The sequence below is a fragment of the Strigops habroptila genome, chromosome 3, assembly GCF_004027225.2.
Source record: "Strigops habroptila isolate Jane chromosome 3, bStrHab1.2.pri, whole genome shotgun sequence".
Taxonomy (NCBI): Eukaryota; Metazoa; Chordata; class Aves; order Psittaciformes; family Psittacidae; genus Strigops; species Strigops habroptila.
In genome coordinates, this window is record NC_044279.2 from 26668208 (window position 1) to 26812386 (window position 144179).

The window sequence follows — 144179 nt, forward strand, 5'->3', positions numbered from 1 at the left end:
AGTAGTCCTGCCTGTAAGGACCATGGATTGCTCTTGGAATTCTGCCACTGCTGTGTAAAGAAAGAGGAAAGAGAGACAAGGATAAAACGAGGCTATGTCACTGGACATTTTATCAGCTGATAAAGGATGAGCTATCTGACAACTAGTTTATAGACTGCCTAAGCCATCCAAGATTACTCTTCCTTGGTTTCAGAAAAGGGATCAGTTTGAAGTGTTTGTACAGTACAGATCTCCAAAGCAGACCAGATTTGTCCCTTGGGCTTGGATCCCAGGCTGGAACATTTTAAGGAGGGGATACTGGTGGACTTTTAAAATCCTAGCTCTCAGAAAGCCTTCAACAACATGACAAAATTTCTGTTCTACATTTTTCACATTTAGATCATAGTTGGTGTTAGAAAGAGCCGGTTTTAAAGAACCACTTGATTCTCACATGAGACTTCATCAGTCATATCCCTCTCTTTCACAGCCTGCCTTCTAGACATTCTTATTTTGCCTTCCCAAACGTATCTCCCATGAGTCTCTCACCCACATAGGCCACTCACAAAGGGAGGAGGAAAACACATCCAAGAATAAGCAGTGCTAAAGGTTAATGCTTTTCCAGGCCTTGCTTCAGAAATTTCATGTTCAGAGATTTTTCAGATTCTGAAGCCTCCCATTCGAACTCCCTGAAGGAAGCTTCAATGAGATAAGATATGGCAACAATAATAACTGCTGCATTGACTTTCCACCTGCTTGCTCATCAGCCTTCTCAGATGTCATGGGACCTGACAGCAGGGGGCCAGGTAAAACAACTGCTATCAGGGCTGCCAACAACACTCTTTATACTGTCAAATGGAGAGCCCTGCCGGAGTACTTGCTTGTCAAAAAGTCCCTCCTGCTGGGACACCAGGCAGGTCCTGATCATGGGAGTGGGACTGACTGATGTGGGACAGATGTAAACGCTAACATGCTTGACCCAGCCTGCGAGCCAGCTCCAGACCACAACCTTTGCTGTTTCATCTGTATGCAATGCTTCTAGTTGACATAGCTTTTCTTTTGATGGCTTTTTGTAGTGACCTGCAACTAACTAAGCACTGTTTTCAGTTATGTATCTATACCATAAGCTTTAGCTGTAGCAAAGAATGTAGCATTTTTAATTGAGAAGAGTTTCCAAAACAGTTACATTTCAATCACAGAGGCCATGCTCTCTTCTTTAGTTAAACAGCAGCTGGTGTTAATTAAAAAAAAGAACACCCTAATCTCTATGGTCTGAGAGCTGAATGTGGCTCAGAGGCCTCCTTGTCCCTTTGAAGGTCCCTCCTGAGCACAGAGGATGCCAGTTCCTCCAGGGTATGGGATGACACAGGTATGACCGAGTACTCAGCAAAACTGTTTTGTCTTTTCTTTAAAGAAAGTATTTATTGCAGAGTTGCTATGGCTGTAATGTTCCAAGGATAGAAGAAACATTGAAAGAGCTTTTAGTAGAATAAAGCTTAGAATCACAGAATCAAAGAATACCAGGTTGGAAGTGACCTCAAATGTAGCAGCCTTTCAGTACCTGAAGGGGGCCTACAAGAAAGCTGGAGAGGGACTTTTTGCAAGGACATGTAGTGATAGGACAAGGCAGAATGGCTTTAAACTGAAAGAAGACTTCAGTGACATGTAGGAAGAAACTCTTTACCATGAGGATAGTGAAACACTGGCACAGGTTGCCCAGAGAAGCTGTGGTTGCACCATTCCTGGCAGTGTTCAAGGCCAGGCTGGACAGGGCTTTGAGCAACCTGGTCTAGTGAAAGGTGTCCCTTCCCTTGGTGGGGGAAGTGGAACTAGATGAACTTTAAGGTCATTTCCAGCCCAAACCATTCTATGATTCTATGATTCTATGATTATATGGTCCAATCTTTCTTGTCAAAAGCATGATATAAACAAAACGTCCTACCACCCTGTCCAGCTGAATCCTAAAGTGTCCAATGTTGGGGAATCCACCACTTCCCTGGGGAGATTATTCCAATGGCTGATTGTTCTCATTGTGAAAATTTTTCTTCTTGTGTCCAGTCAGAATCTCCCCAGGAGTAACTTCTGCCCATTTCCCTCATCTTTTCCATCTGACTCCTTTTAAAAAGGGAGTCTCCATCTTCTTTGTAACCACCCTTTAAATACTGGAACATGGTGATAAGGTCACCCCTGAGCCTTTTTTTCTCAAGGCTGAGCAAAACCCACTCTCTCAGCCCTTCCTCGTACAGCAGGCTTCCAGTCCTTGGATCATCTTTGTGGCCCTTCTCTGGACACTCTCCAGCCTGTCCACACCTTTTTTTGTATAGCGAGGACCAAACTGAACACAGTATTCTAGGTGTGGCCTGGCAAACGCTGAGTAGAGTGGGATAATGACTTTATCTCTGCTAGTGGTGTCCTTGTTGATATAACCCAGCATCCTGTTGGCTTTCTTTGCTGCAGCAGCAAACTGTTGACTCATACTGAGCTTGTTGTTCACCAGGACCTCCAGGTCCCTTTCCACAGAGCTGCTCCCAAGCCAGGTAAATCCCAGCCTGTGCTGCACTCCTGGATTATGTTTTCCCAGGTGCAAGACCGTACACTTGTCCTTGTTGAACTTCATGAGGTTCTTGTTTGCCACTCTTCCAGCCTATCCAGGTCTTCCTGCAGGGTGGCTCTCCCTTCCAAAGTGTCCCCTTCCCTACTCAGTTTGGAAAACTTTGTCAGGGTACACTTGATCTCATCTCTTATCCAGAGATAAGAAAAAATCCCAGATCACTTATTAAGATATTGAACAGCGTTGGGCCCAGTATTGATCCCTGGATCCCACTTATGATAAGTAACCAGCTGGAAAAGGAGCTGTTTACCACCCCGCTCTGGGCATGGCCTAGCTGCCTTAGGTGTTATATAAAAGCACTTAATCAACAAATTACTTATTAAAGATATTCTCTCTTCCCATAAACTCTTCCCTATTTAGAGCAAAAGTGCTTCAGAAAAAGTTTATCTTAAAACCAGCAGATGGCCTGCATATGTCCTCATCTGCACCTACCTTTCCCGATCCAGAGGACTGAATTCCCCTGCATACAGCTTGTCTGTGTCAGTCTCTGTTTAGGAGGTGGCTCTCAAGTGCATCTTCCATTCCAGAGGCTTTTAAAACTCTTTTAATCTTTGCTTGCTCCAGTTCCCAGGCTGTGTAAACAAAATGATATACTGAAGTTTGGACTTTTAAGGCTAAAAGCTGGCTCCAATTGCCATTGCAGTCTACATCTATGGAGATTTTCAGCTATTTTTTTTCTATAGTTAGTAGTATGTAATCCAGTCTACATGGAAATACAGTAAATATTCCCAAATTCCTGTACTGACTTAGATAACTTCATTCTCCTTAGAAATAAGTGAATATAGATGATGATAAGAGGGCTAGAGAACCTCCCGTGTGAAGACAGGCTGAGAGAGTTGGGGCTGTTCAGCCTGGAGAAGAGAAGGCTGCGTGGAGACCTCATAGCAGCCTTCCAGTATCCGAAGGGGGCCTATAAGTATGCTGGGGAGGGACTCTTCCTTGGGGACTGTAGCGGTAGGACAAGGGGTAATGGCTTCAAACTTAAACAGGGGAAGTTTAGATTCGATATAAGGAGGAAGTTCTTTACAGTGAGGGCGATGAGACACTGGAATGGGTTGCCCAAGGAAGCTGTGAATGCTCCATCCCTGGCGGTGTTCAAGGCCAGGTTGGACAGAGCCTTGGGCCACATGGTTTAGTGCGAGGTGTCCCTGCCCATGGCAGGGGGGTTGGAACTAGATGATCTTAAGGTCCTTTCCAACCCAAACCATTCTATGATTCCATGATTATTATCTATCAATATTCATACAGGTGACTAATACTGAGTGATTCTTTCATTAATTATGATATTATAAGAGTATGGCTTCCACATCTCCTATGAGCAGTAGAAGACTCTGGATTTATAATGCAAGAATTTGAAATGATCTGAAAAGAAAACATTCTTTCAAGGATGTTTTTTAAAGGTTAAAAGAGAAGAAAAAATAATTAACGGCAATTTCGATAGAAGAAAATATTTTTCCTGTTGCTACATCAATAGTGTGTAAGTCTGACACTTGACTACACGGTCAGCACTCTCTGTGTTGGCAGATGCACCAAATGTTTTTGCCAAATAAGCTAAAATGTCACCTGAACATGCTGTATACGTTCTTGTTCACAGAGAGCATAGACAGATAACAGCACAATTCAAGCACTGTGCAGTGGGAGCTGTGTGGCACTGGAGTACTGCTGGCAGGGAAGGAGACATCCCTGGGGAACATGGCAAGGACACAGCACCACACCATAGCCCTGAGCTCCTCCTCTTCCTACTCTGGAGATGAGCACCAGGGCAAGCAGGATAATTGAGGCCAGAAGTCTTCCTTCTAATGGCAGAAGTGGGATGTTGGCATTGACCGATGGCTGCAGCCTGGAGACATTGCAGCCCAGGAGCAGGCATGCACCCAGCCCTCGCACAAGGAGGAAGATTCTCCCTGTGCCACTGCTGCTGTGGATTGATGGCCACCATCCTTCTTCAGCGAGGGACTTCAGGGGAAGAAAATGTGCAGAGTCTTATTATATAAGTTCACTGAAAGGGGTGAAGATTTAACCTAGTGTGAAGCTGAGCAGGTGAATTATTTGCAGCTAAAATGCATCTGATATGCAGCTGCAAGTTTCCCATGCAAAGGCAAATAATGTCCACTTCAGAAATCCTGGAGCTGCGACATGTGGCAGGCTTGATAGTCTGTGAGAGATGGCAATTAATCACAAACAGGATTTGCAATTCCTTTGGGGTGGAGAGAGAATCTCACATCAGCATTTTGACTTGCAAATATTCTAAAATGTCTCCCACCATCAGAGAACTAAATCTTATCTTTCCAGGCATTTATAACAACTTGTACTAATTAAAGGAATACAGGACACTGCTAATATCTGGGTCCAATAAAAATAAGTGAACAAAGCAAATAGACATGCAAATAAAAAAGAGATCTGTTATGCATGGTGTAAAGTTTAATCCAAATAAGGCTACAAGTAGGTCCTTCATGGTGCTTCATCGACAATAAAAAATGTTCTTAGGCTGGTAAATGTACAACAGCTGGCAAATATCATGCGCCAAGTCTTATTTTAGATTAATAAGTGAAAACAGAAGCTTATTAAACTGCTGCAGTGATTCCCAGGACAGCCAATTGGAGATCTTAGAACATCATCTTCTTTCTGATGCTACTAAATCTAAATGTACTAAATTTGTACAATTCATAGGGAACCTGTGGCTTTGAAAATGATGGAATGCACCAAAGTCATTGGATTGGTGTAAACAAAGCAAACAGAAACCTGAGAAAAGCAAATAGCTCATTGCAGCCTCAGTTCACCTAAAACAACTGAGAAGCAGGCATGAAAGCAATTCGCTATATAGCTCTTGTTATCTCTTGCACAGATAGGAGTGTGTGACAGTCAGTTTAACAACCCCTAACGAGTTTTAGTCAAATTAAATACTATTTACCCTTCTGCCTGCAAACGACACCCATTTTAGAAAAGCTAATTATAGATTTTGAAAGTCCTATAAAAGTAATAATGGTTTTATTTATTTATTTTAATTTTTTTTAAACAACCAGCTGAAAATACACGCTGCAGAGAAAATAGCAAAAAATCTTATTTCTGGGGACTTTAGTACTTTTTGTTTGTTTGCTTGCTTTCTCTTATTCACTAATAAAAATATATAAAAAAAAAGTTCAAGTGAGGACAGTACCTCAGTCACTACCAGTAAAATGGTAAGGTTTTTTAAAGCTTAATTTAAATTTCGGCTGAGATGAGCAGTGTAACTCAGACTGCAAGATGACTGAAGGGAAGGAGCACAGGATGATGATAATGCTAAATGTGCCAAGCAGTGAAGAAGTTCCCATAAGGCTTGTTATCAGTTTTGGTTGTGTACAGCCTCACTGAAATCTTAGTAAAGGTGCTGTATGTAGAAGTGAAGAAGTTTCTGGTCTTTCTATGGGATAAATGTCACGTATCTCCCATTTAAGGATAGTTCAGTGAGTGAAAACTGCAGTGCTCTGAACCTGCATTCTTCAGCACAGGTCAATCTCTGTGGTCACTCAGGGGCAGTTTGGCTGATGATGATGTGGAGAGGTGGTGGCCAAGGGGCTCCTTCAGTCCCCTTGCTGGTGCTGCCTGGGATGCTTGCCTGTTCCACACCTGGATGCTGTCTGACCTTCCTCCTGAGGGGTGTCTTACCTTTGCCTGATGAGCTTTGGAAGGGTTTATCTCTCCATAGCTGTATGGTAGTGCTCTGAGATGGCATGATTTCAGTTTCCTGGGAGTAAAGAGCATGCTGGACATTTTTCCTTGGGCATCATTGACCTTGAAATTCTCCATTGCTTAGCCTGGCACAGTTGGATTTTACCCACCTCCTTTTGGCATGAGTGTGCCTTGCAATTCAAAGGGTCACTAGACAGCAATATATGATTACAAAATCTGGGGGCTTTTGGTTGTTTTGTTTTGGTTTTTTTTTGCGGGGTGTTTTTTTTTTTTGTTTGCTTTTTGGTTTTTGGGTTTTTTTTTGTTTTTGTTTTTTTGTTTTGGTTTTTTGGTTTTATAAACTGAGTGGACAGACTATGTGCAAGAGTGAATTTTGGACATCTCCCTAAGATGTTTCAGAAAGTGCTTGTAGAGAGAGCTATTTGTTTTCAGATGTAAATACAAACACATGACAATATGTGATATTTTGTTTTCTTGGTTTTATTTTTTTTTCCCTTTTTTTTCATCTTTACAAAGCAATAAACTCCTAATTGTAGAAATGTGGACAGGAAATAACAAAATAAGATTCAATCTGGAGAACTGTGGGATGATACATCAGATGAAAAAATAATTCAAAACACATATATTCAAGAAGAAAAATAAAAGATAATTGGAAAGTAGTAATACAGAAGAGACCTAAGGGTAGCATTAGACAGGAAATTACAAAGCCATTTCAAATGCAATGTAGTAATAACTTGCATGGAGTAATAATAATATTTTATCCATCTGACTAAAGATCTCAAAACGATTCATGGGCTTCACGCATTGCCATCATTTTGTCCATCACTGGGAAACATTCACCTTCAAGATGCTTTTTCTTATATTTTATACTTTTGCTACCCTTTAAGTACATATGGCTATTTGTTATTATATTTTGCTGTTGCTCAGGTCTCTGCTGCATGATGGTGAGGTGTTGTTAGGACTCCCAGGGCTGTTGGAGGGTTGATGGCAGCAGCCAAGTTTTGTTGAAGCCATGCTGGTGGGTTCAGAGCAGTTGCTGGTGGGAATCACCCTTCGAGAGACCTCTCAGTTTTCTTTTGAAGCTGCCTTAGTTTTGCAGAAAGCATTCAGCTAGAGCTTTCCCTAGAAAGTTGGTGTCCTGGGCAGTCCCCTGCCTGCACACAGCTGTTCAGGGAGCCCTGGGGGGAAGGAGGTTTTCAAGCAAATATTGGGTTGGTTTGGAGAGAAAACAGCTTGTGCCAGAACCTCATGGGTTTACACTTTACAAACAGGGACTAGCTTTGAGCAATTTTATAGCACCTGGGTGATCCATGCATATATCTCATTAATTATAAGCTTAACAGAGTATCCACTATAATGTATTTAAAAAAAATGCAGTCTGTTTGCCAGTTTTGGGGGTGGGAAGCTCTTGCTGGGTGTGCTTATTCTTAATTCAATAATCATACAGCACTTCTTGCCTGTGTGGATATCTAAATCAACCGGAAAACAGCACCAGGGTGAACCTGAGGAGCAGAGTTACCACAGCTATTCTTTGTTACTTCGTGGCATTTCAGTTAAGGTGAGAGACCCCTTTTAAATGCCTCTGTTTCCTGTAGTCATTCATTTTATCCATAATATTCAAATTACAAAAGCCTAGTTTTCTTCTCATAGGCACTCCACGATTTTATTAACTGGCCTGATTTATCTTAAATGCACAACAGTGTGTTGCAGAACACACGCAGAAAAAGTCTACTCACTTTCTACTGTGATTTTTCCAGAATTCTTTGTAAGCAAGATACTTGGTATGAACAAGATAGTAAACAGCATTCTTGAGGAAACTCTCAGGTTTCAATGATAAGGGCTGCACGCACGCCACTGCTAGGTACAGTAGAAGCTGTCAAATGGTTTGTTCTGTGGAAAATGGTTGCTCTGGCTCCCCAAAGCTCTGTGCATCCAGAAAAAAAATGTAAGAAGGAATATTTCCAAATACATCCAAGTGCTTATCGTTCCTCTACTGATATGTACCTCCACATGCATCTATGTACTAGTTTTCATTTAGGTAATCGGGGTTTTCCAGCAGGAGGTATTCATGACTGAAGTATTTAGATCCTGTGGCCGCAGGTACAGCTTTGGGTTTAGAAGCTGGAAAGAGCCCAGATGATTCTAGCTTTTGTCAGTTCCTGCTCTCTGAATTACTTTGGACACCCGTGCCAGCTCCTATAGCCAACACATTGCCCTCTTGCAGGTAGTGAAGTAAAAGGATATCATCTTGACACTTTTCCACTGGGCTTGCTTTGGGACATACAAAGAGCAGAAAAAAAGATTTGTCTTGCATGTTGAAAAAATAGGGCATGTAAGGCTTCTTACGCCCTTATATAGCGAAAAGGTGCTCTGGAGTGCTTGAAATGCGCAGAATAGCCGTGGGGACAGGCTGGACTCTCAAATGCAGATGTCACTGGGGAGGGTCTGCCCTAAGGCTGCTGGCAATGCAAGAGCTCGCCAGAGTCACCCCTGCCTGAAATCTGGAGGTTGTGCTGACAGTAAATGGAGAAATAACTTCAGGGTGGGGTCACTAAAATGACATTGCTTTACTGACACATTGTCCACAATGTATCTTCCAAGCTTGCTGAGGAATTACTATAACAGCATTATGGATACTGCCCCACCTCCATGCCCACCCATCTCAGGAGCCCCGGGCATCCGGTCTTGTCAGTGCCATGCACAACCATAATCTAGTCCTGGGTTAATTATTAATGCACTCTAATGAAAGATAGTGCCACCTCTGAATGAAAGTGAGTGAACACCGTGGAGTTCTTTCTAATTACATTAGTCACTGACTGACAAGCGAAAAAAAAAAGGCTTGAAAATAATTTACTGAAGTATTATGCATGTCTACACCTGATTGCTGATGAGTCAGTCAAAGAGAGAAAGACTTTTTCAGAAATAAGTTCTTCAACACTGGGCTGAAATAGAACCAAAGAAATTGTTCAGGAGAACAATTAAATATCTTCATGGATCTCCATTTTATTAAATGTAGGGAAAACAAACATTTCTTGGGAGGTGGCTGTATAGCATTAACTGGAACTGAGTTTAGGCCTAAAATTAGGATTGTTTTTCATAATGAAGGGTTGTTAAGAAGTAATGGCTTTGTTGATTAGATGTTCCTGTTCAGTAACTATTTCTGCTGGTTTAATGTATCCAGACTGGGTGTCTATGCCTACAGTAACTCATAGATGCCTAACATCTGAATTCTTCTGCCAACTTAGGGGTTTGCTGTCCGTTGAATGTGTTGGTTTGATTTGGTCTATAATCTGTTTTCTGATTGAGAGCTCAGTAAGGAGAATTTCATGTGAACTCAGGGGGTACTGGCTATCCTTTTTGATAGCTCTGGCATTAAAATGCTGTAAGTAATATTTTCCCCAGTTTCTCTCACTGTTTGAAGCACTCAATCACTCAAATATTTGTAAAAGGTTTGTTTCTAAAGATATTAAGTGCCCACACATCTCTTTTCATGTTATTTAAATATTCTATATATGCTGTTGGAAGTCTTTTATCAGAAAGATCTAAAATCCATAGGATTAGTAAGTAAATGTTCTTTCAAAGAGGTGGCTTATTTCTGTATATTCAATTCTTCAGCATACCAAGACATCACTGCAGGCTCTTGCTGAGAATTATTTAAAGTAGTCCAACTTTGCTTACTTCATTTTGACACTAGGGATATTTCTGAAATGATTGTTAAGCTAAATGTAATGCTAACAACATTTTTTGTCCCCTTTCTCTTTTTCAGCTTGGAGTAAGTGGGAATTTAAAAAGTTCCAATAAAATTGAAAATAAAAATAAAAATGAAAATAAAAATAAAATAAAGACAAAGACAAAAACAAAAACAAAAACAAGAATGAAAATAAAAAGAAACTAAAAATAAAAATAAAAACAAAAATAAAAATAAAAATAAAACAAAAATATAAATATAAATAAAAATAAAAATAAAAATAAAAATAAAAATAAAAATAAATGCTTAGCTATGCAATTGCAAGTCAGTCTCTCTGTTGTACTCTACCTTTGGCACTCGATAGCAGAGTTTCCTGATCTTGTGCTCCAGCCACCCATCTGGTCGCATATCAGTGATGTCCAAAGTGTTCAGATGGCAGAACCATCTCTGACATAGGTCTTTCTGCCCTTCAAACTGGCAGCACTCCCAACCTGCAGCAGTGGCCTGGGACCACTATGGATTCTCTGTTCTGAGGAGCTATAGGAGTGGCACAAGGACACAGGAGTGCTACAGAAGATGCCAAGCAGGACTGCTCATCCAATCTGCGGTACAGCTTCCTTCCAAAAAGTGTGGTTTAAAATACAGCTTAGGTCATTTGTTGTCAGATCTTCAGTTGCTATATGGAAGGCACATGCCCTATTCAGTCCATTCCAGGAAGTGGATGTAAGAACGTAAGACATGCTTTGTTGGGCTTGATGAAATATCTGCCTAGCCTAGTATCCTGCCACTGACTCCAAGCGGATGACAAGGGAAGCATGTAGAGGCAAAGCAAATGTAAGACAGTACTTGCCCAGCATGTTTTCCATGTTTCCATGACTGAGTGATTTCCAAAGCTGTAGGCAGCATCTTTGTCTGCCATAACCCTTGGTGGCCTTTTCTTGTGTTGCTCTTTTCTTCCAGTGATCTGTCTAGTTGCTTTCTAAACCTCTGTAAACTTATTGCTGCAGTAGCATTTTCATAGCTCAGGGAGGCATTTCCCCATTCATCCTCTCCATCCCTGGTGACTTTAGGGACTTTTATAAAATCTCCACCAATATTCTCTGTTCTAAAGCTGAATTATGCTTGTCCATTTAACTGTCCTTATTCCTGATACAGAAGCTGTTCCCTACTGCTGGGATCATATAGATAGCATTTCCAGATCTCCCATACCTTCTTAAGATTAAGAAATCAGAACTGTACATACCATTCAAGAAGCAGGCACTCTACGGTTTTATATAGGGGACACATATAGAATTACAATCACCTGAATACACGGACTCTGTGAAGGGGCAACCACTGTGTGCTGCTCACGAAGCAAACTGGCAGGTCCAGCAGGGTATTCAACCCACCTTCCTCTCACAATGCTGTTGTTCTATGGATGAAGAGAAGCCATTATACTGAAGTGCCACCAGAGCAGATCCTGCTGAATGCTAAGCACCACACAACAACCTGAAAAGAAATAGACATCTGATACATAAAGAAGTGTCATGAGTGAAAACACTGTGTGTTTGAGAAAATTCTTTAAAACCTGAGTTTATGTGGTCAGATAATTTCTAAATTTTCTAAATGACCCACCAAATCACTCACTTGTAACTTGTGGGGAATAAGTACTAGAACAAAATGAATTCAGAAAGGGAACTTGACAGTGTCATATTTTATGTCTTTTTCTTTTCATCTGAGCATTTTTCTGTAGGGAACAAAGTATTCAGCAATAAATCATACATTTTGACCTTAGATGTCTTTTCCTGTGAGTTAACCTTTTTGGATAAATACTGCACTTTGTACCTACCTATTAATTTTATCTGTTTTGGGTTTTTTTCAACGTGTAGTACAATTTACAGTGTGGTTGTCCACTTTTAACATCACGTATATTCATTTTAGGAGCTCACCTTTTCCCATGAGGGCAGAAATAGAAGCTTGGTGTAAAAGCTTTTAGCTGTGCTTTACACACAAACCCCAAATGCAATTAATCACAGCAAAGAATACAAGGCCATGTGAATGTTAACATGTTTAAACAACTTTCCAGTGTCCCAGGCTGCTATGTCTTTCCTGCTATGATTGCCCATGAAAACTGGATCAAGCTGGCATGTGTAACCATCATTCCTCCTTCCTGCAATGTAGATATATTTATTATATTTTTATTCTCCTAATCCTTATGGCCAGCAGCAATTCAGACGAAATGATTCATTTGAACATCTCATCCTAAGATAAAATGTTGGATTCTATTGAAGACTGTGTCCCTCAGGGCTATAAGGTTTCTCAAGGTTGCAAAATAGAGGCGCTGCCTCTCTTCTCCAGTTCCCTTGTGGCTTTGGGCGTACTCAGCAAAATTGCTAATCCTTTGTTTTGATAGTCATCCTATAGAGTAAAAACCAATGGCAATATATGTAACAGTGGCTATAGGTAGCATTTTGATGGTAGGAAAGCTTTCACCTTTTTAGCAGTTTAACAGGGCTTGCCTTTTCATTTATCAAAACTTTAAATAGAAGCAAAATAGTGTTAGTAATACATGTCTTTAATCAACTTGGCTTAAAATGACATGGTTTCCTAGAAAGATCATATAAACACCTAAGTTAATGAAATATTAGCTAGCAGTGCAAAGTGAAGTGCTTTGAACTCTAACATGGACTATAGATGTGTAAGTTGGAAACTAGGTTTTAAATTCCACTGCTCAGCTGCCTAAACTCTGGATGCTCAAACATAAATGAGTGCCGAATTTTTTTACTCCAGAATTCCCCAGGGGCTTTCTGTACATATGTAAACCAGCTTGGCATCTGCCTTATGAGTAATTAGTAATTATGTATAGAGAAATACCTAATAGTATATCTGCGCTGAGTACTCCTAAGGGAGCATCCCTACTGCCAATCCATCTGTTATGCGAGATGGGGGCTTGGGGCAGGAGCACATTTGTATCTTTCTTCTTGAGACTGTTGCTGCACAGCGGGAGGATAAAAAGAAGTCTGTGCAACACAGTGTACAACAAACCGTAAGGACCAGAAAACAGGTCTTCCTTATTTCCCCCCAATCCAGATGATTTTCCTGATCATAGGATCACGAGTCATCTTGCTGGCAGCTCATTTCCCTCCTTCTTAATTTCTTTTCCCATGCCTTTCCCTGCTAGTTCCTGCTGCATTACTACTCTCTTCCTCACAAACTTCCTTATTACTGCTCTTTCACTTATCAGCTTTCCATGGTCAGGTCACTGCTTCTAACTCTGCCTTCACATCCCAAGCATTTAAGCAGTGGGATCTCAGAAAGCACATAGCTTTCACATCCAGACCCATGGGAGTGGTTCCTGGAGAGTGGTTCCTGGAGTACAGTTTCATGGAGAACTTTGAGTGGCTGAAGTCAGTAGACAAACTACAGAACAAATTCCAATAAAACTCTATTGTCCATGGGTTTGTCACACAGTGAATTAGTGATTTTCTTAGGGACTTCAAAAAGTACATCCTACGTCTTTTCTACTAAATCCAAGTCCCTCCTTCATACCAAGAAAGCAGAAGAATTTCTCCATACACGTGCCTTGAAAAACTCTTTAACACTGGGAGAACATTTGTTTTCCCTTGACCTTATCTGGGGCAACAGCCACAGCTGGATTTTTGAAAACTTGTATGTGAAAAAATAAAAAGGGATTGAATTCGCTATTGACCTAAAAGTGCACAGAAACGGCATCTGCTTAAGCTATTGACAAAACTGGCCATTCACATCTCCCACAAAAACATTTCAAGAAGATAACACTTTTTAATGTAATTCTCAGGATGGCAAGTGAAAGGGAGTACTTGAATCATGTTGATTTAAGTGATGTTTGTCACATAGTACTGGCCATTATGACTTTTGCCATAATGGTAACAACCTGTCTGAAGTGCTTTACCAGAAAGTGTGTTCCAGACTCTCCCTGTTGCTCACTTCTGCATTTTAATCCATTGAGTCATCCCAAATGGTATCAGGATGCATTTTTCCAATTTCCATAACCTTGCCTGCTGCTTTAACAACATATGTGCCCAGTACAGTTCAGCTGTATGGAATTCAGTGATAGGTGGTAGGACAAGATGACCCATTACAGATTTGTGCTGAGATTAGAAAAACTGGGAATGTGCAATAAATTTCTACACAAGGCTAGAAATATAATATTTTCGCCTAAAATGCTGGAGTTTTAAAAGAACAGTTAAAAGGGCATCTTCAAATCCTATGTTTTTTGTTTTTGTTTTTGTTTTTGTTTTTTTTTTTTTTAATGTACAACACTCTTCAAAAGAATATCAGCAAAGTAAAACTGACTTTGGGGGGGAAAGTAAGCAAGAGGTTTATTGCTGGTCACCTGGGCAGCATGAAGGTCTTTGGTGAACTGGTTTTGTTCTCTATACACCTTGCTCAGCTGTTTCTTTGGCTGGTGTAGCCTAGCAGAAGCGGAGCCATATGCTTTGCTTCCTTTCCAACCATCTGCCCTTGAGGATGTTTTTGTTTGTGCCTGCCCCAGTAATGCAGGAGCGGGGGTCTTCCAGTGCCCTCCTTGCCCGAGTCCAAGCTGCTGGGGAACGGCCAGCTCCTCTTTGCTTCCCCTCCTGCTCACAGTGCCCGTGGACCTGATGGTCTCATTGGTGGCATGGACGAACCGTGGGGTGGCCCTGGCTGGGGGCACCCCAGGGCTGTGCTTTCCTACCCTCTGTGGGCAGCAGTGGTGGGACGGGGCTCAGCCCCTGCCAGGAAGCAGGAGCTTGCTCTGACTCCGAGGCAGGGCGGAGGAGGAGGAGGCTGAACGGCACAGGCTCGTGCTGCAGGGGACAAAGGCACTGGCTCTGGCACATGCCGGCACAGCAGAGGTGTGGCGGGGCTTGTGCAAGCTGCTCCTGGCTCTTAGAGAGGGCTTGCACCAGCGCGGTGTGTGAAGCAGGGTGTCCCAAGCCTGGAGAGGGTCACAGAGCAAATTCTTCCCCCTGGGGCACTGGCATAGCCTGGCCTGGTGTGCCACCCATGTGCTGCTGCCAGGGAGTACACAGGCATTTTGCAATATCTGTTTTCAGCCCCAAACATGGCAACAAATCTTAGATAACAGAGTTCAACAGCACTCAGCTTGCTGTCTCCTTGCTTAGCCAAGCCTTCCCCTAAACAAGCTGCCTTTAGGAAAATATTTGGGGGAACTTCTGCTATTGAGCTGGGTTTCAATGGTGTCAGCTTTGTTTAAATACAAGAATGCTATAAAGAGAGCATTGATGAGCGAAGCAGTGCTGGCCAGAGCTCTGGTGCCCAAGGGGCACAAGGTTTGTACCAGGGACATCAAATGGGGAGAGAAACGCAGCCATGCTGCTGTCTGTTTGTCCCCTCATGACTGCAGGCATGTCACTGTGTTTTCTCTCTGTTTTGCTGCTTCTCCTCTAAACTTTTTGCATCATTCTGGCTGCTTTCCCGAACTGCGGCTCAGTGAGCTGGTTGGCTTGCTAGAGTCCTCCCATTCCCCTTAATGCAAGGGCATTAAATCGTGTTGCCATGGGAAAGGTTGTTTGTTACCTATTGCACCAGGCTCTGCAGCTGGGGAGGATGGAGAAATGGTATGGGTTAAATCAACACGCTGCTTGACAAATGCATGAACTTTTGTGATCTACATGTTGGGGGGGGAGGGGGGCGGGGAAAGAGGGAAACGGAAAACAGATTTTGGCTGCTTTGAATGCACTTGGCCTGGGCAGTGCCCATACCACAGCTCTGACTAAGCTGCTGAGCATGGCCGGGATCCCAGGAACGGCTTCTCCTAGGAGGTAAAGCACCGTACCCTCAAAGCAAAAACACCTTAGAGGTACTGAAGAGGGAGACTCCCCTCTCCAGTATGTCAAAATGTCAAAAGCCAAACACCTGAGCAAAGCCTCCTTTTACCCTGTGACTTTCTGGGCACTGTGGAAAGCCCAGCTGGAACCCAGCAGCAATCCCTGCCTGCAGTTGAGCGGGTATTATGGGAGTGAGATGTTGGGTGCAGCAGCTCTGATCATGCTGAAATTTTACCATGGAAATTGACTTCATGCAATTAATAAGCACAGGAAATACTTCTTGTTTTCTCTCAGGAGGAGAACATTAAGTAATGGCTTTATCTTAACTTGTCAGGCTTTGCCCTAGGGACTAAAATTAAATGGCTGGAAGCCAGTGGAGGACTCAAGAACTAAAGCATTAACACTCCGATAAATAAAAAAGAATTCATTTTAATTAGTTTTCCAGCTGAAAAATAATGAAGTTCTACATGCCAAAAAGCTGTAATGGAGTAATGGAAAGGCCTGTGCTTATACAATAGGGCCTGATTGCAATCTCAGGGCTCCATTTGTATTCGTTTGTAGCGCGAAACAAAGGAAGGTGTTTGGATTCTCTCTCTTTATATAAAGCCTCTGCTCCAGCACCCTGGGCTGGTCTTCAACCAGGCTTCCCACAGTCCTGCTGCCAAATCTACAAAATTTTCCTGGCTGACATTCAGGAAAGTACTGCTTGGGCTCTAGAATGGAAAGTTAAAAGACTTTGCCTGGATACACTGAAACATATACAAATAGTGCTTGACGTATGGGGTTGATTCATCCTGCACAGGCTGTCCCTGTTGTATCCCAGGGGGAGAGTATTGTAAAGTTCCCTAAAATCACCTCAGTCACTGATGTTAGTGAGAGGAATCATCTTAAACACTCGTGGAAATGCTTCCCTGCGGGGGATTAGCAGCGTGTAGCTGGACTGTAGCACTCATTAGATCCAGAGTGGTTTTAGCCTGGGATAAACAGTTTAGATGCCTTAAAAAAAATATAATCCTATGGTCAAAGATACCATTAGTCATTGTGACTAAGAGGACAAAGAGGAGTGACAAACATTTATGTGCCTGGGGCTCCTGTTGCCTACTGAGCAGGGCTAGCACAGCTTGAGTCAGAAGCTCGGATTTATTTACTATATCACTATCCAATTAGTAACAGATTAAAAAAAAGAAAAAATGTCTCTGCTCAGTGAAGGGTGGAATAGGAAATGTCTCACTGCCATGTGCAGCCTAACGGATATGTGCCTTGTTTATGAAATCCCATTGTGTCTGCAAAGGCAATCATCAGCTGGGCAAACATGCCCCTGCCTCTGCCTGGCCGTCACCTCTAGGAAGCAGGATTTAGGAGGCTGCTTCTGTGGCTGCCCTATCCAGCGAGGAGCTGCATAGCAGAAACAAGGGCGGGGTGCCTGTGTGTGCCTGCTCCTGCAGGGATTGTCCTGGGAGGGGTGGCACAGGGCTGTTTCAGCCCTCACAATGCAGCCACCTCTGCAGAGGGCAACACGCTCTTTGCAGAGGAGCCAGCTGCAGGCTCCAGCACGCGCTGCTCCAAGCCAGGATGGGCTTGGTTCCTGCCACATGCCTTAGCTTTTCTATTTGCTTCTCCATAAACGATCTGGACATATAAGGGCAAGAATTTACCCTTTGCTCATCACTGCTTCAATCTACCTTTTGCCTGCAGAGAGCAGAACCATTATATTTTTCTACTCAAAGAGCACTCATACATTCTGCAGTAGAAATGACACTGAGGAGAACAGACCAATGCAAAACCAGCAATTGTCCTAAACCAGGACCCCATGAGAAAGCACAATATGCAGTATTGTCCATGCTTGGGGTTAGAAAAATGTGAGTTATGAGGCAAAAAGCATCACACTGGCTTAAAATCAAAACAATGTTGGAGTTTTTTTCTGGCATTTTCAGGCTTTGGGTTGAGTTGTCAGACCTCTGTGATGGTTGGAAACTCTCTTTAAATTGAATTCAGTGTTTTCTGGACAAACTGAGTAGTTCTGGAAGCTAGGACTCCCCATATATCAACAACAACAAAAAAAAAAACCAACCAAAAAATGCCAGCATTGAAGCACTGATGTCACGAGCATTCATCCATTTCCAGTTTGTTAGGAATCAATTTGGATTGACTTTCCCAGTGGCGAGCTATGATGGAGAACAAAATACTACTTCTGTTCTGCCACTCCTGCAACAAGGGAATACGATCCTTCTATGTGAAGTTGCAACATGCAGAAATCAGGTGGAAAGAGATAATGCCGCTTAGTACAACAAGCAGAAGTCAGTTGATTGGTAAAGGAAAAAGTGTGTGAAAATTAGGGGATAAAACAAATACATTTATATCATATGTATTTGCCCTGTTACCAATCCCAAGAGTCACAAGTATGAAGAAAGAAAACAACTCTATTCATAAAGTCAAAAGAGATGAGACATGAGTTTATAGTTTTAATTGGTTATGTTTAAGTAGGGCGTTTTATTTATTTCTTCTGCAATATTACTTATAAGCAATGGCTGGTACCCAAAGTTTTGGATAAGCACCTTTTTGTTTAAAAAATCAAAGTACAAAAATAGATGAAGTAGATTAAATAAATAAATAAATAAATAAATAAAGTAATGGATTTTAGGGACAGAAGAAAACCTCAGATTACCCTACCTGTCCTCTATAACACAGGCCAAAGTGTTTCATCCCATTATTTTGTAACTAACTGATCCAACAGCTTGCTTTGGTTGAACCATATATTCCCAAAAAGCATCCAATTTTTATTACAGATGTGAACAGACTGATAATTCACCACTTTATGTGATGATTTCTTTAAGTAATTATGTATCCTGATTTTAAAATAATTTTTTTTAAAAGCTACATTTTTCTTCTAACTTGTCTGTCCTTCTTCTGTTGGCTCATTATGTTTGGTCTCTTAATAATTGGGAATGTCTCAGTAAGATGCTTACACACATGTGTGGCGAAAGCACACAGTAATTTTTCAAGGCTAGTGTTTTTCTCAGGGGAAAAAAGTAGAAAATGAGTAACTTTGTGCTGGATTGAACTGATCTGTTATGAGGAGCTTTCTGTGTCACGTGTATGAATTACCCATGGGACCCACATCTTCCTGCCACTTTCAGCTCAAGAAAATCGAAGCCTTAAACCAATACAACACAGATGTGAATGGTTATTATTCAAGTCAGTGGCTATATAATTCAGAACCTGAGTCATCATAAACTGAGAATTTAAGAGGTCAATATCTTGAAGACCAAACTGCCTGACTGTAAGATGTACCAAGAGCTGAAGCATTGCATTGCAGTGGAAGGGGTCTCCAGGGCACCTCCCCGAGGCAGGCTGAGGAGGTCCTGCTCTAGCAACTCCTGCACAGGCTCCCTCCAGTTTCCGCCTTTTCAGGGCAGAGAAGGAGTTTGAGGGATGCCAGTTTGGGTTTGGCTGAGCCTCTCGAAGGTATTCAGCCCTGTTGAAGAAGCATGTAAGGCAGACAGCAAGCTGTCATGTCAGGCTGCTCACCGGTGCTACCAAACCTCAAAGCCCTCACAAATAAATGCTGAAAAAGTGAAAGGGGATATCCAGAGAGGCTTAAGGAGAAGTGTGGCCTTTCTGCTTATGGATGTCTGTTCAATATTTGAAAAAGCTTCAGTCATTATTCTGGTGAATTATAATTTTACAAAATCTGTTGTGTTTAAGTAGACAGGTTTTTCATACTATGTCTGATTCAGCCAAGGTTCCCAGATTGAATGTTACACTGACCCTCACTATTCTGTGTGTAGGTGTTTAACAACCCAGTGTCAAGTAGTTCTGCAGATCTGAAAAGGTGTTAAAAGTCAACTGAGTGAAATAATTTTCAAATAGTATTTCTTTGTATAAACAATTGCAGTGAGGATGTCGTGTAACCTTAAATAGAAACAGTCCGTCACAGCACAAAGAAGCATCAGCGAGTTTGAAGCCAGACCTGCTGATTAGCATGATAAAATGCAGCAGTAGAAGTACAAACCTTATGGATGGATTAAGTTTAATATTGTAGGAGGAAGGCTGAGAAAATGGTGATTTCATTATGGACTGTTGCCATTGCACTTAGAAAAATGGTAACTGACAAAAGACAAGTGTTATACAGATCTGGACGTTGGAAATGCAACAAGGAACATTTATCAGCTGAATAATTGTGGTAATTTGGAACGATGTGTGAGTCAAATGGTTAGTTTTGTTTTGCGAAAATCAATTGTAATTGTAGTGTTACTGATTAGAGCAGTGATTTCCATGGATATGTTTTAATAATACCTTCACCTCCCACCTTCAAGTGCTTGTATTAGGTCAGAAAGTCACGGTGCTAGGTTTGTAGGAAATTATGCGAGAAGTCCCTGGAGTCAAACTGAAAAAATGAAAGGTGGTGGCAGTAGCAGGCTTTGCTGCTATGACCTGTTCTAGCTGTGCCCAGCAGGTCTGTGAGAGGGCTACAGGGTCAGTATTTGCACAAAACACCATGTGTCTGTAAGATGCGATGTCCAGAGAAGGTGCCAGAGTCTTTTAACAACATGAGGCCCATCACTAAACCAGCTCCAGGATCCTATGCTGAGGCGCTCTACTTCAAAATAATGCATCTGGAGTGAAGTAACCTTCCAGCTGATACTCTGAGAATCAGAAATGGTATTTTCTTGGATCAGCGAAACACTGACTTCACAATAAGCACATTTGCAACGTAAGTAGGCTTTTGCTCTGTCAAGAGAATATCACGGATTCAGGATTCCACAGCACATACATGAACTGCAAGTTTTTAGAATGGGGCATGAACTCTAACCATTTACTGTTTTCAAATAGGATGTTAAGAAGTTGAGACAATGAGCACTATAAAAAAAATCACAGAACATATTTTACAAAAGGAAAAGACTTGAACTGCCAGAAAACAGGAAGTTCTTGAATGAAATGCTTGAATTTCTAACTGCTATTCAAATTTAACAATAGGCTGTGAGAATGACGTGCCCGGTTCAATAGCTATTAGGAGTATCAGATGCAGAAAGGAAAATCCGCTGCTGAATGAGAGGTCTATCCTAATAATTTTCAGCATGTCAGAGAAATTATTTCAGTGTCCAGTTTTGATTACTGCTGCTTGACATCTGCAAAAATCACCTCTTATCTTCCAGCCTAAAAACAATTAACATAGTTTTCTTCTTACTCACGCTTATGTTGTACAGGAATATCCCCATTCAAAGTCGTTTGAGATCAAACAATGTAACTGAAAGGTCGAACAAGTCTGGTGTGTTTGTGGCTGTAACCAGAATGTATTTATTTGCTTAATGCTGAACACGTTTATGGTCTCACTGCAATAATTTGTAATCTGCTTGCTCTCTGTGTGTTTAAGCTGTAAATGCTTTTGGCATGATACTTTCACTTACCGTGTTTTCACAGCACTTCACAAAATCTTCAGTTTCTTGATGTTTTACTACCACAGAAAGAAGAAAAATAAATATTGCATAACGTAGCAAAAAAAAAGCATTGCTTAGAATTGTTTAGGCTGGTATTTTTAAACATGAATTTTCTAATATTTGGCCTGTGCTCCTGAACTGACAGGTTTTGTGTCTCATTCAGCTGTTGGATCCTGTGTTATCATGGGCAGTTGGACCTGGACTCATCCTCCCTCTGATAGTCTCTGAGCAGAGATGGGAAGATTAGGAGTACACTTGCCCTGAGATGCTTTTAAAATAGAGAGAGGCAAAGAGTGTGCTAGAGATCCTGTCCAAAAAGTTTCTAAGCAAGAATCTGAAGAAGTGACTTCCATTGTCCTCTACCATAAAATAGATGTGATAGCGTTTGTGAGATTTATGTCATCCAAATTTCTGTTATCAACGTGCAAAAGTAGTCATAATGAGATCAGCAGTTATGATACTCATAGGATTGTAATATTGGGAAATTTGACACTGCTGCATAAGATAAAATTGCTTCAAATTATCAGTAAAAGAATGTTTTGGATCAAAGCTTCTTGGCATAATGTTTTGGGAAAGAATTATTTTTGACTAGGTATAAAAAATTTGTTTACAAAATAAGTCTTCAAAATATGCAAACTAAATATTCTACTTTGAAAGAGGAAATCAGTCTCATCTGAACTTTTTCCTTTTATTTTTTTTTAATTATTTGATGCAAAACCTTTCATTTTTTGAAATGTCAGTTTACAGAAACTAAATTAAATGCTGAGAAAAAGTTCCTTTGAAGCCTTTCAGCCTATTCTGTCTGAAAGATTAAGATTTATACTGTAGACAGGGAAAAATTAGTTATTAGAAAACCATGTCAGAGCTACTATGATGTATTTATGCTACTGTACCTAAATTTCAAACCATAGGAAAGATAATCTGTTGGGAAAGGATGTAAAGGAATCCAAACCCACAATTCTACTGTCATCACTTCAGTGTCTGTACATTACACTGTTCTACTAGGTAAACCTAATCTGTGTAGCTCAGGCAGTACATCACCAGGGCCTCTCTGGCTTGCCATCTATCTGTCCGCAGACTCATATCAAACACTTATCCAGAATGTTAATAGATTGCTCCTACTAGACTATAACCTTCTGCCAGATTAATTTATTTTGGGTGGTTTATTTGAAAGAAATGGATGTGTTTCCTGGGGACAAAGCCATTTTTTTCAAACTCAGAGGCACAAATGGGCTTTACGGCACTTGTAAGTAGGACCACAGGCTTGAGAGGAATCGTAGGGGTTTGCTGGTATTTGGGCTCATGTACCTGATGAGGATGGGGGTTCCCAGCTCAGTGAGACATTGTAAGAGGTGTTGCTACTGCCTTTGCTTTACACGTTTAACATTAGGAGGGTAGTTCCACAGTTGTCCTGATATTCAGGGAAAAAGTAACATCCACAAAGCAAACCAGAATAAACGTTGAGGGATATGCTACTTTCTGCTACTTTTTTTCTTTTCTGGAGGTAAAACAGTGAGATAAAGCTCAAGGACGACCCTTCTTTGACAATACCCACATTTCTTCAGCGCAAAATATTTCATTGAAAAAATCCTAATCAGTCCTGGTGAAAATTCACAGGTCAGGATAAATTAACCATGGAACAAATTTCTGGGGCAGGGTTCTCTTCATTTGTTGCCCTAACAAACATTTCTTGCTAAAAGATATATGGTGTTTCATCTGCAATTAATGGGATTTGGTGCGAGAATTACTGGGTAAAATTTGATGGTCTATGCTATGCAGGTCAGATTAAATGATCACAATGGCCCTTGACCTTTGCAACTATTCATCTTTCATGAGAGCAAAGCCATGAAAGACAGATGAACTCTAATGAAAGGGAAGTGGAGTCTCTGGAGGACTATTTAAAGGATGTCTTGAATTAGCTAATGCAAGAAAAAGATGTTTTCCGATAGCAAGGCCTTAAAACCCCTGAAGTTTCACAGATTATTTTTCATTTTGACATAACAAAAAATTGCATTTTGGTTAAAAAAAATTTGGTTGTTAATATCCTTCTTGTTTCTCTCCATTTGAGGTGTCAGAAAGCGGGGTCATTTAATGAAAAATGGGAACATGAAAATGTTGCAGGGTTTCCCTTTCACAGGTTTAGAAAATAGTTATCACACAAAAAGCCAGTTCTCTTTGGGAGACAAGTAGAAACATAGTGTCTCCCCTGGTATGACAGGCCAGAGGCAGTCCCTTTGGCCTCCCCATCTCCATCCAGCATGCTCATAGTGGGGCTTGTCAGGTGAACCAGCAGCACTATTTGGAAGTAGGAGCCAGGTGCTTTGCTCAGGAGGTAATACTCGTCTGGGAAGGCACCTTGTCCAGGGAAAGCTTGCTGTGGAGGTGTTCAGGTCTTTTGTCCCAATCACGGTGAGCTGGAGGGGCTGATGGAAACCCGAGGTGATGCCCAGAGCCCTGTAAGCCATGCCCTGAGGAAGAAAGAGGCCTGACCTCAGGGACTGGCCCAGGAATTGGAAAGACTTTCCAGAGATGTCTGTGACACTATGGAAGGAATCTGGATGTGGGAGATCTAAGAAGCTGCCTTCTGTTTAAGCCAAGTCTCAGCCAGCAGGACCATGCACCCTTATCCAAAATGGACTGAGGAAGGTGATGATGACACTGAGGCAAATAGGAGATGTGTGAGATGTCTTTCTAACAGGCCAGAGCTTTCTTGCTTAGAAAGTGCTGGGAGTCAAGACTACCAAGGACAGAAGCATCATAAAATGAAAGATGTTCATGGCCCATGGACCTTATGGGGAGGAGCACTGTTTCTAAATACTCTGCTGTGTATGAGCTACAGTGAAACCCACCCAGGAAACTGGTGCAGGTCTTGTAGTGCAACTGCAACATGGTTGGGGTAAGTCAGGAAAGAGAACAAGGATATGCAAAATGCAAAAATGAGACCCTGAAATCATTCACTCTTATGTGATGGGGAGGGTTGGTGGAATGGAAAATGAGGAGAGAGCACAAGGAAACTCAACAGCTTCAATTTAATGCATTTTAACAGTGCAAGGAAATAATACAAAAAAAGTAATTCTGTTTCTTTTCCAAATGAAAGCAACTCAAAAAGATTGAAAAGTAATGTGATAGCCTCTTCTTGTGATTATTTTCACAGAAAAGATATAGCATTATGTGCTTTTAACAGCATTAGTGCTGACAGAATGAATTGCTATGTAGGGCTGAGAAAGGTTGGGAAGATGAAAATGAATTAATCAAGGAAAGTTAGACCAGTGGAGAAAGAAAAAATAGAAATAAATCAAACTGAGTAGTTTCCAAAGTACATGGGATATCTATCACTAACTGCTAGGATGTTTCGGTCCTTAAAAATTTTCCTTATACCTGCAACTGAGGACTTATTAATTCAATTGCTGCAGTTAATATTTGTCCTTTAATCATTCTTTGCCCTGAACTACACTATAATTTGAATTGCAATCTAGTAGAAGGCATAGCATGCTATGGCACTTGGAGAGAAACAATGCATGTCTCTATGTAAAAAACCCTATTAACACCTGGCTCTTGAGATTAATTTCCATCATCTCATGGAATTTATATAACTCTATTGAAACTCCTTCTGGGATGATAATTAAAAGTCCTGGATGTACTGATACCTTGCAAATGAGTGCTACATCCTGAGCTGGTGCAAGTGGCACCAGTGAAGCTGCAACAGTTGGTTCTCACTGAGAATCTGGTCTGACTAATATAAAATTTGCCAGATAACCGTGGTCAGAGATAAGTGCAGGGAAGTGAGCTCTGAGCTCACTTTCTGACAGCTGAGATAGAACTGGGAGGAATTTTCTATATGATTGTTCCACCAATGGCCAGAGAGCAGAATAGGACAGCTCGTGATGCAGTCCCACCACCAGCAGCTCAGGCCCTCGCAAATCCCAAGGCTGACTCTGCCAGCTGCTGGCTTGTAACCCATATGTTGTTTAGAACAGAACCATTCTTCTTTTTCCAGTTCTTCCTGTGGTCCCCAACCATATCATTCCCACCATTATTCTTATTATAAAGGAATTTGGTGGTTTTAATATCTATGGGGTTTTTTTCAGTTATTACATAAACAGGACTTCTCTGGTGATTTACTGGTTAAGGTGTTCTGCTGGCGGTACAGGTTGACCTTTTCCCTCAGAGATGTTTAAATTCATCAGCTGAAATGAGAAGACAATGTTAGGTGAACAGCTTTTTTTTCTGCCTGGTTTCAGTTCAGTCCCACTACAAGTGCACTCCAGTGAGTGCCCAGCTCCGCCCTGTGGCTCGCATTCCTGCTCTTTGGGTCACTGACTCATGCTCACCAGCTGCGTCAAGGTGTAGGAATGGTTAGTGAAGGCTGCCAGCTGGACAAGTAGGAAAAACACTTGGGCTTGAGTTTTACAACAAATGGCAAAACAGTTGAGCTCAGCTGGCCTGTTTTATTTCTTGTCCTTGAATAAAAGTTTTCATTGTAGTCTCAGCTGTTTGGCACTTTCCTTTTGTATGCTTATTTGTCAAGGTTTGAGCCTCTTGTTCTGAAAACTGACTTGGGCAAGCACACAGTGAGATTGTGGAAAAGTCTCCCTCCAGCAAAAATCAAATAATAACTTGAAGGTGAAGGGAAAGAAGAAAAGATATTGCTTCGGTTATCACACCACAGCCTTCTTTTCTGGCAGAATATTTACTTTCACTGCGTGTGTTACCTCCTTCTGATCTGTGCCTCATTCTGCTCTTCCCCACACAATATGCAAAGATGGGGACATGACTGTGTGCCTCAGACTGTCTATCCATGGTTTTATTCCCATTGAAAGGTTATTGAAATAAACCACATAAAGAACAAGGTTCTTCAAAGAGTGGCAGAAGACTATCAGCGTCATTTTTCAGCTGGGCAGGATTTCTGTGAAGTACTTGTGACAAGGCTCATTTCTCAGAAAACTCTTCATAACAGAGTGAAGGCTTTGGCATTTCGTATATAATCCATCTCCAGTGATTTCTCTTTCTCCATTGTAAAGAGAACACTTATTTCAGGCAGGCCTGTATGAATTTTATCTTGGTTAACATCAGTAAACAAACCCACGGCTTTTTCAGCTAAAACACAGAAGTCTTTATCCCTTATGCTGAAGGGCTAGTAAATTCACAATTTTGCCAGGCTCACATTCTTTGTTATTTGGGAGCATTTACACACATACCGGTGGCTTACATATATGAAAAAAAAATTACTGAAACATGATTCCCATTCACCAGGGAATGATTATTTCCCTGATTTTTTTATAGGAGCATGGGTTTTAGTGGGTAGAGGCTGAGTACTCACATTAGAATTTATAAACTGTACATTAGTCTTCAAGACTGGCACAATGCTGTTAAAACTGAACACATTATGCAGCCACATTTTCCTTTACCTTGAAGAGAATAAATTACATGAGATGATCTTCTCATGTGTTTACACAATGTTTTGCACATGCAGCATTTGGGCCGAATAATTATATTCTCCAAAGTTGACCCAAGTATTTAGTGATCTCGCTGCGTTACTGCCTTTGGAAAGTCAGGTACTTCCCAATGGCAATTCAGTTTGGTTGCATGAAAAATCCTGTTATTCTGAAGTCAATAAGGAGTAGAAGGGGCCCCTTTTCTCTCTTTACAGTGAGAAGCTGCTCTAAGAGAAGCTTCTTCTGTCCCTTTCTTCCATGTCACACTCTTGTGGCCTGTCCGCCTCTCTGATCCTGGGCATTTCTGCTGTATAGACATGGTTTTTGAACATACATGGCTCTGGCAGTGGATGCCAATACTTGCACTGTGGAAGCCTATAACCAAATTTCTTCTCTCAGTAGTTGTTTGCACTTGTTGAGAGCTTGTTTTCATTCTGACAGGTGCTTCTCAGAGTGAAAACCAGAAATAAGCTCTTATCTTTGGATAAGTAAAGTAGCTCTTCTTTCCATGTCACTAATAGTAATAATAATGTGTAGATGGACATATATGCTTGAAAATTGTATTAGGGATCAAACCTGCAGAAAAACAATATCAAATAGAAAAATCACTTGGCAGTCATCAGCCCAATAATAAATTGCAATTACAACAGTAATGCATAACATCTTTTTCCATCAGTAATTGACATTGTCATCATATTATTCAAAGTTGGCTCTAATTAGCTGCACTTTTTCTACTCTTGTTTATTACTCACGGTAAATTGGTACTACTTCACATCTGTTGCTGATACTCCTTCTGTTTGCTTTATGATTTCCTTTTTCTCTCTGTGCCACTGCCTTCTCCTTGTGCCAGGCCTTAATGTGAGCCTTATTAATCATTCTTTTCGCTTGTCATAAAATACAGCAGTATTTGACTTGTAAATTTCAACATATAAACCTCTGCTGCTTTTTTTCAAGTGTGGTCAGTTCTCTCCTTTGCTTTTTCATCATTTGGTCTTTGGTAGGGTCTTTTCAAATGAACCCCTGAGGTAGGTTTCCTATTTTCCTGTTTTCCCACATGTAGACTTTTCTTTGAATTCTTCATGTTTTCCGCTGGGTTCACCTACATTTACAGTTCTATTCTTACTCCAAATATACTTCAACTCTCATCCCACTATTGTTAGGGTGCACAAAAATTAATTAGATATGATGGTTGCATAAATTTTTTGATATAATTCGGTGTTATGCTGATCTCTAGGTTCTTCACTACTTTTGCATAAAACTGCTTTTCTGATAAAACATTCTGTGCAGATAATTTTTTTGAAGAACTCCTTACGGACATATGTCTTTTCATTCCTGCTAGATCCTGCAGCTAAGCTGTAACAACTCTATTTTGTCACCTTTCTTTTCAATTCCATTGCAATTTCACAATTTATGTTCTAGAGCATATTCAGAAAGGTAATGTTACTCTGTTTCCATTTCATTTGTTCAAACCAGGAATCTGATATGCCACACTGTATTTTTCCCTTTCTGTCCTATTTTCATTTACCAAGCATCCCAAAATAACTGACCTGTCTGGACACACTGCTCAAAGGCAAGTAAGAAACAAAAGCACCAAGAGTAAAAAACTTCAAGGCTTTATACTAGTTTTATCCTTCTCCTCAGTGAGGCCAGGCTGTAGGGAGAGCTGGTAACTTCGTGGAAGATAATCACTCAGGGCTAAGACAGCACTTTGCTCATTGACTTAGGCTGTTACATCCACAATAGCAGTACTGTTGCTGCCTCCATCCACCTTGCCCTCTTTCAAACAGCACATCTTGAAGATAGTTCTCAAAGTCTCTACACCAGCATTGCATAAATCTTGAAGTACATAAAAGCTTGTCACCTTTACAACCTCTTTTGGCTTGGAGAAAACTATGCACAATCAAGCAATCATTTCACTGCTAGCAATAGATTTTATACTCTTACAACTTCTATTGTGAATGTTATTCCAAAATCTCCTCTCTTATCAATGTCCTTTATTGAAGTTTCTGGGGCCTTGCTATGTCTCATACACAGAGATGCAGTTTACAGTTCTGCAGAAAGAAGACTGTATTTCAGCTAATGTTTTGTTTGACAGAATTACAGCTTTTTTTGTTTGCTTGTTTGCTTGCTTTTACAGCTGTTGCAGTAACCTTCTTAAGCTTGCTGGAAAAAAACCATTAGGCTGCTTGTATTAATTAACCTTTAGGCTGCTTGTCTTTGGGCCTCATACACTGAGCTCACCCTTCAGCTTTCTTGGAGCCACAGTGCTCTCCTGCTCTTTTCATTTAGACCCTAGTTGCATGCATTGCTTTCTGTTTGCTTCGTGTTGGTGGAAGCTGGGGGGCTTTCAACCGCAGAAACCCAGTAGTTATCAGGTGCCAAATTCACGCGTATGGCTTGAAGCCTTCCAGCCTTGTGCATTATCTGGACTTCAGAGTCCTCTTTGGAGGCTTATGGTAGCTGAAACAAATAGTAGCCCAAAAGTTTCTGAACCCTATACTTTATTCCTCACTCTAGGTAACATAAAAGTATGTCACCATTCACACAAAGCTGTAAGACTGGACACAATCTGCTGTTGGCATTTGGGGTTCTGTCTCTTCACACTCCTAGGTTTTCCCTAAGTGCAGCTAGATTCCTCTACATGTCTGTCATCTTTCCTCTGCAAACATATCCTTCTGCCAGGACATGGGTCTCTCTCTCTCCCTAAGATGTTTTTATTAATTGAGTTTGGGGCACAGCCCCGTTCCTTCAAAGGCTCACAGCCTTGTCATGCTCCAGCCTGCTCTTGCCAGCAAGCTCTCCTGCATAGCCTGAGCCCACACTTGTGTCCAGATATTTTGTTTGGAAAGGGGGGGACAGTGTGGAAACAATTTGGAAATACCCAGAGAGTCATGGAAAAATTGAATACAAGAGGTGGAGACCTAGAAAGAAAGAAGAACAAAATGATGGAAACCAGAAGAAGATTTAATTTATTTCTCTTCAGGTCCACTCCTCAGCAATAAACCTATGGTTTATTTCCCATGGCATAGGTTTCTATATACAGCCAAAAAGATGAAATTTGAAATGCATTTAACTAGCATAATTTTATTTCAGCTAGTGAATCACTTTTATCTGCCTACTTCTTTTTATGGCTCCCTTCATCACTGTATATGTAAACCTTTCAAATAATTATGGGTTTGTCATCACAACACTTCTCCAAGGTAAAGAATTACTATCAGCTTATTGTAACAGGAAAGTTGAGGTGCAGAAAAATTAGCTACTTGCTCAAGGTCAGGTAAAGAGATTCAAATGCTCAGTCCCAGTTCACTGACTTCCCTCTCCCATTTGTAAAGGTTATATGTGCTGTTGTGCTTTTGAGAGTTTTATAACTGTTAAAAGACTGATTAATAGCATTTCATTCATTTATTTAAAAAAAATAAAATTAGAACATTTAGTACTACTGACAGACAAACTGAATTGGGATTCTTGGCGTATGAGTCACAAATTACATGTATTATTCAGAGGTTTCATAGACTGCAGTTTATAACCCTGTTCTCCCAAGGGGCATACACTGATTTGTTCTGATAGAATCACCAGGAAAAAAAAAGTGGGTATTTATATCCAAAATAATCCTGGGAAGACAGGTGGGGTTGGTATCTGAACTTCCTCCATCATATTGTGACTGTATAGGCCAAATATTTTACAGTACATGTCTGCATATTTCTTTATATTTCGCTACATACCCAATTGCCATTTTTGCAAAAATAATTGAAAATGAAAGGTTGAAATTCTAATGAAAAAGAGGAATGGCCTGATTTTTAACCCTGTGGTTTCCATTTCACTACAGACCAGAACATAAAAAAAAAAAAAAATAAAAAATATATAAAGTAGTTTTAATATGCAGTTTCTGGAACCTCTAGAAAGGTGACTCAGGCCAAACTTAGCAAATGCGTGGAGCTGTGCAAAGAACTTTTATTTGTTCAAGGGCTGAATTACAAAATCTAATGAACCCCCTCCGCTATGTCTTAATATATTCATTGTTAAAATGGTAATAAAAATAAAATTAATTTAAAATGTTTTAATCAATGTAAACACTTTGCTTGATCAGAAAAATTCATAATTTGTAGCATTTTAAATAAAACAAATAAAATTCAGTAAAAAATAAGATACTATTTTTCAATTCTGCACCGGTAGCTTTACTCTGCAAAGGTTACAGCGTTCAATTACAGTGCAGGAGAGAAATAGAGGCACATTCTCTAACCTGTTTTAAGTAGCAGTTGCAACTGTTTCAGTCTGAAACAGGTCAAAGCAGTTCTGCTTTTTAGATCCATGTAGGGTCTAAAAAGGTCTGCAGGTACTCACATTCTTCCCTGTTCATGACACAGTCTTTGAGTACAGTGCCATTCTCTTTCTTTCTTTTTTCTGACTGGGACATCCTCACCAAAATTATTTCTAATCAGGTGACTGGAGAATTAACCTAATATATGGCGATGCTTTAGTTTTTATTTTTAATAAGTAAACCCCAAATTTAGGGGCTTAGCTCCATGCTAGGTTTTGTCATAGAGGGTGCCAAATGCAGTGAGGTACCTGCCAGGCTGATAGTGCAGATGTTGTCAATCTGTGGATTTACAACTATTTTCATCCCTAGGCAATTGTTATAGTTTCCTCATTTAATTTTAGTTCATTTCAGATGACGCTTCTTCCATGTAATTTCTGAGTATTATCCAGGAACCCTGAGCATGCATGGTTAAGGATGCAGGAGGGTTAATGGTAGGAACTATACCACTGCTGAATGAAGGAATGACAAAGATCTTCCTTATCTCTCTGAAGACAATTTCTGTTGGGTTGTCATGTACCTTGGTGGTAAGAGCTGTACTTAAAACCAGAAGTCTTAGAGCATTAGATAGTTTTTGATGAGTTACTAAAATATGCAGTTAGGGGATGATCACATTTGGTGGAATCCTGGCCCAGTTACCATTACCAGAAATATTTTCAGCGACTGTAATGGACTAGCAAATTCACGCATTTAAATAATGGAAATGAATGAATAAACCATTGGTTTTAGTTTGTTTGGTTTTTTTTTTTCTCCTCTTGTTGCGGTTGTTCTAACACATTTTTCTTACTTAATTTTCAAAATACTAAGCAACCATTTCATTTCATGCAGTTCATTTCATGAGCCTGCTGAAGCGTATGTTTCCAAAGAAGACCCAAATTCAAACCCTAATCTTTATCTGAAAACCCCTGGCTTTCTCTGAACTGGCCTTCTCAGGTTTTCCTGTTGTTAGAAAAACTCCTGCTGTTGTCCAAGTGCACGTCACTGGGGCTCCGGAAGGAATCTCTGGTTACGGCATGTTCTAAAGGCAGCTCAACCAGAGCAGGGGGGAGGGAGAAGACGGGGGAGAAGACTATTTCCATAGTGGCTGATTTCCCAAATGAAGAAACTAATTATTCAACTTCCAGAGTGAGTTTATGCCTGTGAATGCAGTAAATGATTGTCAGTAGCTGCAATAGGGAGAGCCCATGGTCCTGGAAAGCAGAGGCTGGGGTGGTCCCTGCTCCTCAGTAGCACCTATTGGACCAGGGTCTGCTGTTGAATAACCCTTCTGTAGTACAAAGGGAGGTTATATTGTTGGGTATGTTTTAATTCTTGCTGGTATTAGTCATAGATTCAGTGACTCATCAATCTGGCTCACAAAGTAAAAGCAGATTTACCATGTATAGGGTTTGGCAGTTGGCAGATGATTGTTTCCCCTCTGTGAATCAGACTTTTATTTATTTAGTGTAATCAAGAAGGAACTGTCTGTTTTGTGACCTTCTAGGTTAGTGAAAGGGAACAAAGGATTTAACTTTATTATTATTATTTTTTGGCATCGTGCACTTAACAGAACAATGCAAAACTATGATAAAGGATCATACTCCGCTTGGCCGGTTGCTTGGACTGTAGCTGTATGTCACATTATTATTCCAGTTGGTCTGAAGAATTCCTTTACATGAAAAGAAATAACCATTTTATTGCAAATAAAGTAGAATCCATGCTCTTCAGAATCAGTCAGGAAAAATTACTCCTTTCCAATAGATACCTAGATAACCATTTAACATGTGAGGCACAGAAAGTTCTTTGAATAATTTTGCTAAGCTAGACAAAAATAATAAAAGAGTTTTGCAAGATGCCTCGCTACTGGACAGAGTACATCCTGCCAGATTACAGACATATCTCATGCAAATTACAGGAAAAATAAAATCACATAGCTGGCAGGGACTGTGGTAAGCAAGCTCAAGGACAGCAATCTGGGTAACAGACCTGAAATACATATAGAGATCGCTCAATGAAAGTGGAGCTGAAAGAAATCATAAAAAGCTAAGAATAACTAACCAGAAATAATTAATTGGTTACTGCTGCTTATCCAGATAAGGAGAAAATGCCATTTGGAAAGTTCATGCAGTTCTTAAACTTTGTATCATGTTTAAAGAAAATGGCTTTGCCAGCGTGAAGCACACTAATTCACTCCCTGGTCCTGGCACTCTGTAGGCATTTTGCTGAGACCTGTAAATGATCTGCAATATGTTCAGGGCATGCCAACAAGCATTATTCACGGCTACATCTGCATTTGTTACACAGTTTTCAAAGCTGGCTATTTCTAAGTGTTTTTTCCCTCTGCATTTAGCTAGCAAAAGGTTTCAAATGCAGTGAAAACACTTGTTGCTCAGTGAAGCTAAACTGGATTGAACTATGTGTGTAACAGTGAAGTGAAAGAGAGCTTTTTTTCTTCTTTCAACTTTATTTCAATAAACTTCCATTAGCATCCCCTGCGGTAAGCTGCAGTGGGGTTCTGTGTCTTGGCGGGTTGGGCTGGCTGCACACAGGGCCACCGGCCCTCCTAGGCGCGATAGTGGGGCTCTGAAGATCACACCCATGAAAGGGAGGGATTCTTTTCCTACTCACTGCTTTTCTGTGCTGCAACACTGCAAAAGTCATAAATGTGCTTCTTTTACTAAGGGCTTTGGTTGAGGAAGGGTATGTTTGGAAGGAAAAGAAGAAAACCCCTAGTTCATCAAGCTAAATACTTAACAGGTACTCTGCAGAGTAATCCATGCTTCTTTTAAATATCAACACTTTTCAGGATATTAAAAGGCTACAACTTTGAGATGCAGAAAAATCTGTGTTAGATACAAAAAAAGCATGACTGCCTAATCAGTTTAGTGGGGATGGAGGCACTACAATTAAAGCTCCCATGAACAATTTATTTACTAAGCAGATCTTACTAAGATCAAATTACCAAAAGGAGAGTGTTTTCCAGCAAATTGTGTGAATTGCTTAAGAATGGATGGTCAATGAGTTATATCAAATGATCAAGGGATACTGCAGGTTATTCTTCATTGGGATCTATAAGGACAGGATGAACAATCATCTTGGAGAATGGTTTCAGTGGAAGGTGAGTTAGTGATAATCTGAGATCTCTTTTACTCCTCTATTTTTTATCTATTAAGGGAAAGATAAAATGATGGAAATCATGTTTGTTCATCTGAATTCAGAGATACATCATTTGACCTGAAAAAAAGATCAATTTAACTTCTGTTGAAGCCAGGGGGTCTCTGAATAGACCCCAATTCGTAGTCAAAGCTATAGTGGTTTTGACCTAAATGAAGACTTAAAGAAGTGCTTATCTTGAAGATGCAAGAAGTGCTTATCTTGAAGATGCAAGAAGTGCTTATCTTGAAGACATACATAAGGCACATTCCCAAATTCTTTACTCTGACCCTGATAGCACTGTGACACAACACTGTGATTACAATTTTAGTGTAGCCTCACCTGAAGTACTTCCAAAGCAAATGTTCTTGAATTTCATAGTGTGAACTATGAGATAACCTCTTGCAAGTAAAAGGATCATGACTACAACTAGACCAAGGAGAAAATTACTTGCAAGACACACAAGTGTGTTTTGTTCTTCTACTTTCTTTTCCTCAGAAGCATAATACTCCTGAGACCAGCAGCTGTCAACAATATGAGAGTAAAAATAATACATGGTATTAGTTGCCTGTTGTGCTAGTCACTGTGTGAAGATACAGTAACTGAAGTTAGTAATGCTCATTATTTCGTTACGGCTTGCGAGATTTTTAGTGCTGTTCTTCAAGCTTTTTTTCCATTTTTCTGTCCTATGTGCGAGTCTCAACTATTGTTTAATAAAAAAAAATAAATTCTAATTCACATAACTGTGCAGGAAAACCTTAAGAGTTCAAAACCAGACACAGAATAGAAATAAGATAGATTTTTCCCTTTTTCATTCCTTAAGTGGCACAATTTTAGAGTCAGCCTCAAAGTTTGTTTGTGTTTGTTCTGGATTTGGGGGGCTACCAATACTAAGAAAAAAGCAGGCGCTCTGCTAGACAAACCATTCTGTCTACATGTACAAGATAAGCAGAGGATGGTGGAAGTAAACTATTGTTAAGAATGTGGAAATTAAGCATAAGGAGATTAAAGTGCCAGAACTTTCAACACTTGGTTATGTAGATAAGGTCAGTGCCCAAGGGAGTGCAGAGGCAGCCTGCCCAAGAGCTGGGAACTGACCCTGGCTGCTCCTCCGGAAGGGAGAGAAGAAGCATCAGGTGTAAATGAAGCAGCATTCACCAGTGCAAAAGCTAAATCAGCTGCAAAGCAGTACTTTCTTAATGAGAGTCACAGTGGAAAACCTCAGTGAACTGGCACAACTGTCCATATTCTTTTCTCTAGCTTAAGGGAAGTAGGTGTGAAACAAAGAAAAGCACAATTATTGTTCTTCACAAAATCACCAAAATCATTGGGAAGTGCTTGTCACAGGATGCTGTGAATGCTAAAATCTTACACAGCATTACGGGGGAACTGAACAAACCCATTGGTAAAAAACTACTAAATACTACAAATAAAACCAAAACCAAAACCAAACCAAACCGGACAACCCACCTGTATTGATCTCAGGTAAATTAGTTCTACTGGAAAATTAATTTTATCTGAAAATGACTCAAGAATGAGAATGCATCTCAGTGAAATATCTTCTGTTTTCCTTGTTCTCACACTCTTCCTTAGACATCGACTTGTGGTCACTGCTGGAGACAAGATGTTGGTCTGACTGTCCCAACTGTCCCAAGGCCATAAAGTTATGAAGGACACTTATTGACAGCAGCTGAAGATATAACCCATCAGCTGTTGGAAGTTCTCTTAGATGCAATGCAGTTTTTGTTGCTACCAAATCGTTTCCAGAGACGCCTTTTCCCAGAATCTTTTTGTCCTACAAATAAAGCAATTCTGCATGTTTCTAGCCACTTCAGACTGTCTGCGAGTTACTTGTTGGGGTTGCAGATTATGGAAGGGTTCAAATGCTTCGTTAACAAGAGTAAGCTGCACTATGCTGGAAAACCCTTTTTTCCTCAGTATACCCTTGATAGTTCTAAAATCTAAGAAATGGGTTTCTACACATAAACAACATCTGTGTGTTATCAGCATTATCCATCTTAAGTATGGAACACATTCATCTGGGTAAAGCCTGAAAGTCCTCTGAGGAATATTTCAAATCCATTTCCTAGGTAAAGCAAACAGATAATTATGCCCCAGCCCTACATCTGACATGAACTCTTGCATTCACAAGGAATCCCAGTGACCTTTCTGGGTCCACACAGGCTAACCATACTGCAGGACAACATATTACCTTTTATAATTAGTACAATATGGTCTTTTGATGGGTATACTTCAGTTTTATCACTTCTTCCTAAAGAGAAAATTCAATTTAAATTGACATCCAGGAATGAATTAAAACGTACAAAGGGTCTTAAATGAAAAAGCATCGATGTAAGCTCAAATCAGATACCTAAATTATCAAATGAGAAATGCAGCTCTTGAAAACAAAAGTGTGCTAGTAGATTTATTTGAAACAAATAAATTCGTGTGTGATTAAAAGAAAGAATTGAAGCTGATGTAAAAAGTTAGGGAGCAAAATAAACCACACCTTAATCATATATTAAGAAGAAATATGCAATGTTTAGTAGAAATGTAGTCCAAATTTGCAGAAAAAAAAATTCGCAAATTTACTACAAAAGAAAAATTTATTTTAAATATCACTATGTTTAGGGAAAACACAAGAAAAAAAAGTAGGTGACACTTCAATTTTCTGTCTTGATCAAAGCAAATCAATCACTTTCCAGAAGCCTTTTTATTCAGGTAGGACTTACTTACTCTTCTGGTAAGTAACCATATGTGAATTATTTCTTCAGCAAAGTAATTTGTGGATTCACACAATTTAACCAAACTGTGGCTCAAACTTATACTGTAATATAATTATTTGCCAAGTGAAAAAGAGAAATGTAGTAAAAGGGAAAATCTTACCTTTCCTTCCCGCCTCCAAATTCAGTGGTGAAAGAGTCAGTAGTTTTTCAGGTTCCCATTTCTAATTCCCTTTGTCTTGGCTGCAAGATGTTCCTGCCTTACAATTAACTGGTAGTGACTGTTCCAAGCACACTTCTAGCCTGTTGCAAATGCAAAAAAAAAAAAAAAAAGGGTTTATAGAAAGCAGACTGGTTAAGCTGTATGTTTGAACGCCTGTTTGCAGTGGGCCAGGACCATGTGCACAACCAGTCACTGAGATTTGACTGACAGGCAATTACGATGTCCTAACTTGTGCTTGTGGAGACATATCATTAAAGTGCCTCATCCAGTACTTCACCACATTAAAAAAATATATTGTGTCAAGGTTGTGATAAAAGTTTCATTTTATTGATACTACATGTAAATTAAAAATGTAGCTATGCACCCATCTTCTATCCATGTTTTTACTCATCCTAGGTTATTATGATTAAGTTTTCTGTGTCTTCCTTCCAGCACCAAGTGTACTTCCAGATAAAAAGACATTAGATATTATCACTTTTTTTAGGATTTTTATTGGCATTCAGAGGATCCCAGGACCACACAAGGAGGTCTTTGGCAAACATCAAATATGAAGTTCCACAGTGCTGGGTGGGTGCTTTTTTGAGAATCTCTAGCTTCAATTATGATCAAATGGTTGTGAAAACACTTTAATATGTAAAAACTAAAGTGCTGTGCTGTCTCAACAAGTTATTAACTCATTGTTAGATGGGACTCCATGTCTAGATAAGAGCTCCACTCATAACATGCAGCTACCTCTCCCTTCCCGAACTCTTTCCATCAGAGAACTGGGTATAAATTTACCCTCTTTGTTAATACTGTGGGTGTGACAGCAAGCTGCAGATTCAGTAATAGATAGGAAGAAAAGAAATTATTCCTCTCTGTCAGTTTGGTGGCCAAATGTTTTCACCCCTTCTGCAGTATTAAATAAGAGTTTAAGAGGCTGATAGCATTTGTTTTCTCTTTCTGTGTACATATGATACAGAGATTCAGGCCTAACTTTGTATTTAAATAATATCAACATTTTGAGGTGATGAGGTTTAATGATTTAGATGTGATCTGTAAAACGTGTAGATTAAATGTGAAATCAGTACAAATTCTGCAGAAATTAATAGATAATGACTAGATAATTAAACTGAATTTGATTCTCTCAAAGTCAGGTGTCTAGTCTAAGCTAAAGAAAGACTGAGAAGGAGAGGAACTGAGTCCATTCAGAAATAAATGTCTAAAATCGAATCACTCTCTGGAGATGCTTACCTCCCCTCGTTAGTAACAAGCTGAGCTTTGACGATTAGCTTCAGTTTGACAACTTACTTTTAAATGGCTAAAATTAGGTGACATGAGCCTTATCTTGCCATTATCTATTTCCACCCAATACAGCAAAGCATTTAATAGGAAGCTTATACTTGAATGTAAGACAAGTGCCATAAATATTTCTAAGTGTTTTGCTGGAGCAGGTCCAGACTGCTCATCAGTTTGCAGGATCAAACACTGTATCTTTAATGGTGTTTAGCACTTGAAATTCCTATTAATATCATTGCTCTAATATGCAGTTACAGCTTCAAAATGTGAAGGCCAGACTTGAAAGGATTTTTTTATCACTCATCCGTGCTCCTGTCTTTACCAGAAGGAAGTGAAGGTGTAGAAAAAGAGCTTGCACATCTTACATATGGCTGCATACTGAGCATCTGAAAGTATTTTTCGTTGAGGATCTTCTTAAAAAAGCAGGAATGTTTAAAGCATGGACACTGAAGTGGGAATAGATTTCACATACACTTATCAAATTTACTCACTGAGCTACTAAGCTTACTTTAGGCATCTACCACAGGTTCAATTCAGGACATACATGTTTAGGAATCCAGATTTCCTGTACAGCCCATAGGAAGAGACAGTCAGGGGGCCAGTGGGAACATCAGAGTAGGCTGCCCCTAATCTCCAGAGTTATTTGTTTTGCTATTTAATTGCAACATTAACGTCTGGTTGTTTCCTGGCAAGATTTGAAGTACACATGGAAAAATAAGATATGGCAAGAACATAGAGCACCTTATTGAGCCCATTTAACTCCCCTGTAAATTGGCAAGCAAACTCTGCTTTCACTGAAGTTTTGTGTCTAACAGCACACAAGTGTTTTTTTCACACAGTGTTAACCATATTTTACAATACTATTTCACAGCAGTCTAGATAAGTGGCCTACATAAACTGTGCTGCAGTTTTGAGTATGAGAAGCTCAACTCTCTTTGTGTACGTATCACAAAGATAAAATAGATGCAACTTAACAATGCTATGCCTTGGCTTTGAATGTGGTAAGTATAGCACAATATAATCCTGACAAAACAAACATATTGAATTTGTGACAGATTTCCAGAAAAATAGATTTTGACATGCTTAGACACCCAATTTAGTTTCCAGAATGACCAGAAAGAGTAAAAAACTTCTCTCGCCTACATTGCTGTTGTTTTAGGCCAAGGAGAGGATTGACTTAAGCAGCTCTGGTCTGACTTTCATTATACTGTTTGGCTTATTACAAATCTAGTCAAAACAAAGGAAAGAAAACATTTCAGATTTTGAAGACTATTACTGACTTATTTACAGCTTACATAAAACAAGACTTTGCATATGCTTCTCCAACTCCAGTTGCTGCAATAGGTGTTTGGCAGTGCTGCTCATCCAAGATGACTCATATTTTTTGTGAGGCTCCACTGCAAATGGCTTCCTTCTGAGAAAAGTCTTGTCTAAGTTAGTGGCCTAAATCTTTACTCTCCCACCCATGGCAGGAAGTGAAATATCTGCTTAAGTTGGCAAATAATTTCATGTGGGAAGGACCAGTTTCTACACTCATATCACTGCCTTGCACAAAGGGGAAGGAAATTACCACCTTGATCTATTCGTTGATGTGAAGCATTGTTTATTAGTTTAAAGAAGAGACCTTATCTGGACAGTCTTATTAAGGTAAAATGTGGATGTCAGTATTTCTGAGAACTCTCAGACTTGCCAGTTTTACACACCACTCTGGTATTGAGTGCTGAGCACTGAAAGAAAGCAGATGTTTAACAAATAGCCACCTCCACTGTTCTGAATGAAAGAGCGGGAACAAAGTAGACGCTGCAATTATGTGCAGGGCCCCTCCACCATGTCTGATATGGCATTAGTAGCAAAAATGTAATGAAGGGCAAGTCAAAGAGGACCTCTTTGTAATATGCTATTCTTAATGAGCCCTGCATACAGCTCTGGCTCTGCGGAGGTGCACAAGATGGAGCACAAGAGAGAAAGATGTTCTTGCTGTGGTAGGAGGTTCACAGTCCAGTCTTATAAATGTAATTCTGTGGTTTGTATTTTCACATCTCTTCTGATGCCTGAGCCATCAGGCTCCAGCATCCCATAAATCTGAGCCTTTGAACCAGAGTGAAACACAGATCTTTACATATTTGCTTCCATGCCTACATATCAGAACAGATGAGATAAAGTATTACCTCGGAAACTTGCAGAAAAGTTCAGAGATATCCTCTTCACTAGCCTGTAAGTGATTATGCTGACACTGCTAAAGGTCTATAAGGTCAATTTAATGTCAGGTCATGTCTAGGCTGCTAAATAAAAAAGACCAGAGGCAGAACTAAAGCACTTGTGTCATCATCATCCATACTGTTTAACAGCTTTTATCTTGCTCTGTTTTGGTCATCTTCTAATATCCTTCTAAGTCAACACCTAGTACAGTCTGGTGGATTAAGAGACTGATCATTTGGGAGACCCAAAAGCACCATTTTCCAAAGGAAAACACTTTTGGCTTCTTCCCAAAGAAGTTTTCTACTATTATTCACCAGACTTTGCATCATCACTTATCTTCAAATGGTCTCATGCTACTTTTCCAGGCATACAGCCTCAGCATCCTGCTCTAAGTAAGCTGCTGCACAATCCTGATAGTAAGAATGTCTAACAAGCTTTATTTTAATGGAAGAGAAACTGTCAGACACATGCAGGCATTCTGGATGATGGCCTTTCTGGCTTTTTGTTCTCAATAAAGCAAATTCTTCCCCCCCCAACATTTTCTGATTTAGGCCAAAAGAAAGAATTCCCCCCTAAAGTTGGGAATTGTCAGACAGTAAAATTGGCTGCAGACTGGTATGTGTGTGCGCAGCTGGCAAAGTCTTGCTTCTGTGTCTCTCCTTCTGACAGTTGTTTTTGTAGGGATCAGTATTAGGAATAGCAGAAGTGATGGCATTGGCTTGGTGTGAAAGAGCTGTGTTCAAGCAAAAATTATACCTTCATATTTCTTCTCCACTTCATATGAAGTGGAGAATCCTGTGAAAATAATTTGCTAGATTAGATTACTCAGATCTACCATTGCTCCATTTATGGATGACAGCCCTATTCCTAGGAATGTAAAGTGAAGGATATGGGGTAGCTAATGGGGTGGCGCTTTGGCATTCCTCAGAGGCTTCTAATTCCTGTCCTGTTACAGAAGTCTTTAGGGAACCCTTCCCGCATAGATCCATCTTCTTATTACCTCCGCTAATGGGACTGAGACCTGTGTACCACCATATATGATGAATGCTGGCAGGCTCCTTCTAGATGGGAGTCTTAAATTCCACACCCTGTTCCCTTCCCACAGACTTCTGTCAGTGGGAATCCGTTCTTATCAGTTTGAAAGATGAAGAACTTGCAGATACAATGTTTTCCTGCACTAACAAGATCTCCCACCCCTTAGATGTTCTCTGAATTATTGGCAGTAATAGTGCTGCCACAGCAAACAATACTTAAGCGATTTTAATTAGACCATTTTGGATTATTTTGGATTAAATTATGTTGGGTTTCATTATTTATTATATTTTATTTTATTTTATTTTATTTTATTTTATTTTATTTTATTTATTTAAAATGTTGTCTTAGGGTAAGTAAATAAACAGCTGGAGCTACTCCAAGTACAGGTTCAAGTGTACAAGTTCAATTGGCTGAACTAAGTAGTGAAAGCTACCTGCGGTAACAGTATTAGGGTATTTCTGTAATACAAGAAACTGCGCCTTGAGCTGAGATTCAGAGCATGGGAGCTGAGAGCCTCGAGGCCCACATGTAATGCTGGCCAAGAAAACCTTCATACTGAGTTTGTTGAAACTGGCATGTTTAGTAAGCAGGTAATCAGCTGGAGTAGAATATTTACCACCTCCCATCTTCAGATTATTCTAAAGTTATAAATTGACTCTAGAAAATTCTAGAAACATTACTGCTGTCCTCAATTAAAAAATGAGACCACAGAGTTAGAAAAGGTAATGGCTTTCTATGAGTGCTCAGCAGTGAAAGAAAGAAAAGCCAGCCCCCAAATGATACCTCAGGAGTTCTGGTCCTACATGAACATCATTGATTTTGTAACTGCCACTGCAAGTGTGGTCTTATTATCTTTCCCCAGAAGTGCATTACTGTAATTCTAATGAAATTAATTAATTAATGAACTGGTTAACTAACGTGGACATGCTTGAAATTCAGAATTTTCTATCCTCTGTGGACTTCACACCCTGCAAAATTGTTTTTCTGACATAATCAAAGCTGTCAAAACTGTTACTGAATTTGATCCTACAATTTTGGTTTTCCCTTTACATCTTCTACCAGAAGTAGTTTCCTGTAAAGCAATAGTATTTCCTCCAAACTACTCACAATAGAGCCAGTACTGCACCTTTTCTGCCAAGCAGAAACAAATCCTTGGTTTAAGGCATCAAATTTGGGCCAGATTTGGATGCAGCACAGCCCCATTCTGCTCTGGAACAGCATGTGCCTTCCAAGTCTGGCCAGATGCACGTTCTACAACTGTGCCTGAAGGCAAGTGGCAGCAGTTTACATTAAAAGCAGAACTAGGCTTGGGACAGAGAGTTCAATGAGCATGAGAATAATGCTCCTTTCTTTAGCCATGTCCAGGCTTCACCCCGTTTCTCAAAAGTGCTGAACTATTTACAAATGTTTAAGAGAACCTCTGTGTTACTAGAAGAATTGTTTACACTGCCATGCATTTCAGATGCAGGCAGAACTATATAATCAAGGCCCACCCCAAAGACAAGAGCTGTGCTGTACTATCAAAATATGTACTGGTTCTACTAGCCACTACCATACAAGGCAGCTCTGCATTCCTGCTGGTAAACTTTTATTACCTCTTAAGTTTTCCAGGTCACTGCCAGATTTCTTGAACTTCATGGAATGCTTACAGGCTTCATAAATATAAACCTCAGATGCTGTTTGGCAGTTTTGTATGGGAATACCAAAATGAAGAAAATGCAAAGTATTGTGCAGAAGACTATTAAGAACATTTGTTCATTGTAACGGCTGCAGTTACACAGTTTACAGTTTCAATAAACTTCACCAGTTAGTGTACACCAAGCCTTGAAGTATCACCGTGATGTTGCTCTTATCCCCTTCTCACATAGGATGTTAGCTGAGGAACAGAATGCCCAAGGAATTTAGGCAATGTCCCGTTGCATTCAGCAGAAGACTGGAATTAGATGCCAGATGTTTCTGCTTTGCAGTCATAGCCTGCAGTCTACTAAACTATGCTGACTCCTTATGTCTTTAGACAGTAAGAAAGTATTACTAAAAAGGATTCCAAACAGCTTATATTGATATTCTCAATACATTATGATTAAATTAGAAGAGGCCAAGAGACCCTTTGTTTGCTGTAAATAAGAAATTTGTAGAGAAATATTCAGTTTTAGAGATAATTCCCCTAACATATTTAAAAAAAAAAAAAAAAAGGAAAATACGAAAAAAGAAAGAAGCAATGGAATAGATGCAAGTCCACAAAAGCAGCCTGAAAAGCTTCTGAATTCATATAACATAGAGAGTCTTTGAGCTGAAAAACATGCATTGAATTTCTGGAATGAGAAAGATGCTGTTTGCATTCTGCCCACAATGTTCTGGCTTCTTACTCTGGAAGGTCATTAAAATGTTTTCTAAGAACTGATGAACTGTTTACTGATTTTATTCTTACTGATTATTTCTTATTTCTGTCCTGAATACACTTTCAAAGTTATTCATTAAAAATGCCTCCCAACTTGTTTCAACTGAAATTTAAGCTATGTTGTTGTTTATTTTCCATATTTTCTTTGATGAAATCTATCCAACTAAGACAAATTAAGCCCCAACAGCTTCCATTAAGTCAAGTTCCTACACAATCTAACTCTTTTCTTTGCACCTAGAGACAACAGAAGTGTGTCAGTACCTAAAACCTAGCTGTCAGAAAGTGTCATTTTTAGGCCCAGAGCTTGAAATGTGGAAAAGGTTCAGCACGCTGACTAGTCGCTCCACCAAAACACACCAGTAGGAAATGCTGAACATGGAGTTTTCAGCCTGTTCTGAAGCTTACTAGTGTCAGACAGAAATGGGTGCAGACCACACTAAAGAACTTTGAGAAGGACTCTTCAGACTGAGTCATGTGTGGATGCATTTTCCTTGTAGGGGGTGTGCGTGAGAGACAGGCAAACAGACAGACAGAGGAGTCTCTTTATCCTGTAACCTCAGCCAAACTTGGCAGAAGGATGGAGATCTAACACATATTAAGTTCCTCCAGGTTTTGAGAAACTTGCAAGACAAGTTTTGTCTCTTAATGCTGAGCCTCAGCATCTAAAAGACAACGGAAATTTCACATGGTCAAATGAGATCTAATAAATTCCCTAACCATGGGAAGTGCTTTAGTCATGGTTTCTATACTAAACAGCAGAAAAACCTCAGACTGGAGTTCTCGCCTGTATGGAGTCTCTGCTTGCCTAGTAAAATGCAAATGAAGATAGAAGTCATAAATACATTTATAAGCATGGTTTCCCAATCAGATTCTCTGAAGTCTGTAAGGGATGAACTCCTGCTGCACCTTAATATAATACAATTAGGTTGTCAATTAATCACAAAACCACTGGGAGCTGAGCTGCTTTGGTTCAAGTACTTGGGAATGCTTGTTCCTAGTCCCAGAATCCTGCTGCATCTCTTTAGCAGGAGCTTTGGGTTTAATTAGAAAAGACACAATGGAGCAAGGATCTCAGCTAGAAGAAGAGCGAGCACCTGGGGGTACCTTTTTGTGATGCGCGATGGTGAAAAGCAGAGCAGACAATGAGATACCAAGAAATAAATTGCACCCGTTGTTGGAATAAGCAGGTTGGTCACTATAACTTGGCTGGGCAAGGCCCAGGGTAACTTGATACAGCCATGAAGTCTGCCCTGCTTTCAGCAGAGAATTGGACTTCATGACTCCCAGAGGTCTCTTCGGCTTAAACCTTTCTGTGATGTTAGAGCCCTCAAACCCTGAATTCACACTTAAAGGTAATTGTTTTGCTGTTATTTTGGTTGTTAACAGTGCATGAACATTCGGCCTGGATGCCCTTAGCTTTTGGAAAATTTAAATGGGCATTAGTGTCCTGCTTGTTTGGGAACATAGAGATCAACTGACTTTTCCTAATGCCTTCTCTTCCTATTCCTGTGTTTCACTCCTGGTCTGATTCCTCCAAATCAGATCTGCTTCCTAGGAAGTGTCATAAAGCTAACGTCAGACAGCAGACTTCAGCATAGAACATCCTCCCATTATCACACTCCCCCCATTTTGCTTTTTTTATTTAAATGGGGCACATCTGTTAATCAACATACAGGTGTAACTGGTCAGATTTTAGATATATCATAAGCATGCAGCATTAGGAGCATGGATTAGTAACGAAAAACCTTTCCTCACTACCCATCCTCTTGTTCTCTTCTCCTTATCCCACAACCTTGATTACTGCAGGCTGTTCCCTAAGCTCGTGACCTGTTTTCTACCCATAGTAACTAAACAACATCATCAACTTTCCTTGTTTACAGCAATCGCCCTTTGCCACCTTAATTTTTCTACTTTTTCGTAGTAAGTAAAAACTATTCCAGAGTGCCTCCATGATTCTGCATTATCTTCCCTGGTTTATTTCACTTTCCTTCCCTTTTCCTGCTCTACCCCTATTCATCCTAAAATATCTCTCCCTGTGCCTCCTCCTCCTCTCCAAATTCATGATCGCACCGTTTTCCACTCCTGCATAGCCATCTGGATTTACAGGCCCCTCCTCAGTTTATTCCTTTCTCAGAACATCTCTTCTCTGCAGTTTAAAACTCCTTTTTTTGCTGAGTGCTTCCCAGGGCTTTGACGTGTCGGTGCAGCACGTCTGCTCAGTGTAGCACAGACGGCATCTGCTGGGTAACTCGAGAACATCACGTGGCTTCTCTGACTATTTCAATTACTACAATCGTAAAAATCAAGTCTTGATTCATGCAAACAACTAATCCGGGGAAACCAATAAATACTCTTGATGTTTTATTGTGACGCTGCATTTTTTTAACAAATTAGAAGTTTACAAATAGATGAAGCTTGACTAGTTTCTCACAAATTGGGTGCAAGTTTTCTACAACAATGCTAGGCCTGAAGCCAAATCTGAAAAATGCTAATCTGTAGCAGAAATATCCTCTTATTTGGGTCATTTTTCACTTGTTTAGGGGGGAGGCAGCGGAAAAACTCTGATCTGTTGCATTTTGTTGATCGCTCATAGCAATCGTAAAGCTCAGCATTGCTGCCCTGATGGTGGCATAGTGAAGTAGGTAGTGCCTAGGTGCTTGCCAGGGAGCAGGGTAAAAAATATCTGGCTCATTATTTGTGATTTTAAGCAGCGAACACAATGTGGTAATCTGCAATCTGAGCCTAGTCCTGCCTCATAAGGTTTTGGCTCTCTAAAGCTCTTTCATCCATCATTTTGTTAATGAAGACACTGCAATATGAACACGTTATTTTTGGTACTTTGACTGAATGTTTTCCTCTCCACTTCTCCTGGATTGCTGATGATCTGTAAATGATTTGTTTTCCATTTAACACTTCCTTCTGGGACTTCTTTAGCAGTACACTTAATTTCATTAAGCAAAATTCTTCAACTTTATACTTCAATAATAAACTCAATTTACTTATTTACTGAAGGATTGAGTAGACTTTGAAGGTGCTGGGCTGTAGACTTTTTTAGCCTTGGCACTTTGAAGCAATATGATAGCAGATGTAATACATGAACAGGATGGTTGGTTATAGCCTTTGTAAGTGTAGAGAATCTCCAGCTTTATATTGTTAGCAAGCAGCTATTCTCAAGACAATAATCACTGAATCTAATTGTGTGATTTTGCTCACTGCTGACTGCTAACAGCACAGCAATGCATTTAATAGCATATTTCAGCTAACATTCAAAATTGGTTATTGGCTTCCTCAAGTGTAGTTTAGGTTGACTATGACATTCTTAATTTTCATGGCCTACATCTAACAGGTGGCATGAAGAGTGCCTGCCCATAGGTGACACTTCAGCTTGATGACTGGGACATTCTCCCAGAAGGTGTCCGGCAGAATTTGGAGCTGAAATGCTTGACGACAGACTTGAGCCCAGAGTAACTGCTTCATTCATCCAGAGACACAAAAAAACCATACACACAGAAAACTATAATGAAAATAATGTTTGTGCTCAATGGAGTACAGTGGGTATGTGAGCAGCAGGCTTTATACCAGCAGCTGGGCTGGGTTCCTGTCAGTTCTGAGAAAAACAGGGCACTCTACAGTCCTAACACATGAAGAGCCGTGGGGGCCTAGCAAAAGATTTTCTACTGGCCTGTCATGTCCTTTTCTACCACACACAAAGGCACTCAATATATATGGATGTGAATTAGACTTAGTGATCTTAAAGGTCTTTTCCAACCTAGTTGTTTCTATGAGCCTAATACACTAATATTTGGAATGGCATACGCAAGTTTTACTATACAAAGTAGTTAAAAAAAAAAAAAAAAGAAAAAGAGATAAAAGCCTAAGTGTGCTAAAAGCTTGTCACATGCATAGACATTTATCTCCTGAAAAGCAGCAGGAGTCATGCCTGGTCAAAGTGCCACAAACCTTCTTTGCTCTTGAAGCATGATAGAGGTTGTGTTACAATGCCTGTCCAATGGGTGTCCTGGGCACCTGAGCTCTGCAGTCAACCAACAGGCCATATCTAGATGCTCCAGCCAAGGTTATCAACAGGTTAAGTGAAGCAGGATTTACTAACAACCTGAACAGTATTGCACCTTCTCTGTAAATTTTGGGCACTAGGAAAATTTCAAAGTTTCAGTAGACATGGACAGAAACGTGGTAATTTTAGGTGTTCTTCAAAAAAGCTGACTGCTAATTGCCATATGGAAAATAAAAATCAAGTTCCCAGATGTCTCAATTAGGCCAGTGACAGGATGGTCTCTTTGGTGCTCTCAGCTGCACCTTTAGTGATTAAACTATAACTCCACTTTTGTTTAATCCCTATCATTAACTTGTTCTACTGCATAACCCTACTTGTTCTTTACAGCCAGTTGCTAAAAACACAACTCTAAAAACATCAGACTGAATCGTAACAACTTACATGTCATAGTAGCCACATAAAATGCAACACAGAACATAAAGCTAAGACAGACAGAAAGTCATATCCCAAAGGAAAATTTGGGCTTTTCCTTCTCACACATGTTGAGAGTGACAAGGCCAATCTTCTCTTCTGCTGTGAATCTTTGTCTTCATTTGATGCTTAACCTTTGAAGAGTTAAAATCCGTCACTGGCAGTGGCTTGATAAATACATGGCTGGCTAAGTGCCTCTTTCTGCTGTTTCTTGTTGTAGTAAGTGCTTATAAGGCTTTCTTACCAATAAAGTTCTACTCTTAAGCATAGAACTTCAACTTTCATACTTTAAGTTCAAATTTCATCTGCAAAGTATGTACTTTTATTACTGAAACATGCAAAAAACTTGCAGCTTCTATTCTTAACTTACTAAGATAAGCAGATCTGAAGGGACCTCCATGATAAAACAGCCAAAAAGTACAAGAGGAAAAACACCCCAACACTTAACTGCCAATATTTTTATTATGGCAGTGACAGAATGAAATCTCCTTAATGCTTGTTTTCAAGCTCCAGTATGTTGACATACCTTTCCGCTAACACAAAAAGCGTTATCTTCAGGAACAAATTCCTTCCTAGCTCATTACAAGAACTGTTTATCACTCCTAATCATCTTCTGATCTATTGTGTAGTCACACAGCAGTACCTTTGTCTCACCTCTGTATCAGCTGCACATTACACTTGACCTTCCCATGACATGATCCTTTCCAATTACTGCATGGACGTAAATTAAGCTTTGGCTACCCCACAGCAGAAACACCTAGATGCATCAGGTTCCACAAAAGAAAGCCAGAAGGGATCAAGCAGGCAAGGGAATATTCTCAAGAAGAGAGCTAGCTAAAAACAGCAAGACAGCATGCTTCAGAAGAGGCATGGAAAAAGCCAGTCCCAGAAGATGAACTATTAAGATGTTTGGTTTGACATGCATTTCCTTAGCAAGTCAGTCCTGATGGAATGGGTAAATCCTGAGATAGTGCCTGCTTATCCTTTTAAATGAAAATTACACAGTAATGAAGTTTAACAAACAAAACTGCACAGAACAAGATTTAAAAGTCAAAAGTAAGACTGCCATTGGTGCAAGCAATCACATTAAGGAGAAATAGTACTGTTAAATGGAATGGCAGGGGAGTGGCCAGGAAAGCTGTACAACTGCTTTTCACAGAGTTCTTTAAAAAGATCAGCTGCATCTTCTAGAATAGATGTTAATGAGTGGGTAAGGACAGATACACTCAACACAAGTAAAACCCAGACACTGTTAAGCCATCTTTATAGATAATCATTAAATAAGACCCTATGCCACCCCCCAGCTGGCATTCTCACAGCATGTCCTGCTATAGATTAAGGAACACTTAAATGGAAGCAAAGGACAAAACCTTCTTTTACTGAGGCATCCTGGTTTTCCTTGGTTTAAAACTGCAAATTCGGCAAGGATACCATCCTAATGGTATGAGCTGAAAGACATACACTTCCTTGTACATCCTGAGGATGCCTGAGAAAAGCTGTACAGGCTTTCAGAACATGTACCTGAAGTTTAAATCTCAATTTAGGCAACATACAAAATGTCTTATTTTCGCAGTACTCAAAGGATCACAGTACACATTAGCTCACCCGTGTGAATTCAAAACTTCCGATGCTATGTTAAAATAAAATTAAAGCCGTAGTTTAGGTGAACAAAAAATAAACTCACACTAAGTTCTGAAGTCATATGTGTTGGAACAAGGCCCATTGATTTGCACCTATAAGCACATCAAGAATATTACACAAGACAGTAAGCACTTGATAGTAATACAGGCCTTAAGGTTTTTTTGGAAATAGTGTCAAAGCTAGAGAAGTCTGGAAACATTTCTCCTCCTTTTTGCCCCCCCTAAAGGGGATTCAACAAGAACAGAATTAGCAGACAACTCAAGTGAACAACACTAATTTTTATTTGTGTTACAATATAGTCACCATAAAACTTAAGAGCTGAACCTAAGACTTGCATAGATTTTTTTAAAAATTTTTTTTTTTTTTGCTCTTTAGGCCAAAGACTCTCCATTCACTGTTTGGCACAAAGACAGCCAGAGAGTTTCACTGTACATCTGTAACTCTTAAGAAAAAAGAAAGAGAACCACACATTTGGTTTATCTAGTAAGCAAAGCTAATACACAGCTGTGATTTTTTTCACTCAGATTCTGGAAGTCTTCTGGGAAAGACATATTTTGCTTTGGTCAAGAACTTACAAATCAAAAGCTAAAGTACGATCCTTTTGCAGAATTACAGTCTTGGAAATACATATGGTATTGTGAGTCACATCCCTCTGACAGAAGGCACAACTTACAAAAAGAACATACATTAAAAAAACCAAACCAGAAGCCAGTTCTGAAAGGATAAGAGTGACACCCACTAACATTAGTGGATTATAATTTTTTTTTTTTTTTTTTTTTTTTTAAAATCTGGACAAGACCTCCTCTTATATTTTCTCTCCTCCTCCCCAGTACCTGCAAAGTAACACCAATATTCATAAAATAATAACTTTTCCTTGAACAGTTATAAGAAAGAGAAACATGAGCCAGCAGTTTTCTGCTGGTGCAGAGTTACTTTACAAACTAGATGTGAGAGTAGCCACTATCCCTCAGAACTCATGTGTCAATGAGCAAACAATTACAGGGAACTTTATTTTTCTAAGTTACATTCGCCCTGCATACTTGAAGTCTAGTGAGTAAAACTGTAAGGTTGTAAAGCTGATCGTTTTGTCTAAAGTGCTTGATGAAAACAGAAACTATGAAAATGATTAGTGAAACCAAAAAGTGGAAGAGTTACATTTATAATACAAGAAAAATTGGAGCATTTTCACATTTTCTTCTTCCATTAGACAAGATACAGCAAAAAGATCCTTCATGGTGAAGAGCTCCCTTAAAGTGTATATAGTTCATAACACATTTTTTTTTCTTGCATTTCTGGGATACAAAGTCATCTGACATAAGACTCAAGAACAATATTAAAAAAAAAAGTATTATTATGTTTAAGAAATTAAGATTACATAGCAAGTTTTAGTCATTCAAAAAGAAAAATCTTTGGGAAAATGCTATTTAAACACTTTCAATAACTTTAAATGCCCTGATACTATATATTTTACAGTAGAAATGCGAGAGCCTTTGGAACACAGCAATGCTTGGTTCTGCGCATGTCTTAAGACATTATCTTTTTCTTACATTCCACAGAGCAAAAGACCATGCCCTCCACTGGCATGAACTTCTGGCCAATTAGACACTTGCTGCAACAGGAACACAAGAAGCATTCTTGCGTAGCATGCCAGTTGAAGTTGTTGTATGTCACACGCTGAACTTCTGGATCTATAGCATTATGACAGCCTTGGCAGATCTGTTCAGAAAAAACCCAACACTTCAATGAAGCACACACATGCTCTTCACAGTCCCATAAAAGCTGGAATTCTTAAGTGTTTTTGGAGAAGAGAGACAGGTGTTAAAAGAAGCCTTTGAACTAAGTTATTTAATTTTCTTCTGTTTTTAAAGCAGAGTTTCTGATCAGAATGAAGCTAAGGATATAAAAAAAAAATAGTAATAAAATGCACACAACAAGTTAGTTGCTTCTGGGACTAAACATAAACATTTATATCATGGTTATGATTTCCCAGTGCCCAAATAGTGATAAAAACTTGTCATGCCAAACAGCACAGGTTTCCATATATTAACCCATACATTTGAAGAGATAACAAATCTTCCTGTGCACTGACAGCTGTAAAGCAATGCCAAAAAACAGTTCCTAGAAAGTCTTGGATGTCATTAATCTTAAAATCTAGTTGTCAAAAATTATTATTTATACCTCAATGTTTTAAGAGAATGTTAATTTTCAGTTAACATTTTAAGAAGGGGGGAAAAAAAAAAAAAGCCTCTCCAAAATATAATCCTCCTACCCACCTCAGAAGATTATTAGCTGTCGGCTAGAGATAATAGTTTATCCCTCCATTAACTATATAAACAGTCTAGATGAACATTTGACTGAACTCCCAACTAATAGCTAGTTAATTGGTAGATATGAATGGACCATCATCTCAGATTAGAGTTCTTCGCATAACTAGGAATCAAGAACCACAATCCTTACTCAAACTTCTAGCTTGACTCTGTCAGTCGCTCTCCTTTATATAACTCAGATAGTTATAAGAACAAAGAAACAAAGTACCTAGGTTGCAGTTGTCACTACAGGCTTTCAGCAGACTAGCTGAAGTTGAATTCCACTGGTCACAATGAACTACAACTGACGGGAACTGAATGTTTAGCAGCATTACTCACCTTCACATACTTTACTCCTCCCATTACAAAGTCCTGCTTCACCAGTAGAAAAGTTCAAGGTATTTTCAGAACAGCCTCCCCCTCCCCCACCCTGCCAGTGGCTTTTGTTCACGTTTATGAATTGACAAAACACTTGTCTGCTTTTAAGGTTTTTTTTGTCGTCCGTCCCCTCCCCCCCCCCAAGGAGAAAAAGACAATTGGCTTGAGCCTAAATTTGCATTCAATTTATATTCTTCAGATACTTCCACACTGGGGGCAAGTAAGAGCTTCAAGCTCCACACATGTAAGCTTCTCTTCCCTCACAGCACCAACACTTCTGTACAGATCTTACCGCAGCATGGTTCTTCACATAGCAGGGCTTGCAGACTGGCTTGTCGTTCACCATTACATAGATTTCCCCAGCCAAAACACAATCACAATCAAAACAGCAGAAGTGTTTCAGATGCCAGTTCTGACCTTCTGCTTGAGTATATTCATTGCTAAATATTAGCTATGAGGAAGACATAAACAAGTATTAATACATGCATTTGAATAGTGTTTCTTTAAGAAAGCTACCCTCAGGATGTTTCGTAATTTCCAAGGAACTCCTGGCAATTCCACCATCTGAAATTATTTCAATAACCAAAAGAAAAGCATTCACCTGTTTGACAGTTTCCCAAAAGCCTAGCTTTCATTTACTAAGAGCCAACACATGCCAAAGACACCAGGCAGGCTGTTCTGTGTATGCTGCACAAGGTGTAATTTGGTAAGGTGCTCCCCCTTGTGCCCTTTACGAGGAAAAAGCCACATAACAGAGCAGAAGAATTTGCACTTATGTATTACGTCCTATGTCCCTGTGGACCACACAAAATCCCCACAAAAGCCAAAACAAACTGGGTCTTCCTGAACATGGTGTGTCTATATCAGCTTTAGTTCCTTGCAAGTACAATCAGCTAAAACCGGTAAAGGCACATGGTCTCCCTACACTGAAATATTTTACTAGAAATCATACTTCTCAAGGGAGCAAACTTGTGTGCTAAAACAAAGAACTAGGATATTTCCTACCTCATCACATCCAGCACAGCGGGGTTTTTCACTATCACAATAATGTCTTCCACAGTACAGATTACCATTCTTCCAGAAATAGATCATGTCTACCAGAAGTTCACTGCAGGTGCAACAGACAAAACAAGCTGGGTGCCACAATTTGTCATATCCAGCACGTTCTGCATAGACAGCTGGGTCACCTTCTTTCATGATCAGTTTGCAGCAATAGCAGGACTGGAAAGATGTTGTTACCAAGTTAAATCTTTGAAGAGGTACATTTATAGCAGTTACATGTTACCAACATATTTAGTAATTCCACCTTCCCAGACTGAAATTAAAGCATTAATTTACTCCCATGATCAGGTGGTAGTATTACATGATGCCACAGTACAGGTTTATTTAAGCAATTCAAGATGAGGCACATTCTACTGACATAGCACTAGTGCTTCTTAAATGGATTATTGTAATTTCCCATACTCGCATTCTTGCAACTACAGTCCAGTTCTTAAAGAAGCCCAGGCAATTAAAATTCATGTTATGCTCTATAAGCAAGAATAAGGAGAGAATAATAAGGAGCCTCCATCAAGGGTAACCAACTACACTATGACTAGAACACATGACAAGAACACATGACAAGAAAATGGCTGTACTTGTAGATCATGAGAAGATCAAAACATAACTGCATCACTGGTGATATAAAAAAGAATTGTGAGTATTTCAAACTCATTCTATGTAAAGCTATGTTCTAGGGATGCTAGTCACTCGTGGCTGTTGTCCAACAGTCTGCGAGTAACAATCTTGGGATGGGAACAGTGAGCATGGAAAAGGGACTGCAAAGTTTATGAACACAGCTACACTACAAATAGTTCCAATACGTTCACAGTCAGTCTTCTACCCTACTCCTGCTTACAGAGAGGGTTTTGTCATCAAGTCAAAAAACACAGGTGGAAAAAAAAGTACTATCTACAGTTTAATCACCAACTTGGCATTTCCTGAACTCCAGTTGGTCTGTGGGCTCAGCTGAATACCTTGGGAAGGTTTTCTCTGTGATTCACATCACTTCAAGCCCAGCATAAATGGCTTTTTTAATTGGGGGGGGGAACCAAACAAAAAGAAAAAACCAAACCATATAAAGGTTCTCAGCTGTAAGGTGTACTGATCAGATCCCCACACTTGTTTCAGACAAGCAATTTCAAGAAATACATAGAAAGACATCAGAAGGGGAGGAAGAACAGCTTGGAACAAAATGAAAGGGGAACTAATGTAAGGGAAAATGTAAATATATATACACATGTATATAAAGCTTTTTGTCTTTCTTTGTAACTTTAACCTCACACTCCAAGAGGAGCCAGCTGGGAGGCTTAGTTGTTGTACAGATCCAAACAGGGGCAAGTTGATTCATTTACCTACCACTTGCAACACCCCCAGCCTTGGTGGTTAAAAGGTGCATAAAGAACTTTGCTTCCTTACAAGAAACTATGCTGAATATAAAAATCTGTTATTCAGCTTTCAGTCACAGTGAAATAGATTTGTTTGTTTTAAACACAGCAGCAATTATTACAGGTATATTTACATTAATAGTGGAGACTTGGTTGTTTGTGGTGGTGGTGGTGGGTTGGTTTGTTTTTAAAACTAGGTTTAGAAGAATTGCAATCTATTCCTATAACAAAAATGATTTTTTTTTTCCCCCAAGAGTTTGTTTACCACAGCTACAGGAATACATGCTTCAGACTCAGTCTAAAAGACAATGTACAAGAAAATCTGGAGAGCAAAGATGCAGAACTAATGGATAGAAAAAAAGTGTAGACAAGAATGGCAATCTTCTGCAAGTTATTTAAGGGCTCTTTTCTGTATTGGTTTATTCTGAACTGTTTAAAAAAAAAAAAAGTTAATGCTACAGCATACAGCTGAGACTAAGTCACATTGCAGAAATCAGACAAAATACTTTAACGTATCTAAATCCTGATTTTGCCCAGCATAAACTCAAAGCTAACAACAGATAAACAACTCAAATGCTCACTCGCACTATTAAACACTTCTAAGCCTCTAATTCACCACAGTGATGAGATATGCCTGGCCTAAAAAGTAGAGGTATACCAGGTGCTTGAGTAAGAAAAGTCTGGAAGTGATAAATTGGTGTAATGCAGAAGCAAAGCACATTTTGAAACGATTACTCAAGAGGACAGAATGCCTCCTGCCTTTGACTTGAGGTAGTCCAAGCCAGTTGGCCAGCAGGGTACAGTGCAAGGTGTGCATTTCTGTAGGACTTTCTAAAGGAGCTAAATGAAGAATTGCTGTGGTGAAACTAAGTGACCCAGCAGGAGAGACTGCGTTAAGACAAAATGACAGCAACCTAATCAAGCCAGGATAAAGTAATTATTTAGTATCTTAGAATCTCCATGACAAGATAACAGCAAAACCAGAATAACTGATCTTAGAAAGTAACTACTGATAACCAAATGTCACAGCATATCACTGATTAAGGTAAATGAGCATGTTCAATGCTAAAACTTAAAAGTTAATTTTATATTCCCATATGAATTACACTAGAAGTCACTAGTGTGAAATACACTGTCATTTACAAAACAAAACAAAAACCACACAAAAAAAGTACCAAAAAGTAGCACTCCACACCCTCCAATAACACTGAATATACCTATTCTACAATCATGTTAACATGCAAATTTTTATCTCAATCTAGAACTTCTACATTCATTTTCTGTAAGTAACCTGGAGACAATTTTTGTGACTCGCATATAATAGCAACATTTCTGGAAATCAAGTTATAGGAGCTTTTGCCACTCTAAATTGAAGGTCTACCTTCACTAAACTAATATAGTGTTCCTTCAGTAATCCTACATCTATTTTCTATTTACAATTGGTAGCAGAGACATGCACTACAGAAGTTAGCAAGTTATGTCAGAAATGCTTTAAGGCTGTAGTTTTAGAAATATCAATGAAGACTGGGTAATTTTACATATTTTTTGTTTAGCTATTACAAGGCAGAAATCAGATGCCAAAGACAAACATAGATAAGAATATGAAACGAATATGAAAAAGCAGCTATTCAAAACAGCTATTGTATGGCTTGGCTTGTTGGACATGGAGAGGTGTTACTTTATAGTACTACTTAGTTTCATTTAAGTTAAACACAATTTGTCAAGTGAGTAATTTTGGTGCTCTTCCAAGTAAGAGGAGAAAACAAGCTTCTAAAATTAAACTAAACTCTTCAAGAGGAGGGAAGTGTAGCAATCAGTCTGTAAGACTACCTAAGTTTCTTGATTATTATTCTGCAAAAGCCACCCTGCTATATTACATCTCCAAGCAAGCATGTTTTTGCAATGAAGATGAAAAGGTCATCTAGGAAGTTATTTTCCACAATATACTAAATACAGTCAGAGACTAGGATTCTGTGCAGGCATTCAGGTTTTCCAGTTCCTTCTTTCCCTCCCCAGATTTTCAGTATTCCAAGTTCACAAACAAGTTAGTTGGATTTAAATGACCAGAGAAAGCACTCTGATAGTAATATACCTTCTTGTTTTATCTTTCCTTTCTTATACTTACATACTGAGATGCCTTCTGATCTGGGGACTTGTCCTCCATCGCTCCTACAGCAGCTGAGGTGCCTCTGTCACCATTGTTCAAATTATTCTTGTCAGCAGCTCTTGTTTCCACCTCACCAGGGAGCTTAACATCTCCTACGCCAAGTGCCTCATTTTTGTATTTCTTCACAAATTGTTCCATCTGCTTAACTTCACTGGGGGAGAGCTCGTGGCATTTTGAAGGATCCTGATCGTGAGCAGGCAACTGCTTAGCCAACTGCTTCTTCCTATACTGCGCTCCTTCTGAGCCAGCAACAGGCTGCTTCTCCTTTGGTAGCATCTGCATATACTGTCTAGCCTGAACCAGAAAGAATTAGATATTAGATGCCACTTCAACTATAGACCCATCCTTTTAAGCAAACATGTGACTAAAATAATCTCTTCTGTTGTTAGCGACAGTCAAATTTGTCAAAAACAAGGTTCTTTCCATAAACATTAAGCTCCCGAAATACAGTAGATGGAGATAAAATACAGCAGATGCAGATAAAATACAGCAGATGCATTAACTGGCTTCTTCCCAGGGTAAGAGACAGGCTTTCTTTTAAGCATTTTACAACATGCAGAACAGAGCTATTACTTCTGTGAGTAAATAACATTTACACAGCACCTTGTCTGTTCAAAGCCATCTAAAGCTACCGATCATCAGTATAGCTTTAAAAAAAGTGAAGCTGAAATAGTCTGCCTGGGGCACACAGCCCATTGAAGAAATATTTTACCTAGATAAAGAAAAACACTCCAGTTTTAATAAAGCAAGGACAAGACTAAAAATTAAAGTGATAACTGAATGTTAAGTAACCATTGATTTAGATGAACAAAGTTTGATTAATTCACTGAAAAAGGACATTTTGAGATGTAGGTCAGAGGTAATGTAATTCCAGCATGGATCACACAACACTGTAGTACAGTAAATTAGCAATCAAAGTCTGAAAAGTGAAACAAAATCCTCAGAAGGCTATCTACCATCTCATCTACTTCAGCTGAAAACTTAGGGGAAGGCAGTTGATCTTTTATATGTCAGCACTGATCTTGTTCTTACCATATACAGTAAAAGCTATATGCAAGACTGAGTGTTTCCGTTAGCTTTAAACAATGACATAAATAGTTGTGGGGTTAGTTTGTTGGGTGGTGTGTTCCTCCTCCCTCTCACCCTTTGTTTCTTCTTTTAAGCCCAAACTCCATGCAAATTTTTTAAGTTTACAAAAAAAAAGAAAAAAAAAAAAAACAGGCAGGTGGGAGAAATTGGGCTCCAGGGGCTTAATAGATAACACTTAATCCCATGTACAAGGAAGACGACTATAAGAGGATAATTTATCCTTCCAGTAGGCTCTACTTCTCTTTATCTCCCATCAACTCCTGCCTTGAATATGAAGAAGTGACTTTGACTTACAAGTGTCTGATTCTGAACAGGAGGGGCCCACTCATAAGTCACAGTATTGATGGATATGTTCTTCTTAGCTGGCACTGGGTTAGTCAGTATCATTACATTGCGTTTGTACATGGGAATGCCATCGTTCTTCAGCTTTGCAATAAGGGTTGTGTACTTTGTATCTTCAAAGAGTTTCCCCACTTTCCGATCTTCCTCATTGCTCGTGAGGACATCATGTTCTTCCTGGCCACATTTGCAGTTGCGGCATATTTTTCTGAAATTTATGGGAACAGCAACAAAGTTACAGCCTCAGCTGAAAATTACATCTGACACCAGCTGCATGTGTAGTAACATCACTGGCAACCCAGAGCCTTGTTTTCAGTGCTTTCATTAGAGAACATACAAGTTACTCTGCAATGTGTCAAACTCCTCTTGAAGATATTCTTTATTTCTCCTGATCTATTATTTACATCTTTGTTCACAGGGATTGCAATCAGAGTTATCAGTCAGCTACACTAATGCATTTTGAACATGATGCTATACCATTCCTTCAGTTATATCTCAGTACTGATCACACACATACATGTCCATTATCACCCACCTACCAGATTTATTATGGGTAGTCACCCATGAGTTAACTTAAATGCATCAACATGACACCACCCCCCAACAACCATTTATTTGGACTTTTATTTTTTTCAGATTCTCTTTATATGCTCAGTTACACACACTACTATTTTCTTCATATTCACTGTATGCATGATATTTGTTTATCACAGGGTTGCTATCAAGTAGAAACAAGTATTTCCTAGAAAGGAAAAAAATGCATACAGCCATATATACAGTGTAATTGCACCAAGATCTGTTCAAAGTTCAGCATTTAATAAAGAACATGAAAAAAAGCGGAAAGCTTATCTGGACAAAGCCTTTCAAATGGCTCTGAACCCAGCCAGAGGTACTCTGGCACACACTGTAGAAGGAATTTTCACAGATAATATCCTTAAAAGGTAGAAGGCTTTACTTACTTAGATATAAATGGTATTCTTTCATATACAACACATTTGAACTCATTTGAATAAGGGATATTAAATAGCAATTTATTACCTTAAGCATAATTAAACAATTCACATATAATAAACAGAAATGGATTAGACAAGCTAGTTTACTATTTCTTAATGGCTTCCCTAGAACTTTAGTTCAAAGCAGTCAGCCACAGTACATGCAGATTAGTGAAGCTGGGTATAACTAAAAGTTCTTATTATAGCCTAACAAAACAGATCAACCTTCTGGATCTCTAGAGTTTGAAGAGGAATGAGTAATATTTTATCTCATTATTCATCCTTCACATAACATATAGCATAAACCTACTACCTATAAACTGCTTCTCAACCCTGCTTGCCAAAGCCCATTGAACTGTAACATTGTTCTACATCTTGCTTTCTAAAGTCTTGAAGGCAAAACACATACCTTATCTTAAGACACCTAAGATGACAGGTACATGACAAGTACATGCTGCGACTATAGCAGGCAAATTAAGTGATGGTAAAAGAAGAATGGAGGACCTGCATATACCTGACCATGAAAGCAGTACGCAGCCAGCCTCAAAGATAAACTGGTATACATATGTAGTGTGCATGATGTGGGGTACTATCATTTCAGTGTGCATGGTGGATGCTGCTCTGGTCATGTAATTATACCGCAACAATAAGTTATAGTAACCTAAGTTATGAAGCCCACCCCAAATAAAAATAGCTAACTCTGCTATAGGTATAAGCCACTCTACAATAACAAACAAAATAAGAGTGTTAAGCAGTACAGACTCCGCTTTGCGGCACGGAAACCTAAAGAGCTCAGTAACTGAAGCGTGGGCTGTCTGACAGCTTGCATGATTTCCAACTCATTTCTGCAACAGGAAAGACACAGAATTTCAAAGCTGATACTTCTCTGGATACCTAGTAAACATTAAGCACTCTGCAATCTCAGAGTTTACCAAAACATTCAAGCATGAACTAGCATTGCCCATTAAGCCTAAATGTTGTACTATGCATCTCAAGCGCTCACATCAAATTTTGCAAGATCTTCAGCATCAGTCCAGAAGAATCCTTTACTTAGCTAATACTTAAGAGACTATTTAATACACTAATAAAGCAATTTATATTCATTTTGCTTATCTTTTAAGGTGTGCATATGATTATACCTTGTTAACAACTCTCAATTATGTCTTGAGATTTAATATGAGGAGACAGACTTAATTTTTGCAGGTTTAGTTCATTATTACATCACAGTCATCATGTAATTCTATGATGACCATTATGCAGCTACATGCCTCATAGCATATGTATCTTGAATTCCAATAGTTAGTCCATCTGAACAATAACTTACCAGATATTTTCGTTATTTTTTCAGCTTAAGTCTTTAGCAATAGTAAGCCCCAGTTTTAGTATTGTCTCTTGACAGGCTGTAATCTAATAATATTGGTGAACGAACATACTCAGGTAACCTGCTCAGACTCTTGCAAGTAAAGTGTAGTCTTGCTGTTCAGAACCGCTCTGCTTGCAAAACAGATCTCAGTAAAAACAACTCATATTGTTGTGGTCAAGATGAGCATGACAGTTTGTGCAGCTCTCCCCACTCTGTACAGCATCCAACTGCAGTGAAGCAGCATTGACAGCCTGATAAGACTAGACCACCCCCAACAAGCTGTGCTGGAATTCTTTCCCCGAGACTTCCACACACACTGGAAAAGCCACAAAAGCACCTTATTTTTGCTCACGCTACGTCATGAAATTGCTTATCTATTGTCTAATAGTATTCTCTCAGAATGCAGAATAGTTTTGAGATCCTGTTTCTGTTTCCAACTAGGAAAATACCCTGACGCATTTGCTTTTATCATCCTCAGTTTCACCTTGAAGGTTTAACATATTTCACTAATTTCAGTATCTGTGAGAGATTTTTTTCTTGTCCTGATACACAGATGAACAGATAGTTGCAAAGGAGTACAAGCACACAATTTGTCCTCAGGTCCTTCCCGGGTCCCACTGCAAAAGCTGGCACAGAACTACCGTGCTTTATAATTGCACTGAAAAGAATGAGACACTTACTAATCTCCCCCCACTCCAAACTTACTTAAATAAGAATTTGAGTGTGCACATTTCAGTCTGATGTTATCTCCTTGCTCTTTCAAGATTAAGTGAATGACTTTTTGTCTACATAGACTTTGTAAGAAGCTGTTACAGGGACCACGTTACAAAATTACAAGTGGAGCTTGTGGATCATTAAATCTCCAAATGCAAGAGAAAATTATCTGGAAAGAATGTGCAGAAAGCTGAGTCACTACTGATGTCAGCATATCTCAGTATCTCAGTAACAAAAATCCCCTAAGCTGGTGCCCTTTCCACTGCTCCCCAAGGCTTCCCTGGATCTCAGCCACATGAAGATGTCTGTACACTGCTAACAGCCAAAAAAGGCTTCCTGTCCTGATTTATAATCCCTTTTCCTGACTAATTTCCAACCCTAAAACATACCCATTTGACATTTACACACACAACTCTTCCTGCATAGTACCTTTTACAATTTAGTCATACCTTCTTCCACTAAGCTGTCGCATCAGAGTCCTGCTCATTAGTCACTCTGTCCTTTCTGCTGAATGGATGTTCTGCTTAGAATAGATCAACTGGTCATTTCTTTGACTACAATACAACTATCTTACTGAAGTGATCCTGTCCCATTACCTCACACACTTCACAAGTTCACCTAGTAACTTATGCTTAAAACACATCACATGTGCCAGGAACCCCAGTTGCTATTACGTATATATATATAGGCATCTGCATATGTATAAACACATGTATATGTATAGACTTAACTATCTCCTCTGGCTCTATCAAGACAGGCAATAAGAATTTCTTCTCTCCATCTACACTGTCAGAAAGATTTTCCCTTCACTTGAGGACATTCAGTAACACACTACTGAAGGAGGTATTAGGGACTCCTGCTTCTGTGTTCAGAGCTCCCAGGGCTTCAGCAAGGGAGAGAAATGTTCCTCCAGTCAAATCTCAGCAATTTGGCAAGCTTTTCCCATTCAAAACATGGAAGATAAGGATGAAGCTTCAGAAGTTGTGGAATTAAAAGTTGCATATTATTATAAAAACCAGAGCTAGTAGATTGTACTTTGCTTCTAGGTCTTGGGTGGGTAGAAAGAGGAAGAAGGTAAAGAGATTCTACTTTCTCTCCCAAGCTGGTGAATTCCTGTGTCTTCGACATCAAATGAAAACAGGTATCAAAAGACTTCAAGCTCCTCCTCCAAAACATCAACTACTACTCCTGCTTTTTTACATTTTTCTGTATGGAGAGGAAAAGTAATTTGGATCACGACCCTTGCTACACTGGCTTTGCAGTGGCTCCTAGTGACAGGAGGTGGCAGCTGCAAGAACAGAGAAGCCCTCAACAAATCCCTGGCAAGTCCTGAGGCTTGTGTCCTTCACAGAGAAAGACTAACCTCCTTATACGATTCCTTCTGTTACATTTTCTATTCATACAGCTATGGTAATTGCAAATACTTTGAACTGTGCCTCAGTACTTGCCTGTCAGCTGTAGCACTAGAAAATACTAAAGCAACTTAAAACTCTCCCTGCCTTCCAGGGATTGTATCTGTGCAGAAAAGTCAGATGCTGAAAAGTCATTCCCAAGCCCAAGATTCTTGCCTCCAGAAGCTTTTTAATATCTTGGCACCCACACCAGAGACGATTATTGCTTTCCAGTATATGCACGCTCAAGATAAATCAGAATCTTCCCTTCTGCTTTTAGCAGCGTCTGACTCCTGTCCCACACTTGCCTCTAGTGGGAAACATGTATCCATGTATCCAAAGAATAAACATATATCCGAGGAGCAGACACTTACAGCCAGCCTGCCCTGCTAATTCAGTGGAGGCCATTAGGCAGTCTGAGAGGAGATAAAACAGGTAATTGTTCATCAGCTACCACTGTAGATCACAGCTTTTTCTGTATTCATTTTGTGTTCAGCTCACAACACTGAGGCTTTCAGACCTTCAAAATATAGGAACATGTTCTACTACGGGCCTTGTTTACCACCATTTCTATATTGGCCTAAATTAACAGTTCTGCACCTATATAACCATCCCACACACTGTGCCAAGAACCATAATGAAGCACTTAAAGTGCACTTGCTGGCCCAGAATAGGTATTTTCCAAACATTCCCAGTATAAAGAACAGTGCAGCTACTCCATGCAAAACCCTGCTACTAGGTAGGTATATTTGGATTTTTTTCCATGCATTTTCCAATCCAACTCCCCAAAGGCAGAAATGCGACTCCTTCCCACAGAAATAAATTACATCTTAGCTGTTTGAGGTAGAGTTGTTACATATCTAACCAGGAATTATGGGACCTGCTGAAGCTCCGTAGCTCCCCCCAGGAGAGGGCAGTGTCACCCCCGCACATCGCAGCCTGCAAAGCACAACTGCTGCCTCACTGTACTGGATCTGGCTTATATGGACGTGACTTTCTTCATAATGCCCATATGGTGCTGTGCTCTGAATTTGTGGCTAAAGCTGCATTGATAGCACTTGCTATTACGGAGCACTTCTGCCATGGTGTCAAGGCTTCCTCTTTTTTGGACACTGGCCCCACCTCAGCCAGTAAGCTGGGGTGGTCAAGAAGCTGGGATGGGGCACAGCTGGCTCAGATTGGCCAGAGGGATACTCCATGCTATATAATGTCATGCTTAGCAATAAGACAGGGGTAGAGGATGAAAGGCAGGGTTTCTGACTTCCAGATTAGACAGTGTGTGAAGACTGGCTGGCCATCAGCCTGCTGGTGGGAGGTTGTGAGTGATCACCTTTGCATTTGCATCACTTGCTCCCCCATCCTTCCTTCACCTATCGAACTGACTTCATTTTGATCCATAAGTTTTCTCATTTTTGTTCTTCCTTTTCGCTCCCCCACCCTGCTGTGACGGGACAGGGAACAAACAGCTGTGTAGATGCTTGGCTGCTGGCTGGGGTCAACCCACCAGTTATTCTTCCCCATAATGTGCAACAGTTTCTCTAAATACAATCCCTCCTTCAACACTTATCTTTTACAGATGAGTAATAGTGAAATTGGTGATTAAACCTGAACAGATTTTGATCATTCATGGTATAAAGACAATATCCTGCCTACTTGTACTATAGTTTGGTTCTAATTAAAATAGTTTCAGATTTAAGGCTAATATGACTAAGTGAACAAGTATTTGAGATCCATCCCTTTCTCTTCAAGTGGTAGATTCCCCAAAATCTGTATCATGCAAAGCATATTAATATATATTTTCCTTTGAAAATTGTTTATACAAAACAGATTTCAGACTTGAGATTCACACCCTCACTGTCCCCAGTAGCAGCTCTGTTGGAGTAGCAACCATTTTCTAACCCATTCTTGGACTGTCTCAATGGCTAACTTTTCAATTGTTTCTGAGGTATGTGCCACATTTGACTGGCACCCAGATGATGCTTCTCAGACTACTTCCAGACACCTTCTTTACCTGGTCTATTTGTATAGATTCGATTTCCAAATTAAATCTTAATCTTAACTAAATAGTCACTGGTTTTATGTCTTTTTCTTACCTGCTTTTTAATCCACTGCTGTCTACAGGCTCTTACGTTCTAGGAGAGATGGTGCTCTGACGAGCTAAGTATTCAGGACCTGGCACAATGCACCCTAACCACACGAGTACAGCAAAATGTGTATAAATTAAAACACACACACAGCACCAGGCATTCTAACTTGGTAATCATGCTATTATGTGACTACATCACTTTAGACTTTATTTCTTTTTATCCCAAAATCTTCCCTGTTAAAGGGTAAGCTAGGAATTACAAGGTCTAACAATGGGAACTAAGAAGAGGAGAACAAAAGGTAAGATTTGAGAAAAAATTAACTGGATTAAGTTTTTTTTTTCCTCTCGCACTTGTGATTTCCCCATCTATCACACTGGCTGTGGACCAAGAGCTTTCTCTTAAGTAGGAAGCTACAATTTCACATCTAACCATGGATAAACAACTATTTACTCCTAGTTTTTTAAATTCTCTTTTATTGCCATACCTACACACATTAACTGTGTTTTGTTTTACTAGTACCTCTACATGAGTCCCCTCAGTGACTGAGGGCATACTGAAAAAGAAACTTTCCATAAATTAGTAACTTGTTTTATCTTTAGATGGTCATATTTATTAAGTTCATTAGCACTTCTTGCCTCATGCTGTTATTTGTAAGCTGCTTCTTTACCTACATATTACAGATACATAACTGAGAAGCTATACTCTCATCAACTTACAGCAAGATTTTGCTGTGGTCTGTTTGCCTGATTATTTTCTAAGCTGAGTCTCAGATGCAGTCAAATACTTGGGCAAAGATGCAAAATCTCCTAGGTACCTCCTGCACCTGATGCCACTGAAATGTGAAGACTACCTTAAAAAAACCCCATAAAATTAAATCCTACTGCAGATACAGTTATGACTGTACCTATATAGCATTAGTGAAATTGAATTGTTTTCATTGCTAGCATGTGCTTGTGTATTAACAATTATTTTTTTTCATGTCCTTTTCCAGGATGTTCGCTTTGAGAGGAATTTTATTTTTTTTTTAGAAATCAGAATCACTAAGCTACATCTTAAAGCACACCCAGTATAATCACTGAACAGGGCTAGCTAGCTATATACACTAATATATAACATATATACATCTTGTTTTAATGAAAAAAGAAAGGTCTTAATAGAATACAAAGTTTCTGCAGAAGTAATGACATAGACCACAGCACAGAGTATTTGTTCCTACTATCATCAACTGGTATTGGTTTAGGAACAGTGCATCATCCAAGGCCAATCACTATCTAACTTCTTTGAATTACGACACCTCTTCGCCCTGTCTCCAAGTCATTTGTAGAGGTACACAAAGTTTCAACACAGATAAGAACTTTACCTAAAATCTCAGGTCAAAGCTTACTTAATTCATCAGGAGCTGAGAAAGCATTTTATTACTGAAATAAAGCACACTTCTTCCCTGTCACCTCCCTTACTGTAAGGATAGAGATGTTTTTACAAACCTACTTCAACTGTTTATTAAGCTAAAGCAAATGCTTCAGCAGAAGCACTACCATTAATTTCAGTGCAGATGAAATGTATGTTCCTAAGTGATTACATACTTAAACACTCTGATATAAAGCAGCTGAGAAGCCCTGGCCTTGAATCTAGACACAGCTTTAAAGTATCTGAACAGATTAATTGAAAGAGAGAACAAGAGCAGTTACTTACACATTTGCATAGATGTGCCAAGATCTGCAGTGCTGAGTCAAAGCTTAGGAAACATCTGGTGTCACTTACCTCCAGAAATGAAGCTCAAATCCTTCACACTTATCCTTGCATTTTAAGCAGGGGGCACCAAATCCTTGCTCATGGCCCAAGCCCATCTGTGTGCAGAGCAAGAAGACTACAGTCAGCTTCAAGAAATATGCTGCATGAATGATCTTACTGCTGCCTTTATAATCTACAGTCCACAACTAAAGCAAAAGATTACGCATTTGGCTATTCTGAAAGGACAATATTTTGGGGTCCACTCACCTTTCTGTTGTAGCTATGTAAGTGACAGTGTTTGCACAAGCCTGTTGATAAGATTGAGCTAGCAAGCAGAAAGTTAGCATTAGCCAAAACCAAGTATTCTTTCAGTGACTTGTCTCCCTCGCCCGGCTTGCTCTGCAAACTTCACGCAAGGGAAAAAACAGATGCTTTGCAGTCCTTCTTTAGGTCTGTGACTATGAAAACATAGCAAGCGAGGCCATAAGACCTCAAGTCAAAGGACATTTAATCCAGCTGTCAGGACAAAGTGATTTGTAGTATATGAACTGGCAGAATACAGGCGATCAAGATGTAAACCAATCCCACATTTATATGCACTAACCTGGGCATCTGATAGGAATAAAGAAAACATCTAAGTGATTAGTCTAATATTCTTGGGTATATTTGAGACTACTCTCATAGTGATTGATAGCAGAACATACCCTTTTCAACTATGATTCAGCTGGACTAATACCAGCTTTCTTTCTGAGGAGAAAGAGAAACAGCACAGTTAGCAAAAGCAATGACCATAAAGGATATGTAAAGGGTTTCACTGTGAAAAAATTAAAGGGACAGACGATCAATTAATAATGCAGAGGAAATACAAGAGAATATAAAAATCAGGACAAAGGCCAGGTATTCACAAAATGTATCAGCACATCAGCAAATTTAACTGAGTAACAGCCACTGGAAATTCAAGGTGAAAAATAGACCCCAAACACCATAATTTATGCATTAAATTTACTATGCTATATGAAGATGCTCTTTAAACCTTAGTGGAACATTGCTCTTAAATCTGATGGATGAATGACCATGGAACTGTGGCCATGGTTGGGTAGGCAGGCTCATGCCCAACATGCAGAGGGGAACCCATTCCCACGCTCCTACCCATTGCTCCAGCAGTGAGGTGTGCGCCCAGTTGGCTGGGGATAGGCAGAGTGAGAGGGATGGTCATCGCAAAGGAAACAGCTCACCTGCAGTTTGGTTTTTACCATGAATGGAAAGTGAGCTAGAGCTGACTAATCTTAGTTCTGGCAATAATAACACAATACCAGGGTTAAGTAGATGTGGTGAGAGTTTTATTATTAAGAACTTTGCAATTTACTCTGAGTAGTTGTACTATGATTGTTGTACATACAAGGCTATAAACAGCTCAGATTTCACCTTGTTTTTGACCAAATTGACGGAAAAGATTATTCACGAGCCACTTGCTCAACACAGAACACATAAGATGCAGGGAAGACTATGTTTACAGTTATTTTACAATTTGAAGGATCACTGCCTCCACAGTTATTAGACATCCCCAAGGAAATTACAAATCTTTCCTTCAGATTATGGTCAATTCAGAGAGAAGAGGTATTTTGGCAGTTATTAAGCTTCTGCTTGCATCTGCGGGGATGGACAGAGGGACATTAAATTATTTCTTCCTTTCTTATCTGGAAGAAATACAATCCTGCTGTGATCGTGGCCATATCTTTGTCAGCCTAAGGGCTTAAAGAAGTTTACATGCTATAGGTGCTAACCTGAAGCCAGACCAGTAGACATTTAAAGTAAACATAACTTTAAAGATTCAGTTCTCTTTTATAAACTACATTTTTGTCTATGTTGGATACATAAAGCTAGTGGGTTAATGGATATTCATGTCCCTTGAAGACAGGTGTTTACAGGGGTCTTCTCATCCAGAATCCAGGGCCCTACCAAACACATACTGTACCTCATGCACACACACTGTACATCAGAAAACCACAGAGCACTCTTGAAGAGAACACAGTGTTGGCCAGGACGTTCTCTAAAAAGAAAGAGTAAGCTAAACCAAACACAAAACAATCACCTTTTTTTGTTTGTTTGGTTAAGTTCATCCTTTCCAAAAAGCTGTTAAACTAAAAACATGTTTGCATTGCCCTAAAAACCAAATCAACCAACCTGCTGTGAAACAGAAAGGGGATGACCTTCCTATATGCAAGGTCTGATCACCTTATGGAAAAGGTTTAGCTCAAAACTAAAGGGCACATCAAGAAACAAATTAGATAGATGTGATTCCACATGGATGCACAGCCCCTGCCTTTGTTCTGACAGAGAAAGTGTGTGGCCACTTGCCAAAAATACAGGTATAGAATAACAATAGCACACTCTGTGCTTCAGAGTTTTACTCTATCTAAAAGTCAGTGCACACCAAATATTCTTACATGGCCCTGTAACAAGACCTCCTTCAGTGGTGAGGAAGTATCAGCCTCAGAAGTGACTATTTCTTCTTCAGCAGCCAATTCTGCTGTAATTTGGGAAATTCAGAATGCCTAAAACTGCAACGTGCTTCTTTCTTTCTGCTCCCTACATCTATTCCCCACGCCTTCCGTAGGATATGGCCAACTCCATGCTGGAGCAGCCAGAGATATAGAGAAGACTGAGCACGCACTGGAGCAGGATTGCATGTCTTAGGATAGAAGGGAATCCAGCTTTCCCCATAAATGGAATTATGGGAGAAATGGAACAGATAGGTCAGCTGAAATACTGCCAGAAGAAGGTCCCTGCCTGTCTACTGCCATTAATTTTCATTTTACAGCCAAAGCTATGCAAAACCATCTGATACTACTAACATACCTGATTTAAATAGTCTGAGTGCAGAAGATGACAAAAATGAGTGCAATCATCCATTGCATACTGCTTTCAAGATTAAATAGTCCTCAAGGGCAAAGAATTTCAAATTGTTACAGCTAAGTGAGAATTAGTGAAAGACTGCCTCATTTCAGTTCAGACTGGAATCCAGTGTCAGTAGTTGGATGCCTTTACATTAAGGAGCCATGCATAGAGGCTTACTGTCACCTTAAAAACCCAAATGGTCCTATGCAAGTCTCTAGTAGCTTGTTCAGATGTGCAGGAGAAACACAGCAGTTGCTATGAAATTGTTTAAACCTGGCTTAAAGGGTTTATTTTTAAGTTTATTGAACACAACCAAGAATGAAAGTCCAACAATCCTACTAATTTAAACCTACAGTTGAAGTCCTGCTTTGTTGCAATTTTGAATACAAATTCCAAAATTAGTATTGTCTGTAAATACAGCAGATTTCAGAGACCATCAGAGAACAAAACATCTCTCCACATGGGATGCTATGGAAAAAAAAAAAAAAAAAAAAATCATGGATGCCAGTTCAGTCTGCAGGCTGATACAAATGCAATTATATTGTGTCAGCTACGGTTTCTCTTACATGGTAAAACACAGATAAATTTCTCCCTATGTGGAACAAACTGTGCCACAGTTCACAGTGCTGGTAGAAAAAAACCTAATGTGATGAATGGAGGATTAGTTCTTTTAATAGTTAAGAAAGTGTAATGTCACAGAAGTCAAGATTATTGTTGACAGTTACAGGAAAAACAAAGATAAGTCCTAAGACATCTTGGATGAATTAAAACATAAGACAGACCAGTAGCTTTTAAAGCTTGCCTGTGCTTTCTTTTAAAGCATAGATTATTTTAAGTTGAAAAAGTGCTCTGGAGGTCACCCAGTTGCCCCAAAGAACAGGTGCAATGAAATCTTATCTATCCAGGGCTTTGTCCAGATGCAGGTAAAACAGCCTATTACAATGCTGGAAAGAAAATCTATACGCTTAAGCAGAATTTCCTCACATGGCAACTTCTGCCCACTGTCTCTCAGTATTATCACTGTACAGTGACTGAAGTCCAATTCTCTTTTCTATTCCCTCCCACCAAGCAGCTGGGCACTAACACAAAGAGTATCCTGACAGAGTTCCACTGGAAGTCTTCAATTATCTTAATAGTTACCATTTGATAGTCATCAGGCCAAGCACAAATATAGCCCTCAAATAAAGCTAGATGCTCTGACCTTCCTGCCCCTTTGCAAATGAGCCCCTGGGGTGCAGCAGTAAGAACATAAAAGAGGACCCCGCTAGAAAATGCAGAAGCTCCATTTGGCATTTCCAGGTCTGTCTCCCACCAGATTTCTTTTACCTCCTCAGTCCCACCAACAGCCTAGAGCTAACTTGGGTCTTGGGTGCCTTTTCCTCCTGCCTGTGGTGGGAGTCTTGTACCACCGCACAGGCAAGCTGTATTCACCTTTCATGATGCCACAGACAGCAAGGCACAATACCATTACTTAGCCTCTGCAGAAGATCAGAAGTTCTTCCGCTGTTTGAGACATCTCCAGAATTTGAAAAGTTGTGGCTATATAGTAAGAAAGTCGTAATTAGTGGACTGTGATAATTAACAGTGAGCCCCAAAACAGACTTAAATGCTCTTCACAGTCCTTTCTCGTAGATCTTTCTCCTGTGCCCTGGAGTGCTCCAAGGGCAAAAGTGAAGAGACTAAAGCTATTCTTAGATTAAAAAAACCCACAAAAACCCAAAAAACAAAAAAAAAAAAACCCAAAAAACCAAACCAAAAAAAAACAACACACCACAAAAACCCAGGAATCTTCTGGTTTCAAAATTACCTAACTATTGATCCATTTGGATGTTTTAAAAGCTCTCAACAAGTGACATTTTTTCCCATTTCCAATGTAAGCTTCAGAAAAACACTCATATAGTACAATAGAACAGACATCTAGCATATCCTGATGTACTTCAGGAGCTTCCAAAGAAGTAAAGGTAAAGCTCATTATGCAAAAAACGAGACTGTGAGAACAAGACACATTAGAAATTTCTAATGTGCTGTGCATGCTTTATTGCCAAGACCTGATCTTGTATCACTGTATTCTGTACCAGCAGAAGTCATCTCTAGAAGGGAAACACAAACTGGAAATTAAAATAGGTTACAGCACTTAAACTTTAAAAACAGAACTATGCTGTTCCTTACAATTCCAGAATTAAAAAACCAAAAAACAAAACAAACAAAACGCCCAACAAAACCCCACAAAAAACAACACACAAACCACAAACAAAACCCCAACCCTCCCCCCCCCAAAAAAAAACCCAACCCAAAACCAAACAAAAACCCCAACCAAAACAAAACACACAAAAAGACATGTTTGTATCTGGACAATGCTCTTCTACAGATGCTGTATGAGAAGAGATAAAAAGTTTCTGTAGCAAAGAGCAGGATCCCACAAACCACTCTATGTTTGTTATTGTTTAGCATGTCTATTAAAATTTATGGCAAGACTGTCCCAGCTTTTTTAAAATATGCATTTCAATTTAGGGGAAAAGTTGACTGGAATTACGATGTAGAGGCTTGGGTAAGGAAGAAAAGGGATGCCAAATAGCAGTTGCATCCAAGAAAAATATCTGAAAGATGATCCAGGCAGGATAGGCAGAAGAATAAATCAAGGAGCTGCAGCAGTGTATGACAGCACACAAGCACTTAGAATTTATTTTATTGTGATGTCTTCAACTAAATATCAACCAGCTCAGAATATAAATATTTAAGACTGCTACACAGTCTGCTGTCAAAAGACTAACAGCTATTAAAGATCTATCAGCTGGATAGAAAACAAGTGGTGTTTATTCACAAAGTCCAGTCTTACACTAGCTAAGTTTGAATGCAGCTGACACTCACTATAAAACTGTCTATAAAACTAATACAGCACTACCCATCACCCAATGCTGCAGAGACATTTTCGCTATACTTGGCTTAATTTGTTTTGACATCTCTGCTCTTGCCCAGTTGCATCTTCCAATATTATGTTTTCAGAAGCAGACCTGGAAATCTACACACTCACTTATTAGGACCTTTAGACATGCAGGAAAGTGCATGCTTTTATTTAGCTAATGCTTTCAGAACCTGCAGCTAGACAACCTCAGATTGAAAACAAGGCACAATGGAAGAGTTAAGCTGACTTAAAAACCAACCAAACAACAACAACAACAGAAGACGACCAGAAACACACCTAACCATATGGTGTAATCTGGAATTGTCATGACAGAAGCCTCCTTGCTTCCTTGACCCGTCCACTTGACCAAGTCTAAGACTCTAGATAAGATATGTGACAAGCTTTCATCTTCACAGCCTTACTCTTCCTGCAGGCCTCACCAACTCTGCATGTTAGAGAACGCACATATTGGGTGGGGTTTGTTTGTTTGCTTTGGTTTTTTGGTTTTACATACACACCCTTTATAAAGCATATATATACACACACACCCTACACAAACATTATAGATCTATATAAACCAGACATGCATATCTATTTATATTGTAAAATACAATTTTTAAATACAGTACAGTATATATTTTAACATCTACCCCATTACACCTGTAAACTTGCTAGGAAGAAGCCTTTAATTTGCAAGATGTGCATATACTTTCATGAGGTAAAAAAAAATGTGTTTTGAAGCTAGTTTTACCAGTAAAATTTCACTCACAATTGATACTCAACATTATTATTATTTTACTTGGAGGAAAGGGAAAACATTTCTTTTTTTCCAGCAACACTTGCAGAATAAAATCTTTGTGGCTTTAATGACAGAATACTGTAAGTTAAACTAAGTTAATTTTCCATCTCACTGTTTAATACCTAGCTTATAATTACGTCATATCAAAGAAGGTTTCACCTAAACTTATAAGTTATGCAGTTCAGCATTCAAAGAGTTTCCTGGGCTGCTGTTCAGGCATTCCAAGACATTTTATGGTCAAACACCTGGGGAGTACTTTTGCCGCAGATATCCAGGCATGTAACTAGGGGGGCAGATTCAGATTGGTGTTTCAGAAAGAAATTAGCCTTTTTTTCTCCTCCCCTCAAACACCCAAAGAGTATTTGACGGAGGGAAAAAAAAAAAAAAAAAAATCCTGTCACAACATATGCAGGAAGCAGTTACTCAGTTTCCTTGTTAACAAAACTGAAGTAGTTCCTCTCATCTCCACACTTGTCTTCATACTCCTCTGTGCGAACAAAACTCACCTATGAATAAAATTGCATTTCTTTGATCCTACTATACATAAGGAACAGAAAGGAGGGGGGAGGGGGGGAAAGCTCTACTATTGTGGGTTTCCATAACACCAAAACAAACAGTGACCTCAACAGGAAGCATAGGCCAACAGATAGTAATAAATCCTGGTTTGCAAAACATGAAAAGTTGACTTTGCACCTATATGTACTATATTCACTACTTATTTATCAAAGAGCATTACAGTTGTTGACTTAGCCATGTCTAAAGCATTGGTGTTTGGTTGCCACCCTAACAGAGCAAACCAAGTCTCATGCCATAGGAAAAGAACCACGGAGACATGCCACACTGGAGTAGTTGCACTTCTTCTCCCCCAGATCCTCTGCCCAACTCGACTGCAATCAAAGTTCTTTTTATAATGCAACTATTGTACTGTGAAAGCTTATATAGAACATGCTCGTTGCCAGATTCTTTTATTCCCTCTAGTGAAGCATGAGACCATACTGCCAGCAGGACTGCAGAGCAGCAGTGTGACCTACTGATTCATTTCACCAAGTTCACAGAGGTGACAGACAGGGCAGGAATCCAGACTCGCAGAACTTTGTTAGAACAGAGTCTTCAACAAGAAGCATTAAATCTTCATTTTCCTTATACCCTCAAAGCAAGGTTTGAGAACACAGTGTATATTGTATTTGGGAGAAATAGTGGTCTGTTTGTTGAACAAGTAATTTTCAAGCTGGAGCTGCTGTTTTCAGGCTTCAGCTCTGTCATGCAATCTCTTTTTATATACAAAGATATCTTCATGATCCTCAAATGCAAATCCAATTCCTCCTGAGAAAAACGAGAAAACTGTATGGTCTTAAAATAAACTCCCCATCCCCTTTAAAGGGAAATTTTAACAGACATTGAAGTATGAGACTTAGTATTCACATAGTAGCTAAAAAGACTGCCTTGCAACTGTTTTCCCACACTATTCACTCCCTAGATGTTTGCCCGTCCTTTTATATCTCTAAGAGGCATGATGACCTAAATACAAAAAAGTTACGCATTATTCCACATACATGTATATGTTCTGCATATACTCTCAGTGCTGAAAACTCATAGTGAAGTTTGTGCTTCCTGCAGACTGTGGTTGTCCAGAACCCAGGACTCAGACCAAAAGACATATGGCTACACAGTAGACTTGCTTCTTCCAGCCACTTCTGAAGACAGCAATACGAGTTTCATGACTGTCCTGGGTTCAGCTGTAGCAGTCATTTTTCTCCTTCTCAGTAGCTGGTGCAGTGCTGTGTTTTCAACTTTAGCCTGAGAACAATGCTGATAATCACAACACTGTCATGGGCTTAAACCATGACGATGACACAAAAGAAACCAAACAGAAGTTACATGAAAGGTATGAGCTGAATTAATTGTGTCTCCACTTAAAGGGTATGTTACACAGGACTGCTACTTTTCTCTCACAAGACAGAAAATAGATGAGCTATACAGTGCTGAAAGGATGGGCTAGAAATTGTGGCAGGTGGGGCAGTAGTTCTTCCTGCTGAAGGACAGGTAGGTTGTTTGAGTCCTAATTGTCTTGTACTGGAGGGGGAGCGATTCCTGTCAGATGTACTGTGCTAGATCTGTTAAATTTGGGGGAAAACCCCAAACCTGAGCCATTTCAGCAGTGTGACTTCTCTTCATAGAAATCCAGACACAGATATAAACGTACATTTCACATATACATGAATGTTTATCGCCAACACAGTACCAGCTCCTTGAAAGCTAACAGCAGCTTTCCAAAGAGGTGATGCAGAAGGTCATAATTGAAGAATAGACTCATGGGCTACTGACAACTGGAGAAATCTTAGAAATGCCACCTTAGAAACTTCACCCCTCGAGTTTTCTAGAATCAGAAAATAACCCATTATATTACCCTGTGCAATCATACATTAGCAGTTCTGGGCAGGGGAAAAAAATTTTCTACAGTATTAGTTGAGTATCTAACACTTCACACCACATGCTGCTCCACCGGACATTTATTTCTGCTCTGCTGAACACCAGGGTTACAGAACAGCCAACTTCTAAACTCAGACTTTAAGTTCAGTAGAGCAGGGAAAAATGCAACATATCTGGGGACAGTGTTGGCAATTCCCACTTTCTCCTGCCCAGTGTTCTTGGGACTTCCTACCGAAAAGGCAGGTTAGCCACTCATTAGTCACTAACATTTACCTCCATTTGCTGGGCAGTAAATTGGTACAAAGTACTACAAAATAAAAAGTTAACATAAAGGTAGCAAGCAGATTTTGTAAAAGGACTTAAAATTATCTCAGCCTGGGTGCAAAACAAAGATAAGGGTGAGAACTACAACATATTGCTAAGTAACCCATTACTGCTGATGGACTAAAGAAGTCTGACATGGATATCTCCACCTGAACACAAGTTTCTCTTAAAGGCCAAGTAGATTACTAGTTTTGATGAACCTAACTGGAAACTTCCCAGAATGTTCTTCCACCTTTCAAGAAAGGGGGAGCTGGGGGGGTAGGGCGGTGAGGGGTGGGAAAAGAGAGAGAGGGAGAGATAAAAGGTAAGGAAACAAGCTGGTTAAGAACAGGAATTGAAGGAAGGAAACAGAAGACATGCAGCTACTGCAGAGTTGACTTGAACTGTTGTTCATTCATTCCAGGGTACGAAATTTGAAGAAGTTTTGATTAAGTAAATATCAGTAGTCAAAAAAGAAGGAAAGGATTTAATACTGAGTGCTCTCCCCTTCTGGAGTTCAACAAACTTTCAGTGAACAAACTCCATGATGCCATCAAATTTAAGTTCTAAATTGTGCTTAGAAAATACAAACAAATAATTGAAAAGCTTGTTTTCATTACGTGCAAGCAGTCACACAAGGGAAACAACCCTGTGCACACAACCACCTTCTAGAGGCAGTGATAGTACTTAGCTACAGCCATCTCTACACTGATGGCCTAATGTTGACTGGGTGATGAGAAGGGTAGTTTCTCCAAACCAGGACCCTCATCCAGATAATCTTATGTGCTCAAAGAAAGCTGTAACGCAAAGCTATCCTGCTTCATTAGGGTTCAGCCCTGACTTAACAGGTAGCCTTCCACACTTCGCAAGTATGAGTCAGTTTCCATGTCCGAGCCAGTTTCTAGCCCGCAAGTTAGAAAAGCATACAGGTATAGAAAAGTGCAAATCCATACTTTAAAACAACTTAATACTCTTAGATATAACAATTCAGGAATACAAACCACACATGTCGATAAAACATGCATTTAAAATGGCTGGTTTCTATACATCGGTCAGGGTTATGTACACATTTAGCCCATGTTCATATACAAAACTCCTTCTGCCTTTATCAAACGGTGCCATAACAGATACTATGAAGAGGCTCTTGCTAAAAGAAGTCATCACTTAAGTGCTGATTTAATTTGCAAAAACACTAGAAGAAAGGATTTAGAGGTGTGTCCCATTTGAAGTCAGTTTTACATATGAAATTTTAAATGGTGAATTTTGGAAAGAGGTCTAATACAATTGGATTACCCGTCACTTTCTATTACTTATCCTTCACTTCTTGCCAGTTTGACTCCAAAGTAACTAGTCAATATGAACATGAAAAAGGAAAACGAGCCCTAAATTTCACTCTCAGGAGAGTAATCCACACAAACGCTGACAACACATTTATAATGAGCTAGTCACATAAAAGGTCAGAGATTAACCTTCAGCCTATCCACAAACAGCATTTTGGCAGCAGGCAATTTTGGTTTCACGCATATCTACATACGCAGAACACATACTTGAACACAACTATTAGATCTCAGGGGGTTTAGGGCGGAATTCGTGTTTTTACTTGCATGATAGGGCAGGGGCAGGTACCCGCTTGGCTACCTGCGGAACAACTGCAGCGCCTCAATTAACGCCAGGAGCGAGGAGACGCCTTTTGTTCCGCTTGAGGGTGAGGCACCGGAGGTCGCTTCGGCCGCAGTTCCCCAGCCCCGGACCGACCGCCCACCCTTGAGATGGGGTGACGGAGCAGCAGAGCGCCGGGAGGGGCGTGCCGCTCCGCGCTCGGGTGGGATGGGGGGGACACAGACATGACTCCAGCGGCACGCCGCTCCCCGGGGAGGTGGCGCCAGCCGGCGTGGCAGGTAACTCGGCGGGCAGCCCTCACCTTACCTTTTTCACCTTGCTCTCCAGGTCCATGCTGCCGCTGGGGCGGGGCAGGCCGTCAGGCGGCTCACCGGGTGTGGCGGGGTGTAGCGCGGTGCGGTGCTGCACAAGGGGGTACAGCGACACCACCGCCCGCCGCCGCGCTCAAACTTCCGCTGCCCTGCAGCAGTGGCTGCAGCCGAACAAAGGCAGGGCAGCAGCCAATCCCCGCCCGGCCCCCGTCGGACCGCCAGCCAATCAGCGGCCGCGCCCTGCCCGTCCCTGCCCGTCCCGTCCCGGTGCCGGCAGCGGGGCGCGGGCCGGGCCGGGGTTTGAGTCACCTCTGGCGGGGGATGGGGTCATGGGGATAGGCATTTGCTGGGCAGCGGCTCTCCTCCGAGTACAGGCGCCTGGAGGCGGCGTGCCTCCCTCGGGAGGGAAAACAGAGTAAATCATGTCGGATTCTAACGATTTACAGACATGAGCGGGAGGGGGAAGAGAGCGGCTGAGCCCTTGCTTTGCCGCGGTTGTGCCCACATCCCCAGCGACTGCCTAGGCACTGCTATGTCTACAAGGACCGGGTCCCAGCCTCCACCTTCCTTTGGCAGCCCAGGAGGCTGCTTGGTGCTTGGGTTGTGCTGGGGAACGGCAGGGCACATCCCAGTAAAACCAGTTACAATGTCACCCTGGTAGAGCCGGGCTCTGGTTGAGGCGGTGGAGGAGGACTGGTTGTGCTCATTGCAATGGGAGTGGTGGGGAGTGAGGCTGCTGTGCGGAGTTGCCCAGGCAGAGGTATGGCAGCTGAAGCAGACGGTGTAGTGGTTGGGGCAGGACCTTACTGCCGGCCTGCTGCCCAGCCCAAACCCTGCTGCATACCTTCTGCCCAGCCCAAACCCCGAGACTGAGTAGAGCTGCTCTTTGAAGCCAGTTTCGTGGCTTAATTCTTCTCCCTTTCACCCCAACGACATCTGCAGGAAATTACTGGTTTTGCCCAAGTGGATTTACTTTCACCTGAATCTATTCAAGAAGTTTTGACACTCCAGAACCTGATCTCATCATGTGTTACCACACATTTTACAGTAGTGATTTTTTTTCTATTCATTGAACAGAACAACAATTTTTCTCCTGTTGCTACGGACGAATACTGTGGAAAATAAATTTTAGACTTTGATCCCAGTCTTCAAATTCATATGCACATGATCAGTCCTGGGATGTCACTGATAACATAAAATACATTTTATATATAAGGTATATGTCATATAAAATGATAAAAAAGAATTTACAAGATTGAATACTTCCATACATTTTCATCCTTCGTATTTCTTTTCTTCTTTGGAAAAAGTAACAAACATTCATACAGACTTTACAGCTACCCTAGGCAGTTGTGGTGAATAATTTGGTAATTATTTTGTCATTCATCTGCCAGATCTAATCTTTTCTCTCCACATACACCAACTTTTCTCAAGTAAGTCTTAGGTCATTTTGTTTCTTCCCCAGAGGCCAAATACACTTCTCTTTCAGTGTTTAATTTTTTTGTCTGCCATCATTTGTTGAAAGATGTTTGTAACAAAGCAAAAATGAGACTAGGTCTGTTTGTTGTCTGTTAACAGGTAGAAGCAAAACTCCTGTTTGAGTTTTCTGCTGGGACAGGCATCATGGTAAATGGCATGGCCCAGCCACTCCTACCAATGAGTCTGTGCAGCAGACCTTGGCCAAGAAGTTAATTACAAAGCTAAGAGTGGATGTTTTCAGGCTGTTACGTTAGGAGAAATGAGAGAACATAGACCATCAGATAAAGCTGCTGTGCTCAGTGTCTGTTCTGAAGAGAGGTGAATAGTAAGGGTTGTTGCATGAATTTTGCTTGTTTCAATTTGGAGTTTTGTTTTTCATTTCTTGTTCTCATTCTGTTTCGTTTGGTTTAGTGGTTCCTTCCCGCTGGTTTTGGGGGTGAAAGACAAGGGAAAGTTAGAGTGCCTGACATGTTGATATGTCTGGGACCATGCAGTTTGAATTCCTTCCATGCTCATAACTGCCTCAGACTAAGATCAAAGGACTAAGCGGGACATCATTGCTGTTCAGTGAATGTGCTGGCAAATGATACAGTGTGATAATGAAAAATGCCAGCAACTACAGAGACTTGCTGGGTTTCTTTGACTGTGCTGAGGAGAGAGATGAAAGTATCATAGTTCTTATTACATGCTTTTCATATGGGCATGGATATAGACGCATATTTTCATGTTAGGAAGCTAAAAAATGTGAAACAAAATCTTGTATGATTTAACTGTATTTTGTTTATTTTTATATCCCTGAAAATAATAGCATAATAATAGTTTTGATCAAGACATTTGTCTGTTTTGTTTAGTTTTCCTACTAAGCTATGACACTGCTGGGTTAATGATAATTTGGTTTGCTTATATTTTTCTTGAATCTCTTAAATTGGACATGCTCAAGTTGTGATTTGTGCATCTTGCAGTTGTGTAATTTAGTGCCAAAATATAGTAAACTTTGATAGCGTTGCTATCTATGAATTTGTATATGGAGCCTACAAATTCATCTATGTAATGGAAAATGCAGACAGTAACATAAGACTTCTGTTTTGCAAACCAGCAGATTGCTGTTGGAACACACTTCCTCTGAGACCTAGATCAATAAAGAATGCATTTTAAGATTCCGGGTTTTGTTTTTTCTACAGCTTTAATTAGTCTGGCAGAAATAACTTTCTATTCTGTGAATGTGATTGTGTGTAGCTCTTTCCCTTAAGGATTTTGAAGTTGCCAGGCACACAGCGTTGAAATGTGCTGCGGCACAGAGCTGGGCTCTCTCATAGTTGTCTAGGAAATATTGAATACCTGTTTTAAATATTAGGATTTTCTGAAGAAAGAGCAATGGCATTAAATTTCTCACCTGGCATTAAATTTCTCACAACAATGTTCATGGAGACAACAGGCAGAAGACGGGAAAAAGCTTATACTTCTTCCATATGTGCTTCTGGGAACACAGATCACAGAGAGTAGATGATCTGTCAGATTGTCTTCCTGGTTTTATGATTTTCTTTGCATTCAGATACCATAACAATGAATGCACTTGGAGTATCTGTGTATCTCCAAACATTAGATGTGTAGATTATATAGATGGTTTATATGTCCATCCTTGAAGGAGAGAAAAGATATTATCATAATGACTTTGCAATGCTGAAAATGTATTTCTAGTAAAGTTGTTATTTGATAAACAGTTCTTTTGTTTACACTTTGAAGCAAATACTTCAGACTAGCTTCCAGATAAATTATTGCAGTTGCACTGTTTACTCAGTGCTTCATATGTTATAATTGATGACATTGTCTGCTTTTAAGACTTTTTGTAAGTAGAATCTTAAGTGTAATATCAACATAGGAGTCTGTCTTGCCTCCAAGTGGCTTAATACACTAATTTAGTTATCAAAAAGCATTTCAGTTTGAGAAAGGAATAACATTGGCCTTTTTGTATCCATTTGGATAAAACAAGGGAATGTTACATGGAATGTCTTGGGGTAGGTGCAATAAAAAACTCAGAAGGGAACTTGGGTGCATAAATCAGAAGTGGAATTTCTGATCACAGTGAGAGAAAACAAGAAAATGATTTCCATCTCACCTAAGATTAAGGAATTTACATGAGTTACAGAAGACCAATATCTGATCCTGCTTTGTCTGGATCAGACCAGAAAAATGTAACTATGGTGAATGCTTTCATTATGGGGGTATGCTGTTCAGTAAAGGGCAAAGGGTGTTTCTGTCAGGTTTTTCACTTTGAACATTCTTGGTTTCATTCCATACAATGCAAAACAATTTCGATCTCTGAAATAAACTACAGGATGGGAAATAATTTCCTGTACAGTTCTGCTAACAATATAATGTTATGAGCACTTGTTTGGCTTCTTTCCCATGCAAGAGAGCTCCAGCAAATGTTCTGCAGCTCTCAGATTTTCCATTAGTAATAATTTAGATAAAGATTGTATATTATGTCTAGAAAGGCATAACGTAAGTACCAGATGGATAGAATCATAGTGACTCTTTTGCTATAATGTATATTTAATAACTTCAGTAAAGGCTTGCAGAGATGATGTCTACACTATTGAAAAAAAGTAGTTACAGTATATGAGATCATGCTTTTATGACTACAAATGCCAAGGAACATTAATAGGTAATTAAATTCTTTATGTGTCCGTTCGTAATTATAGACTCTTATGATATTTGCCACCCACGTCTGAGAAAAGAAAGCCTGTTAAGTCTTAGGAAACAGGAACTGATCATCAGCTTTCCTGCATAGCAGACTCCTTTTATAGCCATTGAAAAATCTTCTGGCTTGGCTCTGCCAGCAGAATTTTTTCTCTCAAGTGGCTTGATTGCATGTTAGGGTCGTACATCTCGAAGCTACTGCTTTGATAGATCAGATGCTCTTGCTTTTTCTGTCACTGATCAAATCCACTTTTAGCCCAACCAGAAAGGTACTCATTTGAGATCCTACTCAGTAACTTACAGCTTGTGAAAGGACTAGTCTCAGTAGGAATGACTTATAGTTTCTGGTGTTACATATGGTGTACAGTAAGAAAAATCAAAATTAGGACAAATACCTAAACTACAGTAAGTAAACTCCCTGCTTGAGCTTGCCACTTCTCTTTTTTTCAGTCCTGGAAGATTTTCTACTGTACTCTAACCCTTCTTCAGACTTAAGTGGTCATACGTAATAATATGACTTTGCTATGAATCTGGCACTTGATGCTTCTTTAAATACAAGTTTAGAACCTAATCTAGCAGATAAGAATGCCAGTTGAGATTCTTAAGTCATTCATGGAGAGAATTTCCTTACATTTGTGCCTTCATTTAATGGAAAAGGTGTTATTTATACCTGTGGCATGCAATTCATGTTACTATGAAATGATGCCCAGAGAGGATTAGGGGTTGGGCCTTGAAGATGGCAGGACAGAGGCAAGCATGGGTGGCTGGTTGTCCAGGAGGCATTCCAGAATTCATGTCTTCTATACTGTATCACTGGGAAACTGGCTGTTGTACATATCACAAGGCAAGAAACAAATCTGTGAATCCCAAAGATTATCAGTATGTTTGCACACCTTCAAGTACAGTACTGTCTAGATTCTGGCTTGCTCAATGGGCAGCAGTAAAATAGTTACGGTATTTAAGCTAAGGACTGAAGCCCAAATTGTGCACTGGTCAAGCGTCTAGTTCTAATGAACAGTGGATGAGTTGCTGTCTCAAAGCTGTTGGATGGAATATGACGCATGAATGAGAAGAAAACAGAAGCTGTTGAAATCATATCTTATATTATATGTGTTTTCATGTCTTCGTTGTCCGTATAGTGTATTCTTTTCTGTATTTGGCATGAAAAATTACAGCAGAATTTCTGACAGTTGTTTCGTATATGCACCAGCTGTACTCCTTTACTGGTAAAGACCAAAAGATTCGCAAGACATTAATAAAAGGAAACTTGGTTCATCAAATAAAAGCTTTTAACATGTTTTCCTTATTTTTTTCTATGTATGCACTTTCTTACCCTTTGTTGTTCTGTTAGGTGGTTTGCATCTTCTTCCCACTCCCTTATATGGAATGACTGAAGTTTTAGTTTACTTTTCTCATCCATGTTTTGTCTTCCTTTCTCAAAAAAAGTATTTCAGTATAGCTTGATAACATCTTCTATTTATCTGTTACTAAGGGAATATATACAAAAAGGTACACAAGAAAAGAAAGTCAGCAGTCAGTGTGCCCGCATACATGTATACCTCTCCTTTTTCTCTCATTTCTTTCTTTGCTTATTTTCCATGAATGACAAATTCTAGTACCAATAACCAAGGCCATTCAACACTTCCTGGTACAGGGTCTATTTTCAGTTTGTTATAGCTTTGTCAAGCATCAACCATTTGAGATGAAAGCTTCACTGCTCACATCCTACCCAGCATTATTCTGGTTTAAAAAATTGTTTATTGTTGTCTCTTTTTTGTTTTATTTGCCTGTAGAGGTAAAAACAGAGGAGAGAAAGAAGTTGATTTATTGTTAAAGCCAGATAATTAAGATGTTTCCTAGAACATGAATTGTGGAGAAAATTTTACCTTCTTGTGTCAGAGTTAATAATTTTTATGCCCGTCTCACTGGAAATTTTATTGACAGTGACAGGTCATTTTGCAGGCATTTTGAATAGAAGTTAATGGCTACATTCAGCAAAGAAGTTAAGTGGATGTACTGATCTCCACTTGGACCATCTTGTGGTTAGGGTCTTCAGCTACGGAAGTATGGAAGCTCCTCGTCTAATATTTTGCCCTTTTGTACTGAATCTCCCCCACAAACCCTGTAATCTCTACGGTAAGGAAACATTCTGTCAAACCAAGTATGTACATAAAATATTTTGTACTGAGCAGAACAGCTTTGACAAGAAACATTTTTTTCTTTTTTTGTGGAGAATCGCTGCTGTGAAGAAGAAACCCATGTTTCTGGATAATTATCCCTTCCATTTAATGTGGGATAGTTGAGAGTGTAGTCTCACTTAGAATGTATAAACTGGGCAATTTCTATAAACCCTGGCAACTTTATTATGTGCTAGCAGGTAAGGTTTGGGAAGGAAATATACTCTTGCTCCCTGGTTTTGTAAATGGCCACTTTTTTTTGTTAGAAGTCAGTTATTCCCTTTAAAAGTGCCTCTAAAACTATAAGTCTAATATTTCTAAACTGTTCACTAAATACTTGAATTTTTTGAGAAAGTAAGCCCGTGTTTTCTCTTTTCAGGGTTTGTAAAGGATAGGTGAATTTGATTCTAGCTTTGCCATCTTATAAACTTCCGAAAAATTGTGTTCATAAAAACTTGTCACAGTTTGGTAGCTCAGTTTGGAACCTGTCATTACCATGTAGCTCAGCAATTATTCACCGAAGGGTCAGCAACCTGAAATGGTTACATGACTTTGAACAGTGTGTTGGAGACAAAAATTTCAGAAAAAAAGTCAGCTAACATTCTTTAAATCTTACTGATTTCTTTTTTGAAGAATCTGATGCTTCTGTATCTCAGTATTCATGTATAAAATATGAATAATAATTCTTCTGTAAACCCGTATGACATTTAAAAGAAAAAAATTAGCCAAGAATCCAAGACCTTGATATGCAGCAAGGGAGTAAATATCTTCATAAATACTTAAAATAGATACATTGCTCTGGATCGATCAAATAAAGACTCAGTTCCAACATTTTACAATTTTCTGATGTCAGTTAAGTCAAGTGACATATATCTATTTATTTCTTTTGGACCAGCTTATCTTTCCTATTGAGAGGGTGCCTTGTTTAAACCAGATAATTCATTTAAGATTTTGATCCAGTCAGATTATTAAAAGAAATTTTTCTGTCATCAGTGTGCTTTGCATCAGTTGGCCAGCTACACCAAATAACAGCAAATTTCAGACTTGTTTTATCAAGTGCTGCTACACTTTTAAAGCAAGTCTGCTCAGCACTGCAAATAAGGATTCTACTCCTTCTGTCAGAAGAATGCTGCATTTTCCTTTCAATTCAATTTGCAATTTAAATCATGTCTTCAAAACAGGATTATCAAACATTAGGCCTGTGCAGGATTCCTTAAACATCTTAATGCAAGTTGACAGCCACTTATCACGCATTACTAAACAGTTTTCAAAAATCCCAATGTTGTCCCTGGAATTAGAAGCCTCTTTATATTGTACTACGTAAGTGGCTTGTTAATCTGAAAAGAAAGTTGTTAATGGATGGATATTAATTGCTATAATTACACAAAAAGTCTTGTTGTGAAGTCTGAGAATTCTCTAGTTGCTTTACAGACTTTCACATCTTTGGGTGATCATTAGGAAACCTCCAGTGATTTTGAATTAGCTTTCAGAGATAATTGTGATTTAAATTGTAAACCCCATTTTAGTATAGTATAGCATGAGTATACCTACTGCTTTGAAATTCTAATACAACTAAAGATGAAATTCTACCATGGCTGCTATCAATTCTTTTTTTTTTTTTTTTTTTTTTTTTGGTGGGAAAAATAATTCATTATTTTCTTTTCTTTTTTGAAAGGAAGGTGAGTCTGGCGGGAAGCAGATGACTAAATTGCAGTGAGATTTTAGAATACCACAGATTGTAACTGTTCTCAAAATACTAGTTTTTGTAAGTATTTTTAAGGTTCCCACTTATAAAGAAAAAGTAAGAACTGAATTTCATAGAATTATTCAGATTGGAATCATTCATCTATTCCATCCTCCTGGTCAGAGCAGGATCAACACTGAAACTTCATTGCTCCAGGCTTCGTTTGTCCTCTTGAGACTTCAAAATCTCCAAAGATAGAGTTTATGCAACCTCTCTGGGCAACCTGCTCCAGTGCTTAATTATACTTACAGTGGAAAATGTTTTCCTTGTATGAGGTCAGACACCTGGCCTTCCAGGATCTCCACAGACTAGTGGTCCTTTTGAATCCACAAGAACTGATAAAATCAGGACATGAAGAGTTTGCTGAATCTGTACTTGATCACTAGTTTACACTAGCATCAGCAACGGGTTGTGTAGCTCAGACCACATGAAGAAGCAGTGGTGGCTGCTGGGTGCAGATGAATACTGCAGGATTGCGTATACAGCTGCTGGAACAAAGGACCGTTGGAGGGACTATACTCAACTTATACGTACAAGCCACTGATGCATCAGTATGACTTTGCTTCTGAGTAAGCAGCTGAGGTTTGGCCTTTTAACTGTTGGTCCAAGTGTGTATGTGTGTTCAAGTCAACTTAGTGAGGGAAATGTATGGTGTGAATAGTTATCTGCTATTAATAACAACAGCTTAATTAATAGATGCTCTAATAAATATTGGCTGTGACCCACATCTCTCTCTGACTTAATCAAGGAAAAGGAATTTACAACATGATCATAAAAGCCAAAGTACTGCTTGTGACACCAGCCATGCAGCCAATGGGTAACTCAGAGGATGTTCAATCCTACCAGGCCTTCTCCATTCACCAGGGATTGAGGAAAATTCACCTGGGATTCCTATGTCCTTCATCTTTGCCTTTTGAGCTCTGTAGATCCCCTAGAGTAGCTCCAGGTATCTTTTGGTGCCTGTGTGAATGAGCAATGAGGGCATCATGATCCTCAGCAGTTTTTCCATAACGTCCTTGATCAGGTCCACAGCAAAAAGCAAATTTCCCACGACAGCAGCTCTATCCCCTGCATAAGAGGATCTCCAACCATTATCAGTCACCACTTCATCTTGGTGCTAATGCACATTTCAGGCTCCAGAGTCTCCCCAGTGGAGCTTGTACCCCTTCGTTGGCTCTCAGGATGCTAACCTGAGATCTGAAGGCAGAGGAGCACCCATTCTGTTGGTGCCAGAAGTCATAAACTTCCAGTTTCCCCCATGTGGGAGTCTCCATTCCTAATGGGTTCAAGCATAGCCTGTCATGTTTACTCGCTTGATCGTGTGGCTCAGACTCCTGTCTCTGCAAGGTGTCTGTGAGGATCTAGTTGTCTCTTATTCCTTCTCCATGATGGTGTGCATCAGTCCCCTTTCCCTGGAAGCCTAAACAGAGCACACCTTCCACAGACAAGGCCACCTTTGAGCCCAGCCCAGAGTCCCTGCAGCCACAGTGGCCACCTGCCCTCCAGGCTGCCATTAGGGTTGAGGTCTTTTACATGCCACAGTGCTTTTTCCAGCTGGTGACAGGGACTGCACCACACAGCACGTCAGCGCCATTGCTGCACAGTCCCATACCACCTGGAGAAGCTTTTTTTAAGCCTTCTGTAAACAAGCTGCCCTACTAACTACCAAACTCTGCATTCCTATTTAGCAGCTGAATAGGTATCCCCACTGTGGATGAACGGCAGACTCCTCCCTAATCAGTAGAAAGCTAATGATTAAAGAGGCAGGAGACTTTTAATCATGAACCAGCCTAAAAAAGCCTCAGGCAGCCATACACTGTTATGTGTGGATGTTCCTAGAAGCTACAAAAAGCAATCTGAAGAAAAATAATAAACAGACTGAACCCCAAACCAGAATAAGTAAATAAAAGAACAAACCCCAGCTATTGGGGAGAACTACCAGTGGGAGGTGTATGTTGTGTAACAGCAGTGCTGCTGCTAACAGCACCTACTTCTACCACAGATCATTGCTCAGTAGAAATCTGTTCAATCATCACTATTGCTCTGGTATAAACGCAGATCGTAGGGGAGTCTACAGCTTCTTGTATTCCGTCTGAAGACAGATACGGTTGTCTCTCATTATTAAGCAAGGGCTTTTCATCATTCAATTTTAGATGTGTAGAAGTAAAATGTATGAATCACAGCTAGTCACTCTGAGCTCCCTTTATAGTCTGTGGAAAGAGGTAAGTACTACTAGTGTGTGATTCATCTGGCTTATTTAGACACTAGTCTTAGGGTGATATGAGTCATCCTTAAGAGACAGCAATTTCTTTTTATCTTTAGTGTTTAGTTAATCGCACTCTTTCTTGTCAGATCACCACTAGCTGTGGTGGGTATTTGCAGCCTTGAGGCCAGAGTAGTTTAACAGAATCACACAGCCAGAACAGCTGAGCCAGCACAGAATCACAGAACAGCTGAGCTTTGAAGGTCCTTTGGACATCCATTAGAGCCAAACAAATGAGGCACAAAGGCTGTATGAATTAACATCATCACTGGGAGTAACCATTAACTATGATTCCAAGAAATATTAGTCTGGCTATCTCAGATATTATTAGGCATAAAACTTTCTCTTAGAGTTCTTTATCAAAAGCAAGACTATTTGTAGAAACTCAGAAGAAAGTGACTTTGAAAGATCCTTTGTGTTGTGGAAACCCAACCAAATAGTTCAAACGAATTACTCATAGGACTCAAAGATAATCTGGGTGCTATGCCAGTAGTATTTTGATTTATCTGGCTATGGGAATAATACAAAGGAGTTTAGCCAGCGGATTTCATCTTACATGGATGACTTTGATTTCTTTGCCTCTTCTTCCTCCAATCCATCCTGCTTAACCCCTTCCCCCTGCCAAATTTTGATCAATGCTTGAATCAATTAGTGATGGCAATACTACTGTCTTCTGTCCTTTTATAATACTAAGGGGTTGAAGTTGCATTTGACTTTGACAAGGTAATGGAGTAAAATTAATATTTAATTGCTTTTATGTGAAGCAGAAAAACCAAGCAAACATCATAGGTATCAGTTAGTGATTTACAATTAATCGTTGGTCTCCACCTCTTCCCAGCTCATCAGTCTATGTTTTGTAAGGTAACCACTTATGGTTCCCCTCGTCCCCAGCATTTTTCTTGCTTTTGAAAGATGTAGACTTGTTTCCTATGAAATGCTGCCCCTTTGCACTTCCCTTTCCACATCATTTTGAGCTGATCAAACTTGCTGTTATCAGGAGGCTGCCCCACACCTTCCACCTCCTAGTTTCTGGGTTTTACCACCTCTCTTCTGCTGGTCTCATCCTGCAGTGAACTTTCTTTCAGTCCTAAGCCAGCAGGAAAGCTATACATATCCTGGCCAGTTTACCTGACTGAATGAGTTCACTCTGCCAGTGTTGGTATCAAGGGATGGCAGGAAACAAGTGACCAGAGAGAACTGTGACACCATTGCTTTAGGAAAGCCAAAGCTGCCAAGACAGCTTCCTCAGGTTGCAGTTCGAGATACATCTAAATTACCACGGACTACCCCTTCATTCTTAACTGTGCCCACATGCACATTACTGTGCCCACATGCACATTTCTGTGCCCACATTGAAGTGTGTAGATCACAGCAGCCTCATTTATTATGTGACTCTGAAAACAGTTTAATTGGCACAACTGAACAGGCATCTCAGAAAGCATAGCGAAATGAAAGGGTGAGGCTGCTAACTTCTTACAATGGTGAAAAATCCAGCTCTGGCAGTGCTGTGCTCTGTTCTAAAAGCATACCAACCATTTCAATTGAAATTACACACAAATAAAAACTCCAAGATGTGTCTTGCTTAAAAAGCTCGATTTTCAGCTTAAGGGTTCAGTTTACGTAAGTAGTCTTGAGATTGTTACAGCTCACATGGAAAAACAAGAGAGGTGTGAGGGAACCCCTGATATCAGAAGTAGCAGTACGAATGTCCTGTGTTTTCCATTGCCCAAGAAGGCAATCCTGAGAGCAGTTTCTGGCTCTGAAGGAACCGAATAACTGTATGATGTCAGAGAATTTATTCCTGTCATTAATTCATATATCTTTAAGTAAGTGCTGAATGAAGATGGCCTTCCCATGCCATAATTTTATTCCATGTATAAATATTAGTGTATTCAATATATAAAACAGTTCAGATTTAGACCACTGTATTTCTTGTGGTTTCATTAAACCATTCCTAAAATATGTGTGTGTTAAAGCAGGGATGTCTTCCAGCCGCCGGAAGAATGATTCTTGGTTACACAGAGAGGACATTTTATAACTTATTTTGCTTTGCCCCAGGAGTGAAAGTTTAGCTTTTGAACAAAGTCCAAAGAAAAAGTATAGTGCTAATTAAAGATCACAGTTCTTCCATGTAAAAGCTTCATTGATAAATCTTCTCAACTAAACCAGCTCAGTTTTTTGGCAGGTTTAGCTCACAGCTGATACCATATTAATTTAATGAGCAGATCTGGGACTTGTTTCACTCTTTTTCCTTTTCCCTCTTTAGATTTAAAGTAATGTATAATGTATAGTAATTAATATTGGTGGATTAGTTATGACAAAGTAATATATGATCTTATGGAATCAGGAAAGCATAAAACCAGACGGGTCACAGTAATGCATGAAATGCAGGTAAAAAAGGATGTATTTTTTGAAGGTCAGGGGAATATCCTGACACTGGGTGTTTCTATGTCAGCATAATGTGCACTAACCTCTTTTGTCTCAGCTGACAAAATGCAACATTCGGTGATTGTTTATGGAAGCAGAAACAAGGAATAGAGTGTCTACTGAACCGTACAAGAACTAAGAAGAGGCCTAGGAATAGGAAACACCTGTGAGGAAGTCAGGAAACAGCAAATTCAACCCTCCTTGCTCCTTCACAGGCAAGGAAAATGTGATAGTTGTTAAAGTTGCAGTTGCAAATGCTGCTGACTAAGAGGCAGTGTGATCCAGTTCAGGTCTAGTTCCACAGGCTGCTGTGTCTTACTTTCATAGATCACTACAAGCCACTCATTCACTAATTTGCTGATGAAACCTAGGAAGCCTCTGACTACTCAGAAATGAAAGTCTTCATTCTTGCTATGTTTTACAAGATGAACAGCTTTTAAAATAGCTTGAATTACAAAACTCCAGGCTAAGATTGCCAGGGTAGCTGGCATAAAAATCATCTTTATTTGGAAACTGAAAAAACAGGCTCTTGCTGTTAAATATAGACTCCAGTAATGTGTTTAGGCTTGTGTATATTATAACCAAAATTAAAATTAAAATGTACACTTAACTGTGATCTTTTTGTATGTGCGTTTGTTAGTGTGGCCTGTGTACAGCAGGTGCATAGGCTGGCATTTGTACAGAATCAGAAAGTATGATGGAAGTATGGGACTATTTGTGCAATATAGATTCAGTGAATCAAACCAAGCTAACTATATGTGTACCGAGATTAGGAATGCATATGCAGAGTATCCACGTCTGGGATTTCTATATGGTCAGGAGCCTAGCCATAACTCTGTGCCTTGCAATTCTTTATAGATATACAGTACCACTCACTCTGCCTGGACACATTTTCCATGCTAAAAAGATTAAATATATCTGGGGAAACCCAAACATATGATAAGTTTTTTCCAGCATCAAGCATATTTGAAAAAAAAAGGACACGGCTTGTAGATGAGATTTACAGACTTGTCAGCACCACAGATACTATGTTGCAGCTGTAGAGTTGTAGAAGCAATGAGAATATTTCATATAGAGTACAGCTTGTAAATTTCTGACAGTGAACCTCTCTCGTGCACAGATGGAGAGATTTCTTAGTGTAAACATGACTGTGGAAAGTAGCATATTTTCCATGCTGCTTACAAATATATAGTTTCAGGAGACAGCATTAAATTGGCAAGGATCTCAGTAACATGAAAACTTGGAGAAGGGGATTTTGTCACAGCAAGCTGTTGCATAAGCCATGCTGCTAGTGACGCTCATTCAATAGCCAGAGCACTCAGATCAGCTGATTTTCATGAAAAGAAGTTACCAGTCAGCTCACAGTGGGTAGTGTTCTGTCCTTTCATTGTGGGAGCATTTTTTCTCTTTTCCTGAGGATCTAAGTGATATTTGGTTTTACCTTGAGAGCATCTGATGTTCCTGGTGATAAATAATATACTTTTTAAATTAGAGGAATACACATGCTAGTGGTGTGCTAACGAACTTTTTCTTGGTGTTAATTGGACGATGGGGTGGGGGCGGTGTTGAAGCAAATCCCAACCTTTAATTTTGTGCAAAACAGGGGACAGAAAGTTACTGCTCTCGCCTGAAAAGGGGTTTGGTGCCACCTAATGGGTTTGTGAAGTATTTTTTCTCCTAAAAGTAATGCAAGACTATTCCGAATCATAGAAAGTTCTTAAAATTCTCTTCTTTAATATATAATGATCTTCTGAGACCCAGGCCTATCTTTTGACTATTTTTTAATTTTAATTTTTAATTGCATTCTAATAAAAAAACCCTAAAACCATCCAACTGCCAAAATTTTGCCTTATTTAGCTGCCTCATTTGGTGCTTTAAAGGTTGATCTTCTCAGTAGATATTAACAGCTCAACCCAAACCCACATTTTTTTATTTTATTAATTGCAGTTTATATATTTTTTATCTATTACATTGCCTATTAATTATTTTCCATGATCTTTTATTCTTCTAAGTCTTAAATTACTACTTTTAAAACCCTATTAACAGCCTGGATGACAGACATTTAAGTCTCTACATGCTATACTGCTTTACATTGGTAGGCTTGTCTGTTGATGGCTGAAGGAGCTTCCTTCTCTACCTACTGAAGATATGCTGGTGTTGCCATGTACTCTGGAGTGCCATACATAGGGAATACCCTTCTCTCTGGCTAGGGGTCATGGCTGTGTGAAACTTCTTTCATCTTAAAAGCAAATATTTGTATTAAATAGTAATGGTTTTCTGTACCTTTTAGCATGTAAGGAACTAGTCCAGATGAATTCATGTCAGACAAGCTCAGACTTAAAAATGTGGACTTTTTAAGTATAAGGAGAGAAAGACCAAGCAGAATTTGAGTTCTTGTATTTCTGAAAGGCATGGTTACCATCAAGGAAAAAAAACCCCAAACCCAAAACATGGTATTTTTGGGGACAGCTGTAAGAAAGAGTTGATCTGAATAGGGCAAAGATTTTGCGTTATATAGAAGTTTCTGACCTTAAGAAGTCCTGTGGTGTCTTACAATAAACCAGAAACTGCGTATTTCTTAAGAGAAAGAGGTTTCAGAATAGTAAATATGTTTTTAGTTAGCGCATTCACCTCATAAGGAGAGGAAAGAAATCCTTCTTCAGTATGTTTTCTCACCTGTTTATGCAAACTGAAACGGCTTCTGAAAAAATGACCAACTCAATGTCATGCAAAAGCTTTTTGGTTGTGTCTCTTACCTGGGATGCAAGAAAGCCAGAAAGGAGGGCAGAACTGCTTCGATTGTATTGTAATTTACACTGTTTATCTACCTGGAAATTCCATGGAAGTTGAAACTGAGAACTTATGGAATTTAAATATGGTTTTCATTTCTGCAAAAAAAGATTCTTTAGTGAGTCGGCATTTTCTGTTAGGTTGTTTTCCTTGAAAAGTCCTCACTCTGATTTACTCACAAACAGCTGAGTGACACTGTTGGACTTTTCTGCAAATCTGAAAGAAAATGGGGCAGGTTGGGTTGCAAAAAGCTGAATCAGAGGTAACAATTTTTCATGTCAAAAAAATTCACTTTTACTTAAACCTTACTGTAGTACTTTCTCTGACTTGAAATGGCTCAGTGAAGCACATTTCAGAAACATTATGTAGGTGACAGTTTTGATAAAAGAATTCCAAAGGGAATATAATCAATTAGGAAAATGCAAACATCTGGTTTTCCTATGTTAGTAATTCAGCATGTACGTGTTCCCTCCAGTGGCTGCCTGCGGGTTAGGAATGACTGCTTGGACCAGTGTACGCTGCAGTGATTTCTTCTAAAATATTTATCAGTACCTAACACCTTACTCCCTGTGTGGGCTCCTCACCCTACACCTTTTCGCTCAGCAGTTTTACTATCTTCTTCATTGCAGCAGATTGCGTCTGTGGAGGACAGTAGTGTTAGGGAGCAGTGAAGGTTGCTGTCTTGAGGCAAAGCTGCCAAACTGTCACTGAGTAAGGCCCATATAAATCCACCCAGAGAGGTGAATGAACTAGCATGGACCTCATGCTAGTAACAGAAGTATATTCTTCCATCTAATGCTCTTCGATGTCTTTACCTGGATACTCATTTAAAGGAAGGTGCAGTGGAGTGAATGTTTTGTATGCAGCTATACTTCAGTTGTATGAATTGCAGGAATCAGTTTTGGGGGGTTTGTGGTTTTTTGTGCATGTATGTGTGTATTTTTCTGTTTGTTTTGGTTTTGTTTGTATGTTTCTGGTTTTATTTGTTTGTTTGTTTGTTTTTTCAGAGAATGTTAAAGTATGTATGTCAGATGAGAAGCCTCATGAATAAAACTGCAAGCCAGAATACGACAACATGTGTCTCCGTATAGCTCTCACTCCAACAATTTCTCCTTTTGGCTTAAATAGTTATTGTTTCTGTTCTAGCATGACATGCAGTTATTTACCACAAAGAAAAAACTTTGTATTGATGATATAATTTAGCATTTGTCATTAAACATTTCGTTGTTAATACATGACTAAAGATCAGCTAAGTAAAAAAATGGCTAATTCTTCCCTCATAGATTATTCCTTTTTCTCCTAGACATGGATAATTCATGCATTCAGATAGCAGGCAATCGAGAGAGAGTACATAGCTATCTTTTATAAGAAGACGTACATATGAGTCATATATTAGTCAAGGGAACCTATGTGGAACTTCAAACTCAGAATTTCATTGCTGAAATTAGGTTTTCATTTTTGAGGGAAAAAGTGGGACAACTAGTTTGCTTAAGGCAAGCATGTAATCACCATGGACTGGTAAGTACTGCTGGCAATGCCCAGCTACTGCAGGTTATATTCCTGCCTCTCTTTATTCCCTAGCTGGAGAATTACTAGCATGTGCTGGGGAGAGTGCCCCCTCCCCCCACCCCGCTTATGTATGTTCCTCCTGAAGACACAGCCTGTGGCAGTACCCAGCCTGAAATATCTATATTGAGTTTCTGTGTTCTTACAGATATTTTGGGAGGGATAAAGTCCATCAGTACCTTGGTCATCTCCTTGTCTTGGTAATCATATTCTTTTTCTTTCATTTATTTTAATATTACTATTTGTTGTCATTATTATGCATTTGATTTAGCTTTTAAAAGTAAACAAATCTCCCCATAAATTGCTAATAAAATCAGTGTTAAAAATATTACATCACCTATGTTGGTTCTCTACATTGAGGACTGTCAGTTGAGGTTGTATATTTAGAGTTATATTTCTTAAGTTTAAAAACATTATTTTCTACCATAAGAACTCTACTGTGATGACAGGGACATGGAGTTCCACTGAGTGGTGTATATGAACTCTGGCACTCTGTCCTACTGAACATGCCACTATAAAAGTCTGCAGTAAATTTTCTTAATTGTGAGTGCTTTATAGTACTTATATAAAAATATAGATCCAGAACAAAAAATTTTACTACCATCTAGTGATTTTGATTTAATTTTTATATAAACCTGTACATTTAGAAGTCAGTTTTGGTATGATCAGATACACAATGACTCAGCAGTTAAACTCCTGCATGTGCTGCAACAACATCTCCTGGGAGTTTCTAAAAAGAACTAGGTTGTTATCGGTTTATAAATTAGTCATATTGAATAAAGAGGAAGTCACCAGTAAGTAGACTAGGGAAGCATAGAAAAACTTCCTATAAAGACATAGATAATTACTAAAATGCCAGTAATATTTCCTTTTACCTACTTCTGCATGACTGTCGAGACAATACAAAATTTTGGAGAAAGAGACAAAGTGGTCAGAAGCTTTGGCTTTTAGACGATGCTCCAGAATGGCCTATTATAGCAGACTCTGTGTAATATTACAGGCTAGAAGGTCTGGTTCCTCTCTAAAGAATTAGGCTACCGATGCTGAATGAAGGCTTGGGTATGACGAATGGATATATTAATTACAAAGAAGAAATTTATTAAACATTATTAACAGTTTCTGCCATTTGCTGTTACTACTTTTCAGCTTTCCATGACAGCTGTTATGCTATGAGGGTTTACTTTGCAATAATGTTAAACTATGGAAAAGGTAGATTTTTCTTCGGGAGGGGTACTTTCACTTAAAGTTCCTCCACAAGAGGGTGGAATCAAATGGTATTTTGAGGCACAACGTTTGTGTGGGTGGGTGGGGAGAGGGTATCTAGTTAGGGAATTTCAGGTGGAGTAATATAATGAAACCGTGGGAGTATAGAGAAGGGTAGTGTGGGTGGGAATTAGCTAAAATGACATCCTGAGGGTTGATAACCCTCATTTGATCAGATTTTGTTAAGTCTAACATTGAGATGGGAATGTGGCCTTCAGTGTGCTCTGAAGGGTGGAGGAACGCAGGTGGTTCCCGTACACTGGTGGTGTACCAGCCTAGCTCCTCAGTGGCCAGCGGGAGGGCTGCGGTTTGGGCCTGACTGACAGCAGTGCGAAAACCTTGTAAACTGTCAGCATGTGTATTGTCCACTTGCATTTCAACGGCAAAACTCTGAAACAGCAAGCTAACTTGTTGTCGTAAAGAAACCAAATGTGAGGAGACAGTTGCTAATCTTTCTGGTTATGTACTGTTGGCCTTTGGTTTGGAAGTTGCTGGTAAGGTGTTAGGAATGTCAAAACCTAAATATTGGTATCCTTGTTTAGAGGAGAGTAGGAGCACCTAAGCAGAGGATTTCCTGGACAGGTTTGCCACTTCTTACGAACATGCACTAAGAAGCTCAGAAGATGTAAAGCCAAGGTCCCAAAGAGCACTGAATTACCTGAAGATGGTAGGCTCCAACATCTACATATCCAGAAATATTCTAATTTGGTGACATATTTCACAGGTATGAATTAGCCCTGATCATACTACATCTGATGTTTCTAAGAAGCCCATGTATTTCAGAAATATCCAGAGTTGGCTGCATCGTGAATATCTTGAAGTGCATCTTAAAATTCTAAGCAAAGGAAAAAAAAAAAAAAAAAAAAAAAGGAAAAAATATCTTAAAAATTTTGCCTGGAGAAAAAATTCTTATGGAAGGAAGAAAAGAACACACCCAAGGCAAAACCATATGCATGACAACTTCGGAAAAGGCTGCCTCAAACTTAGAAAAATGGTTTGTAAACCTCCATGAAGTGAACAGTACTTTTTCCATTCAGAGATGCCATTTTTGTGGACAGTAAAAGCAACATTAACGAAGAAATGAGATTTGACATGAAGAATTTGTTTCCTGAAAGCTCTTGAATCAGTCACGAAAATATCTAAAACTCAAATAGGCAAAAAATATATTTCAACATGAAATGCAATAGAAGAAAAAATGCATTGAGAGCCATTTTCAGAGCAGGGAATATGTTTTGCATCCTGAGTATTAATAATGAAATACCACATGCTATTTTCTGAAACTAATTGTCACAATGCTTTTTAAGTATACACACAACTTTGCTGAAAAATCTGTAAAATATTATAGTGTGCAAAATGTAACACAAATTGTGTATTGATTTGCTGGAACACTTAAAGTGGATGAGGAGAAAAATCATACCCATAATTTAAGATAATGTTAAAACATTCACATATATTATTTTTTCTAAATCATTGGATCTTATAAGGAAATAGTCATCAGTTGTACTCTTTTTCATTTAGCTTTTAGTATTGAATAGTATTGTCATTCATTAGACTAGAAACGTGTATTTGATTTTTTATTGTATGCAGTGTTGGACACTTGTTAAAGAATACTGTGCTATTTTTCATGGCCTCTTTCATAGAATTGTGTTAGAGGAACAACATTTTAGAAATACCTATTGCTTTTAATTTTAAAGTAAAATCCTGAAATTTCTCTGAGACGCTGACAGTAGTCAAAATAGTTATACTTTTATATTACTCACAGCTTAACATTTCTGCTTAATAAATGGGAAATGAGTTTTCTGCAAAGAAGAGGAAGCGACTTTGGTTTATATAGCATGACCTTGTCTAAGAGGAGACACAGTCGCTCATTTAGAACAGAAGGAGAACATGTTCTGTGCCTGAAAACCCAGTGCAGAAAATACATACAGCAAATCATGTGCCTGCAGCTTTACTGAAGGTAATTTTTTTCAGAATATTTCTTCAGGAAATAGAAAGGAGAAAGCAGATGCTACTGATTGAAATGTTTTACTTATTTAAAAAAAAAAAAAAAATTCCAAAGACACAATGTCACTGCAGCAAGCTGCAATAATTAAAATTTTTTTAATTATGTGTTTGTATTACAGTGATGACCAGAGATGTTATGGACAGGGTGGGGGTCATTGTATTGGAGAAACAGGAAAAGACATTTCATTGCTGTAAAATGCTTTGTATCGTAGTTTGAAGGGCTAATGAAATGAGAAAACTAATCTCTTAAGGAAAGAGTAACACTAAGGCCAGTGTGTTTATCTGTTTCACGAAGATGTGAAGAAGTTCATTATTATGTGTAAAATTTTGCACGTGATATACCTAGTTATGGTTATTACACTGCTATTGTAGTGTTTCACAAGGTTGGTGCTAAGATGTTTGTACACGGGTCTGGTGTTCTTGATTGAATCATATTCTTCAATGTATGCTGCTAAAAATCACTGTTACAGCACTGTAGGTGCAGTGCTCAGTAGTTGTTGGTGCTGGCTGATGCCCTGGCCTGAGTCAGCTTCTTGTCTGCAGAGCTCCAGCAGTGCATCCCTGTTTGTGCTGGGGAGTGCAAAGGGAAGAGCACCAGAGGAAGATGCCATGGCTATCCCTGTCTTGTTATCCAGTGCATCCTGCAGCTGCGTCAAGGTTGATGGCTTGGTCCTGATGGCAAGCTCTGGTGTCCTCTTTGGGGCCACACTTCTCTAGTCGAGCTTTTCTGGAGGAAAGATTTCCAGCCATGTAAAACCCAGTGCGTGCAGGTGAAAGAATAATTTACTGGCCCTGATCCCTCTTTTGGCTTTTTATTGTGCTTTTGATGAAAACCAGAGCAACAAATCTGGTGTGGGGTTTTGAAAGATGTAGAATCTGGTGTGATTTAATGATTTCACACTCAATTAGATTTTTGCACATCTACTTCTGTTCACCTCTTGATTACACGAAGTAGGTATAAATGACATTGGGTGTAAAGTTGCATTATCGTTGCTGATTTTGGTCAGAAGTTTTAGAAAGACACAGTGACAGATCCAGAACTTTATTTTCTAATTGAAATAACTGGCCTGGGTGCAAGGTAGTAGGAAAGTGATCTCTCTAATGGACTGTCAGAGGCTTCTCAAGCCAAGAAAAAGGAAGCTAGATGAAAAACAGAGAGAAAAAAACCCAAACCTCTGACACTGAGGTAACCAGGTTCTGATTTTTTCTGTCCCTTCTTTGGTCAATCTATATTTAAAGCCGATTATATGAAAAAAGAAAAATAAAACAACAACAACAACAACAAAAACCCCCCAAAAACCCCAAAAAACCAAAAACACACACACACAAAAAAAATCCAAAACCAAAAAGCACTAAACCCCAAAACCTCAATCTGTGTTTTTTGGCATTCAAATTCTACAGATTCGATGAAGTCAAGAAGTCTATTCATGTACTACTGCCCCAAAGTGTCTGTAGAATATCTGAATGTCATATAAAAATAGGTTTGTGCAGTAATTTATCACAAAATTCTAGAAATTCTAGACTTTATCTTTTTTTGCCTAATAGCAACGACTTCCCTTATATTTTCCAGAGCACTTAGAGCATTTTTTTCAATTAATAGTCATAATTGCTAGAAAAAATCTTGTCTTCTCAATTCTACAGAGCATTATCTTTTCATGACATACCTAAGGTTTAAAGTAACCATTTTATTCTTTTGCTCTGTTAAAAATATATCAGTGATTGTTCTGGTGCACTTATCCTTAAAAAAAAAAAAAAAAGAAAAAATCTTCTAAAATAAATCCACAAAAATATAAGGATATATTTATATTTACTTACATTTTAGAAGAACAGTGAAGAAATATTAAAAAATAATACAATTTTAGAATATGTTTTTTCCTATTGCATGAGTGCTACCACCAACACAAGTGGAGCTGCTCAAGAAGTAAAGCACTATTAAGTATGAGCAAAGACATCAAAATGTATGGAAAATACACAGTATCCTAATAATTGCTCAGTTTCTGATAATGGCTCTGTGTATATCGAACAATGGGTGTTTAGTTATTTTATCGTGATTTTTAGCAGCACAGGATGACAATGCTGAAATCTCCCACATCTATATTTGTACCATACTTCCTTATTTCAAATGTCATTATGTATTTTTAGGTCTAAAGAAAGGGGGATCTATATTCTTTCAACATACTGCAAAACATGTGATGTTTAAACAGGAGAGCACACATGCCCTTTTTTAATTGATCTTAAATGTAGTTATCCCTCTCCACCAGTTCCTTCTGTGCAAATGAGTCTTGGAGTCTAGAGGGACAACTTGGCCTTCATAAAGAAAATATCTTGTATCCGAAGGCTTGGACTTTCCATGGAGGAGATGCCCCTAACTGTGCATGCCTTGGCTCCAGAGGCGCAGCCTGCACTGAGGTTGTTCTGTGTGCACTTGTTCTGCATGTGAGCACATTCTATAAGCACTGAGTCCAGTGTTACACAATTTGTGATGTCGATTGGAACTGCATAGGCACATATAGGCAATATATAGGTGTAGACACCCAGAATACATCTACATGTGTGTACAATGCAGGATGCGTAGCTCCCTAAGACTTTGAAAGTAGCATTGAGTAGAAAGTATCATGAATCCTCTTTTTCTTTGCTTACCCTCAATGATCAGGAGCTTTCTCCTCATGGTCTAAGAAGGAAGGAAGGCTATGCATATACCTGAAAAAAATCTGTCCTCTTAGTAGAAGAGGTAGGACTGGATACGAAACAGCTAATTTAAAAATTAAATTTGCCATAGCATTACGAAGCTCTTCTAATTTCAATTCCAAATTTGTGGGTTTTCCGTTACTGTTTTTGTTTGGACTAATTTCTTGCATCTTGGCCATGGTTTTATCAGGGTTTTTTTTCCATAAGATGGTCTCTATAGCGCGTCTAAATGACTCACTATAGTTTTGGGTTCTTTGTGACCCTTTTCCGCCTAACTTACAATGTCTAACACAGAAAGCTTCTCCTGCCTTAGTTATCAGAGAAAATGTAAAAAAATAAGATGCTGTGTTCTTAATAAGACTAAGGCTGTTGGGTGGTAAGGTAATAAAAGGACATGGTAGAAAACAGAAAGACATAAAGAATAGCAGTAGCTAGAAGAAAAAAAGTGTTTATGAAATGCAAAGCTGCTGCCTGACGCAATAGAACAGTATCACAGTAAACTATAAACATACGCACAAGACAGGTTTATCTTATGTGTTGTAGATTTTAATGTTATCATTTTGCTTTGCTTTCATCTTACAGTCAGTTTTCATAAATAAAGATATGAATAATTTTCTTACGTGAAGCATTTAGCCTGGCATTTGCATGTCATTCTCCTTTCTGATGGAATACAAGTTTATTCTTTATGTTTGTATGTATTTTGTTGAATCATTCTCAAGATTGTTGGAGACTGTTCACTAGGTCCTGAGCACGTTGCATGTGCCTCTTACCCAATGTGGAAATCGGTGGTGGTTTTTCAATGCTGTGAATGCTCTAACCTCAACAGTTACTACTGTCAGCTACTTACTGATTAGCTATCACTCTCTTGTTAGTAACTGAAATTATCCATGTCACTTCTGTTTTACCACTAGAGCTTAACGGCAATGTCTATGCACTAACTTGTGGATTTTTTTTTTTTCAGTTTGACGCTTTCACATCATTCTGCCATTTTAGAAATCACTATCTTGTTTTTACCTAAATACTCCCATGGGCTTTTTTGAAGATAATATGGCCATAGTTAAATTTCTAGGTTTGGAAATGTCCTTTTGCTTTCTCTAGCTTGACTAGCTGGTTTTTTTTTTACTTCTTATCACATTATTTCTGCTGCCACCCAATATGTTGATTTATAGTTGTTTTTCTGGTTTGATTTGTTTTTTTTTTCCCCTTCTTCTGAGCAGTCCTACTGAAAATAAGAGAGAGCTCAACTACTGGCTTTTCAGAAATGACTCAGTTTTCTCCCCTCCTAAATACATCCGTTTTACTGCTACTATTTCTTTCTGTCTCCTCGAACATCTCGCCTGTTTATGACACAGAATCAGAGAGAGGTGACAAAGGTGTCTTTTTCTCATTTTTTCAGTGTCCTAGTTCTGGCCAATTCATTGGAAGGTATTTTTGTAACTGCAGATACGGTTTTAAGGAAAAGGGTAAAGACAATATCCTGGCACAAGACTATGTAAGGAATCACCTGATGGAGGAAAAAATCCCCTGTTGGAATGGCTGAGCCAACTTAATGTCACCTGAAACAGGTTGGAGGTTACTATCCCATTTTGGCAAAATTTACTTTTCAGAGTGTTATGTTGACAGAAAGTGAAACTAGAGTGAAAGCATTCGTCTAAGACATTTAAGGTATAAAATCTGGGGTAAAAAGTTGTGCATATTGTTTTTTGTGTGTGGGCACTTGAACATCATGTGAATGATAGTGACTCAGTTCTGTCTTGAATTTCCTCAATGGAATAAAATACCATCACATTTACCAGTAATAGGTGCCAGCCCTTTTTGGTAAATTTAGCTTATTTTTCCTATGTTGTGGTATGTGTTAATATAAATTCTTGTTACACAGCAAGTGTGATTTATAGATGAATAATATTGTTTGGAGGTCTGCAGGTCCTTATAATTAGGATAGTTGAGATTAAAAGGAAATAGTCACTGTGATAAAAAGACGATGGGTAGCTTCTGGAAGCACTGTTTCTAATAGTGAGACATAGTTGTCTAATAAAATTAAATAGCCAGGAGAATTTTCATGTTTTAAATATAAATTAAAAGTTTATAAATGTAACTATATGATTATATAATATTTATGTATATGCACATACTTTCATTTATAATATAAATATGATATAAATATAACAATAAAGTAAAAGTAAGTGATTTCTGATTTAATCAATAGTAGTGAACAAGTAATAGTAAAAAACGAGTTTATGCTAAGGCCTACACTTGCTGCTACTGAGAAGTTTATGGTTTTATGTGAAGGAATCTCTACCACTGGGTCTTTTAAAAATCATATTATATGAACATCCATCAGGAATGACAATGGATGAGAATATTTCCTGATGAGCTTTTAGGTTGTTATTTTCTATGATTTTGTGTGGGAGGCTCTAATGTTTTTTCTGATTTATGCTGAAGTGTTGGGAAATGAACTAGTCTGAAAAGCTTATGGAAAATAAAGATAAAAACTGACTCTATATATGCAAGACAAGCAGAAAAGGTCAGATGAATATGTAAAGAAATCTAGATACAAAGGCTGCTTACATGGACTTTAAGCAGATTTTTAAACTGAGAAATGTTCACGTTTCTTCCTACTGACCTGTCATCCTGTTTAGGATCTAGCAGCAGAAAATCTGGCAGCAGTCATATGCATGTGCTCCTTGTGCATGCTTGGAAAAAATTTGGCAGAATAAAACCAGTTGCTAAAGAAGGGATGTAGTGCATGTTAATTTCCTCACTTCCTGCCGCTTGCTCAAGGGTTAGTCAGTCAGGTGCTCTGAGCATCCTGCCAGACTCAGTTCTGCTGTTTTGCTATAAGCATCGCTATTTCTATACATTAATAATTCATGGACCAAGTTATAAATGATCACTAAATTGGCTTCAATATGTATGGGTTCTAAGGATTCAAATGAGGAGGCACTTTATTTTTCATTTTAGTTTGTTTTCCTTTTTCTAGTTTTTTGTGGTTCAAGTGTGATGGCATTCCTCAAAACTGGTGGCACCCTGTCAGTGAAATGGTAATTCCAGTTTCCTCTAAGTGGTGCTCTCTGAAGACACTCTGTCTGAAATTTATGTAGGCGTCTATGCTTACTTTCAGCAGATTTCTCAAGTACAGATTGTTATAGCAGAAGTACCATCTTTCATTCATAAGGACAAACAGGCCTATCTCTTTGCATCAATATTCACACTTCGGATAAGCCCCTTAGAAGATTTCCATTTTAAATGGTTTTAATTAGCATTTATGAAAAACTGTGGTTTCACATGATATAAAGAGACAGATTAAATTTGTTAAGTGGATAATAATAAAATGTGAGTTGATTTGTTTCACTGCAGTTTAAAAGGCTTTTGCTCAATGGGGCCTCTATGTTAATTCATTAAGCATGCTTTAGACCTTACAGAAATTTTTTTTTTTTTTAATTAACACAGATCAAACTCCCAAGAGATTTCATGTCCTCCACAACTGTGTGTGATAGAGACGGTAATTTAAAACCTATTTATAGGTCTTTCTGTTCATTTACTTAAAAAAGGGATTAAAAATACTCTATGAAATCATTTTAATACAGCAGAAGCTACTGAAGTTCTTTTGAGTAGGAGCCAAATGCATTTATAAATGGTGGAAGGGCAGTGGCCAGGGCCAGGCTTCAGAGACCTGGTTTGCTTTCCTGGCTCCAACAGTGGCACCCAGTACCTGCTACCCAAGTCGTTTGTACATTTTCTCCACTGATGTTTTAATCCACAAAGCATAATAGCAGAACCTTGAGTAGGGTCCCAAGACCTTGACCCCTCCCGTTCATGGTGTTCATCACTGGGCTATGAGATCAAACTACCCATTTCTCACCTTATTTATCAGGAACTCCTGGCTGACCTATGGCCTAGTTTTAAGATATGGGATGAAAAACTGTCGTGTGGTTAGAGCAATCTCCTGGGAAGTTGCGGGTTGTAGGAGGTCCCCAAAAGCCTGTAGGTTCTTGGAGCACTGTCTTAATTTCTTAATATGAGAAATCACTTCTGGAACTTTCTTTGTGCTTCTCGCCATGTGACTACTGTAATTTTTCATTGAAGTCTGTGATTTCTTAAGCACATTAGGTGTAGTCTGATAATGCATCACAGATCAGTTCCTATCTGTTTTTGATAGCATTTTGGCTGGATTGAGGGGGAAATCACTTGCCTGCAAAAAATTATGAGAAGTGGAGAGAGAGATGCAGAGAGAGAGAAGTAATCTTTGAGGAATACAATGTCAAATAACATGATTTAAGTTATGATAAATACTCCAGAACAAGATTCTGTAAATCATATGAGAACTGTGAAGGGAGATCTCGAACAGGGGTGCAGCGTCCTCTTTTTCTGTGCCTGAAATTCTCCTTCTATCACATGTGCCATCAGGCTTCTGCACTGAATGAAATAGCCTCTTGAGAGAAAAAATAACGGTATATGATCTGACAACTGTATAATACATCCTGTCGCATACACAAAGGGTAGAAGAACAGCAATTGCATACCCTAATTGGCATATAGCATTTAAGTTGTTCTTCCAAGCCAGAGACGAATCTGAATCTTAGTGGAAACAGGCTGGAATAGAATGAAACTCTGCTGTACTCAGGAAGTGCCATAATATCATGTTTAAAATCCTCTAAAGAGATGGGGTTTGTTTTGGTATTCAGACACACCTGTGTGTCTACCTGTGAGCTAGCTATCTAAACTCCCTTAAACTCAAGGGAGATCTGCTTAGTCTGGTCAGAGTTGCCTGGAGAGTAATTCAACTGACCAGCTACTCCAAGGTGTACTGAATTGCTCTTTGATTGCTGTCTTGATATCCACTGACTGTAATGGAAACTTAGATACCTAAAAAAGTGAGTATTTCTACATATAGGCACCCAAACTGATGTCAGTTAATCTTGTGCTGAACCTCAGCTGGAGTCCCCTTGATACAGACAGTTTTTGAACAGTCACTAGCTGAAATACTTCTGTAACAGTGCATTTTAATCTACATGGTCTGTTGTAAAAGTAAATGAATGCTGATTTTAACATTTTATTTTATGATAATAATGCTGGCTACTTTATACTCTTCAGAGTTCAGCAGAGATTTTCCAGTAGTGAGTAGAACTCTGTGTGCTAAAAGGCTTAATGATGAGTATTTTACTATTCCACTCTCCCAGCAGTTCTCTGAGAGGTGCTGATGTTATGTGATAATAAAGGGGCAGGTCTGTATTTCAGTGCTGAGGTATGGGATTGCTATTATTCTGTATTCCTGTTCTTTGATAGTTAGGAAAACCTGGAGCTCTATCTCCTTTGTTGGTTTAGTCAACAACAAATCGAAAATGTGTGGGCTTGCTTCCTCAAGTAAAGTGTCAGCACCATCCTTCCCCAGTTTGATTCTATACATCTCTCAAGTTAATTTATTGTCATTGTAATCATTATAATTATTGTTATTGTTATTATACTTTAAAGATTTTAGCAGTATTCCTGTGGGATTTGTGTTGCATTCCTTAAAATGTGTAATTATGATCCTAAACGATCATAAGGATCCTAAAGAATTATGATTTTCTCTGCCCAGTGCTATGCCTTTCAAAAAATCATTTATATTGTCTTTGAGAACAGTTTTTAGGGACTCCTAGAGGGTTACTGGCAATGCCTTTTCACTGCTATTAATTCTTGGGAATATTTTAATTCCATCAAAAATTAAAAAAAAAGAAAAAGAAAGTGTAACCCAAGCAATCCTTTAAAGGTGCGCTTCTAGACTGTAATCATCTAATACATGGTCTGAGGCCTGCCTGAGGTCTGGTGGAACAGCTGAATGGTTTGGCAGCTTCTGTATTAGAAAGAAGAGAATTACGTCCAGAAGGAACTCCTAGCAAGGCAGCTAACTGAGCTGTTAAAATTAAACTTTTAAGGGAAATTTTGTTTTTTAAAGCTAGAGGTCTGGATCCAATAACACATTCTATGAGTCTCCTACAGGAAAAGTTTAGTACATCTTGGGCCTGTATGCAACTAGGTGTCACATATGCATACAAAATTATATTCATATTGGTAGTTCCTCATACAGGATCCATACATGGAGCTATATATGAATGTCAATGTGTGCAAAACTTTAACTCATTACAGTGTTAGACATTTGGCCTGTGCATGGAGTCTTGAGTTAGGGTAATTTGGATGTTCTTTCTGGGAGTGCAACTTAGTGTTTTCTTGGTTTCTAATTTGTAATTTTTGAGCAGTAAAGTGATATGATAGAGGTTCTTGGAAGTAATGTATCCCCTTTTTCCTAACATCCCATATTTTGCAGAGGCGCAGACATGGCAGGCAATGCTAACTTTTTCCAGGAGAGAAGACTATACGTTTTTTCTAGACTTTTTTTGGCTCAGTGGAATCACAGCATGAATCCTTCCTTCTGAGGCTTCTTGAGAAGCCTCTGCAATTTCCACTAGAGAGTGGAGGGGCTGAGCAGCTACTTAGGGGGAAGCTTTTGGTAAGAGGAACAGAAAGTCATCCTGTCTAATTTTCATCAAAGAAATGTTAAGTATTCTGTCTAAACTTGTTGTCTAGACTTCCTCTAAAGAGAGAAGGGAGAGAAAGAAGGAAAGAGGTAGAAATACTCCTCTCAAGGTGAGTAATTTTATCCTCTGAAGTTTTAAAACAGACATGAAATGGATCATTTTCTATGTCTCCATTAAGGAGCCTAGATGGCGAGCTTAGACCACACATGCACTTTCAGCAAGATGTATGTAGTCTGGAAAAGGATGAGAAGGATAAACAAGGCAGAGCCCAACTCTGTAGAAGAGGATAATGAGTGGCTTATGTAGTCAATGAACTTTCCCTGCTTTATGGCATCAGCACACTTGAGGCACAGAGAATGCATATGGCTTTCTAATAGGGGCAGGACAAAGCAGAGAAGTCGGGAAGGAGGAGCGAAAGAAAAAAGGATGAGTGCACCATATGACAAAAAGAAAAGCTGAGGTTTTTACCTTGTCCACCAGATGAACTCTATGGGGTATCAAAGGGGAGTTCTCTCTACAGACAGGAAAGAGTAGAAGAAAACAGATGATCCGATAGATTTGGCAATATTTCCCCTGGTTGAAGTCTGCAGAAGGGGAACCCCTAGAGGTCTTTAATCAGCTCACCACGTGAACTTTGGGGACAAAATATTCTCCTTTTACATTGTCAAACACCCCTTGTGAGCAAGTTACATTTTGAGCACTCTGAACGCTATTTCTACCACAAAAAAAGCCAGAGAAATTTTGTACTGTATCAATTCAGATGCTCTGTCCTAGTTTTGCAGAAAATCCAGTCAATCACAGACCTCCTCAGCTCTCAGTTTTGGAGGTATTGGGATGCTTTTGTGAATTTCAGGGTACAGAGAAGGTAAAAGCAAACCTCTGCACATTATTTGGGGAAACCTTAACTCTGCAGTAACTCACCTTGTTAGTGACTAATGTTAGTCATTATAGGACACAATGAGCATGCAGAACGTATAAAAATGATTAGTTCCTAAAAGCTGATATGCTCTCACAGACTCCTGCAGAGTTGAGACTGTTGAGTATTATCTCTTCTTTGCAGACGGGCATGCTCAGACAGGCAGCTCTTCAGGGACGTGAAGGTGTCTCAGGGATCCAGCAGTAAAACTGTGCTGTAAGCCCTTGCAACTTTTGGCCTAATGCCCTACCCACTTACTGCAATCTGTTTGGCTTAATTTGCTTGAGGTCTGAAGAAGTACCATACTAGATTTACTTCACATAGACCTTTCACAAGGTGCTGCCTCCAGCTAGTTGTATGTGGAAGAGGATACACACTGCTCCAGCAGGCTGAGTTAAAAATTGGATGAAACAAATAGAACTAGGGATTTCATCTGGCCTATGTTTATCCAGGATAGCTATTTATTTTTAAGATATTTGTGATACTCATGTTCTTCTGTTTGATTTCTCTGCCTAAGCAAGAGTCAGCTGAGTCTGCATGTTGCTGTGGGTGAGTGAAACCATCCCGTTTGGTGAGACTGGACAAGCAGAGCGGAAACTATTCTGCGCTCACCATCCTTGCATTGTCTTCCCACTCTTGTCTCCCTCATGCTGGCTGCCCCAGTGCTGGCTCAGCCTCCCCTGGCTGCTGTCTCCAGCCCAACAAGAGCACCAGAGCCTGGCCCGCCTCATGGCAGGGGAACAGAGGGGAACAGAGGACACCACAGCACCCAGGTGCCCAGTGCAGGCCGCAGCATGTGGAGAGGGTCTGGCAGCATGGGTGTTCTCCCCCAGGGCCACACACAGTCCCTCATGGTGGCCCTGCCTCAGCTCCAGCATGGCTCTGAGCTGTCCCCAAGACACCAAACACATCCCAGAACCAGGCCTCAGCTCACCAGCCCATGTGCAACCCAGTGGCCAAGAGACGGGGCTGTTTACAGTGGGAAGGTGTGGAAAAGTTTTAGAACTGTGGAAGCTCAGGCTGATTCATGAGGGCTTAGTACCAAACCCTGGGCACAAGCTGCAGCAGTTGAGAGACCTTCTTGTGGGCCAGATGCTCAGCTCCTGCTGATGCTTAAGGGGATTGGAAAGCTGCTGTAATGGGGTCAATGAAGACCTGTCATGGGGGAATCGCTTTGTTGCTTACATGTTAATGAAGAGAAAACAAACAACAGAATGTTTTAAAAATACTTCACTCTGTTCTCATTTACTCTACTTTTGACTGCTCAGTGTTTGCTTCCCTGAATACTGTAATGTTGTTTTTTCACTACAACAGCACCGATCATCAGGGCTACAGAGGATGTTATTTTGAGAGGAAAAAGCTGAAAATTAGACACATAATTGTCTTTCCAAAAACAAACCCTGCACAAACCCTCCAAGATTCTGGTCATAAAAAGAACCCAAAACCAAACAAACAGAAAAAGCTTATGAGCAACTTGCTCAGCCAGCTCACATTTAACACTGCTGTTTTTCCACTGTAAAATTCTTTAGAGCCTTTACTACAAAAAGCCTGTTTCTGGTAGCAAATAATATTTCACTTCAGTTCTGGAAACTGAAATACCTAAGTATCTGTAGCAAATGCACGGCAACAAGGACACATGGCTTTGTTTCACTGCTTCTTACATCTATTCTTTATTAGTATTGGCAGAATTGTGCCTTTTATAGTCACATGAAGTCCTGGTGGCTCTGCTGATGTGCTGTGAAACCACTGGAGGGTTGTGGACCCCCAGCCAGTGTTTACCATTGCTGCAGGGATGTGTCTGAGCTGCGAAGTGAAAGGTCACTCAGAGTACCTGCTTTATTTTTTTTTCTCTCTGGTACAGGATCTACTCATCTACATAGTACTAACATTTTACCTGGTGCCCTGAGAGCCAGAAACTTGCTGCTAGAGTGTTTCCAGGTGGAGACCCGCTGGCACCTTTTAGAAATCCTTATTGCACCCCTGAAAGCACACAGCCCTCCACTGCTCTGCTGTGGCGGCAGGTACAGCTGAGTGAGTGCAAAACCCAAAAGCTTCATGAAGCTTACTGCATTTTCAGAAAAGCCAAAATATTGCAAGATTAGTTCTAGCTCAGCTTACCTGCTTTGAGAGTCTAATATGACAGTTCTGTTTCCAGCCTCCTATGCTTTGTTGCAGGGGCCATTCTGGGGAGGTGGGAAAGGCCTAAAATGATATTTGTGATCATTCCAGATTTTGGTCTCATCTTACTTTAAAGATCCATTAAAGCTCAAATTAAGCAAGACTCCTGCTGTTAGCTTAGTCAACTATGAATGGGTCTGTGCAACTGTTACACATACTTTGAAAGCAATGGAGTAACAGGAAAAAAACCCAACCTGCTAAAGCTTCCCTTTTGGTATAAAGGGATTTTTACTTCAAGGATTTTCGTTTGTTTTAAGGCTTCGATTGCTTAAATATTTTCAGAGAAGAAAGCATACATGATTCTTAATTGCTTTGTAAATTGGGAAGCTGCTATTATCTTAAGCAGAGAATTAAATTATTGTGTTCTTCTTGAAGATCTGTGCCTTGCTAATCTTCCAAATAAAATGGACTCTGGTGTGAAAGTCATTAATCATGATATCTTACTAACATACACTTCAAAAGAAGTATATACCCTTTCAGATTACAAAGATACCATCAGTGAACGCAAAACGTAATGTGACATGCTGGGGACATCTAGTGGAAAAAAAGTAAAATACTAAAAATACAAAACGGGAATGTTCCCTGCTGTTACAGTAAAATCAAAATCGAGACTCACATGACTGAACGAAGGTTCTCTCTATTTAAACTCCATATTGAATATTTATGGACAAAATAAACCTGTTTTTTCTATTTCGAGAAAAGCCAGTCGTGTATTTGTAGTTGCCTTTAAATAATGCATTATAATTAATTTCATTTCATTTTGGATGTGTTCATTTTGGAGTTTATTTCACATTTTTTCTACAGCTTTATTTATTTGGCAAGTAAATTGTTTAGATTAATTTCAGATTCCTTGCCTGCAATAAATCAAAGATAATACTTACCAAATAACAGTTGCTAACTATTTTATTAATTTTAAGATGTTTGGGTGGAAGATGTTAAAAGAGGTATGTACAAATAGCTCAAATATTCCTTTCTTGTCAGAATTAAAGCTGTCAGTAAAGTTGATTTGTACCACTAGTATTGCCAGTTTTATTACCTTTCATATTTGACATTTTATATATAAGCTTACAACTCAACTTGGTTTTGGAGCTAAACTGTCACGTTAGGGAGCAAAATGCTTACTTTGACTACCATCTCCAGATGCAGAATCCTGAACTCATGCAAAGAATAATTTCAAATCTCCAGGAAATGGTGTTTTGGTTTGCATGGACTCCAGTGAGAGTGGTCAATTGAAGGAGCCTGCAGGTTTTAGAAACTACTTGGAAGTAGCATTGAATACATACAGTAACCACCTTCCCATCTATCTCACTTCACTTACATTCCCAATTCACTTATAAACAAACCCACACAGGTAAGTACATGCAGGCTTATAATATGCCAAATCACTGCCTATGGAAGCAGCCCAAGACTGATTTTGGGAGCCAGAGCCAAAGAGAACCACCTAGTCCCAAGCAAAGCTTCAGACTAGAAAGCATGAGAGGGCAGGTGTTACAATATAATCATAGAATCACAGAATGATTTGGGTTGGAAGGGACCTTTAAAATATCATCTACTACCAACTCCCCTGCTGTGGGCAGGGACACAATGCTGGAGTGTAGCTAAATGGAGCTACGCCAAAGCCCCATGGGGAAGTAGGACACCACGGGTATGTGCCGATTTACATTTTGGTTGGTGAAAGGCAGTTTCATTTTTGGGCCAACAGCAGCAGTGGTTTCAGACAAGGACATCAAGTAGTGCCTCTGTAAAGAAGCAGAGAAGCACAGCTTGTGTTACAGACATCTTAAGGAGTAACTGGTTACTTTGGATCTGAAACTTGAGAGAACCAGGAAACAGATAGCAGTTCCTCAGAGATATTGTTCAAGCTATTGTACTCAGTCTATTCTATATTATTCTCAGTGCATCAAGAACTCTTTGGATAAAGGAAATGGTGCCGTGGCTTTTAATTTTAGCATAGAGGCTTTGAGGTAGTTCTTCAGAATGGCAAAATCTACAATTACTGTTAAAAGGGGAAAATCAAATAAATGTACATGAGCCTGGAGACTTTCCCATTGGGAGTTACTATAAAAAGCAGTAATCAGGAAGGCAGGTAGGTTGAGGAAGGGTTATCCATAAGCAGTGGTACAATTTGCTGCCTTAATTCCCTAAAACAGCGGCCTTCAAATGACATGGTATATCTCTTTGCCACAAAATGGGTTACACTAGCCAGGTTCTCAGCAGTCCTGACTACTGTTTTCCAGAGACTTATGAGAAAAATGTTTGATCAGGTGCTATGACTACAGAGTTCTACTGTAAGATCAGCAAAGAAAGACACTCAATATAAGATTTAATTTTTCAGGTATTGAAACCTATGGGACTGTGATAAACTGTAACTTTATCTACTGCTTGTTTACAGGATTTGCCCTCAGAAATCTCCCCTTCTGCATTCTGCATTTTATAAGGACTGAGGGGACAGTAAAAGCCTCTTTGGAGGAAGAATCTGTACTGAAAGTCTGACAGTTATTTAAGTAAAATTTTAAGCTTAAGAGAAATATAAGTTGTGCCAGGATTATGCAGCGTATAACTAAATTACACAGTATTGAAGTTCAACTCTAAATCCAGTGAGAACCAGTCCATTAGGGTCTCTAAGCAGCTAAATAAGGCAAACAGTATTTTTGGGGTGTTCTTCAAATATTTTGCCCTCTGTGCTGTTTAAAACACTTCCAGTATTTTATCTGCTTGGTGTGAAAAAAGCTGGTCATTGTCACTGCATTTTTTTTCATGTTTCTCATGTCATAAAGTGGTTTTGAAGGTGCCGAAAGTTGGGGTTTTTTTAAGAATAAATGGAAGAGTAGTCTAGTGATATCTTGCTATAATAGAGTCAAGATAGGGTAATTAGTATAGGACAACACTGGGGAGATCGACCAGGTAGTGTGTTGGGGATTTTGTTTATCAAACCTGCTCCTGAAAGCCTCCAATGTTTTCCAAGTAGCCTATTCATATTCTTAACCATCTTCATCCTTAATGGCATGATAGTTGTGGCAAAACTTAATCCTTTTAATTTTCATGAAATTTGCAGAAGGCGTAAAGAGCAGTGGGTGTCATACTAGCTATAAGACCCTTTCATGCATTGAAAGAATATTCCCAAGTTTCCTCTACGTGTTTTCTTTATTTTTTTACTTTTTTTTTTTTTTTTTAACATTTCTCTTGCATACCTTGCAGATCACATTTTCTGAATCTCTTACATTCTTACTATCTGCTGGGCTTTCTCCCAAAGGTAAAAGTAGTCTCTGTATTACATCGCAGTGCCCAAAAGTGAACATTGCACTCTAGGTGATGTGTCTCCTATTGCTGAAAAACTCTCATGTCCTGTAGATGATGATTCTCAAAATATGGCCTGGAATGTCCTTTTACAATAGTATTGCATTCTTGACTTCAATTAAATGTCTGATTCACTGAAAACCCAAAGCCTCTTTTTTCAGTATTGCTGACTAGTCAGCTATTGCCTTGTTGTATTTATGCATTTGAATGTTCCTTACTAAGCACTTAACTTAGCTTTTATTAAATTTCATCATGTTGATTTCAAGACATGCCTTTCATTTATTAATGTTACTAAAAATTTAAATCCTATTCTTCTGAGCATGTGCAATCTTTTCCAGTTTGAACTTCTCTGCAAATGTTATAAATATGTTCTTTAGTAAGTCATCCAAGGTATTGAGGAACATACTGAATGCAGCCTGCAACGGATGTCTACAGCCTGTCGCTTGACATCTGACAGTCAGACAGAAAATTTTTGATAACTACCTTGTAAGTGCTTTCTTTCTCCTGGGTAGTTACACACCTATTTCATTATGTTTATCTATATGTACTCTATATTTTTAAAGCAAGAATTATATTTAAAATAATGACTTTATTAAGTGCAGTGTATATTAAATATCTGATCAAATCACACCCTTTGTGAGTGCTGAAGCAAAGATGTTACCAACTTTTCAGCTTTTTCTATCTGCTGTTCTCTTTCTTTCCTTGTTAAGCAATAGACATTCTTTTCCTTGCTGTCATCCCATTTATAAAATATTTTTCTTGTTGCATTTTACACTGCTTCTTAGATGAAATGCATATTCACTTCGATCTCTGATGCATCTTATTCCTTTATAGTCTCTTTTACATCTATACCTGTAGGTCCTTGTTCCTGCTTTTGTATTTATATTTATGTTTTTCTGCTTTCATTTTTCTTTTCCTGGCCCTGAAAAACCTTTTGATGGAGCCATGTTGGTCTCTTACTATGCTCCTCGTGTTTCCTTTGCATCACGACAGTCTGCCATTGTATCTTTCATATAGTCCCTTTCAGTAACTGCAAACTCTCTTGCAGTCTTTTTTTCCTTAGAATATCTTCCCAAGAGACTCTATCTTCCAGTTCTCTCAGTTTGATGAAGTCTGCTTTTTTGAACTCCATTGTCCTTATTCTGCTGCTCTCATTCCTCCCTTTCTTTAGATTCGTGAACTCTATAGTTTTGTAATCACTTTAACCGAAATTACCTTCTACCTCCAGCTTCTCAACCAGATCCTCCCTATTAGTCAGAATCAGTTCTAAAACAGCTGCAAGCTTCTCAGTACCTTCTTGCATCTTCCTAAAAGAAAGTTCTCCTCAACATGTCCTGGAAGACTAATGGACTTTCTTCATCCTGACATTATTTTCCAGCACATATCTGTGTGTAATCCAAGTCTCCCATTACTACAAGTATGAGGGCACCCTTTGTATTCTTCTATTATTTGCAAAATAAAAACCGTCCAAAAAAGCACCAACCCTCACTCTTCTATGTACTTCTGATGAGGTTATTTCTAGCAGGTCCCTATGATGAGATTGCCTTTTTTTTTTTTTCTTTTTACCTTTTCCTTGAGCTGCTCAATGCACCTCTTACCTCTTCTGGCAGTTGAGCAAGCATCTACGTTTTTGATGTACAGTGTGGCATCTTCTTTTTCCCCAGAGCCACTCTTTCATAAACAAAGTATGCTCCTTTATCCCAGCAGCTAGAGGAAATAGCATGGAGACTTGACCGTTACACAGCAGTCATAGACAGCTGTTTAGTCCAACTGGAACTGGTTTTGCCTCACATTCAATAGCTACCTTAGTTAAAGGAAATCAGAAGACCTCAGAAACTTACTCAGTTTTGTCATACCCTTATCTGTGATTTTTCATCTGAATAAAAGGGTTTAACAAGTTTGAGGCTTATTAAGTTGGAAAATTAGTTTATTGAGAAAACACCTTTAATGATTTACACCATACACAGTTGTGGTGAGAATTCCTACCTTAAATCTAGACGTAAGTGTATATTTGTCGTGGTTTGAGCCCAGCTGGTAACTCAGAACCACACAGCTGCTCGCTCACTCCCCGCCCCCCCCCTTCTTCCTCCCCCCGCTCCCGGAGGGATGGGGAGGAGAATGGGAAGAATGTAACTCCCACGGGTTGAGATAAGAGCAGTCCCGCAACTAAGGTATAATACAAAACCACTACTGCTACCACCAATGATAATAACGATTAGTGAAATAACAAGGGGAGAGGATACAGTTGCTCACCACCCGCCGACCGATACCCAGCCCGACCCGAGCAGTGATCTGGGCCTTCCGGGTAACTCCCCCCGGTTTATATACTGGGCATGACGTGCTGTGGTATGGAATACCCCTTTGGCTAGTTTGGGTCAGGTGTCCTGTCTCTGCTTCCTCCCGGCTTCCCCTCCTCCCTGGCAAAGCATGAGACTGAGAAAGTCCTTGGTTGGAATAAACATTACTTAGCAACAACTAAAAACATCGGTGTTATCAGCGTTGTTCCCAGGCTGAAAGTTAAAAAACACAGCACTGCACCAGCTACTAAGCAGGAGAAAAATGACTGCTATAGCTGAACCCAGGACAATATTAACTGGCCAGAAGATCGTATAAAATCAGGGATTTTAATATAAACACCAGATCTTACGGGAGTGAGATGGGGTAATTCTCCAGGAAAGCAGAGTTGATTTTTTTTTCCCCTTTCAAAATTCCAGCCTATTCCTGCTGCAGTAGGCTCTCTTTGGCTGTGAGTAAAATTATTTACAGAGCTACAGAAATCTTCATAAAATCGATGTACCTCTATCGTCTAATGTAATGTTATTTGGACTACCTGGACTATGAACAAGCCATACCTATCCACTGACATCACCCTTCCCAACACTGAAAGAGATTTTTATGTTTTCATGATGGAAAATACAGCCTCTCCCTGTCTGGTGAATAGTTTTAGTCCAAACAGGAAGTGGTGCCAGTTACCTGGCTCCCCTGGGATTATTCCATGATTATGGAAAGTGATTCAGAACATTTCTCATTGTCCCAGAAGTTGTTCTTGGTGTCTCTGATTCACATGAACCAAAAAACCCGCACAGAATCACTGAATGAACTTGAAGGATCTCTGAGGATCACACAGTCCACCTTTGCTGCTCAGAAAAGGGTCAGCTACAGCACATTGCCCATGGCCATGTCTAGCTGACTTTCAAACATCTCCAAGGATGATGTCTCCACAACCTCCCCAGACAACCCACTCCAGTGTTCGAACAGTAAAATGTTTTTTCTTATGTTTGATTGGAATTTTCTGTATATCATTTTGTGCTCACCATCTCTTGGGCCTGTGTCTGTGCACTACTGAGAAGAGTCTGGCTCTATCTATCTTCTTTACCCCTCATCATCAGGCATTTGGTTTTCTCCAGGACGACCAGTCCCGGCCTTTTTAGCCTCTTCACGTAGCTCATCTGCTCCAGTCCCCTCATCATCTTCATGGTCTTCTGCTTTACTCCCTGCGCACTGAGGAGCCCAGGACTGAACTCAGCACTCCAGCTGTGGCCTTCCCAGTGATGAGATCACATCCTCAACTTGCAAGCAACTGTAATGCTGTTCCTGAAGTAGCCCAGGAAAGCCTGTTAGGCTTCCTTGCTGGAAGGGCTCATTGCTGCCTTATTGTCTGTTAGGACTGCCAGGGCCTTCCCTGTCATCCCTCAGCCTATACTACTTGGTACTCTTTTCTCCCCAGCCCTATTTACCTCAGTCTTGCTAAGGGTGCAACCTTATCAAGATGTCCCACCATTTAGGTCATTACTGAAGATGTTAAACCATATTGGACCTCTGTGGGACACTGCTAACAACTGGCCTCCACCTGGCCTCTGTGCCACTTTGACTCTAACATTTCAGGCAGCTCAGACACCTCACTGTGCACTTGTCTAGTCTGAACTTCGTCCTTTTGTCTATGAGTATGCTATGGCAGACACTTTTGAAAGCCTTACTGAAGTCGAGGTAGGCATCCACTGGTCTCCCCTTGTTCACCAAGGTAATTGTGTCACTATAGAAGGCTATCAGGTTGGTCAGACTTAATTTCCTCTTTGTAAATCCAGGATGACTACTACCAGTCACATTCCTGTGCTTACCTTCTTTGTAAATGGCTCCCTCAGATTCACAGGGGTCGATGGGAGGTTGACTGGTTTGTTTTTCCCCAGATCCTCCTTCTCAACCAGCTTGAAGGTAGTAGTGACATTTACTTTCTTTCAGGAAAGATAATCAAGAGTGGCCTCCCAATTACGTGCTATGAAGTCACATGCACTTATTTATGTACAGTTTTTCAAATGTTCCTTAATCTGATAATTGTCCAACAAGAGTAAGTCTTGTAGCTCCAGGAAAATGCTGTAACAAGAGTTGTTAGAGTACTATGGGTTGACCAGTCTAATTGTAAACAACCCATTTTCATTTGGAGGTGTGTTCACAAAACACTCTTTTTCTTTTTTCTGGCTAGAGTTCACTTTAATGTAGGCTATATTATTCATTTTAGCCTTAAATTAAAAAATCGAACATAAGTACCCCAACATAAACTCCAATCCTATGATCTTTCTCTTTCTTATGAAAATCATAAGCCCAGGCAAAGTTAATGCATAAATTACATTTTCTAACAAAGCTTGTTTACTCATATAAAGAAAGGAGGAGTCATATTATATTATGAAATTGTCTCCTGAGCAATATAGTAGAAAAACATTAACTTCATTCCGAACAGGACTGAATAAACATTGTTCTTTGTGTAGAAATACAAAAGAATCTATATTAATAAGACAGTACTTGATGACCATTCACTGATCTGTACATGTACACAGGATATTTTAAAAGAAGTAGGGATGTTGTTAATATGAATCTGCCTTCTTATTTGGAATAAAATTGGTATTTACATGTCTGTTCTTATAATTCAAGGTAGAAAGTTTTCCTATGAATTTATGATTATTTGGATTTGAAAATTTACTCCACGAGTAATGCAAGAGTTAGCTGACAACTTTTTTTTCTTTTTACTTTACTTTGCCTTTTTGATAAACTCTGTGCAGCCCAAGAAATCCCAATGAAATTTCAAAAGAGTCTCCTAGATCCGAACATCATATACTAGATGCAGGAATGTCCTTATTTTGTAGAATATACAGCAGAAACCAGGAATGCTTAAATGACTGTAGCTTCATTTTCTCCAGATAATGGAGTGGTTCATACTTCTGGAGAATATCCAGTACAATGTTAAACAAATGAGTGAGATACTTCCTCATTTTCAGTTCCCCCGCCCCCTTCTGCAGGTGACTAGACATTGCTGGGATCTATGGATACAGGGAATGTTGCTTCTGTGTCACTGCAGATCTTTCCATCATTCCCAGACCCCATGACTACCCTGAATGGTTTGGACTTAGAATTCTGGAAACAAAGATAGCCAGGGTGGGAGAGCAAGAATGGAAATTTATAGCAGCCTTCCCCAAGACTGGTGGATATCTTTTCAGATGCCCATATGCAGTGCTCCGATAACAGCATGCTGCCAGTCCCCATGGGCAGGGTGTCTGCTCAAGCATGGGGTGGCCCCTGCCCACAGAAGGCACAGGAGTGCAGTGCAGCCTCCTGCTGGACAAGGAATTTCCTAAATTGCAGCTATCCCTGGGCTCATGAGTCAAAACACTGAGGTTTCTCACCTTAAAAGGCAAGACTTGGTATTTTCTTTCTAAGAGATACCTGACTGCCCGCTCTCCCTATTAGAAAAGCCTGAGATGGTAAAAGAAGTGCTGACTTCATTACTTGGACCAAAGTCAATGGGAGCAGAATCAGGCTCCCCGTAGGTTTAGACAAGTGCGGATTTACAACATGCATACTTTGTATACAAAGCATACATTGCTGATTAAAATGCATTGATTGAAAACGTAATATGAGTAATAACACCACATTTTTTATTCAGTAGCTGTCTGAAAAATCCACACTTGGTTGTAATGCAAATACGTCAACTCATACAGCCTTTCTTTAAAGGTATATGCCGTAAGTATTAAAAGCTAATGCTCTTACAGTACCTTCTAACAATTTGAGTATACTAAACCCACCAAGCAGAGCAAAAAATATGAGTTGCATAATGAATTGCACGCACACAAAAAGGAAGGTATGCAAAATAAACACATCAACTTGCTGAATACTAATTACCTATAAGCAAAATCTGGAGACACTCAGTATGCAGAACCAATCAGTTATTGCAGTGAACACCTATAACTAATCTCCTCCAGGAAGAAAATTTTCCATTACCTTTAGTGAATTTATTCCCATTATAGAAAGCTTGTGGCTAAATAAATATTAGTTTAGTTTAATTGGATTAAAAATTAGAAATGCAAATTCTGGAGCACCATGTCTCTCAATCCTTGTCTCCCTTTTTATGGTAATACCCTTCTAATGGTTTAAGCCTATGAAGAGAAAACACTAAAGATTTTAACTAGCAGCTCTGCAGGGGGGCAGAAAGGAGCAAAGAAGATTTAGTGGTGAAAAGAGCAAATAAATAGGTGCTCCAAGATTAAAAAGAGGGTAGAAGTGCACGCTGAGCTGTTGAAAGACCTCTCTGTGTTTAAAGAAAAATATTGTTTGGTTCTTTCACCAGTGCATGATCAAAATAAGAGGTACAAATTAGTTCATGGCGGCTGAAGCTACAAAACATCATGCAGAGAGCTGTCTTTGGGAACGTTTTAATGAGGAGAAGAGGTCATCAGACTGTGACATTGCTTTTCAGAATTCTTCAAGAACAACACAGACTTCCTGTTCCAAATGTGGTAAAGAATAAAACAACCTTAGTAGTAATCGTACAACTTTTGAACCGTGTTCCTTGGAAATACTGTACCGTGCTCATTTTGTAGCTTTAGTTAGCCATCTCAAAGGAACTCTTCCATATTTTCCATGTGCCCTTATTTCAAAAGTACAGTGAAATGGTAGAGCTTCAACAAGGATTATATTTATAAAATAAAGTTTTATTCAGTCTTCTAAAGAGATTTTAATGTTTTCATTGCTCTAGGTGAAATGGTACACTGTGGCTCTGTTCATTAACATTTAGCATCAGTGCAGAAATCAAGGATTACCACATACAGTTTGAAAGGACATCCAAAATGACTTTGAAATTAAATTCACTACAATCTTAGTTTTGCAGCATTTCAAATGTGATTTAAAAATGTATAAGTTAAGTTAATGGCATTCCAGGTCAAATATCCCTAGCCCAATAACAAGTCCCACACAGAATGTCATTATTTAAATTTGTGGCATACTGTATATGCTGACTAGGATTGAAGAAGTCCACTGTAAATTTAATAAATAAGATGTGTACTACAGTGCAGTAACTGGAAAAAAAGCTTCCTTAATATTTAGAAAAAACATTAGGAGAGAGAAGATATTAGTAAATTAAATAATTATTCTAAGTTATGGGTGTCACTAGCAGAAATCTCGTGACAGGAACGGCTTCAGGTTTGCCAGTAATTATAAAAATGCAAGTAACTAGTAGTTGACAATCGTTTTTGCTTCTGATAAACAATTGCTCCTGTGAAAGACATAGGTATCAAAATCATGATTTCTAAACCTCTTTTTCAAAGGTTTATAACAGTCAGAAAGAATACAAATATATCACAAGTACTGTTTATGAATTAGGTGTTATAGTTACTAATTTGGGTTAAAATTATCTTACCCAGTTATTAAAATGAAAAAGCTGTATTACAAACCAACCTTTTTTCTTTTTAGAGTAGATGTAATAAAATTTCATTTGGAAAAGCATCAGCAACAAAAATGGTTGTGTAGATGGACTACTGCTTATGCCATAGAAATTCTATTGTAATTCATTATTGCATATTCTTTTAAATTATAATCACTATGTTAAGAGAAGAAAGGATAACATAAACTCTACCATATGACACTTGTCTCTTCCTTTTCCACCGAATAAAGGGAGAAAATTAATTTGGTGACTGTCTTCTATAATCAGAAAGGAAATCTTTGTCACACTGGTTTCACTCAGCTTTATTCAGGTGTAAAGAACACTGGCAACAGTCTGCCATCTGATGTATGTAATTCTAACCTCAATATTCAAAGTCTACAAAAAAAAAAAAAAAGTATTTGTCTCATTAACGAACATATTTTAGTAATAAATATTTGTTTTATGTCATTAGTCTTACAACTTTAAATATTAATGATAACCAGGTCATTGTACCCTGCAACATTCTCCCATGAGTCAGTTTACTTAAGCATTTGCACTGATGTTATTTTCTGTGGTATAGTTTTCTTCTCTTTCACATGAGGTACTAACTAGGCATTTGGTAATATTTCAGTTGTCTGCTTCACCTCTAAAAAAAATCCCAATGCAAATTTTTCCCACAAAGGTTAACAAGTTTGTTGCTTTTCAATTTAAACCTTTAATCCTGTTTGAAAGGTTTGATGTCTTTTTCCTTAATTTACCAGATTCTTCTCTTGGTGATTAGGGCCTGGGAGTTTGGGCTAATCTGAGATTTCTCCTTTTCTTGTATTGTCATTCTAGTGCCCATTATTCTTCCCTATTTTTTTTTCCTCTCCAAGAATACCACTGTATTCTATTCAATAACCACTGCTTGCTGAAAGAAGATGTCTTAGATAGCCAATTAGCTGTTATGCATAGAGTTTTTAACCAGCATGGTAGCAGTATTTGTTACAGGACTGTAAGCAAAGCATTGAAAAGTAAATGTTAAAAAAGAGAGAGGAAGGAAAAGGAGATTCTGAAATTCTGAATTTTGCTTTCAATTATCCCAAACTACATCTACAGGCAGTAACGACAAGTGTAATTTTCAAGATTCAACATGATAGGAGAAAAGAATCTTTGATTCGGTGGATAAGCTGTGGTGTAGAAATCCTGGAGCAGTTTTGCTAGTAAGTATGCTTTTGTAATTACAGTATCAATGGTTCTCTGTCTAAAGTAAAAGTGTTGTAGGGTCCTTTGATAGCAAATGTGGGTAGCTCTTGGAAATTTATATAGCTGTTATAAAACAAGACACTACAGAATGTTGCTGAATTAAATGCCATTAAATCCAGTGAGTAACTTCCCTGACTGCAACAGATTTCTACTGATGGAAACAAAATCAAAAGCTGCTCCTTGATACATAAAGATATAAGATTTGAAAAAACCCCCAGAATTATAGACAGTTATAAAATAAATGGGTATAATATAGGAAAATATATGTATTTGCTGTAATCAGAGTTTAAAATACCGGTCTTCTGTCAAAAGCATTGTTGGGTAAAGAAAACAAACAAAACACATAACGACATCCAAAACCATTATTTAATTTTTTTCATCAACATGAAATGATGTTCTTCATTAAATGGCAAACATATCCTCAAAGTAGAAAGATGCATAAACTAAAATATCTGTAAGATTGTATAAACATCATGGCATATGCATATAATTAATGTGTATCTTTATCGGTTGAACATTTATTTGTATTACAATTAGTGATTTGCCATCTATTAGTAAGTTTATGGTTTTCATGCATATGTGTTATCTTTTTAATCAAAACATATGAACTGTAGTTTGATTTCAGAGTGTCTTCAAAACTATTGGATATTCTTTCATTTGATAAGTGACTTAAGATGTGCTTACATACTCAGTTTATTTTAAAGTTTTAGAAATATTTTGTGAAATTCATATATTCATATAGTTCTTCAATTTGATCAAATATCAATTGTACAGGAAAAACCTTGATAGTCGTATCAAAATTATTTCTGCAGCTTCAGTTCATGTGGTTTTGGTTTTCAATGGATGTCTTTTTTATTTTCAGTAAGCAAAAGTCCGCAGTATTTCTGAAACAGATTTATGCGCAATTTTGGGCAAAGCATTACAGTAGATCTTGAAAAAGGAAAGTCAATCCCTATAATATAGAACAAGTAACTTGAGAACTTCCTATTCTAGAACATGATGTTTTAAACATAGCATCTTCTATGAAGATGCCACTTTAAATGTCTACTGGTACTGGAACGAAAATGCCAATGAAGCCAACCATATCCTGGGCTGCATCAAAAGAAGCGTGACCAGCAGGTCGAAGGAGGTGATCCTGCCCCTCTACTCTGCTCTCGTGAGACCTCACTTGGAGTATTGTGTACAGTTCTGGTGTCCTCAACATAAAAAGGACATGGAGCTGTTGGAGCGAGTCCAGAGGAGGGCCACGAGGGTGATAAGAGGGCTAGAGCACCTCCCGTATGAAGACAGGCTGAGAGAGTTGGGGCTGTTCAGCCTGGAGAAGAGAAGGCTGCCTGGAGACCTCATAGCAGCCTTCCAGTATCTGAAGGGGACCTATAAGGATGCTGGGGAGGGACTCTTCCTTAGGGACTGTAGTGGTAGGACAAGGGGTAATGGGTTCAAACTTAAACAGGGGAAGTTTAGATTAGATATAAGGAAGAAGTTCTTTACAGTGAGGGTGGTGAAGCACTGGAATGGGTTGCCCAGGGAGGTTGTGGATGCTCCATCCCTGGCGGTGTTCAAGGCCAGGTTGGACAGAGCCTTGGGCCACATGGTTTAGGGCAAGGTGTCCCTGCCCATGGCAGGGGGGTTGGAACTAGATGATCTTAAGGTCCTTTCCAAACCTTACTATTCTATGATTCTATGATTCTATGCCTGTTGGTACAAAGTAACTTCACCCATGTTTTAATATCGCTGGATTATACCCACTATGCCCCACATCTTGTTGGATTGTACCTTAAAATTTTAACTCAGTGAAAACAGTCCACTCCAGTGAACTACACCTGAGTGGTGTTTAGCAAGCAGATGTGTAAATATACCTATGTATATTATCGTGCACTGCATTGAACAGCATATTGTGTTATCATGCTGTGCATGACTTATGATCTTGTCAGGACTTAAGAAAGGTATTTTTATGAACATTAGACATACAGAAGGGCAGTCTAGGTGCTGTATTGTGTTATGGAAGTGATCTGGCAAATGGTTAGTTAATTATGTTGAGAAAGTACCAGTGTTACCATACTGAGCTGTGAGACATTATGCATTGCAGAGTTACTATTTGCATGAAACATAAACTTAAGGTTGGGTTTCATTGCAATCACCACGGATTACATAGTAATTTAGCAGGAATAGGAATACTGAGCCCTGCATCCTAACCAAATTCCAGATGAATTGGTTAGATTTTACTACTGTAAGTAAATATATCCATGGAGTTTCTCATTCCATAACCTATTGCACAGCACTGCTATTCTCTGTGAGAAGCTGTTATGTGTCACAGGTTGCAACCCTCTTAGAAGGCAGGACTTCGTACATGAATGGGAAAGACCATTTCTAAAATGTGTCTATAAAGAACCTATTAGTGATGGGTACATTGAGACAGATGAACTGGAAGGATCCTAAATCATAGCATTCTGTAAAGGTAGCAGCTGTAATTAACACGAATAAATCTCAGGACTTCAGTAACTGGTGTTTCTTCTAGTGATGTTTATTTTTATATATGCATATATGTATATGTATTTAAACCTTGATGTTTATTTATAGTACAATAGTGTATGTGTAATGAAACACTTAATTAGGTCCGAGGTCTCTAGAATGCCAAGAAAAGAGCACTGCTCTCAGCTTCCGTCAGCAGTTGGGTGGCATTTAGTCTTCTCAAGAGTAATTCTTGTCCTCAGGACCCTCTGCATTCCTTCCGTGCAGCCCTGCAGGTTCATTCTCAAAGACTGAAAGGTGAAAGAGAAGAGGAGAAAATCTTTCAGAAATGTAACAGAAGCAACCTAATAGACAGTCAAAGTGCAGTGAGGCAAGGGCAGCACAGTGCTTGAAGGGACCCTGATACGTGAAGGTAAATGGCCTTCTAGTCTGTTGTAAGATCCAGTAATTTAAGAGGCCAAACTTCCATTTTGTGGCAGTCATGGGAAAATAAACTGTATCCCAGAAGAAGAACAAGAAGGAAACTATCTGAGTAAAAAGTATCAGCCTGTTATCTCTGTCAGTCCAGCACAGAATAATATTACTCAGGGAGAATAATAAGAAAGAAGAGAGAGACCCAGAGGGAAGGCAGTGAGACATATAAAGAATGTACAAGATCCTCATAACTGATTTTATTAGTCTGATGCTGTCAATTTCATACTCAAACTGGTAGCTGAAATGTAGTAACTATGCATCAGCGGTGGAATTTATTAAAGACTCATCACTAAGATTTAAAATCCTGGTCTTAGGACTCATTTAAATGGTTGTAACTATGAGTAGGCAGAGGCTTTGACTCTCTTCTCTAGTAATTTTAAGTCTCACTCCATCTGTGATTGCTGGTTAGTTGAGAGAGAAGTTCTAACTGGTGCCATGAACATATACCGATACAACCCAGTATGAGAAGTTAGATGGCCTTTGCTTACATTTCTTTCCAATCTACCGCAGGATACTTGTCGTACCTATATTAAAGAAAAGTTTCAGACATTTTTCTGTTTCTCTTTTTCTCAGACTTGCAGGCACATAATCTAGTTTTAAAACTGGTATGTGTGCCTTGCATATAAATCGTTGTTCACTCTTCAAGCTTTGAAAATGGGTAATGAGAAACTGTGTATAAGATCCACAATCCCTAAGTCTTTTCAGATACCTGGGGAGGTGCTTTTCTATTCATACTCTATGACTGTTTAGACTTGAGAAAGCAAAAATGAAGCATGTGTAACAAGAGGAGGGTGAAAACAGGGTTTTTTTGTTCTTTTTCCTTTAAAGCAGTTTGCTGCATTCACAAAATGGTATTTATAATCTTGTCCAGGTTAAAGTTTGACAGTTTTTGCAGATGTTTTAAGTTTCTAGCAAGGAAGCTGCAAAATTGCATATATCATTTTTATAGCATCATTGATCAGAGTAGAATTATGAGAGATCAAGTGTCCTGAGAAACGAGCTTTGAATGCAGGAAGTATATATCGGCCTTTACTCCATAACATAACTCAGCACTGTCTATCCATCTACCTCCCTTGTCTTACCAGCATGTACCGTGAAGGAACAGAGATCTTGAGCAAGCAAGCAAGATATGACAAATAAGTATATTTGTCAAGATAGGACACTGTTAGAGACTGATATTATACTTGGTGCCTGAAGTGGTTAGGTTAAAATACAAATTATCCGAAGATTTACAGGAGGAAGTGCTTGGGCTGCATTAAAAGTTTGGGGTTTTTTAAATATCCATGTGTTCTGGTGAACTTGACAGCAGCACCTGGTGTTTAGATTGTATAAAATTGTTAACCATTTGATTGTTTCTGAACTACTGACTCTTTGCGTTGAAGGGTTCTCATTCCTGGACATGGCCCCAGGCAAATTTCTGTGTGCATGTTTCTGTAGAAAAAGCACTATCATTTCTGAGAGGAGGGTTATGGAAAAAAATCCATTAGGTTAAAACCTCTTAAAGCTCTCTATCTGAAAAGCAATTTTGCTACCATGAGGTGGAGATGGTACTTTACGTTTGCCTGGCAGGCTATTGAGGATCAGAAAGCTTTTATATAAGTAAAATACCCATAATAATAAAAAAATAAAATCCCAGATTATTAGATTCAATAGTTGTAGATTGCATGTGATCTCTTGGATTTTGTTAAACTATGGCAATAAAACTCTTGTATCCCTTTGAACATTGCTCCAGCATGTAGTTGCATAGACTAAGGAACAATTTTTGCACAGCTGATCTTTTGCTTGCTGCAGGTCACAAGAAGAAGATCAAAGAGATGCTCCAGCTTCATTTTCAGGACTCCCCTTGGTACAGAGAGAGGGAGATGGAGAACATGGAAGCAGGAAAGTCAGCTATTGAAAAGTTGAGAAATGTCAGGAACTTAAAACTGGCCAGCAGGTATTCACAATGTAGTTTAGGCTATCTGTTGGAGGAATTTTTGTGCTCTTCATCTTATTTAATATGTAGCAACTGTGCTTCTGGTGGCAGGTCTGCTGCACACCTTGTTACAGATTTCTCAGTGGAACTGTAAGAATTGACTGGATTCTGCCTTGCTCTCCATTCCTGTCGTTCACTGCTGCCAGGCTAGCCCATGGTCTAGAGCATGATGACCTATTATTTTTTTTCCTATACAAAGGCCACTTAATATATTACAATCGTCTTTGGGACACCATGGCATAGCTATTCATGTCATTGGCAGCTTTCATCAACTGTGTATGCCTGTTTATTGAATGTGTTACTTCCTCTTCCCCTCCTCCCTCAATTTGGCCTTAAGAATTTAATACTGGGTGTAAAAGCACAACCAGACGTATTCTTCAGAGATGCAGCCCCTAACAAGTGGTATAATTGTACATACTAAAGTATTTTTTTATTTTTATGCTTTTTTCTGTTTTTCTTGATGCCTCGCTCCCTCAAGTTGTGTGAATACAAATACTATCTCCTAAATAAAAGCTTCTGGCTCTTCCAAGAGTGAAAAAAATTTGAAGAGTTAAGAAGCTTAAACCTCAACTATGATTTTTAAAAATTTATTTAATGAAATAACATGGGTCTTTTTTGTACAGTTATTGAACTCAATGAATTCATAACTCTGTTTTAGATATACTTTGCATAAGGAGAGACTGTCAAATTTACCTGATTGAAAAACATACTCTGTACTGGATAGAGTGTATTTTCATTAGATCATCTGTGAAACTTGAATTTGTTCTTCATTCAACCAAAAGACTTTTATTCTAACACAGATCATGGAGAACATCATTGCATTTTACTGTCTAGTAGGTCCTGAGGCCTGTATTGAAGGGACACCCAAGGCTCAGGAAGCAGCCTGCCCCTTTCCCTGTGGTCTTGAAACATCCACGCCAACATAAGGGTGACTGCTTCTGGATGAAAATGGGAAATCCAGAAGGTACCACGTCATGCATTTTGATTTTAATGAGATGTTTCTGTGCTAGTGCATCACTCTGCTTGCAGTGCAGTGGTGTCCATTGTCTGGCTGTGGGAGGGCTGGGAAGGTCGTACATAGTTGGCTTGGGAAGTGAAGCAACTGCCAGAGAGATCCAGAAACAGATTTTCTGACAACAGACCTAACTTTGACCAGGGCCCAGTTTGATGGTCAGCAAAGGTGGACAATATTGAGAGGTAAACTCTGGGAATGGAGATGGCGAGGGCCGTGTGGAGCTTTCCTCACGATCTCTAGTCCATGTAAAGCCACAGGCATGTAACGTAAACTAATCCTGCTGCTTTGCTGAATCAGAGACTTTATGATGTGATGCCACAAATCAAAAAAGAGAGGTTACTTCTTCCATTTGTTTGGGTTAGACAGAACACTCTTGTCCTGACAGTATTGTGTTTCGATCAAAGGAACTGTGTGTTTAGTTTATATCTTTATTGTTGCTGGTGGAGAGCATTAGTTTCTTTTATGGAGTTATACAGTTCTTTAAACATGTATCCTTATGGGCTGTATTATTAATGCTCATGTTTTTATATTTTCAAACATAAATAGATGTATCGATTAATGAGTTATATAAATACACAAAAATAATAAACTAAATTGAAGAGCTATATCATTCATCTCTGGACTTTAGATTGGTAGTGAAATTTGCTTCCTGCAAACACCTCTGAGGAGCCCCTTCCCAAGGAATGAACTGCCCAGAGCAATGGGATCTCACAGCTCTCACACAGAAGAGTTGCCATTCTACAGGTAGTTACCAGTTTTTCTGGTTTTGGATCTGTGGGCTGGAAAGCTAAATCTAAGCATATAAGTAGATCCCTCATAGGCTGAAAAGAAACTTTTCAAATCAAACTACAATGTCAATATTCAGACTGATCATTTACAACAACTATAATATTTTTAAAGGGATATCTATACATAATATTCAGCGTCCCTAAGGTTTTCATTAACAAAATTGACAGTACTAATCAGCAGTTTAATATGGTAATTGGCTATGTGCTGTCTTAATTTCTACTTTGAGTGCTGTAAGGCAACGTTTCTCAGTTATGAACTGTGGATTGTTGCTAGTTTGTAAAATATTGAGGAGTGATTAATGAACTTATTGCAAACTCACCATATATGCAGATGTACAGTTGAAAAAAATAGAGAAAATGAATTAAAAAAAAAAGAAAAAATAAAATGTTGACATTTTAGCATGGTTTTCAGGCTAAGAGATTAGATAGCCTTTGATTAAAAAAACCCAAGAAAATACTCCTTTTTTTTTTTTTTTTTTTTGGATATTCCAGAGAATGGATTAATATCAAGGACTCAGGGAGGGAAAAATAAGAAACTAAAGCTCCTGTGAGGTTCTGAACACCCTCCACAATGGCAAGTACTGTGACAGCTGGGGGCATCCAGAGCTGGTGATTCAAGGTTCTCTATTAATCATTTTGTGGTCTCTGATGTTTATTATTGGGTTAAAATATTCTTTTGAACATATTATTGAGATTTTATGTCCTGTAATCCTGAATCTGTCATTGATGCTGAAGGCAGGAAAGGCACTGGTGTGGCATTGATTGGAAAACATGCACGTATTTACATGAGTGTGTGTGTACACATTCAAAAAATGCAACCAAAATCAAAGAAAACAATATTGTAGAATACAAGTGGGTATAGGCTATTCCTTATTTAGATAATGCTAATAAAGCAACAATATCTAGATATTATACATTGGAAAATAGAAAAAGCAGATGTTACCTTGCAAAAGATTTTGTGATTTTATCATATATAGTCCTTTCCATATTTCAGCCCAAGCTGCTACATCTTTGCCTCTGCAAGTTTGGGGTTAGTCACTTAAATGCCCTGGAGGCTATACTGCATGTTTGCAAAATACAAGAACTTTGCAATGCCTTTAAGCATTATTTAAAAAAAACAAACAAGCAAAAACCAAAAAACCGCCAAACCCTGCTATGTATTGCAACATGTTATAACTTGTTATGAGCTGCCTTCTTTGTTTCATGCTACCTCTTCCTTGCATGCTATTTTCTTTGGATTATAATGACATGCAGTAGCTATGACAGAAGGTCAAAGAAAGATTTCTGTGAGGTTACTAAGTTCTGGTAGGGATAGATTCCATTATCCTCAATAAAAAGCCACCCTTACTGAATTCCCCAAAATAAATAATTATGGAAGCATTTAAAGATGTCCTCTTGAGCTGAAATGCCTATTAGTCTTCTGATGTGTTTGTTGTTTGCTGCTAACTGTTAATGCCACAAGTCAAGAAACATATATTTTTAACCTCTCTGTGCTTCAGTGACTCCTGTGCAACAATTTTTCTGGCCTTTGAAAGCTATGTGAAAGCCTATTCTCTCTTCTTTTCATGGCACAGAGAACGTGGGAGCTGCATAGCTTGCTAAGGATCTTCAGGTCTGTAAAAAAAAATTCATTCTAGAAAAGAAGCCAAATGATTTTCTTGTCCTACCTTTAATGTGACCATTAAGCTTTAATGTGACCGTTAAAGCTTAATGAAATTTATGGCAACTGTGTGCCTGAGGGATTTTCAGTATGGTTATATGAATACCTTTTGTAAGTCTAGTGCTGTTGTGATGCAGTGGGGCCTTATACAGTTGGCTGATCATTAAAGGTATTGATGATGTACACTGCACAGGAAGCAATCCCATCTCCCCAGAGATGCTCTTCTCTCCTAAGGATGTAATGATTGACCATAGTGATCACACGAGGCATCTTTCTGGCTCAGTACCCTACCTTCAGGAGTTAGTAGTAGTAGAAGCCTAGACAGAAGTCAAAGGACATCTCTAGAAAACAATCAGATTCCTCCAGGAAAAAATCCTAGCTTCAAACAATCTGTGGCTCAGGTAGTTCTTGAGCCAGAGATATGGTGTCTTTGTACTTTATAGCCCTTGATGTTTTTCCATTAGTATACCCAGTGACTTTTCAAACCAATGTAACTTTTTCCTCTCTATGTAATTCTCTCACAAAAAGTGCCACAGTTTAGACAAAAGTGAAAATGTTTTCCTTTTGTTTGTTCTGATCTTGTCCTGTGGTTGTTTCATCATGGACATGGCAGTCCTACTTCTTAACTAATGAAAAATTTGAAGTGTTTTTACCATCTTCAGTGTATGCATGTTTTACACATACCTGTATCCCATCTTGCCTGAAGTATCTTTTCTCCTGGATGGAGAATTTTGTCTGTTTACTTGGTCCTCATGAAGTCATGGTATACCTTCAACCACAGTTGCTCTTCTTTTTGGCACTTTTCCATTTATGCAGAATTGTTTTTACACAGATAGACATGAAGGACACAATATTTAAGGTATGAATTAACTGAACTTAATCCATGATGTTACCTTGTTTTCTGTGTCATTTGTTTCTAGTATTGCTTCTGCTAGTTTGACTGCCACTGACCATTGGATTTGCCGTCTTAGAGAACTTTTTAGCTTCAAAACCCTTTCCTAATTGATAACAAGTTCCACTAGAGCCTCTGCCGTGTATAAAGTTAAAAATGTGTTCCCCCAAGTACATAATTTTTTCTGACAGTGAATTTCGTCTGCCATTTTTTAACTGTTCAATCAATGTCATGTGACTCTTCAGTTATATTACGTTTAATAACAAGCATATTTTGTTACTTTCCTCTCTAGTTTTTAGAGACTATTTCTGAACATTTGGAACATCCAGTGACACCTACAGGATTTTTCTAATGGCAAAAAGGGATCTAGATAGATTGGAACAATGAGCAATCATCAGCGGGATGAAATTTAACAAGTTGAAATGCCAGATTCTGAAACTAGAACCAGCATTATGCTGGGCACAAGTATAGATTGGGAGAGGAGTGGCTGGAGATCAGCCCTGCAGAAAGGGATGTGGGGGTGCTGGGCAGCAGCAGGCGCAATAGCAGCCAGCAGCAGTGTGCCCTGGCAGCCAAGAGGGCAAACCACATCCTGGGGTGCATCAAACACTGGTCTGTCAAAAGAAGTGATTATCCTGCTGTATTCAGCATCGGTGCATTGGTGTGGTCTCACTTTGAGCACTGTGTGCAGTTCTGGAGCTGGCCTGCAATTTAAGATGTGAAGGTCCTTGAATACGTCCAGAGGTGGGCAACAAAGCTGGTGAAAGGTCTGGAAGGAATGTCCTACACCACCTCCTTCCTGCCTTCGTAACAAGAAACCCCAGTTGTCATCAGCGTATTGAATTTTCCTGAGTACTTTCAAATCAAATAGTTTTCTTTGGTTCCAGGTTATTTCTTGAACGTTACTTTCTAGTGCTGTCAAAGAAAGACAGGAAACAGCATAGATGGACAGCAATGAAGTTTTTGGTAGGAGCTTTCCTTCAAAAACTTCTTTCTGTGTGTATGGTAACCAAGAAAAAAAAAGTTTGTACATGAAATCCTACAACTGTCTTACCTTTGAGACCTGCATTTTCAAAAGGTGGATGGCAAGGGACTGTACTTTTTCTTTCGTGCTACTCTAGCCAGATCCCTCTGCAGTAATGACCTCTACATGTACTTTGCCTTTCAATGTCTTAAAATTTAGTTTTCTGAGCAGTCACTCACACTGAACCCTGAAAATAAGATACATATAGATTTATAACAATAAAAGAGAAAGAATTTCTTGGCTGTTATGGGCTTCTGATATTTTATTAGCCAAGTCTACATTCACCCTCACCCTTACAGGTCTCCCTGTGGTAGCTCTGGGCTCTGCTGGTCTTGAAGACAAATGATGGAAACATCTGAATTAGAACCTTTCAGAATCAAAGAAGATTGAGAAGGAATAGGCCTGCTAGGTCATTTTGTCCATCCCCTGCCAATACAGGATCATAACCTACTGTACAATAACTTCACTAATGTTTTGCCAAGTCTAAATTTAAATGAATCAAATGATGGGGATTATACCACTTTCTTTGGTGGTATATATCCCTGCTGCTTCATATTCTCTATGAAGAATTGTTATGATATTCTACTTAATATTCCTAATATCACCATAATTACAAGAATAACCTATTTTCTTCTTGTAATAATTGTTTCTTTCTTGGTCTTCATATTTTTCATATATATCATGTTAAAAGTGCTGTACTTTTCATGCAATTCTTTCCAGCATTCTTGATAACTCAGCTCCCTTATCAATGCTTCCTGTTTACCTTCATTTAAATTCTTTCCACTTTTTTCATCTTTCTGGAATAGGGTGCTCAAAAAGATATGTATTTCTCATTAGATTGCTCTAAGTGTGACTCTCTGGTGTTAATGTTCTGCAGCAAGGCTTTTGCCTGCATCATAATGTGATGCGTCTGGATATGTAATTCCAAATCTCCTGGGCGTCGGCCTTTATAGCTTAATGCAGCTCTCTGACCAGTTCTCATTTTTGTCTTTATTGTACCAATATACCTTTTACACACTGCTGAAATTCTATTTTAGTGAATCATCCTTCCAATTCTCAGGTAATCCCACATGTTCGTTATCTTCATCATTTAATATTCTAACTCATCCTACTTACTTTCCTATGCCCTTTTGTAAAATGTAAAACTGTAAAACTTTTTTTTTTTTATTTTTAAGAATTTATGTATTTTACGTTTTACTCAAAGTGGAAATAATAATAATAATAAAAAAGCTGGACTTTAGGTTAAATAAACCGTATTGAATTTAAAAAAATCAATGTAATCATTTCTGAAGCTGCAATGTCTAAACTATTATTAACATAAATATAAATTTGTTGCTTTGCATTGCCACAGATCAGAGTTAAGGGTCTTTGGATAAGCTCATTGGATAGTTCCAAACCAGTATATATTTACATGTTATTTAAACATAACCTTTTGACAGATGGACCACTTGGTGGATAAGGAATTGGCTGGATGGTCACACTCAAAGAGTTGTGATCAACAGCTCAATGTCCAATTGGAGACCAGTGGCAAGTGGCATTCCTCAGAGGTCAGTATTAGGACCTGCGCTGTTTGTCAGCAACATGAACAGTGGGATTGATGCACCCTCAGCAAGTTTGCCAATGACACCAAGCTGGGTGGTTTGGTCGATATGCTGGAGGAAAGGGATGCCATCCAGAGGGACCTTGACACGCTTAATAGGCGAGCCAATGCAAACCTCATGAAGTTCAACAAGGCCAAGTGCAAAGTCATGCACCTGGGTCAGGGCAATCCCTTGAGGAGAAAGACTTGGGGGTGGTGAAACTCAACATGACCCAGCAGTGTGCACTCGCAGTCCAGAAAGCCAACCATATGCTGGGCTACATCAAAAGAAGCATGACCAGCAGGCCAAGGGAGGTGATGCTCCTCCTCTGCTCTGCTCTGGTGAGATCCCACATGCAGTACTGCATTTATCTCAGGGCCCCCAACATAAAGAAGGATGTGGACCTGCTGGAACGAGTCCAGAGGAGGGCTATGAAGATACTCAGGGGCTGGAGCACCTCTCCTATGAAGACAGGCTGAGGAAGTTTGGCTTCTTCAACTTGGGGAAAAGAAGGCTACAGGGAAACCTAGCAGCCTTCCAGTCCTTGAAGGGCGTCTACAAGAAATCTGGAGAGGGCCCTTTTTACAAGAGCCTGTAGGCATAGGACAGGAGAGAATGGCTTTAAACTGAAAGAGGGTGGATTTAGATTAGATATAAGGAAGAAATTCTTTACTGTGAGGGTAGTGAAACACTGGAGAAGTTGCCCGGAGAAGTTGCAGATCCCACCCCTGGAAGTGTTCAAGGCCAGGTTGCATGGGACTTGGAGCAACCTGGTCTTGTGGAACGTGTTCCCGGACACGGCAGGGGGGTTGGAACTACATGATCTTCAAAGTCACTTCTAACCCAAACCATTCAATGGTTCTATAATTCTATGATTCTATGACATAAATTAAGCTGGATTTCAGTTTAAAATATTAATTTAACTCTACTTTTTTTAAATTTCTGACATAGATGAAACTTTTATAAAGGGAAATATACTTGACGTTTCTGTATGTCTTTTATACATAACATTTGTGTACGTGACTGTCCTCCTCCTCCCCCACTATTGTAACTAAGGGATCATAAGTATGCATTCCTTTATAAACACAGATTCCTTCACTGTCAAAAGTTGCTCTCGGCAAAAAGTTGGCAAGCAAAGAGTTAACAAAATGGTCAATGAAATGTGAAGAAATATGGTCTTCAATGTGTACAAAAATAATATTTGTGGTTTTAGATGTCTTTTATGTTTCTATAGCTCAAAAATAGATTTTTTTTTGATTGAACATTTTCAGCCTTCCATTGACTGAAATAGATGACTGCCTTAGGGCATTTCTGAAGGGGAAAACTAAAAGAAAAATTACTAAATTCCTTTGTTCAGAACTGTTGCTCTGCATATCCAGTAAATTTTTTAATACAAAGACATACCAGTCAATGGGGAGTTTTACTTTCAAAAGGACTGCAAGATTAGGTTCTTGGTATGCAAGTGTGACCGCCAAATAGGGATGATAAGACTGAAGTGACCAGGAAGTGGCAGTTACAACCTTCTTCTCAGTTTTCATATTTCAGAATTTTGCAGGTATTCACATTGGAGTAGTTTGGCCAAAACAGGAAAGGCGGCCAGTGAGGGAAGGAAGAGTTCATACCGCAGAACAGTTAGGAAGCAACACTATGGTCCCACAGTTGAGGTAGCCTGGTGCTCAGGCACAAGTCCAAGGTGACCTTCCAGGAACACGGAATGACTTTGCCTTTTGCTGAGCTTTACTATGGAGCTGGCTATGCAAGTACCTGTAAATCAGGTAATTAATCCAAGCATAATGGATCAAAGACTGTACAAAAGAACTAACCATTCACTCTTTATGGCTAAGGACCAGCATTTGCAATTAAGAGATACAGCACATTTCTGGTCTGTCTTTATTTTTGAATCAGCACGCATGAGTAAGCTAAACTGTTCCTCAGCTTTCCCTCTTGCTTGCGTCTATTAGAAGAGGCTGCTGTGAGAAACTGCTGTAGCTTTTGTGATGTATTTACACCAGAACCTCAGCTGAAGATGCTCTTCAAATCCTTGTCCTGACATTTGTTCTGGATACTCAAGCAGTGCTCTGAGCAGAAATTCAAGGATCAGCATTACTGGAACAAATTTTAAGAGTGACGTTTATTTTGTAAGCAAAAAGAAGGGATGATATTGGATGGTTAAAACATATTTTTATTTAGTTACAGTTATTCCCTCTTTAGTGCATATTAGCTAGTAAGGTAAACATTGAAAAAGCCTTGATCAAAAGGAAAAATCTACAAGGCTCTCTTCTTCTCCACTGCTGCTGCTAGCAATACAAAAATGTTGTAAAATTTTTTTTATGTTCTTGGATTATGTATTGACATCTTAGCTCATAACAGCTACTTAATGGCTATTATACTTTAGCAGGTTCATAAAATGCATTTTAAAAAGACCCTAAGCAGGCATTTGCATAACAGGGGAAGAAATTCTAAGCATCAGAAACATAATACACATTTAAAAGTTCCTGTTGATATACATTGAAACACTAATTAATAAATTTTGACTAAATTAATAAATTTTGTTTTATTAGAATAGAGCAGAATAGAATGGAATGGAATTGAATGGAATGGAATGGGCTAGACTGGACTGGACTGGACTGGAGGAATGGAATGGAATGGAATGGAATGGAATGGAATGGAATGGAATGGAATTCTTTCTTCAGTTGGAAGACACCTAGGACAATCATCTAGTCCAACTGCCTGACTACTTCAGGACTGAAGGCTGTTTGGGGTTTTTTTGGCACTGATTCTGGAGAGGAACATGAATGGCATCATGCAGGATTTCTAGAGATAGATCAACAGCAAAATGTAGAGTTAGGAAAAAACAAAATCATGCCTCACCAACCTGATAGGCTTCTACAGTGTCATTATGGTAGGCCATGAGCCAGCAATGCACTCTTTCAACAAGAAAGCCAAGTATCTTTCCCTTGGGTGCATCAGGAACAGTACTGTATCACCTGCAAGTTAAGGGTGTGATCTTTACCCTCAGCAGCTGAGTGTACCACAGCTGGAGTGCTGGGACCAGTCCCGGGCCCTCCCTGATATGAGGGGAGGCATGGATGTACTGGAGTGAGTCCACCAAAGAGCCACAAAGATGCTGGAGGGCTTGCATCATGTGAGTTATGTGGAGAGGATGAGAGAGCTAGCATTGTTCAGCCTGGACAAGAGAAGGCTCAGGAGGAAATTCTACATGTGTACAAGTGCTTGATAAGGGGGTGTAAGAAAGGAAGAGACAAAGTGGTACCAAGTGACAGACCAAGAGGCAATGGACACAAACTGAAATGGGGAAAATTTCAGTTCCCCTTTAAGAAAAGATTTTTTTACTGTGAGGCTGGTCAAACACTGGTGAGATTGCTTGGAAAGGTTGTGGAATCTCCGTCCTTGAAGATATTTAAAACTCAACATGGCTCTGAGCAGCATGCTGTGGCTGACCCTGCTCTGAGCATGATACCCAGAGGTCTTTTCCAACCTTAACCATGATGGCATTCTGTGGTTCAGGCAGTTCATTGCAATGACCACTCTGCTGTGGTCGTTAGAGACTCTTGAAAACTTCTTTATTCATATTTTTTTTTCTTTTCTTCTTTTTATTTCCCCATAGGAAATCATGCATTTAATAAACAAAGGGTGTCTCACACACAGTGTACCACTTCCTTCGATTTGCTTTCTGTTTCTCTGATAGTGCTTTCTGCCAGGGCCTGGGTCAAGGAAAATGAGATCTAATATCTCATGCTGTTCATATTACAAGAAATGCTCACACTGCAGTAAATTAGTGATGGTGTTCAAGCCTCATTGTGTTTCCTGGGGGCAAAGGCAGTATACACCAGTATAAATGTGCTTTTATTTTAAAGGTTTGGAGGCTGATCTTACAAACCCTTTCTAGCATGAGTAATTCTGATATAAAGTTTTCTTCCCCAGAGCTATTCATTTTTGAAAGGGTTACTCTTTGCAGGAACCAATCCCTGAGTTGTATGTGGCAGTTTAGAAACTGGACTGTGAAAATATTTCTTCTTCTAAACATAGTATGATAATGTGAATGGTTGTTAGCAACACAATTCCTCCAGCAAATAGGAATGGTTACTGCATACAGAATCAGTTCTACCTTCATTACTTTTCAAGAGGTTATTTAAATATATATCATATCTGCTATAGAGGAAAGAGGGAACAGAATGTGGAAAAATGAAGGCTTCTGATATCAGCTGTGGTCCCTTTTTTTTTTTTAACTGGCAGTTGTTCCTATTTTCAAGTGTTTGTTTCTACTTTAATGAGGATACCAACTTTCATCCAGCGAGATGTGTGGGTCACTTTGTTAGTGCACTTGCACACACCAAGGCAATACACCAGCTGGAAATTTTGACTTTTAGCTGAATTATTTTTCCCAGAAAATGGCTTTCCTTTTGACATATTTTAATGTACTTGCACACTGAGAGGACGAGTGGGTGAACAGAAAACAGACTGTTTTATTAACCCAGCAGTCACCTTTGAGGTTCATACATGTCCACTTTTTTCTCGCCTTTGTACCTAATCCCAAGAGACTGGTACCTGGCTTCCCTTGGAATAACAAAGTCAGTCACAAACCTCCAAACATGATTGTTAACTGAATGCCAACTGTTTCTTTTCATCCTCTTTTTTTTTTTTTTCCAGCAGTATGTTAGGTATTGTGTCCTTATGGGTGCCCTGTAACCATAACATTAATTTGGTTTTATGTATAAGGATTTTTATTTTTTTCAGTAGTAGAGGTACATTGTGCAAGCAATTAAATTGCTATTTCTATTTTGTGTGTGTGTTTTATAGTGATTTTTTCAGCTCTGCTAATAGTGGAAAGGGAAGAAATAAAGCAATGCTGCAGGCACTGACTGGACTACAGTTTCAGCTCAGAGGAAAGCTACAGGATCAAAAGTGGACAGACAAGCACCCTCGAGAAGAAGCACATGCACATTATTCACAGTGTCGTATGCCAGTTTCACAGTATCCTGGGTTCAATGGATTTTTTCCGGTGGGAACACACTTTTCATCAGACAAAGCTCCAGCAATCTCAGAGGTACCTATATTACCAACAGATATTTACAAAGCAGATTTCTGAATGCTGTGCTATCTGCAAAAAGGTATTCTTAATTGTAACATAATTGGCTCATTTCAAAGTGCATGTAAATGAAATCCAGGAGAGAGGTGAGGGGTGAAGCTGATGGAATTAACATGTTCTAAAAAACATGTAGGGCTCAAGGAAGCAAATGCTGGGGCATTAACTAACTAGGTCTTGTCCCCATGATGCCTCAAAAAGTACTCCTTGACTCATTAATCTTAAGATCAACTCTCTAATGATCTAGGGCAGACAACTTACATTCCATCTTCCCTTTGGATAGTGGAATGTCTCTGGAGTTTTCTTTCCACATCATGCTGTATTTCCAGGCAGCAGACAGGCTGAGGTCCAGTGCAGGGTGGGAGCAGGAAAAGGACCCAGGAGTTCCATGTTTTCTCTCTCATCCCATAGTAGGGTAGGCAGCTTCTCAGGATGTTGGGAGAGAGGATGCTGCCTCCTGGTAAATCTGCATCCAGCGGCATCTGGATGGTTCTGGCATCAGCCATTTGGGGACACACTTTTTCCCTGCATGGCTGTTGACATCCCAGGGAAGTCCTGGGCTGTGGCCTGGTGTCCCACCTCCAAGGATGAGTGATAGGGAAGCTGTTTGGAAGAGCGGCCACGGTGTCAGGATCGATATCTCAGAGGCTGCCCACTCCTTGGCCTCACCAGGGTGTGTGGAGGGGTGCAGAGCTGCAGCATGTCACAAGAATGGATGCTTAAAACCTATCGCTGAACAGATCAGATGACTCCACCGTATTTCTCTCAATTCGAATGGGAAATAACTGTGGTATTTCAGATACCACATGGTGGCAGCTGTTGATAAAGGGTGATACTAGTTTGGTTTTCACTTTCAAAACTCAGGAAAGATTAATTTCAGTGAGTGGAGCAGCCAGGTAGCCATTTCAGAGATATTACATCAGGAAAGTTTTGCTAGCTTGGTATCTGATGCAATGACCCTTTCTTTCTCATTTAGCATTGGGAAGGTAAATAAAAGGATAAATAGAGATTCAGCTACTATCCAAACTCTGAATCTAACAATGAATATTTTAAACCTTTCCTTGACTGTTAATAAACTTTCCCTCCAGTTCTTGCCACTCCCTTTCTCTTCTCATCTCCCTCCCCCCTCCTGTTCCTCCAGTATTCCTCAGTGTAGCGTGGGGAAAAGAAGTTTAAGAAAAACAGTAAAGTTTTTATTTATTCCTCACAATTTTTCTACCCCTGTGGGCATTTGTCTGCCAGTCTGGCTAATGTGTTGTAATGAATCTGCTCTCTGCTGTACACGCATTTATTATCCTATCAATCAGTGAGAAGCAATGCTGAGTATGGTGAGCACTAGCAAGCATTCAGAGTGGTCAGTACACCAGTGCACTACAGTGGCTGTTTTAGTTGGGGGATAATAAATGAGGCAGCGTGTGGCTGGCACCATGTCTTCTTGCTTTTCTCTCAGCTTTGGCAAACTGACCCTCTCTGCTTCAGCTTTCAGGGCAGTGCTACTCCTGTTTTGGCTCCTGCCGGAAGGCAAGTCCCTCTCAGCCCCTGTGGAGTCTCTGGGTTAACTGGGTCAGGTGGAACTGCTGGCGGAGCTGGCTTACAGAGGCTAGCAGGTGTTCAACTGGTGCTGAAGAGCCCGTGGGGATAGCACTTCTTAGCAGGTTGGGAATCACAAGGAAAAGAGAAGTGGGAAAAGGTGGAGGAAAAGTAAGGAGCGGGCTGAGGAAAAGTAGAGCAAGGTGGGGACAGGAGGCAGAAATGGTGAAAGAAATAGGAGAAAGGGAAACTGGAAGGACTGAGGAAAAATGGTGAGAAACTAAATAAGAAGAGTGAAAAAAAAAAAGTAATGACAGAAAAGATGTGGAAAGTCATATATTACCACAGAGAAATACTAGAAGTAGAAAAAAAAAAAAAAGAGAAAACTAAAAATATTCCTGTGCAGAAGTCAGGGCAGACAGGAAGCCACACCTCCAAAAGGTCTCAAAGAATATCAGGCCACCAGAAGAATTTTTCAAAGGCAGGTTTCAGGCTTTAGACAAGAAATCATGCCAAATCCATAATTATGCAGCAGTGTTTTAAGTTATATTCCTATAGACAGGTTGGCTTCTAGACATGATTTCTTTTCACCCATAACAGTGGGCTGCTAGCACACCATTAAGCACTGACTGTCATTGCTCTGTAGCAATGCTTATGATTGAGTAAATTTTCTATCAAAGGCTTCACAATGAAGCCAATCTGTCCTTTGTTGGCTGTCTGGAAGGAGAAAAGGGATTTTTTTTGAAGAATAGAAGAATTATAAAATTCTGAGGGGTTATAAAGTATAAGGTGGGAACTTGAGGTTAACAGCATGTAAGGACAGACCTTTCTGAGTCCCACATTTTCTTTGCATGCACAGTTCTGGTGTTGATAAGTGTAGCATGTTTGCATGGCAGTGAAATAGTAAAAATCTTAAAGAAGTTTTTCATTGCCCAGAGCGAGCACTAATGAGGAATCCATCTTGGGTGAAGACTTACCATAAAATACCATCAAGAAAACCATCTCTGAGATCAAGGATTTGGAAATGTAGCAAGAAAGGGTTAGTTTGGTATTTTAGAAAAACAGTAGCAAAGGCCTAAGAAAGAGAGTTCAAAGTCTGAGGCCTTATGCTGAGGGCTCTTTTTGTGACACAAAACCTAGATTCAAATTAATTTCTATGTTGATCAGGGACAGTCACCTATGCTCTCCAGGAGGGCAGATTAAACTAAAGAAATGCCAGATGCAGTAAAAGAGCTACCAGATTTTCTCCTACAGTATTTGTAAACCCTATAAGCTAAGAAACTTTGGCTTTTAGCAATCTTTCTGGATTGAAGATTTTGAGAGAAAATCCAGAGGAAAGTAGGATGCTGTTTGTAACTCAAAAAGTGTGACTTCTGCTCTTGAATAAATGCCTGATGAGATGTAGGGCAACGTGTGGTGAGAAATGCCATCCTTCAGTGGGCAAAGGCCAGGTTCCTACTCGCCATGTTTGCACTCTACTGCCTTTTTCACAAGAGTGTTCCAGTATCTTAGTCAAAGTTCAGCTTAAATAATGCCTAAGGACATCCTTTGAAGGAAAATTTGTTTTCTGTAGGTGTGAGTTTTATCAAATTTTAGTTTTAGTGGAAATTTTAGTGTCCTTTATTCTTCAAGCAGTTAAAGCAAACTAATTATTTAGCATTTCAATTTGCCACTTTTCTTGTTCCCTCTCTCATCCTTTAATGGGTACATTTGAGTGGAGGTTATGTAATTAATATATATATTTCTCCTCCAGTCTCTCCCTACAACATGGCATGCCTCTCTGTTGTCAGTGATAGACTGTGTGTTTGAAAGTTCAGAATTATGCATGTCCTTTGTTAAAGACCATTGACAACTTTTAGGTAAAAAAGCGCAATATAATATTATAGTAATTATCATTGCTAAAATGAGAAATAATAATTAAAATAAAAACATTCAAAGCAAGATATATTCCCTGAGGAGAAGGTGTTATGACTGGAAGAACTCTGTTGTTATGGCAGCATTTTAGAAGAGTTAACAGATTATTCATCACAAGCAGCAAAAGAATGGCTGATAAGGGACTTATTTAACAAAGAATGAAAGAAAGTTAATGTGGCTTATGGAAAACTGATTTTGTCAAACTAACTTTGTATCTGTTTTGATCTGATTTGAATTTTGGTTGATAGAGGTAAGATTGTTAATATAATATAGTTAGGCTTCAAGGTGTTCGATTAGTACCCATGGCAAATTAACTTTCCATGCAATAACTGGATTAATAAACTAAATAACTGACAAACGTGCAAATGGATTTGGAAATGCCAATTGCAACGTAGTCTTTTGGAGTAGTATAAGAATGAGTTCTTGGCCCAGTGTTACATAAATATATTATCAACTATATTGAATATATTCTCATACGTATTATCCAGTACTGAAAACAGTTTACATGTCCCTTCTTTGCTGAAG

The 144179-nt window shown here is 39.2% G+C and overlaps 1 protein-coding gene across 4 annotated transcripts; it reads right to left on the reverse strand.

Annotated features, from left to right (window-relative positions):
* Nucleotides 1-9067: 9067 nt before the first annotated feature.
* Nucleotides 9068-78462, reverse strand: TES (testin LIM domain protein). 4 transcript variants are annotated; one of them, XR_003990615.1, is made up of 8 exons: nucleotides 78281-78451; nucleotides 67053-67138; nucleotides 58700-58952; nucleotides 57275-57610; nucleotides 53729-53944; nucleotides 53016-53174; nucleotides 36943-37082; nucleotides 9068-11432 (listed from the first exon to the last, which is right to left on the reverse strand). XR_003990615.1 is itself a non-coding variant. In XM_030480007.1 (7 exons), the coding sequence occupies exons 1-7, from the start codon at nucleotides 78305-78307 to the stop codon at nucleotides 37047-37049; spliced, it is 1113 nt and encodes a 370-aa protein (XP_030335867.1). In that variant the 5' UTR covers nucleotides 78308-78451; the 3' UTR covers nucleotides 36644-37046. The 4 variants fall into 4 exon arrangements, 2 of the variants coding, with proteins under 2 accessions (XP_030335867.1, XP_030335866.1); XM_030480007.1 differs by lacking the exon at nucleotides 9068-11432 and having other exon boundaries at nucleotides 36644-37082; XR_003990614.2 differs by lacking the exons at nucleotides 9068-11432; nucleotides 36943-37082 and adding an exon at nucleotides 50298-51755 and having other exon boundaries at nucleotides 52575-53174.
* Nucleotides 78463-144179: the final 65717 nt, after the last annotated feature.

Excerpts from the sequence above, each read along its gene's own strand:
- TES (XM_030480006.1), bottom strand. The coding sequence starts at position 78,307 with ATGGACCTGGAGAGCAAGGTGAAAAAG. Across the intron at positions 58,953-67,052 it reads TTTGAGCTTCATTTCTGGAG|AAAAATATGCCGCAACTGCA; the intron begins GTAAGTGACACC and ends CATAAATTTCAG. Across the intron at positions 51,756-53,015 it reads ATGTGAAGAACCATGCTGCG|ATCTGCCAAGGCTGTCATAA; the intron begins GTAAGATCTGTA and ends TTTTCTGAACAG.